This window comes from Lynx canadensis, chromosome A1 (assembly GCF_007474595.2).
Source record: "Lynx canadensis isolate LIC74 chromosome A1, mLynCan4.pri.v2, whole genome shotgun sequence".
NCBI classification, from domain to species: domain Eukaryota; kingdom Metazoa; phylum Chordata; class Mammalia; order Carnivora; family Felidae; genus Lynx; species Lynx canadensis.
Window position 1 is genome coordinate 28,053,000 of NC_044303.2, and position 121,896 is coordinate 28,174,895.

Sequence of the window (121,896 nt, forward strand, 5' to 3'; positions counted from 1 at the left end):
GAAAAAAAGAGCTTGCAGGAGCAGCGGAAAAGACTCTGGTACACCAGGGACTTGGGCCAGAAATGCTCAGCCACCACAGGAAATTATCCTCAGGGCCTAGGCAGCGTCCCAGCCAGGAAGAGGAGACAGCTCACACCTGGCTTCAATAAAGAGCTCCTGCAAACCCTGCCTCGGTCTTGCAATGGTCATGAAATGCTGGGTTTTTTAAAACCCTAAATGCAACTTGCCTGGCACGCTGCCACTTGAACTACAATCTCTGTATTTTTTGGAAGCAGTGGATTTATTTCTCTTCCACTCATTAAAATCTGTTTGAGGAAAAAAAAACTTGTCTGCTGTTTAAGACGACCAAATTGAAATGCCCTTTTCCAAAGAAGAGAGTGCAGGTAGAAAAGCTCATTGATCACTTATTTCTCCTCGATACCCAACGTGTTAATTTTTCAGTGGGCTTTCAAGTTGGACGAACTTCCCACCGTCCGACGTTCTGCTGACACGGGCCCTTGGTGGGCGACGCTTGAATGGCGTTTCTACGCCCTCCCTCCCGGCGGCTCTGTCATCAATACCATTTGAATATTCTCTGTTTTATTGTCTATTTTATTTTTATGGACTCGAGCAAAAGCCACTTTTATACTGGTCACTTATGGTTTCCTTAACTTTGTGATTAAGCCAGAAAAATTCGGTTTGAAACGGCATATAATTTAAGGCTTTAAGATCCAACCATGTATTTCCACTTGCCTGTGGTCCAAAATGATTTCAGTATTTCAACTCTTCTTCGAAGCTCCCCGAATCAGTAGACGTGACCTCCCACTGCCCCACAGCAGCAGCCTAAGGAAACCGAGAAGGACTTTTTCCACCTAAGACCACAATTTCTGAAACTGCTTCCTCTCCTCTCTCTCCATGAACTTTCTTCAGCATGAGGCCCCATTAACCACACCCTCCGTGAAACCCTCTCTTTGCGTGTGTGTGCATGTATGTGCATAAGAGCAAAGATTTTGCATCAATAAATTAGGTTGATTATGAATTGTAGTATGGCACTTCCTTTTTTAAAAAAATTTTTAACGTTTATTTATTTTTGAGAGAGAGAGAGAGAGAGAGTGCGAGCAGGGGAGGGGCAGAGAGAGAGGGAGACACAGAATCTGAAGCAGGCTCCAGGCTCCGAGCTGTCAGCACAGAGCCCGATGTGGGGCTCGAACTCAAGAACCGCGAGATTATGACCCGAGCTGAAGTCGGAAGCTTAACCGACTGAGCCACCCAGGCACCCCAAGACATTGAAGAAATTGCTTAAAAACTCTGAGCTTCTGTTCTTACATCCATAAGGGAGGGATGAAAATCACTACTTCATAAGAGTTATGGTGAGGACTCCATCAGCTGCTTGTAAAGTGTTTACAAAGGTTCACAGTCTCCATGAGACCACGACAGGCTGGAGTTCCCCACCTCACATTTGTGTCTCCTTTGCTGGCTCCTAAGTAACGACTTCACCCAAGCTGCTTCAGACCTTAGCCGCCTGCCCATCCCTTTCTTCCCTTGGTCAGACCCCCACCCACCACCCTCCCAGACTTTACCTGGCGTATCATCTTATACTCACAAAGTGTCCTTTGGAGAAATGGCTTCACCTCTAGGTCTGTTTCCATGTGTATAAAATGAGATGCCGAGTAGGTGAATGATAAGGCAAGGTTCCCTCTTGTCCCTTCCTAAGTAAGTGATTTCCCCTGCCGCTTCCCCAGTTCTCCCCTTGTCCCCTCCTTCTCCCTCCCTCCCACAGCTCCCTCATTTTTGAGGCCTGGATTAGAATTTGGATAGTGTACCAGATTACAATAGTTTAGGTTGGAAAATGCTAGTATAAGGTTCTGCCTCTTACCTCCCAACGCCTAGCATACCTATGGCTTTGGAGATGCAGAATAACTTGGATACTTCTGATAAGAAATGGCTTTGAGAACTTTCTTAAGAACTCTGGATTAGTGAAGGGCATAAAATTCATGAGGATACTGAGGTGTTTCCTTCCTCATGAAGCTGAGCTACATATGTTAATAAATAATTTCCACGAGAGAGTAAGTTTGTGCAGCCATTCTGGAAAGCAATTGGCACTATTTAAGCCAACTGACCAGCTAGTTATACTCTACCCTACAGCAGTTCCACTGCAGGTACAAGTGTATTAAGCTGTATGAGAATAGGCACCATGGCAGAAATTTGGAAGAAGTCTTAGTGTCCACTGGGTGAACAGACAGATAAATTAGATGATACACATCCCGGGATACTAGTCAACATGTGGAAGATAAGAGCTAGAGGTGCGTATAGTGGTATGAATAGATCTGAAAAACAGTTCTGAAAAAGGAATAAACAGAATGCGATATTTGGCACAGTACCATTTACATAATTAATAATACATGCCCACATAATTGGGTCACCATTGGATAATTCAAGGGAATCAACTCATTAGTTTTCAAAACTGGCAAACGAAAGGAAAGAATCAAGCATTTAGTCTGACTTTCCTCTATGAATTATACCATGGATAACCAAATAATGTGTCAGGGGAAGTTTCTTGTTCTAGAAGTGTTCCAGCTAATAAACAAGGGAAGAATGCGAGAATTAGAACATCGCCATTTTGCAACATCTAATTGTGGCAGACTCTAAGACAGACCCCAGTTAACCCTGGGACTCAGGCCCTTGTGTAATCCCCTCCCCTGGATTATGGGGCAGGGGGCGACCCGTGACTTTCTTCTAGCCAATGGAATGCGGTAATGGTGATAGGACATCTCCTCCATGTGACATTACATAAAACTGTACTTCCATTTGCTAGCTGACTCTACTGACTCTCTTGCTGTCTTTGATGACATAAGCTGCTATATGGAGAGACCCGGGTGGCAAGGAACTAAGAAAAGGTGGCCTCTAACCACCAGTCAGCAAGGAACTCAGACCCTCTGTCAGACAACCCCAATGATCTGATACCACCAATAACCACATAAACTTGGAAATGGATCCTTTCCCAGTCAAGCCTCAAATGATTTAAGCCCTGGCCAACACCTTGTTTTTAGACTTCTAAGAGACCCGGAATCTCAGGCCACAGCTAACTCATGCCTGGATTTCTAACTGTGAGAGAATGAATGTGTTTGGTTGCAAGCCACTAAGTTTGTGTCAGTATTGTTACACACCAATAGACCACTAATATACTAATGAGCTAACAGAATCCCAGGCTTTGGTCATCAATGGCCTCTAATATCACACACACAAAAGAGACAACCGAATATTATGTGCATCCTGATGGAAGGACTCAAGACAAACCATGAAATAGTCTTGTCATAAAAACATTTGATCAAGTCCTTCGATTCAACTACCGACTCAAAGGAACTACAGAAAACAGACGTACTTGTTAAACTACATCACAGAAATGCAATCAGCAAAATCACACCATGGTGAATTCTATGGACAAAAACCCGGTTCATCAACAAATAAGTTGCAAGGGGATTAAAAAACAGATTTAGGGGAAGCCTGTTGATTAAAAGAAAATTTTAAAAATGTCACTTACATATGTATACTTATGTATTCACTTATTTGAATCCTGATTCATATACACAAAGTGGAAAGAAATAACATTTATGAGAGAATTAAAAATTTGAGCACTGGTTATTTGATGAGATTAAGGAAATATTATTCTTTTTAAGCTATTGATAAGGATATTGTGCTTATATTACCTTGTAGAGATGTACACTAAAATATCTATGGATGAAATGATCCAATGCCTGGGAGGAGGGATGTGGAGGGGGTGTGGATAGGGTAAGATTGGCCATGGGCTGATGGTGGTTGAAGCTGAATGATGGGCACAGAAAGTGTATTATACTATTTCACCTCAAATTCCCTATAATACATTTTTTTAAATTACACACAGACAAGAAAATAAGAGTTTCGTAAGAAAACTTGCAAGCAAAAGGATATAACATTAGAGTGGTTTCATATGGAGAAGGAAACAAGATTGGAGAATGGGGATAAAAAGAAATGAGTAAAGCAATCCCGGCCTTGGGTAAATAACAGAAGGAAATGAAATCAAGATTTCAAAGACATACCTGCACCCCCATGGTCATGGCGGCGTTATTGACAAAAGCCAAGATACGGAAACCACCTAAGTGTCCACTGACGGATGAATGGATAAATAAGATGTGATAGTATATACAATGGAATATTATTCAGCCGTAAAAAAGAAGGAAATCTTATCGTTTGTGACAACATGGATGAACCTTGAGGCATTATGCTAAGTGAAATAAGTCAGACCGTAAAAGACCACATACTTACCTTCTCATTTGTAGGTGGAATCTAAAAAAGCCAAACTCATAAAAAAACAGGAATTAGTTGGTGGTTACCAGGGGCTGGGGGTATGGGGGAAGGAGGAGAAAGTTGGTCAAAGAGTACAAATTTCCAGTGATAAAATGAAACAGTTCTGGGGATCTAATGTACAGCACAATGACTGTAGTTAATAATACTATGTTGTATACTTGGAAGTGGCTAAGAGAGTCAATCTTAAATCTTCCTACCACACACACAGATACACACAACACAAGCAAAACACACACACACACACACACACAACACAAGCAAAAAACAACTATGTGGGGAGATGGCTGTGTTAACTAACCTTATTGTGGTAACCACTCCACAATACACACATGTACCAAATCATCACTTGTATGTCATAAAGCTACACACTGTTAATGTCAATTATGTCTTAATAAATCGGGGGGGGGGTGAGCAAATAAGTAAATGAACAAATAAAATGAATGAGGGCGCTACCAGCACCAACGATGACAGTGGGTTGTGAACAGAAGAATATGATTAATTGTTTACTCATTAAGGCCCAAAAGGGAAAAAAAAAAAGTTTCCCCAGAGTTTTCCCTGTTGGCCGTTTCCAATCCTTCCCTTCTCCGGAGCCTGACCCTAGGACTGTATTTCTCTCAGTCCTATCCAGTTTCCTTCAGCATCTCTCAGATCCATCCCCACCCACCTTTCCACCGCCAACTGCCCACTGCCACACTCTAGAACAGTCTTGCATCACCCCGGTCCTTCAGCGGTCTCCCGTCCTCTTGCCAAACATTCTCTCCCCGCGATCCTCCTCAGCCCCCACCACCCACTGACTGGATAATCATCATTCAATACAACCACATCACTGCTTTGCTCAAAATCCAACAATGGCTTCCAGATAGCCTACAAAATACCGTTAACATTCTCTTCCCAATATTCAAGGGCTTCAACTACCAGCTGCAACCGTTTCTCTATTGCTAGCTCCCACTATTTCTCAGTATGGACTCAATCCCATGTCCCTTGCTGCCTGGCACACCACTGCTCCCCAGCTCAGCCCAGCCAAACCAACCCACCCACCCACCTGCCCAGAAGGGATAGCACGTGGTGCTTCCCCTTTGACTTCTTTTTGTAATATATATATTTTTATATATTTATATGTATTAAATACATATATAAAATATAGTATGCATGTATTATATACATATAATATATAAATATATTTATCTTTATTAAATATAAATTTATATATATATATAGATATATAGATGTTTATTTTTATTTTTGAGAAAGAGAGAGACAGGGTGTGTGCAGGGCAGGGGCAGAGAGAGAGGGAGACACAGAATCCGAAGCAGGCTCCAGGCTCCGGGCTGCAGGGCTGGAACTCACCAACCCTGAGATCATGACCTCAGCCGAGGTCTGAGGCTTAACCGACTAAACCACCCAGGTGCCCCCTTTCCCCGTGACTTCTAACCATCTCTTTAGCTGGGGACACAAACCCCTTTAGCTCCGCCCCAAGAGTGGGGGCTGCTGATCTGATTGGGTTACATCATCAATGCCAGTCCTAGAAGCGTGGTCTATGGTCCTATGCCGAGTCTCTGATGGTGTGGCTTCCCATTGGCTGAAGTCAGCAGAATCTGGAGCTGTCACCCCGGGGGCAGCCCGAGTCCCAAACTTGCAGTCTTGAGGTTTTTGCTCATCTCTCACCCTTGAGACAGCAAGGTAAACTGAACTAGGACTGCCCTGCTCTGGGCTGACCCAACCATCTCTCTGTCCTCTCTCCTGTGAAGGAACAATTTCATTCAGGCTGTGAGCCAGGACAGGTCAGTGCTGCCAGGACCAGAGAACCCCGCAGGTAATGAAACAGCCTGATTTTGGATGACATAGACTGATGGTAAAGCCTAGGTCAGCAATACAACGAAAATTACGAATTGTCAAAATTACCCTTGAAACTTTCTTAGACTGTCCCTAGAATAATGCCCAGAATAAAAAGCTCTGTGTATACGATCTTGTGGCCATTCTCCCAATTCTTGGTTGGTCCCAGCTTCTCTATGACCTTCAATTAATTCTTCGATTTATTCATGGAGGGTGCCAAGTCTTCTGTCATCACCCTCAGCCAATTCTCCTGAGCAAAGTGCTTCCCTTCTTGGTTGGAGGCTGGAAAATCATTAAAAGCCATTTACAAGAAGGAGAAGGGGAAAGTGGAGTGGGGTAGGGGAGATGGGGGCACAAGGGGAGCTTCTGGGGTTCTCAGGGTGTTCACCTGGGGCGGTGGTTACTCAGGTTGTTCACTCTGTCATAGTTCATCAGACTGGATGCTTGTGATTGGTGCACTTTTCTGTGTGCATATTATACTTCAGTTGTGTGTGTGTTCAGTTATTTAAAAAATTTTTTTAATGTTTATTTAATTTTGAGAGAGGGAGACAGAGCGCGAGCAGGGGAGGGGCCAAGAGAGAGACACACACACAGAATCCAAAGGAGGCTCCAGGCTCTGAGCTGTCAGCACAGAGCCCGCCACGGGGCTCGAACCCACGAACCGTGAGGTCGTGACCTGAGCTGTAGTCGGACGCTTTGCCGACTGAGCCACCCAGGCACCCCTGTTCAGTTGTTTTTTAAATACACATCCTTTCTTTGAATTTTCCAGCAGGTCTTGAGTATTTTAGGCTTGGTTCCCAGGACCCACCGCGTTCAGCAGAACAGGTGAAGCTCCTTCTCTCAGTCTCTCTCTCTGTTTCTCTCCCCACCCCTCTCCCAGCCTCCCTTTCTCTTTTTTCTTTTACCTAATAGTTGAATTCTGGTCAGTTAAGGATTGGATGAGAGTCAGTTAGGAAGAAGTTCCATCACTTGACTTGCTATGAGTTCTGGCAAACTTTGCTTAACCTCTCACACCACACCAGTTTCTTGTCTGCAGAGTGAAGGCTACAACATAACCTGCTACGTACTACGTCACAGAGCTGTTCAAAGAGGATTAAATGGCATGTGGGTAAATTACTTAGAAGAGTGCCTGACACATAGCCGTCAGTGATTTTAAGATTTTTGTTTTGTTTGAAGTTTATTTATTTTGAGAGAGAGAGTGGGGGAGGGACAGAGAGAAAGGGAGAGATCATCCCAAGCAGGCTCCACACTGTCTGCAGGGAGCCTGATGTGGGGTTCAGACCCACGAACCATGAGACCGTGACCTGAACCAAAGTCAGATGCTTAGCCAACCGAGCCACCCAGGCGCCCTTATTCTGTTTTAATTGCCCATTTGTCACTTTTCCCTGAGCATATATTTCCATCAGAAACCTCATCAGGAGGAAGAATGCAGCATCCGGATCAGTCATGCCACTGGATCACTTGAGTCAAGACTATCAAATAGGACCCAAACCTTAAGAACCCTTCCAACACCCTTTTCCCACCCAAACACCCCTCATCCTCTAGGCCCTGCTCCCATATACCTCTTCAGGAAAGTTTCCCTGAAACTTTCCAGACCCTGGGCTTTGTCCTTCCTCAGAATGCTCACTGGATCATTGGGAACCAGACCTCTACGGCTCAACGGCTCTGTTGGAGCTGAGCCCTGGGGCAGTAGCGTTCCACCTGTGGCGGCATTCTGTGTCCTGTAGGAGCCAAAGACTAAGTGAACTTCAGTGACTTCAGTCAGCAGTTTGCCTCTGGTCCCAGCTTCTTTCCTGAATCCTTTCCCTCCTTCTCAGCCTCCGACTTCCCCCTTCCTGAACTTCCGGGAAACTTCCTCCATTTTCTCCCTCCTACCAGACCAGCAAGCTCTGTCGCCACTCACTCGCACTTGCTGGCTGTCTGCTTAAACCCTGACCGACGTTTAGTCACACTTTCTGGGCACCTCAGCCAGATGTTCGTGTTTGGAGCCATTGCTATTTGTACTTGAAGTCATTTAACTCTATCTGTAGAACGGTAGCTTTCTCCTCCTTTAAGAAATTTCAGACATCAGTAGAGTTAATGAATTATTTGGAAGAATCCCTGAAAGTGATCTATCCCATCGGTGGACATCCTGAACTAAAAATAATTTGTATTTTGTTGAGAACTTACTATGTGCCATTCCTGTGATGCTTTGTATGCATTAACTCACTTAATTCTCAGTGAGATGATTGTTATTCCAATTTTATTGATGAGAAGACTGAGACTTGGGGACTAAGTTACAATGACCAAACCATACAGTCATAGATTGTGTGTCTGATGGGATGAGACCAGAACTATCTAACCCCTACAGCTACCCTTTTTGAGTGACTTCTGTGGAGGGCAACACAAGGCTTCTCCTTCCCATCGTATCCCCTGATATCTCTTGTCTCCCTGGAGACCCTCCTGGAGTGCCAGCATTGGGCACTTGACTTGCTTCCCTTGACTTCCTGGGAAGCCCTGGGCATATAGCCCAAACTTTTTCTACCAACCCACTTCCCACCACTTTTCACCATTCCCCAAATGTGCTGTGCCCTTTCATTCATTTATCTATTCCATCAGCATTTATTGAAAATCTACTATGTGTCAGATAGTAGCACTGAGTTAGTAAGACAGATGCGGTCGTTGCCTCGTGGTAACCATGGTCTGGTGCTTTCCATGACTCTATGCAATTCCCTCCCTAGGGAGCATTTTATCGTGCTTTGCTTTATCGCACTTTGCAAACACTGCACTTTTCATAAGTTGAAGTTTTGTGGCAACCTTGTACCAAGACAGTCCGTTGATGCCATTTTTCCAAAACACTTGTTCACTTCTTTTTTCTGTGTCATGTTTTGGTAATTGTAGCAAAATTGCAAACATTTTCGTCATCATCATATTTGTTATGGTGCTCTGTGACCCGTGATCTTTGACGTTACTGTTGTGATCACTTCGGCGTTCCACAATCACACCCACATAAGACGCAAACTTAACCTGTAAATGTTGTGTGTGTTCTGACTACCCCACTGACAAGGTTTCCCCCATCTCTCCTCCTCTCCTTGGGCCTCCCTATTCCCTGAGACACAACAATATTGAAACTGGGCCAACGAATAACCCTATGATGGCTTCTAAGTGTGCGAGTGAAAGGAAGATCCAATCGATGTGCCAAGCTTCACTGTCGTCTTATTATAGGAAACTGCCACAACCAGCCCAGCCTTCAGCAGACACCACGCTGATCAGTCAGCGGCCATCAACAGCAGACAAGATCCTCTGCCAGCAAAGAGATTACAACTGACTGAAAGCCCATCAGAGGATTAGCATTTTTTAGCAAAAAAGTATTTTTTAATCAAGGTATGCACTTTGGTTTTTAGACATCATGCTATTGCACACTTAATAGACCATGGTAGAGTGTAAACGTTACTTTTACCTGCACTGGGGAGACAAAAAAACTTCATTTTACTCATTTTTACAGTGTTCTGGAACCAAACCCCCATTATCTCAAAGGAATGCCTGTATTCATAATGTTCTGCTCTTCCTCCCCAACCTGTTCCCAGCCAGTCAAACTCTACTGACCCACAAGATCCGGTTCACAATCTTACCTCTCCTTCCGCCTTCCCCACTTCCCCAGGGGTGATACACAAAATCAAACTTAGCAACTAGTTTAGCCATCCTAATGGATACCAGCTGTGAACTGCCAGTCTACCATATGTCCGAGCCAAATATCTTCCCTGCCACAACCCTGGTCAGAGTCAGTCACCCTGCCCATGGGCGTCCTCAGCACCTGGTCCACACAAATATTGAGGTACTGGGCTTTATCTTTTCCCGTGAGGTGTCTCCTACTTCACGTTCCACCAACCCTCCCCCTTGCAGTCACACCCACAAACATGCACACATGTGCCTGTGAGCTTCCAAAAGGAAGGAATCATTTCTTTCTTTAGCCAGCAGACGAGCACAACCCAAATATGTGATAGGACCTCGATAAATTTGTATTTAAGCAATCGGTTGAGGCAGGAAGTAATCTGGCCTTCACCCTGGCGAATTGCCTAAAATATCACCCCTGTTCAGATCAACAACAATTCTTACTTTGAGACTTGAAACACAACTTAATGTGTATTAGGCTCGTTTTCCTTTATTTTAGTTAGCATTTAAATATATATCGCTTTTTAGTCTACAGCCCTTATATATTCCCTTGGAATGCATTTCTATGCTTCTTATATTTCTACCTCCGTTTATCAAGTTATAATAAGAGGGTACTGTAAGGAGCTGAATTCCGTCCCCTCCCAAATTCATATGTTGAAGTACATCAGAATGTGACTACATGGGCAGACAGGATCTTTAAAGAGGTATTAATTACATTAAAATGAGGTCATTAGGGTGGGCCCTAATCCAATCTGACTTGTGCCCTTATACAAAGAGGAGATTTGGACAAAGACACAGAGGGAAGGTCATTTGAAAACACAGGGGAAAGACATCTGTAAGCCAGAGAGTGACCTCAAAAGAAATCAACTCTACTGACAACCTGACCCTGAATTTCTAGCCTCCAGAACTATAAGAATATAAATTCTTGTTGTTTATGCCATCCAGTCTTCGGCATTTTGTTACAGCAGCCCTAGAAAACTAATGTAGATATGATCTCCCTTGCAAATGAACTATTACTATAACAAATAACACAACTTTTCATTGTATATGTACTATTTCCAAGTAAATTGGAAACTTGATGGCAGTGAATATGACTTTCATTCTTAGAATCTCGTATAAAACATAGCACCATTTATATACATAATAGATGCTCAGCAAAATATTAAGAGCCATTTCCTACGCCACAGAATATATGAAAATATTTCTTTGTCTTCATCTATTCCAGGTCTTTTCAAACTCAGCCTCAGTGACATCTGGGACTAGATAATTCTTAGCTGTGGAGGGCTGTCCTGTGCACTGTGGACCTTTAGTAGCATCCCTGGTCTGTACCCACTAGATCCCAGTAGCATGTTGTGACAACCAAAAATGTCTCCACACACTGTCAAACGTCCACTAGGATTCAAGACACTCCTGGTGGAGAACTACTGATATGTTACGAAACTATCTTTCTCTTCGTCTTGGGTATTTTGTTCAAGTACTATACACATCTGGGAATTCCCTAGAGAAATGTGCTGTGCGTCCCAAGCATCAGAAGGATAACAAGAAATGGGGCCACGTTTATTGGTGGGGGGCAGCTGGCGCACCTCAGAATATGAGCTGGTAGAGATAGTTTATCAAATTCAGCCTGGAGGAATAAGAGCCTCTGCAGTAGGACAGGACCAAAGAAGAGGCTAAAAATGTCCGACGGTGGTTTCTGCTGAGTCAGAAGCCCAGCCCTCCATTCCCAAGATTTCACCTCCTGGTCACTGGTCACTCGCTAGGATCAACATAGACAGGGAGTTATTTCTATCTGCAGTAGGATCGACTATTTTAAATGAATTTGCGGTTCCAGGCCATTTCTTAGTGGACAAATCCCCACATCACAAAAACCACCAGAGAAATTGCCACTAATCAGCATGCTTGTTAACGAGCTTAGGAAAGAAGGCAGTGGCTGACAGGGCTGGGGCCCCAGAGCTGTGGTCTCCCCTCTGAGGCTGGCCTGGCATGCTGGGGCTGCAGCTGGAACTGAGCAGACAGCACAGTCTCTTCCTTCCTAAACAACCTCTTTCTTGGAGAACCAACTCAGGGTCTCAGAATTGTCCTCCGGACCCCATCAGAGACTCTCATGGGCATAGGAACAAAATGATGGTGGGGAAGCTCATGGGGCCAGTCTTATTTACTAAGAATCTGAAGGAATTGGTGGGTCATGCTCTGTGGCCAAAAATCCAGTCTGATGGCTCCAATGCCTTTACCATCTGAGATGGCGGCAGAAGGCAGAGACTGGAAATAAGGCAGCCTGGAGACTATGAAGGGCCTCTTGTGCCAAAACCAAGGAATTTAAATTATTTCCAGAATTATCATCATTTTGTCTGATATTGCTAGGTGAACCATGGACAGTATTTAAGACGCAACGTCCCTGCAGTCCCTCTGCTACTAGAATTCTCAGCAATACACTTATCTAAATAACTATAACATAAGACAATAAAAAGCTACCTGGAGAGGAGAAGGATCCAGGCTGGATACTCTCTCTAGAAGCACTTTTTGATGCAAACCCTAACAGCAGACACAGCAACACTTTCCATTTCTGCTTTCTGAATGACTCACGGAGCTATTTACCATCCCAGATGTACCAAGGGTATCGGTGAAACAAAAATGAACCTGCAGTTGACTTCAAAGGAAGTCTGTGTTGTATTCTTACTGTGGCCTGTCACACCTGCTGCCTTTTGCTGGGCTCAACCCTGAGTGACAGATGCAAATCTCCTTCCGATCTGAATAAAGGGCACCCATGCATCTGGAGTTTGAGTGAATAGCCACAGGCCACAGACTGTGTCGGGGGGACTTTCACGGGGGTCCCACGGCTTCTCTATTCCCCTTCAGGAGGAGCAGGACGCACAGGGTTCCCATCTGTGGGATGCAGTTTGGGGGTTTGATAAATGCAAGAGAGTGTGTCTCTTTAGAAAAGGGTAGGGCTGGCTGCCGTCAACCATATGGTCAGTACAAACCACCCTTATTTACAGTTTGCATTGTCCCCTATGCCATTTTCCATGGCACATTGAATTCCCAATGCAAAAGTCATTCTTCCCATGGAGTTATTTCCCTGTTGTCCAACTTCACTAGAGAAACAAGTCAAGAAGGGCCATTTTACTTAGTGCTTACCGTAGCTTTACTATTTTTGTGCCAGGTTATAAAAGCCATAGCACAGTCATTTTAATTGCATTTCACAAACAACAGGGAAAAAAATGAAAAGAAACGAAGACTGTTGTTGTAAATGCTGAGGACACAAGATATGCTACAAGGATCCGTGACAGGAAGTGGAGGTTTGCCCACCACGTTGGAAAAGAGCGCTAGAGAAGTTATTTATTTATTTATCTTTTCATTTTAGAGAGAGCAGGAGAGAGTGCACATGATCAGGGCAAAGGGGCAGATGGAGAGAGAGAGAGAACCCCAAGCAGGCTCCATACTCAGCGCAGAGTCTGACGCAGGGCTCGATCTGATGACCATGGGATCATAACATGAGCTGAAATCAAGAATTCCACGCTCCGCCGAATGAGTCACCTGCTCCACGGACTGAGTCACCCAGGCACTCCAAGAAGTCATCTTTCTTCCTTTCTTTTTAATTAAAAAAAAAAAAATTTTTTTTAATGTTTATTTATTTTTGAGAGAGAGGGGAGGAGCTGGGGAGGGGCAGAGAGAGAAGGAGACACAGAATCTGAAACAGGCTCCAGGCTCTGAGCTGTCAGCACAGAGCCCCAGGTGGGGCTCGAACTCATGAACTGCGAGATCATGACCAGAATTTTAAGTCTGAAGCTTAACTGCGTGAGCTACTCAGGCACCCCCTAATTCACTTTTTAAGTGTACCCTCCTACCTTTGGCTCCACCGTTCCCCAAGATGTTGCTCTCATCTGCAACACCTCTTCTCCAGCCCACCCTGCAGGAAGGGTAAAAGAGAGCACAGGCCACGGCTGCTTTCCAAACATCCCATTGACTAGAATGTAATCACGTACCTAGCTTCAGTGGAGCCTAGGCAAAGGGGTCTGTGTGTCCAGTGGGAACTTGGGAGAATCTATTACTGACAGGATGAGGGGGAAATAGATATAATTAGGGGACTGTGCCTTGGCATCAAATCTTAATGAAATTTCAGGATTGGGTTGTTTTCCAATATCTTTTAACAAATAAGAGTGTAGTAGTGAAACACAATTTGCAGATCATCAACAGAGCAAAGAGTTTGTGCAGCAATATCCACCTCTGGCCTCCTTGCTTGTTGCTATTTCTTTGCCTATCGCTTACTTCCATTTTTTCCAAAGATCTGAATCCATCAAAAGCATGACGTTTTCTGTCAAACACGAGAGACTGTTACCACACGGTGTCTTTGTTATCTTCCGTTAGCACAATCTGAAATTCACTTCCAATGACTCTGGCAATCGGAAAATGAAGACATCTGTGTAGCAAGAGACCTTTCAAGTCCAAAGCAGTTCTGCGATACTTGGCAAGTGTCTGTATATAGTTCAGAGTTATCTGGTGACAACACGAAAAATATCCTGTCCTATTTTCTGAATCATAGGTTTCCTATGCTATCGGCTATGACTCTGATCTGATCTTAATTTCCCATGACAATTATACAAATGCAAGAAGGATGAAGTTCTGCAGAATGTCAATATGCCTTTGGGTAGTCGTTTTTGTTGAAAACATGACTAGCTGTTGACGGAGAAAACCTTGAGTAAAGGAAAATAAAAGACGCTATCGGTGTGTTAATGAAGAGATTTTTTTGTTTTCGTGTGTCTATGGAATAAATATACGATGATGTCAATTCCAAATTATCAAAGCAGTAGTTGATAGCTGATGTTTTATCTGTTCAGAAAATGTCAATGCCTAGGGACGGGAACTGCTCAAGTCCATTGGCATCATGTGCTGTACTGAGTGGATGGCTTACCAGAAGGGGGTTTCCTTTCAGCCTCAAAAGTAGTAAGAACAGAAACAATCACATCAGTAACTATAGTAGCTATAATTTATTTAGCTTTACTATTTGTTGCCACTATGCAATAATATTGCCAGGTAAATATAATGGGCATTATTCTCACTTAGCTCCTCCTGTAGTTGTGATGGTGAAAGTAGTAACTAACATTCCTTGAGTGCGTCTGTGCCAGACCATGTTCTTTTTTTTTTTTTTTTGTAAGTTTACTTATTTATTTTGAGAAACAGAGACAGTGCAAGTGGGGGGGGGTGGGTGGAGAGAACCCCAAGCAGGCTGCGTGCTGCCAGCGCAGGGCCTGACACGGGGCCCAACTCTTGAAAGCTCGAGATCGTGACCTGAGGCGAAACCAAGAGTCAAGACGCTTAACCAACTGAGCCACCCAGGCGCCCCTAGGCCATGTTCTAAGCACAGTGAAGCCGAATTCGTACCCATGGCATCCTTGCGTGGTCCCTCACCAGGTGAGACCTCTGTGATCAGACAGAAGCCAGACGTGTCACAAACCACAGGCTTCAGCCTGCTGTATGCAGCCACTCAAGTTGCCTCAGAAAGCGTAGGTTCTGAGCATCCCAGTAAGCCTAGCAGTAATGTGGCCTTCGGAAAAGATCTCTGACCCACTGAGCACTTACGTCTGCAATGCGTCGCACGTGGTTGCAGCGGGGGGTGGCCAGCCTATCAGCAGCTGTGCTTTAATTCTCATCCCCCGAATTTGTCTGAAGCAGAGACACATAATTGTCATCAGAATGGTATCCCCTACATCCTCAACTACCTGAAAGCGAAAAAACATTTAAAGGAAGCGGATTCCAGTCAAGCGTTATGAAGAGGGATTCCTGTCATTTTGGAATTCATTCTGTACATAGCACAGTGCCTCTCCCATCGCTGGCGCTTCGTCATGGTCAGGAAAGAGATGTGATCGGTGCGTGAGGGGAAAACTGCATGGACCAGGCAGCTCCCTCGAGAGTCTCTCTCTGCTGTTTTGGATTTTAAACAATCGGATTTATGACTAGTAAATTTCACACAGAGATTTGGTTGGCTGATGAAAACACCGAGATGATGGTACCTACAAAAAAAGCGAAATGGCAGGTTTTCCGTTATGACTGTCTTCCACTAAATAGAAGTAAAGTCTTTCTTGCGGACCAATTGTTTTCATTGCAAGAGCCTACATTCAGTCATCTAAAATGTAAGCTTCTGTCTGTAGACCATATTTTATGTTTTATTTATTTTTTGAAAGTTTATTGATGTGTTTTGAGAGAGGGGCAGAAAAAGAGGGAGAGGGAGAATCCCAAACAGGCTGCCGGTGCAGAGCCTGATGCAGGGCTCAAAATCATGAACCAGGAGATCATGACCAGAGCCGAGATCAAGAGTTGGATGCTTAACTGACTGAGCCACCCTGTAACAATATTTTAATAGTTTTTAGAAAAGGATGATACGTGGCTAGTTGAAGACATAAAATAGTCACAAATTACACTTACTGTTAATTATTTTGGATATGACTAAATTTAAAATAAACGTGTCAAGTTTTATTACTTATTATTACTTTTAGCAGTAGTTGTATTTACCTGAATCCTAACACTCTTTGTCTTTATTCTAAAAAAAAAAAATTTTTTTAACCCACAGTTGGTTTTTGTAAATTTTTCTTTTAACATTTATTCTTTTCTGAGAGGCAGAGTGTGAGTAGGGGAGGGGCAGAGAGAGAGGGAGACCCAGAATCTGAAGGAGGCTCCAGGCTCTGAGCTGTCAGCACAGAGCCTGACGTGGGCCTCAGACCCATGAACTGTGAGGTCATAACCTGAGCTGAAGTCAGACTCCCAACCGTCGGATCCACCCAGGTGCCCCAACCCACAGAAGTTTTTAATAGTTAAAATGGCTGTTACAATGTCGTCTTTCTCCCACAGAAGGAGATTTTGAAGGGTAGGGTCTCAGTCTTGCAAGAACACACCCTACCCCAGCCCCAGTCAATTCCCACAAGTCTTTCTAAAGACAAATAATCTCCTTAATTTGTCAATTCCTTGAAGGGAAGGATTTTGTAGTTTGTTTTCCAGCAGTGACTACTAAGCTGCTTCTTCAGGTTGAATGTTCGATCACTAACTTTGATAAAAAAGAAACAGAAACCAAAGTGAACATGTTAGTCATCACTGCATTGATACGCAAACCGAAGTGCTAAAATACCAACAAAGGCAAATATTTAGGTGTTTTACATTTGCAGCCACTCACAGTTTTTCAAGAATACATCTACTGATACGGTGAGCTGCACCCAGCTTTATCTCCAGGGTCCATTGTTGGCACACAGGCCACAGTCACATAAGTGTGCCTTTGAAGTTGGTGAAGAAGTTCACATTGATTCTGTTCATATTTACTGAGCACCTACTAAGCCTGGCACTACCTTGGGCACTGTGAGAAATATAGAAAAACAATACAATTCTATGAAGAAGAAGTTACTAACAATTCAAGGTAATTAACCCCTAAATTAATAGTATACATGGTCTTGTTTTCTGTGACTTTTTCAAATTTTCATCTCAGGATCCCTTTACACTCTTAAAAATTATTGAAGACCTCAACCAGCTTTATTTAGATGTATCAATAATTACCAAATTAGAATTCAAAAGTAAAAAAATATTTAATATGTATTAATTCGTTTAAAAATATTAAAAACAACCCATTGCATATTCATATAAATCATATGGTCTTAAGAAAAATAACTGTATTTTTCAAACAAAGAAAATCAGTGAAAAAGTGACACTGTTTCACATTTTTGCACACCTCTTTTATGTCTGGCTTCATAGAGAAGAGTTGGATTCTTAAATCCATCTGTGTATCCAATCTGTTTTAATGTGTGCTTTTGATTGAAGTGTGTGAAGAGAATTCCGCCTCGCATAGCTATGTAACTGCAAAATGACTATTTTAATTGCTATTTTAGATCACCGTGGCTATTCTTCGATACTACACCGGACGTTAACAAGCGAGAGTTTCTTAGCTTCAATGTGAAATCTAAAACCAGTATATGAAAATCCATCAATCTTTCTTGCAATTCAAATTTTGTAACACTATGAATTGGCCTTTTGAAAATTATCAGCGGATCTTTGAAATGCTGACAGCGCAATTATACAATACAAAAAAAAATCTTAACATTTGTCCATATCACTACTGATCTCACTGGAAAAGTCTTTAAGTATTTAAATGCTGTTGAAATCATTAACTGTTGAACTGGTTTTCATTTAAAAGCTCAAATTTTTATCATTGACCCTAAGTACTGTCGGCTGTTTCCTTTGAAGAGTCAGGCTCAAGTTCCTCTTTTTTCGAGAAAAATGTTTGCATGTCGGTCATTCTTTCAAATAAATATGGTGTTCCGTGGAAAAAGCAGCTAGTTGCTTGGAACTCAATTGCAAAAGTGCTCAAGCTCCTCAAGAGCCTGCGTTTATTCATCTAAAGTGTAAACTTCTGTTTGTAAAATGTGTTTTAATAATGGCGAGCAAGCTGTGACAGGTGGGTCAGGGCAAGGTATGAGGATAATCACTACCTGGGAGGGAAGAATGAGATGACTTTGGTACAGTTTGGTCCCACTGCCTTGACTGGTCCTCAGGTTTGAGCAACTTCATCCGCCACCAGTGCAAATATCAACCTAGCGAAATGGGCAAAGTATGTCCTTAAAACATTATGGAAACGGATTTTACCTTGCAGTCCAACTGGAAAGGTATCAGGACCCCACCTTGAAAACCGCTGAGGGAAGCAGAATCTATTAAACCCAACACAGCTTGAGGATTTAGGGTTTTAATGTCCCCTGACTTCATCAGTTGCACCAGTGACTGTTAGCTCAAGTATAGAAAGTGATGTAGTTAGTATCTTCTGATTACAGAGCCGTGCTTCTGTACCATTAAAATCACAGGGGTTTCAGCACCAGATGTTGTATGAAAGGGTTGAATCACTATATGGTACACATGAAACTAATGGAACACTGTATGTTAACTAACTGGAATTAAAGTAAAAACTTAACAAATAGTCAAAAATCAAAAAAAATCAAATAAAATCACAGAGGTTTCTTTTGTAACTGGCCACAGCAGCTACTGTTAGATGAAAAAAAAAAAAAAAAAATCCCATAACCAATTCTCTTTGGTCCTTAAAGGTAAAAGCATTTTCTGACCTTCTTTCTCCAAATTACCTCTGAAGGATAGCTGGCAAGACTAGTTAGGCTGCCTGATTTCAGCAAGCTCTGCAGAAGCAATCAAAAGGGAGGAAGAGGGTTAAATGTCACCAACCCCACTTAATAAGATCAAAAGGTCCAGAGCCCCAGCAATTCAAAACTTCTTTTCAAAACCTTTTATCAAGTATGCCCAGTGTGCTTGCCATAGACTAATTTAAAAGCAGGAGTGTTAGAAAATGGGCCAGAGATTTATAGCAATGCCAGAAAGAGATTCCGACTTGGTTTTTTAGCCCTGTTACTCTTTTCTTTATACTGCAAAATATACCCAATACAAGTATTTGGGGACATTTTATATTAAAGAAGATAGTATATTCTATTGACAAATATTTTACTGCATAGGAACAAAAGAGCTTGAGCATTCTAAGAATTTGACAGGAACGACATAGGCTAAGAGACTTATAGGAAAGGTTATGAAAGGGGCTCAGTTCATAACAGGATGAGGGAGTTCAACCTGCCTGCTGCCAGTTCAGCCCCTTCTGTATCTTCCTGCACCTTGTTACATCTCTAGAAAAGCAACACTTGGTGATAAATGAGTGGGTCAAATTAATAGACTTTGTATTTTTTAGAACATTTTAGATCCATAGGAAACTTGAGCAGAGAACGTAGAGAATTCTCACATACTGCCTCCCCCCAACACACACACAAGCTTCCCCGATTACAAACATCTTGCGTTGGTGTGGTACAATTGTTACAGTTAACAATCCAATATTGATGAACTGTCATAACCTAAAGCTCACAGTTTACATGAATGAAGGTTTTCCCAGATAGTTCTATGGGTTTTGATAGATGCATGATGTCATGTATCCACCACTATAGTATCAGACAGAATAGTTTCACCACCTGAAAATCTCCTCTTCTTCACCTATTCGTCCCACCCTCTTCAACCCCTGACAACATACATCAAAGCCAATAATATACCTTCTTTTCACAGCCCGATGAGACACTTGGTAATTTTCTTTTTTTAAAAAAAAAAAACAAATTTTTTTTCAACGTTTATTTATTTTTGGGACAGAGAGAGACAGAGCATGAACGGGGGAGGGGCAGAGAGACAGGGAGACACAGAATCGGAAACAGGCTCCAGGCTCTGAGCCATCAGCCCAGAGCCCGACGCGGGGCTCGAACTCACGGACCGCGAGATCGTGACCTGGCTGAAGTCGGACGCTTAACCGACTGCGCCACCCAGGCGCCCCGACACTTGGTAATTTTCTAACCACAACACATTGACATAAACTGACAATAAAATAAGGTTTGAAAAATATCTTCTTGAAAATGAAAACTTGATCTATAAATAGTTCTTTGGTCAAAGGGAAACTAAAACTTGAATTACACATTATTTAAGGATTAAGGACCATAAAGAAACAAAACAAACAAGCAAAGGGGAAAAAAAAAAGAGAGAAGCAAAACAAGAAACAGATTCAACTGTAGAGAACAAAATGATGGTCACCAGAGGGGAGGTGGGTGGGGCGATGGGTCAAATAGGTGATGGGGACTAAAGAGTACACTTGTGAGGAGCACTGATTAACGTACAAAATTGTTGAATCACTATATTGTGCACCTGAAACTAATATAACACTGTATGTTAACTAACTGGAATTAAAATAAAAACTATAAATTAATGAATGAATTAATTAAAGATGAAGAGATGCCCTTGGATAACTGACGAAACCTCCAAATATTAATTTTAAAAAGTATTTTTGGGGGGAAAAAAAAAGACTTTGATCCTGCTATAAAAGACTGAAATAGTTCTGTTAGAAATTTTTTGTTCTGAAAACTAGCATGGAATTTTCATTATAATCTTAATTGTATTAAATCTAAGATTAATTAACTTACAAAAAAGAATTAACGACAATATAAATACTCCATAGAAAACTCAAAAGATACAGCCAATGTCATTTTCAGTAGACAATCCATAGCCTTAGACATTATTACTAATACATAAGAAAAATTTCAATTAAATGGATAAAGCATTCAACTTAAGAAGCTTAAAAAAGCATAATAAACCAAAAGTAGTTTTGGTAAAGAATGAGGAAATATTAAATCAGAAGTGAATAATTTAGAAAGAAAATAAAAGTATTAGAATGAATAAGATTTATCAGTAACAGATGCCAGAAAACTAACCTGTGAGAAAGCACAACTATAGAATACTAGAAAAAAAAAGTTAAGAGTTTATAAATCATAGGTATAAATCAAAATTTTTGTAAAGAAACACTATGTAAAAAACTTATAATTGTTATGACTGTTTTCTAGAGAAATTGAAATTAACAGAGTTTACCTCCACCAAAAAAAAAAAACCAAACCCAGGTTTTTAAATTGAAAACACAGTTAAAGATTTATCCCCAGAAAGTAGATAAGACCTGATTAATTTTATAGATAAGTTACAGCGAACCTTCAAGGAATAGATAAGACAATTCCTTTGGTATGTATTCATTTCAAACAAACAAAAAGTCTGGAAGGTTTCCATTTCTCTAGACTTTTTTTTTTTTCCATTTCTCTAGACTCTAGATCAGCATGGCCCTGATCCCAAAATCCAACCATGACTATAAACAGAAATAACTGAGGAAATCTATTTACAAAATTGTCTTAGTCCTTTTGGGGTGCTATAACAAAATATCATAGAATGGGTGGTTTATAACCAGCAGAAAAATCAGTTCTCACGATCCTGGAGTCTGGGAACTCCAAGATCAGGTACCAGTATTTTCGGTGGTCAGTGAGGGTCCACTTCCTGGTTTACGGCTTTCTTTCTGCTGTGTCCTCACTTGACAGAAGAGGCAAGGAAGAGGTTAGGTGGGTCTCTCTGGGGTCTCTTTCATAAAGGCACTAATACCATTTGTGAGGGGCTCCCTCTCATGACCTCAACACCTTCAGAAGGCCCCATCTCCAAATACCATCACACTGGGCATTAGGATTTCAACATATGAATTTTGGAGTAACACAAACCTTCTGTCTATACCAAAAAGTTACCAGGTAAAGTGGTCATGAGGGAAATATTTATTATATCATCTCTATGGATTCCAAAAAAGACTTTTGATAACTGTTCCTACTGATCAAAATAGTAAAGTAGAAATAGATGGGTACTTCCTTGTCATACTGCTTATATTTTTCTCTCCCCACCATGTGTGTGTGTGTGTGTGTGTGTGTGTGTGTGTGTAATCTAGAGCAAAATAAAAGATGTGTTCCAAATTAGGAACTAGAAAGGTGTCTTTGGTCAACATTTATATTTAATATTGAACAATCCAGTTAATATTTTCTTACACCAGCAAGGCTGTGACTTCACTTGCCCAAAATCAGGTCCTGCTAACTTGACTAAGGATCCTGCCCTTCCCAACTCCTCTACAGACAAGGAAGGCAGTGGAAGATGGGGGTCCCTCTCCTGGTGCTCACACTCCAGGGCATATCCTGTTCTTACCCGCCCATCTATGGACATCCCACTGGCCCTCATCTGAAGCTTTTCACACAGATTCATGTTAGCCTGTCTCCAAATCCTTTTCCCAGCCCTTTGTGTACTGGTCAGGGAAGAAGAAGCACTGTGAGCATTAAGAAATAAGGAACTTGGGGCACCTGGGTGGCGCAGTCGGTTAAGCGTCCGACTTCAGCCAGGTCACGATCTCGCGGTCCGTGAGTTCGAGCCCCGCGTCAGGCTCTGGGCTGATGGCTCAGAGCCTGGAGCCTGTTTCTGATTCTGTGTCTCCCTCTCTCTGCCCCTCCCCCATTCATGCTCTGTCTCTCTCTGTCCCAAAAATAAATAAACGTTGAAAAAAAAAAATTTTTAAAAGAAATAAGGAACTTATTGTTCCAGTTAGACCTTGGAGAGTTGTGAGGTGAGCTAGGAAAGTAAAGTTCCTGAAAGGATTAGAGAAAACTCACTAGCCAGCCCTGCGGTAGGTAACCGAGTCTGGGCTGGCAGGAAGTTAGGCTCATCCAGCAGCTGCATGGCTGAGACTGGTGTATATGTGCATGGAAAATCGATGGCTCCTCATAGCTGCCACCTGTGTGAGCTGCGGCGAAGAATCTGGTGGTGCACATGGAGTTACTGTTAGTGGTCAGCAACGAGAGAGGACATGTGGTGTCGAGAGAAGCAAGGACAACGCGGAACCCGCCAGCACCTCTGCATCAGTCTCTCACCACCTCAGACCAAAGATGACCTTCAGAACACAATAGCTGCTGATTCATCTCTGACTCCCAAACCTCATGCAAATTTCTCCTGTGGCCAATCCTAACCTGGGTCAACAGGGGAAAGAATTCTCAGAAACACAGGTCCTAATTAGCTACCATGACAAAGAACAAAACATCAGTTCGCCAAATGGCCAGAAATACACTTCATCAGTGATACATTGAATTTGTATGTGAAAAATTCTGAAATGCAAAACATTACTGAGAGATATAAAACAGAAGGTGAATACATAAGAGGTACTGATGGATAAAAAGAATCAATATTATGGAGATATCAGTTCTAAATTAATCTATAAATTTAGTGCAATCCAAATCAAAATTATAGTCCATTAAGAATGCTTCTAAAAGACTGCTGGCAGACAGACATGAGAAAATACCTAATCTGAAAAATAAGAAAAATCAGAGGTGGGATTAATAAATACAGAGTTGGTCCCCACAGATATTTAAAAACACTATGTTAGTAAATTTATGTGTGTCACTAGCCCAGGAAAGGATAAACTGATAAATAGAATACAAACAATAAACAATCTAATAATAAGTCCAAATATATGTAGAAAATAAAGATCACTTTTAGAATTAATTGAGAAATATGATCTATTTAAGAAAGATACTGGAGGGGCACCTGGGTGGCTTAGTTGGTTAGGCGTCCAACTCTTGATTTCAGCTCAGGTCATGATCTTTTGGTTTGTGGGATCTATCTCCAGGTCAGGCTCTGTACTGATAGCATGGAGCCTGCTTGGGATTCTCTCTCTCCCTCTTCCTCTGCCCCTCCCCCCACTCACGCTTTCACTCTCTCTATCAAATTAATAAATAAACATTTTAAAAAGAGATAAAAAGAAAACTAAATCAGTATTCAGAGTGGGAAAAGAAATACAGCAAGCCCCCTGCCTCTTCCTTTATATCAAAAGAGGTTCCAGATGTCTCAAAGACTTAAAGATTTGAAAAATAAAATTATATAAAGTACCATAAAATTATTTGGTATAATATTTCTATAGAAAAGCAAACATTTCAAGACAGAGACAGAGAAATAAAAAGCCTGATAAATTTAAATATCTAAAGTTTGAGGCTTCCATTTAAAAAATACACCATGAAAAAGAATTGGAAAGAATTGACCTAGAGAAAAATATTTATATTACATGTGGAAGACAATAAGGAATTTGTATTCCCAGTGAGGGTGTGGGGAAAAGGTACTCACGTATCACTGTGGAACTATAAATTCATAAATATGTAGCAAGTATGAATTTAGATAATATTATTTCAAAATGTAAAATGGCCCAATAACCAAACTTCTTAGGAATTTACCTAAAGTAACTATCTCCCAGGTGAATGAGTATTTACCCAAAGATGTTTGTTACCGCATTGCTTATACCACCAATCAAAAGGAAACTCTTTGGGGTGCCTGGCTGGCTCAGTTCAGAAGAGCATGTGACTCTGGATCTTGGGGACATGGGCTCCAGCCCCACCTTGGGTGTAGCGATTACTAAAAAAAATAAACTTTAAAGAAAAAGGAGACTCTCAGGAGTAAATTACTGAATGATGAAATATTATGTATCCATTAACAATAATGATAAAGACTTGATCTTTTGACAATAGAAACCTAAGACATATCATTGAGTAAAAATGCAAATTACACAACCCCATTTATGTGAAGTTATATATGTATACCTAAATTATATAAATGCATAGGAAATTGCCTGGAAAGATGTTTATCACTTTGTTCAGAGCCGTTATCTCTAAAAATTTGGATATCAGGTTCCTACCCCCTCTTTTTTGATTAATGAAATTTTTACTTAAGCATGCATAATCTAAAATGTAAGATTTTTCCAAACACGGCATTTCTTTCACCTCCAGGATAATCCCTCTCCAGGATGGCTGCCTTCTTAGTCACTTGGAGACTCCTACTCAAACTCATTTCCATCTAGAGATACAGTATTTTCCTCCAAGTTCTTCCTCTGATGATCTCCTTCTTTTTTTTTTTTTTTCCAGAGAGAGAGAGAGAGAGAGAGAAAGAGAGAGAGAGAGAGAATTTTAAGCAGGGCCCATACTCAGCATGGAGCCCAATGCAGGACTCAATCTCAAGACCATGAGATCATGACCTGATAAGAGTTGGACACTTGACTGACTGAGTCACCCAAGTGCCCTGATGATGAACTCCTTTTAAACATCTGATAATACTCATAACACACGTTGATTGGAAAACATTTTTCAAACACATACTCACCAAATATCGTTAGGGATCACCTCAGTTCAGTGTCTCATTGCAATGTTCCCCTCCCTGTACCCAGACATTTCTTTCCAAATTTCAGATTATGAAATTTGAGAAATGTATCCAGGAAATCATATCATGCAGTTCAGCAGCCCCTTTGTAGAGAGGCCTCGCTGTGGTTTATGCAACAGGGCCTTCCGGACAGCTGCCTTGGGGGACAGTCTCTGGGTGGAAAATCCTGCAGCAATAAGTTTGTTGATATAGACCCGACTGCCTTTTCTGGAGCTTTGTCCTGGGTCTGGATCCTATATTACTTTAGGAGCTGGTACCTGTAATCACAGTGCTTCACTAATGGGACATTGTTCCACTTGTATAATGGTCATATCTCATTGGGAATATGGAAGCATCCGTCACTGAGGGTTCTTTTCTGTGTCTGGAAACATTTGCATGAAGAGAGATGAGATTTGACTTGAGGGAGAAGTATTTAACCAGTATCAGCTGCTTCCCTGGAAATTAGGCCAGAACTTCCTAGACAATCTAAATGTCTGAGGCAAGGATAATTTGCTATTCTTAAAGAGCTGAAAGAAAAGGAACGGGAAAGGTAAAAATGCAGTAGGAACAAAATAATCGGAGTGTTTACCACATGCCAGCTGTTTTACTGGTGTTTTCAGATGGTCAGAGACACATATACAACCTCTTGTGAGATTGATACTGTTATCCTTGTTTTACAGAAGACACATAGGACCAGAGAGGTGAAGAAACATGTCCTGAGGTCACACAATTAGAATTGGGATGGCCTAGAAGTTTTCAAAGACCAGGACAAATCAAAATGTTTGCCCCCCTCTAGTCTAATTATGTAATTTCTTTTGTATGAGTCACCTGATTTGAACAGACGAATCCGGGTGAAAAAGGCATCCAGAGAAAATGATCTAATTCTTTGATTTTTGATAAGGCTGGATTATAACACAGGTGCAGCTGAATTCCGTTCAATATATTATTTATTGCTGGTATCTATACACAGGGCAATGTGCTTTCTAATCTTGAAGAGAATAAAATTGAACACAGTTAATTAAAAAAATTTTTTTTAACTTTATTTATTTTTGAGACACAGAGAGAGAGAGAGAGAGAGAGAGCAAGCAGGGTAGGCACAGAGAGAGAGGAAGACAGAATCTCAAGCAGGCTCCAGGCTCATAACCCAACACGGGGCTTGAACTCACAAACTGCGAGATCATGATCTGAGCTTAACTGACTGAGCCACCCAGGTGCCCCTGAACACAGTTAATTAAGATACATATCAGAATATTATGGGGGACCTAAATTACCACAATGGAAGGCACCTGGAAATAGCAATTTTTATGTCCAATTTTTTCAAAATATAATTCATTGTCAAGTTTTCTAACATACAGTGTATACTATGTGCTCTTGGCTTTGGGAGTAGATTCCCATGATTCATCACTTACATACAACACCCAGTGCTCATCCCAACAAGGGCCCTCCTCAATGCCCACCATCCATTTTCCCTTCCCCCCCCCCCCCCCCCCCCCCCATCAACCCTTAGATTGTTCTCTGTATTTAAGAGTCTCTTATGGTTTGCCTCCCTCCCTGGAACTATTTCTTCCTCTTCCCTTCCCCCATGGTCTTCTGTTAAGTTTCTCAAGTTCTACACATGAGTGAAAACATACGATATCTGTCTTTCTCTGACTGACTTATTTCTCTTAGCATAATACCCTCCAGTTCCATCCACTTTGTTGCAAATGGCAGGATTTTATTCTTTCTCATCGCCAAGTAGTATTCCATTGTATATATGAAGCACATCTTCTTTATCCATTCACCAGTTGATGGAAATTGGGCTCTTTCCATAATTTGGCTATTGTTGAAAGCCCTGCTGTAAACATTGGGGTACATGTGCCCCTGTGAATCAGCACTTCCATATTCTTTGGATAAATTCCTAGTGGTGCTATTGCTGGGTCATAGGGTAGTTCTATTTTTAATTTTTTGAGGAAACTCCACACTGTTTTCCAGAGCAGCTGCACCAGTTTGCATTCCCACCAACAGTGCAAGAGGGTTCCCGTTTCTCCACATCCTCGCCAGCATCTGTTGTTTCCTGAGTTATTAATTTTAGCCACTGTGACTGGGGTGAGGTGGTATCTCAATGTGGTTTTGATTTGTATTTCCCTAATGATGAGTAATGTTGAATATCTTTTCATGTGTCTGTTGGCCATCTGGGTGTCTTCTTTGGAAAAGTTTCAATTTTTATCAAGACTTCCAGCCTACTTATCAAGCTTTAAAAAGATGATGAAGAAGAAGATGTTTACTTGGCTTTTCTCCTTCTTATGATTAAAAGAATATCAACCTTCAATGGTCTTATATTTGCTTCTCATCTGCTTTTGTAGACTCATGTCTAGACATGTCTTTCTAAACCATTGACTTAACACATTCAACTAACATGCCACCTTCTAATACAATAGATTTTCATTCTGATCAATACTAACCAATCTGAGGTAGCTGGGAGGGGAAGATTGCCATCCATTATAACAACAGGAAGGGCAATATTGACAGAAATGAGAAGCTAATGTATTTCATTTTATAATTATCACTATTAATGACAATGAAAATGACCCAGCATGGACATAGGGCCCTGCTTTTGGCACAAGTGGTCACTTGGGTTTACAGAAGCCACTGCAATATTGCTTCATTTATAGATAAAGAAACAGTGATCTGAAGAGTTAAGATGTCTAATACCCTTTCCAGCTCTAAGGCGCCAAGATGGTAAATTCCTGTAATTGTTTGGAGCCAGCACTCGACATGGTTATGCATTATATTTATTCAGTGTTTAATTTATCAGCCAAAATACTTGGGGAAAGAAAAAAACTTTTCCAAAACTCTTCTAGAGGCTGCCTGCCTTTCCTCCATGTTTCTGCATTTTCAGTAACCTGAGCTGTCTTCACTTCATGCTCATCTGCTGGGGCTCATCTTCGGACAGTAGCTGGGTGGGCTACTGATTTGTTACTCCAACTACTTGTTACTTGTCTTTCTGATAAAGCAGGAAGTTAGGTTTCTAAAATTACTCCCATCCTGTCTTCCAATTTTGCTCCCACGTAGATTCTAATTTTCAGTTCAATTTCTCAAACATCTACTAAATGCCAACCCACAAGGCAGGCAAAGGCACAATGCCTTGGAATTCGAAGAATAAACAACTCAGTCCCTATTCCGGACACTGTTGTTACCAGCAAATAATTGGTCACACATATTGAGTACTTACCGGGCATCATTCTAAGGACTTTATATGTATTACTTCTTTAATCACCACAACTTGTCAACTAAGTGTTATTACTATCCCTGTTTCACAGATAAGGTGAAGAAAATTACTTAAGATGACTCAGCCACCAGGTGGCAGAGCCAGAATTCAGATGCAGGAACCCCCTGACACCACCTGTGGGGAGAAACCAACAGGGAAGCAAATAAATTCCACATCCGTAGGCTTCTTCTCCATGCCTGTGGGAGTTGTAAAATTCCACCCCAACCTCTGAATCAAAATCTTTAGCCATTGGCCCAGGCATCATTCTATGTTAGAAGTTGCACAGGTGACTCTGAAGCAGGGGTCCAGTTGAAAAGCAGCATCACACAGAGAACCCAGTAGACATAGAATCAGAAGCATGGTGGGGGCACCAGAGTGGTTCACTAAGGAGTTCGGGGAAGAGGGTCCAGGGGGATGACTCGTGAGCCGAATCCTTGAGTGAGGAGGAATTTGCCCAGAGGACAAGGAGAGGAGGAGCAAGAGGGTTGTGTGTGCAAAGGCACAGAGGCGCGCATGTGAGGACGCTCTGGTCTAGCTGAATGTGATGCCAGGGGCCAGCAGAGAGCTAAATCGGAGGCAGGTCACAGCAGGCTTGGGGCACTGTGGCAAGAGCTTGACTTTAGCCCGTGGACTAAGGGTCTCTTAAGCAAGAAAAGATTGGGATCAGATTTGCAGCTTAGAAAAAATGTCTTTGACCTCTGCATGGGAGGAAGGTTGGAGGTGGACAATCGGAGTCCATCAGAAGCCAGAGAGAAAGGTGATGCGGGCTGACCCGAGGCAGCGGTACCGGGGAGGGTAAGGGAAGGGCAGTTCCAGAGTCGAGTTGGAATCAATGTGACTTAGTGACGGGCTGGAGGTGAGGGGGAAGGAATGAGTCTAAGAGGACTCTGCAGCCTCTGGCTGTGGTGAGTGGATGACTGGAGGTGCTGTTAACCAGAAGGGGGACAGGGGGAGGGAGAGGGGGGCGGGGGGGGGGGGGAGGAGGAGGAGGAGGAGGAGGAGGAGGAGAAAGAGAAGGAGAAGGAGAAAGAAGGAGAAGGAGAAGGAGAAGGAGAAGAGGAAGGGAAATGCCCAGCACCTGGGGGAGCCCCTGGAGAGCTCAGTGTCGTGCATGCTGACTGGCGAGCACCTGTGCAGTGCCCAGGCGGGACTGTGCAGCAGGCAGCCAGCACAGAAGTCTGACTCACGGGAGAGTACAGGGCAACAAGTTTTTAGTACACATTATGTGACATGATGGGGTGTGGGTGACCCTTCCAGCAGACACAGAGACACCTAAGGAACCTGGGGTCTACTCTCAGCAAACCTCACTATCCACCCATCTGTTAGAGAGGATCTGGACACGTCTCCTCCATGTATAGAGGCATCAGGGCTAACAACAATCCTTAGCTCAAAACGAAAAGCCTAATGCTCAATGACCACCCGTGGATTATGGAATCAAGTTCATAACCATTAATCTAGCAGGTCCAACCTCATTTCCCAGTCTCAACTTCTTCTACTCCCCTTAGAGAACCTGTTCGTTTCTCCTTCCTCCAAACCAACCCTACTCTTTCATGCTTCTCTATCTTTGAACTGATTCCCCAACACCTAATACCGTCACAAAGCAGGAGCCCCAAAAGTGTGTGAAGAATAAATGGTGAGTGAATGAATGAATGAATGAATGAATGGAAATCCTCCCCCTCAAGGGCCTCATTTTGCCTTCTACAAGTGGTAGAGTCCTCAAAGTCCTGAAAGAAGTGAGCAGCAGCTTTTTACCTGGAGAAGCACAGAGAGGGAAGCCTCCTCTGGGAAAAACAAAAGGGAAAGGCTTGGGCAGAGTGATAAAAGCCCATGGCACTGGGGTCAAAGATGATCTGACAAATTACTGCCTGAAACGTTCAGGGTAAAGTGGGTAGAAATGTTTGCCCCCCTGTCGTCTATTCTCAACCTAACAGCCAGAGTGATCCTGTTAGAACACAAGCCAGATCCCCGCACACCTCTGCTAAAACCCTCCATTGGCCCATCTCTTGCTCAGAGAAGCCAAGTCCTTATGATGACACTTCAGGCCCTCCAGGATAGGGTTCCCTATCCCCATCTGACTTCCTCTCCCCCTCTTGTCCTCCTCTTATTACTCTCCCCTCCACTATCATTACTATTCATCACTCCAGCCACACTGGTCTCCTTGCTGTTCATTCGAGTTCATCACATATGCTCCTACCCCAGGGCCTTTGTACTGGCTGTTCCTTCTGCCTGCACGGAACACTCTTCCTCTTAACAGCCCCCCAAACCACTCTTCTGCCCCCAAACTCAACTATTCCAGGAAAATGTGGTGAGGGAGGTTTGAGGGGCCTCCTTCTTCCTGAGACATGGTAGCTTCGTTCGTTTTATTTAATTTTTGATTTGGGAACAACGGGCTCATATGGCTGACTGCTGTGGATGGCAGATGATGCATTTTAGGTTCTCTCTCTTTCCTAAAACACTCGACATTGTAAAATAATCTCAATCCATTAGAAGGCGGAGCATCTTTGGCCAGCTACACGGTGGCTTCTGTCTTAACGCCGGACTCTTTCACCGGGGCCTACCTTGGCCTTATCTGAAGACACACTGGACCGACTTGTTCGTGGTAGCGGGACCGCGGGCTCTGCCTCTCAAATCCTCCATTTGCCTATGTTCATTGAGCAACTAGGATGTAGCCCCACACCTGGCACACTTAGCACAGTATCTGCAGGAACACCTGACACCTCGCTCCTCACTAGAGCGCAGGTGCAGGTGTATGAGGAAGGACGGGCTGCAGTGTGGGGGCACACGGACCTCGCGCCGCCCCCCTCACTTCTCCATCCCTCTGCTCCCATCATGATCATCTCCTTGGTATTCCCAGACCGCACCGGCCCCACTCCTGCCTGGGGTCTTTGTACTTACTGCTCCCTCTGTCCGGAACCCTCTTCCCGGTGTATGAACATAGCCAACTTTTTTCCTTCTGCCAGTCTTGGCGTTTGAAAAGTCTTCTCATCAAAATAACGCGTGCATACACACACCATCTCCTTCCATTGCTCCCTACCCCCTTATCCTGGTTTATTTTCTTCCCAGAACTTAGCAGCATTAGATATATTATATAGAGATATAGATATAGATGATATAGATATAGATATAGATATAGATATAGATATAGATATAGATATACATATACATATACATATATAATTAATTTTTAAATTTCTGTCTTCCCTTCCCCTATTTCATAATGAATATTCCATGAAAGCAGGGACTATTTTGGTCGTAACTATTGGGAGGTGAATACTTGTTGAATAAATGAATAACAAATTAATACATCCCTGAAGCAGCTTCAGGCACCACGTCCATATTCAAAGCAGAAAGAAGGGGAAAGAGTTGTTCTAGCAATCGCTACAGGAAATTCTCAACTTTTAATGTTTGTGGGCCCTGCTCCTGGGCTCCCAGGGAAGCTCTACTTTTTACCGAGGTCAGAATGAGTCAGCAAAACCTCAAAGCATGGGCTCTATTTCTGCTCCAAGCACTGGACATTGTATTTCTGCTTCGTTAAAAAATAAAATAACAAAAAAAAAAAAAAAAAAAAAAGAACATTCCAAACAAAAAGATAAGAAAAACAAGAAAACCTCCCTGGTTCCCATAAGAAAAAAGTCATACGGCCTTGCACATACTAAAACCATAAGATAAAGTCTGTAACTTTCTGGAATGTCCTTCCTCATGATGATTTGTAACTCTTTATGCAAAAAGCATGTATAACCCTGCATCAAATGTTCCTTTCCCAGAGCGCTCCCTTCTTTGTGAAGAGTGGGTATCCTGGACAGTTGTCCTAACTCGGACTCGAATCAAACTCTTTCCCTTTCCCTTTAATTTTTTAGAAACGGGTTGCTCAGTTCGCATCAGCACAATGTTTGTACTTGTGTCAGGAAAGCAAAATTTTGCCGGGCCCCTGACTTCCATTTACGTCCCTTTGGCCAGAATGCGAGGAAACCCCCCCCCCCCCCCCCCCACCCTAGCAAGGACAGCAAACAAGGGAGGGGTGGCGAGGAAAGCAAATATTTAGCTTTTACCACCTGCTAATGGAGGCACCCAAGGGAGAAGGGTTAGGAATGGTGCTGGATTAGCCAAAACAGTGTGGCCACAAGAGACGACACTAATAGCAACAAACACAGAAGGATCACTACATATTTAAAAGAGATCAATTCCATAAAAACACCTAAAATGTCTATAGGGTTTAAACTACATATGTACCTACTTTTTCCCACCACTGTCCAGGACTGGTATACTGGTCGTAAAATAAGCCAATGGGCCAAATAATCCAAACTGTTTCTCTACTGCTATGAGGATATATATTTGCCAATTAAGAAAGACATCAAAAAGTGGGCTGGAGACATAGATTTGGGGGAACTTAGGGAGCACGTGGCCAAACACTCTCATTTTTTCACTGAGGAAACAGGAGCCAAATGGTTATGCAACTGACTCAAAGCCACCCAACTAAATTGGCTGTATATAAACAATGAAAAAGTTTAAATCTTACTCCAAGGGCGCGAGTGAGTGTATTGGTTTCCTATCACCACCGTAACGAATGACCTGAGACCGGGGAGCTTCGGACAAATTTACGGTCTCACGCGTCAGGAAGCCAGAAGTCCAAAATCAGCTTCACTGGGCCGAAATCAAGGTATCAGAGCGGTGCTCCCTCCAGAGGCAGGAGTATCTCTTCTGCCTTCCGGTGGCCTCCAGCATTCCTTGGCTTGTGGCCCCACTGCTCTGATCTCTGCCCTTAAGGTCACACTGCCTCTTCCTCTTCTGTGTGAAATCTCCCTCTGACTTCCTTTCATAATAACACATGTGATTGTATTCAGGGCCCATTTGGATAATCCAGGATAATTTCTTCATCTCAAAATCCTTAATTAGTCACTTCTGCAATCATCATTGTTTTGCTGTATAAGGTAACATTCACAGATTCCAGGGATTAGGACGTGCGTGTTTTTGTGGGACCATTTTTCAGCCTGACACAGAGTGAGTGGAGAGAATAACCGAGTGTTACAAATTCGTTAGTAGAGTTAGTGGCAGAACTGGGATTAGAGTGTTTGGCTTCAGACCCCCATGGGGTTCAGTGGCCCTTGCAGCCTCTCACAAAGGCTTATCTAACGGATTAAGAAGGGACACACATTTGAAATGTTTACAATAATTGTAAGGAAATATACCTTCATGGATTCACAGTTTTAGCAATCTTCAAGTCTATGCTAGCAGTTTATGTATGTTGCTTAATTTAACAACTGTTCTCAAGGTTATACTAAGATGACCAAGGCTGTAGCTTCTATGAATTCAGATGTGTGCAGCCCCATCTGACAATTGGTGGGGCAGGACCCAAATGGGTTCATTTGCATGAGGGTCAATGAACCTCTTGGGAATGACAAGGAGACCTGGTGGGGATGATTTGGGGCCCCTGAAGGTCATTATTGACATTTTCCGTTTCCTCCTTAACTACTTGCGGTTCCTCACCAAACCACACCACTGCATTTCCTTTATACACGCATACACACATATATCACTTTTTACCATGGCTCCCACTCTTACTTCAAAATTTGGCTCAGGTATGGCTTTTGTCTGGATTGTTTGCCTGCCGGGTGCCCTGTTACCGTATTATAATTTCTCTGTCACCTTATCTAATTCCTTTGGGGTGGGGGCACCTGGGTGGCTCAGTCGGTTAAGCGGTTAAGTGTCCAACTCTTGTTTTCGGCTCAGGTCATGATCTCACACTTCATGAGTCCAAGCCCCTCGTAGGGTTCTATGATGGCAGCGCGGAGTCTAATTAGGATTCTCTCTCTCTCTCTCTCTGCCCCTCCCCCCCTCACATTGTATCTGTCTCTCTCAAATAAATAAGCTTAAAAAAAAATAAATCCTTTGGGGGCTGGGACCTTATTTTTTCTGTCTGTATCTCCAGCTTCTAATGCATTGAACGAGCACCCAGTAAATGACAAATGGTATGGATAGATGGATCTAGAGAAAGTGAGAAGTTATAACTCTTACACCAGAGATAACAGCTAAGAATAGGAAGTTAGTGGGACGCCTAGGTGGCTCAGTCAGTTAAGTATCCGACTCTCGGTTTCAGCTTAGGTCATGATCTTGCGGCTTTGTGGGTTTGAGCCCCACATAGGGCTCTCCGCTGACAGAGTGAGCCTACTTGGGATTGTCTCTCTCTTCCCCTCCCCGACTTTCACTGTCTCTGTCTCTCTCAAAATGAATAAATAAACTTAAAACAAAAGAATAGGAAGTTAGCATTTGCTGCATAACAAACAGCTCCAAAACTTAATGACTTAAACCATTTTATTTATTGTTTGTTTGTTTTTAAGATAATTTTTAAATGTTTATTTATTTATTTTGAGAGAGAGAGAGAGCTAGTGGGGGAAAGGCAGAGAGGAAATCTCAAGGAGGCTCCGCACTGTCAGTGCAGAGCCGGACTCAGGGCTCGATCCAACGAATCATGAGATCATGACCTGAGCTGAAATCAGGAGTCAGACGCTTAACCGACTGAGCCACCCAGGCGCCCCCAAACCAATCATGTATTTAGTTTGTGGTTCTTCAGGTCACAATTAGGGCTGGACTGAGCTGCATCATTTTTCTGATCTGATATGGGATCAGATGATCTTGACTGGGTTTGTTTCTGCTTCTACTGACAGCTGGTGAGTTGACTGAGGCTGGCTAGTTTATGATAGCCTTGCTAGGCTAGTTGGGACAACTGGAGCATCTCTCCATATGGCTGTTATCCGCCAACAGCCTGCCCAGGTATGCTTACTCAGTAGATTCAGAGTTCCCAGCAGTAACAGCAGAAGCTACATGATTTCTTGAGACCTAGGATCAGAACTTCCCCAAAGAAACTTGATCCAAGAAAGTCACAAAATGAAATACAAAGGATGGGAAAATAGACTTCAACTCTCACTAAAAAGAGTTGCGGAATACTGTGGCCATTTTGGAAATTGACCTTAGAAGAGGATGAAGGGAATAACCGAGTTCTACTTTTCCACCTGCACTCAGACTGTTCCTTTAATTTTTAGGTATCTCTTTATCTCCAATCTCCGCTCTCATTCCTCTCCCCTGGCCAAACTACCCTGATTTGTACATCTTTTTGTTTGTATACCTTCCTACAAAATGTATACGGGTATTTGTGTGTATGTTTCTATTTTATGTAAAATTTCATTTGTGTATATCTCTCTATTGTTTTACTCAGCTTTATGATGCCTTTAAGATCAATCTGTGATACTATGATCCATCTAATGCCATTCTCGTGTTTATGGATCTACCCCATTCAATCATAATGTGTTTATAAAGCGATTGTCAGATTCAGTTAGCTAACATTTTAGCTAAGGATTGTGCATTTATTACATTCAACAGTGAAATGGGCCCATGATGAGCACTGGGTGTTGTATGTAAGTGATGAATCACTAAATTCCACTCCTGAAACCAATATTCCACTATATGTTAACTAACTGGAATTTAAATAAAAACTTGAAATAATATAAATAAATAAATAAATACAAAAATAAATACAAAAATAAGTGAAATATGACGATTGCTTTAATATGAAAAAATAAAAAGAAATGAGCTGATATTGTTTCATAGCTGTAGAACATAGTCTACATGCTACGCATTCTTTGATATTTCTAGAGGCTTTCTTTGTGGCTTAATAAATGGTCTGTTTTCTTTGTGGAACTTCTCCTGTGTCCCTCTTACAATAAGTCTATGTATGGAGCTTTCTATGTTTTGATATGGGTTGTTTAACCTATTCTTCCACCTGTAATTCTAGGAAATTGAATGCTGGTTCCTTGGTTTCTCCAAACATTTCTTCTTCTTCTTCTTCTTCTTCTTCTTCTTCTTCTTCTTCTTCTTTTCCTTCTTCTTCTTCTTCTTTTCCTTCTTCCTCTTCTCCTTCTCCTTCTCCTCCTTCTCCTTCTCCTTTTCCTTCTCCTTCTTCTTCTTCTTCTTCTTCTTCTTCTTCTTCTTCTTCTCCTTTTTAATATTTTCCTCTTTCTGGGATTCCTACCAGATGAATAATGGCACTTATTCTCATATCTTCTGGGTCCTTGGCTTTTATTGTAATGTTCTATCTCTTGACCCTTTCCTTCTAGGAGAGAGTTCCTCATCTGATATTCTAACTCACAAGCTTAGTCTCAGCCAGATTCTTCCAAGTATTCACCCCTTCACCATGTTACTGAGCTCAACTACTAAATTTTTCACACCTGCTTCCATTTTGTTCTTTTTTACTTCTTGGCCTTTCTTTGCAACACTTGTTTCGTAGCGTCCCTTATCTCTCTAGGTGTATGTAATCATGTGCCAGTGCCAGCTTCACGCTGTCTGACTTGTTGTCTTGAAGGCAGTTACGGGGACTCAGAGCTCATTTCCCCTGGGGGCACGAGGTCCTTTGTCAGGGCATGTGTTTTGGGGAAGAGCCAGGAGCCCTAGTGTGTGTCACTGTGGATGAGGGGAAGGGGGATGCAGCCCTACTGGGGAGCCCCAGGCCCCACAGAAGCTTTGTTGGTTGCTCCCATTTGGTGCTTCTTCACCAAGTCCCTACTCCAGCCAGAGCTATACACTTAAATGCTTAGGGATGCACCAAGCAGAAAAGACACAGTCTTCTCACTTCACAACCTAGAAGGAGAGAGGAGGCTGCAAGTCAGCAAGTCGTCTGCACCTGTTTCCTGACTCCTGAGTCCAGCAGGGCTCTTGCGTTGCCCTGAGGTCACACGGGGGGCAAGGCACACCACTGTATAGTCTCCTACTGCTGCTGTAACAAATTACCACAAACTTCATGGCTTACAAGCACAGAAATTCATTCTCTTATAGTTCTGGAGGTCAGAAATCCTCAATCGGTTTCACTAGGCTAACGTGTCAAGGTGTCAGGAGGACTGGTTCCTTCTGGGGACTCCGGGGCAGAATCCATTTCCTTGACTTTTTCAGCTTCTAATGGCCCCTTCTACCTTCAAATCTTTTTTTTTTTTTCTTTTAATGTTTGTTTTTGAGAGAGAGAAAGAGTGTGATCAGGGGAGGGGCAGAGGGAGAGGGAGACACCGAATCCGAAGCAGGCTCCAGACTGTCAGCCCAGAGCCCGATGCGGGGCTCGAACCCACAAACGGTGAGATCATGACCTGAGCCAAAGTTGGACGCTTAACCGACTGAGCCACACAGGCTCCCCAACCCCTTCTATCTTCAAAGTACATCCTACTTCTGCTTCTGGGGCTACATCACCTTCTCTTGACTGACTCCTCCTGTGTCCCTCTTAAAGGGAGGGTTGTGATTCCATCAGGCCCCCCAGATAATCTGAGATGATCTCCTCACCTCAAGATTCTTAACTCCATCACATCTGCGAAGTCCTCTAGCTATATAAAGGTCATATTTACAAGGTCCAGGGATGAGGATATGGACATACTGGGGAGCCTTTCATCCACCTACCACAACCACTCAGGCTCATTCAAGCTGAGGAAAGTTAGATCACACAAACATTCTTGAAACACCTACTAAGTACAGAGTGTTACGCTAAGTGGGGGAGGGGTGTTGGGAAGCACGGAATTTACACATGTAAATGAGGCTGCATGTCTCCCTAGAAAGTCACAGTACAGACGTAGTAGGGAAGACAGATATGTTGAAAAATAGGATGTGGGCTGCCTGTGAAATGAAGCTGCTTCAAGCTTCCAGAGTATCATATTGCAACGTGCTTGGTGGGGTGGCCAGGCTAGAAGGACCTTCAGATTCTCGAGAATCGGTGCTCCCTTGGAGGTGATGTGAGGCAGGGGGCACTCTTCTTGAGTCGTCAGTCTCCCTGACTGGGCAGGTTGTGTGCACCTGGCTGTCAGAAGTGGGGAGGTGGGGTAAAAATGGATATGCAGCTCAGCTCGTGTCCTCGTGGGAGTTCAGGCCGGCGAGAGAGACAGCCGCACAACAAATGGTGGAGAGTAACACGGTGTGCTGGGACACAGCTGTCGCCAGGGTCAGGGAGGTCTGGCTAACCACCAGGCGCCCAGTACCAGTGAAAGCTCCAGCGGTTCCTGGATGAGAAAGGAGATAAGGGCGGCCCGGGTGGGAGAACCGCAACCGCACGGAGGTCTGAAGGGGCAGATGCATCCTGCAAACGGTGAGCAGGCAGGTGCTCTGGGCCCTTTTAGAGCCTCTCTCTCTTCCTTCTGAGCTCTGAAGAAGAGATCAGCATCAAAGCCCTCCTTGGCCACCCCCTCTGACCTTCCCTCTCTCTCTCCCTTCTTCTCTCCCAGAGACGTTACAGGTGATCACAGTACCTTTCCACACCACCCCGGGAACCCAAGCCCTTACGTTACAACAAACCGAATGCCCAAGGGCTTGGCAAGGCACATAGGAAAATCAGTTGTACTGATGCTGTCAGCCCTCAAAAGGCCTCCTGACCATCATTCATCTCCAGAAACTTTTATCTCATGTTCTTACAGCACCTGCCTTCAAAGGCCTGAGTGCCTCCCAGATGCCTTATGGCACCTGAATGTAGGCGGGGTTCAGCCCCCTGATCTTCCCTCACTGATGAGAAAGGGGGCCAGCAGGACACCAGACCTCCTATGCAGGCCCTTCCTGGAGCTGCCCAGTGCTCAGACCCAGAAACCCACTGCTTCTGGGCTCGGTGTAGCCAGATTACAGAGGACGCCTAGGCTACAGCTTTGTTGTTACAAGACAGAATCAGAAAATAATAAAGATTCTCCAAGCTGACTTTGGCTGGGGCCTTGATTTTTCCCCCCACCCGATCCTGCCGCTCCAACGGAAAGAAAGACTGAAAAAGCACCACCTCTCTCCATCTTCCTGCATGGTATTATTTCCACGGCATCACAGAGGAAAACACATAAAAATTGCCCAAGCATGGGAAAATAGAAAATGACTATTGTATGATAGAAATTGGACCAGATACCTCACTAGATATCTGAGACCATGAAGAGTGTGTCTCCTTCATAAACACTGAATCAGGAAATCCACAAAGACCAAACTGACGTCATAGTTCCCTTCTGGCTAATAATCATTCCTTAACTTGACAGAAATAAACAGCACCCAACGCCTGATGCCGAGGGAGTGTGCAACCCCCTCACTGGGAGGGCCCTGGGAGACTATGTGGGCAGCTCTATAGACCGCTTACTTTGTGCACTGATCGAGGGTGAGCAAGCATCTGCCCAGATATATGGGCGGTATTCGCCGTGGGGGACATCACAGCAAGGCTACCCTTGCTCTGTAGGGGGGCTGGGGGCCAGGGGCCGGGGGCCACGTGGATTACCCTAAACAACGCTGGCAGTCGGGTCAGGGAATGACAACACGTTGGCTGTGATTCAAGCCCAGTTCCGAAACACAGCTACGGAGAAGGGGACTCTGGCAGATCTCCCATTGTGGACTGACTGGTGGCATTCAGAAAACCACCATCACGAAGTTGTTATGGTCGTTTATTCATAATTTCCGTGGCTTGCTTGAATGGGTTATATTTGCTCCATGAGTAACACAGAAGGCACTGCCATGTTTTTACCCCAGATGTGGAATTAAATCATCCTACTCTTTCAATTATCTATTTCCTAAGTTTGAAAACAAAAAGTGGGTTGTATCTCATCGGATAATCCTGCAGCTTCTAAGGAGTCTGTAATTCTTCGGCATTTGATCTGGACACATTTGTAGCATCTAAGGAAATACCCAGACCAGATAATGTGAGAATCTCTAAGGGCATTGATGTTTTTGTAGTGCATATTTTGCAAATCGTAAGAAAGCAAATTCAATGATTTTTTGGCCATCGGCTTACAGTAAATTAGGGAAAAAAGAATTCAAATAAAAACTAATTTGTACCCTCTGTGAGGACAAAAAACCACTCCAAACTTCAATTCCCTTGCATCTCTTAATGTACTTAACATAAAGGATTATGGACTCTCTGACTTCTTTGGTATCAACTTTTCCTACTAAATGGTTGAGGGCTGGGGCTGGGGCCTGAGGCTGGGGCTGAGGCTAGGGACAAGGGACCGGGGCTGGGGACCGGGGGCCTGGGGTAGAGCTGGGGGCTGGGACCCTGGGGTAGGGCTGGGGGCTGAGGGGGCTGGGGTAGGGCTGGGGGCTGGGGGCCTGGGGTAGGGCTGGGGGTTGGGGGCCTGGGGTAGGGCTGGAGCCAGGGGTAGGGCATGGATTGGAACTTAGCAGGGAGGCAGTTGGTTTCCTACAGCCCTTTACAAATCTGTTGAAAAATAGGCTATTGCTTCTATTGCCAAATCTTCTTTCAAGAACCTCTGAATAATTTCTTTTTCTCCATACTGCGCAAATATATTTTTAAAATCTGCATTTCCAACAATGCACGGTAGTTCTGTTAGTTGTATGAATCAAACCCTATCAGTCGAGTGAAATAACCCTAACTCAAAATCTTTAGGGAGAAAAGGGGAACTTACTTGCTCCCATGATTGGGACATCTAGGAGGTCATGTGCATCATATGCATCAGGCACACTGGATCCCTGAAGTTCACAAGCTGCCTTCAGGATGCCAGCTCTTTTTCCCAAACTTTCAGCTCTGCCCTCCTCCCTCCTGGCTTCATTCTTGGCAAGCTCATTCCACATGGTGGCAAAGATAGACTCCTACAGCCCCAGGTCTTTATGATTTTTTAGCCCTCCGATCTCAGGAATAAAACTGGCCTGAGAGACACAGTGGGGACTCCAGAAATGTGATGAGGTCATTCTCTCTCTGTACCCACCCCCAGCAATCTCAGCTCTGCAGGTCTCTGTATGTCAGCCTCACTCTCCTGCTGTCAGTTGCACTTCCCCCCAGGCGCAGAGAGAAGGGGCACGCGGGGTCATAGATAGCTTCAATCTTGCATCATCCCCGCTCAGCAACTCTGGGGAAAAGACAGAGATTATCATTTCCATGTTCATATAAAATCCCCAGAGAGGTCCCTGATTGCTTTGACTCAAGTACTACACCAACAGCCCATTACCTTGGCCTGGGGGTAGAATACCATGACTGCCAGACCTGAGTCCTGTACCCATGACTGTAGTTGGGGCGAGGGATGGTTAACTGCAGTTAGCGACCCCATCAAATTCGAATGCACCCCTTCCCCACCCCCAAAGGATTTGCACTGCTCTTTGGGAAGTGACCCAAACTTTTCACAGTCCCATCTCAGTTACCCACACCCAAGTGCAACCTTCAAGTGCTGGCAGCCTCCTGCAGCTCTGGCTGCCATGGACGATGCAGCTGTAAACCTGTGGCCTGGCCTCTCTTTTACACTGAGGAGTGCAAAACATTTGCTTAAATAAGCAAGTACGGTATTAGCTTACTATTGCTGCTCTGCAAATTACCGTAAACTTAGTGACTGAAAATAATAGAATCTTCTTATCTTAGAGTTCTGGAAGCCAGAAGTCCAAAATGGGCTCCACTGGGCAGAAACAAAGATACAGTCAGGGCCACACTCCCTCCAGAGGCTCTAGAAGAGAGTGTGTTCCTTTGTCTTTCCCGGCTTCTAGTGCTGCAGTCCTTGCCCACGGCACCTTCCTCCACCTTCAAAGCCAGATCATAGCATGTTCAAACCTGTCTCTGCTGCCATCATCACATTGCCTTCTGCTTTTTGTGTCAAATCCCTCTCTGCCTCCCTCTCCTGATTACGGTTAGGGCTCATCCAGATAATCAGGGATAATCTCCCCATTTCAAGATCTTTAACCTTATCAGCAAAATCCCTTGTACCATATAAGGTAACAATCACAGGTTTGAGGGATTCGGACCTGGATATCTTTGGGACCGTTATTTAGTTTACCACCAACGTGTTAGAGGTAGAATAAGCATTTTGAAGAAGAAGGCAGGTCCTTACGGCTGCAAGGCCAGTGAGATGGAAGGGTAGAGAGAGGGGAAGGGTGGCTGAGGTGAGGCCAGAAGGGCAAGCAAGAAACGGACCTTCCAGAGCCTGTGCCCTGAGGAAGATTTGGTTCTTTTTCCTAGGGCATTGTAAACCCATTTTGGGTGGGAAAGAGGAATGCATTTCCATTTTTTTTTAATATTTATTAATTTTTGAGAGAGAAAGAGAGGTTGAGCAGGGGAGGGGCCGAGAGAGAGGGAGACAGAGAATCCAAAGCACACTCTACCCTGTCAGCGCAGAGCCCGAGGAACCCATGAACTGTGAGCTGAAGTTGGTGTCTCTACTGACTGAGCCACCCAGGAGGCCCTATGTTTGCATTTCATAAGAGATCACTCCTTCAGTAGTGTGGAAGGAGCCTGGAGGAGGAGGGCCAGGGAAGATGGAGGAAGACCAAGTTAGGAAGCCAACACGGCAGTCTCAGTGAGAGGTGGTGACGGCCTGCATGGCGACAGGGCAGTAGAAATGGAAAGAGGGAGACAGGAGAACAAATTAGTGAGAACGCTGGTAAGACTTGGTAATGAATGAATCTAGAGGAAGAGTGCCAGAGAGGGCAGTATAAAAGATAATTCCTGGACTTCTGGCTTACATAAATAATGGGCATTCAGGACAACTAGAAGAAAACCGGGAGGGGATATTGGGAGAAGAGTGGTCAGCATGCGCTTAGCTTAGAACCTAAATTCATGGTGCCCTGGGGAGCTGAAGACCTGAATTTAGAACTCATCAGTATAGAAGTAGCCACTGAAGCCCTTGTCTTAGATGGTGATGCACTGGAAGGAAGAAGGAATGAAAAGAGAGGGGGTGGAGGATCTAGCTTGAAGAAATACCAACACTTAATGGCTGGATACAAAGGGGAAATTTTTCAAAAGAGGCTGAAAAGGAGTAGCCACAAAGAGAGGGTCGCCTTACAAAAGCCTGGGAAGAGTGTTTCAAGAAGGAAGTGCTCAGCAGGGTCAAATGGTGGGGAGCAATTCAATAGGATAAGGACTAAAAGCCACCCATAGGATGTAAATGCAGCATCTAAGTACAGTACATTTACAACCTCTTCATCACCACCAATCACACACACACACACACACACACACACACACACACACACCACAGCAACTTGCACGTAGCATGTATTCACTAAATATTGATACATCCATCACCTTAATAATCTGCACTGCATCATAGGAGGTGTAGGGGAAAGAGCATGACTTTAAATCCCAGACCATCCACTTGCCAACTGTAGTGTTTGGAACAAGTCCTCTCTGAGTCTTAATCTCCTCACCAGTAAAATGCATCTGGTAATGATGAGTTTAGCAGGGACCCCAAGAAACGATGACTATACATAGTACTTTATTCCTCAAGGTGTTCTCTTGTGAATGATATCGTTTGATCCCAAGCACAACCCAATGATTTTGGCAAATAATAGGCTAGCAAGGTATCCAAGGACCCAGCTCTGGCCAGTTGCCAAACCAAATGCCAGTCTAGTGCTCTTGGAAGGAAAATGCTCTCAGGATCTCAGAGTTGTTGCTGTTTACCCTTATAGATGGATGGGTCAACAGTCATTCCTGGGCACCTGACATGACAGATTCTGAGTGTGGGGCTAGAGATATAAAGATGAGGGAGATATAGTTCCTGCCCTCTAGGGAGTCACGGTCCCAGGAAGGAGACAGGTACTATAAATAGATAACTATAATATCACATGACAAACTCTCCAATGGGGAGCCTTAAGGACAAAGCACCGTGGGAATACAGTGGAAGGAAAAGTGAACTCTGGAACATGGGGGAAGGAAAAGAGAAACCTGAAAAGCCTTGGTAAGTAAGAAAAAGGCTTTAAAAATATCCCGACTTAAGCTATGATTTTCTTTTCCTTTCATTAGAATCATAGAATTTCAGAGCCAGAACAGACCTTTTAAATTATCACCTTCTTACACCAAAGATGGCAAATTTGAAGACCAGAGAGGTGAGGTAACATCCCAAGGACAACAGTGGGAAAAATATCCAGGAGTCCCAATGTCCAGTCCAAAGTTCTTCAAGCACGGCTGAAAGTCAGGAATGGAGTCAGCTAGCACAAAGCGCTCTCCTGAGCACTCAGATGGGCTGGCCAGGGGGTTCGGGCAGGAATGGACTGCCGTAATCTGAAAGAGCCCCTCAAATCATGAAGACCAGACCCTGGAGGCATTGTTGGGCATTCACTGGAAGGTAGTTAAGAGACAAACAGTGGTTTCTCCCTTCCAGTAGGTTATATAGCTGGCATTAGAAAAGATGGAAAAAACAGCAGAACAGAGAGTCTTCATAGAACCCTCAGTAACACTGGGACAAGGGCATGCTGGGAATAGGGAGAAAATGGCTACTTACTCTGTATAGATTCGAGGAGGAACTATTGCAAAGTTTCCACGTTAAAAAAACAAGACTGAAGCCCCATAATTTCTAGCATATTTGATACAGTAAATTCAGACAATGAAGTACTAAAATATGAACCTCAGTAATCTAGACCCATTTAAGGAATGACAGAAAATTAGAAAATCGGACGTGGAAAAACAAAATAAAATCAATCATTTCAAGTAGATGAACAGATTGTTGTCAAGTAAAGCCTTTGGAAGTTAAATAAAAAGAGTAGATAGATCAGTAATGTCAGATACCACACACTGTTTGTTTGTGAACAGACACCTGTACCAAAACTTGATGATACTTTAGAAGTTTGTTTCCTGAAAATTTAACCGAAGTCTTTCACTTTGTAAACCCTGTCTTTATAGATGGTAAAAAACATAAGCTTCTCTCAGCCCCTTTTGGAACTGCGAATTCCATGTGGAGCTCAAATAAATTAATTTGGAAAGTCCCTTGAATTCTTTGGAAAGGAATCAGACCTGTGGGTCGTTTTTCTGAGTCTCGCTATGGCCACTGTCAATATTTTATAGTGATGCTTTCTTAAACAACTTGAACAAGGAGGGAACAGTCTAATCCAAGATAGTTAATGTAGTGATAAGCAAACAGATCTGTCTGAAGACAGCATTTTTAAAGTAAGGGTATATGGTTAAGAAGACTAAATACAGTAAGGTTTCATTTATCCAGCATTGCTAAGTGATGAGTTTGACTGTATACGTGCATTTTCCAAATAACAGCTGATTTCCCCTTGATGAAGATTATTTTAATATGTGCTAAACACTTCCCCACTAGATTACATGAGCCAGTCTATTATGTCTTTCCTAAGCCCTTGTGTTAACAATTTGCAGTAGTAAAATGCATTCACAGGGTTGTGGAGTCCCTAGGGTTTCCACTGTGGACCCAACTGCGACACTTTCTTAATTCTTATGTGGCCCTCTTCACTGCTTGGCCCCTCTTCTCACAATTGTTGGTATGCCTTCCTCCCGCGGTCTTTTCCCCCTTTTAATTTGATACATTTAACAGTATGTCCTATTATTTCCCGTTTTCAATTATGAAAATAACACAGGCTTAGTCCATAAAACTTAAAAAGCCATGAACATAATTTCAAGTTAATGGAAAATTTTAAAATATTCACCTGCTCATACACAGATGTTCCTTTCTTGTCTTCTTTTTTAAAACTCATGGATCTGGTGCTCGCTTCGGCAGCACATATACTAAAACTCATGGATCTGTTTGAAAGTATATTCAGAAAGCACCAGATGCCATAATGACTGATAAAAGGTGTAATCTGTTTTTTTGCGCTTAATATAACAAATTTTTTGTTATATATATATTTAAAATTTTTTCAAAAGAGAGATTTTTTTCACTAACAACAATTCTCCTTGTACCTCACACATGGGCAATCTCTGGTTTTTCTATACCACCTTGAGGATGGATGCAATACTTCATATCACATCCCCAAAGTAACTCCACCTCACAAAGCACAAGTGGCAAAATACAGATTGCACTGAAGAGTTTATGGAAACAAGGGAAGAATTTACTTCCAAAATTAAAATTTGATACTATCCACCAAGATGAAATGTATTACAATAATCATGGGTACATTGTTTGTAACGGGAAGGAGATATAATATTCCACTGGATTTATATATAAAAGACGAAATACTATGTTGTCATTTAAAATAGTTATATAGTCCATGTTGCAGATATGAAATGATTGCTAAGATATGTTATAAAGTAGAACTGTAAGGTGCAAAATGATTCATAGAAGTATGTATGTATAAGGACACATGCACATATACATATTTCAGATTCAGAGAAAAGAAGGCACAGTTATTTAGATTTATATATAAATATATACATATATATTTATATATACTTTATATATAATATGTTTTTTATTTTATTTTATTATATGTTATAATACTTTATTATTATATATTATATACTTTATATATCACATATTTTTCATTTTATATATAATATATAAATTTATATTTTATAATATATAATATATAAGATATAATATACAAATCTAGAAACTCCACCTGATTCTGGAAGGACACACAAGAAATGTCACAGTGAAGGCCTCAGGCTGGGGAGGCGCTGGATGACTGGGGATGGGAGAGTTTCAATTACTGTTCGCTCTCTATTTGTTGCTTTGCTGTGTGTATGTATTGTTCTTTTCAGTTCTTTCAACACCAGTGTGAATAATTCATTTAGTTTTTAAAACACAATAACAATAGCAAAAACTTATTATGTACTCTGTGCCAGGCAATAAAGGCTTTTACGTGTATAATTTCATTTATTCCTCACGATAACCCTGAAAAATACCTACTATTATTATCTCCATTCTACAGAAAAAGAAACTAAGCAGCAGGAGAGTCAAGTACTTTGCCCATTGTCCAATGTCTGGGAGGCAGCAGAGCTTGGTTCAAACCCAGGCAGGGTAGCCCACAGGCCTGCATTCTTAAGCCCCTAAACATACAGGCTATGAGCACAAGACAAAAATAAAAGGCATAAAGTCATTTACAAAGTCAAAACAGATTTACACAAATAAATTATTCATTTTTGGGGGGAAAAAATTCCACACAGGTTTAAGGTTACCTGTGCGTATTGTTTCCTACATCTTCTAAAAAGCTCAGAACTGGAAGTGACAGAGCACTGGTGAGAATAGCTGCCTTCCCCCTGCAGAGAATTATGCCCAATATCTTTAATGTATGTATAAAGTGCATTTTATGCCGTTACCACAGAGTAACAGAAAACACTCTTCTAATGTGGAAGCCCCAAACAGTGTCACTCCTACGTCCCCTCTCTTTCCTCTTCCCACATTTAGCTCCAAGTGCTGCCTGGTCATCTGAGGGACCCTGAGGATATGCCCTACTCCTGTGCTCTGCCATCCCCGAGCCATTCTTACACCTGTATATTCCTGCCAGCCACAGGCCTACCTATCTTCAAGGTCACAATCAAATCCACCTGCCGTAAGACTCTCCTGATCATCACCTTGAAAGCCCACCTGTCTGTCCTTCCTTTGGAGCTTTCCTAACACTCCACTCAATAGAAATACAAGCAGACATAAATAATGCAAAAGAAATGTAAATTATGAAAAAAATGTATCCACCTGCCCCTTGCAGCTTGGGTCTCTGGAGAGCAAGAACTAAATCTTTCCATTATTTACACTGCCACCCTCACACTGTCTGGCACAATATTTGACTAATTATTCAGTGAAGGTTTGCAAGAAATGGGACACGGGGAATGGCATGAGTCATCAAGAAAAACCAGGCAGATGGAAACACCGGGTGTATGCTGGGTCACCACTGGGCTCCGGGATGTTCGTTATCCTTGCTCTCTCCAAGGAGATGAAGGTGCCCTTCTCATGAGAAGCATGCACTTCCTGCCAAAGGAAGTGCATGCTTTGAAAGAAACAGGGCACATGCATCCTGCTTTAGGGAAGCCTGTGTCATGCTGGTCCCCAAACTACATACAGCTGGGAATTCTCAAGACTACTGAAGAATTGCTAATGGAGTCAGAGGAGCCTCCATTCACACTCTCCCAACCTCACTCCCCGTTCGTGTGTGGTGTGTGTTAGGCTGCAAAGGTAGTAGCAGCATACACATCAACTTCCAAATTACCAAGAGGGCTTATGCTGTTTGGGAGAGAGGTGGGGGGGGGGGGTGGTGGCACACGTGTGTGTGTGTGTGTGTGTGTGTGTGTGTGTGCAAGCCAGGGGGAGGGGCTGGGGAAGGGCAGAGGGAGAGAGAGAGAGAGAGAGAGAGAGAATCCCAAGCAGGCTCCCTGCTCAGCATGGAGCCAACACAGAGCTCAATCCCACGACCCCGGGATCATGACCTGAGCCAAAATCAAAAGTTGGACGCTTAACCGACTGAGCCACCCAGGCGCCAGTTTTTGTTATTTTAAATCTTGTGTGTACTTGGCTTGGGAGAAGGTTAAGGCTCTAGAGTCAATGGAGGCTATCCACATGCAAACAAGAAGAGAGACTGCCCTCTTTGCAGGAGGAGGCAGAATGCTGAGGTGAGAGGTAGAAGGGGATAATGGACAAAGGGCCAAGAGGAAAGGGAACTTCTGAGAGCCCGTGCAAGGTCGGCTTCCCTTGTCCAAAGGAAACCCAAGAGGAGCCCCCAGAGACATGCCTGCACCACCCTCTGCCTGTAGGTGTGCTCCCATTTGGCCGTGAGGGGGAAGGGCCCCCCTTTTGATGAGGAACCAAGCCAACCCGTGAGTTGTGGCAATCATTGCAGGTTGGGACCCAGTAGCCAGGCCTCAGCATTTCAAGGTTTAAAACGCCAGGCTTCACTGAAGACTAGAAACTGCTTTCATGTTTGGTAGCGTTCTAGACGCTAACAATTTAGGAGGAAGAAATGGATGAGGGGGTAGCGTGGAATCGCACTGTGACCTCCCAGAGGAAGGGAATGAAGGAGGTGACCGCAAGGTCAGCGCTGGGTGGCCGGAAGCCCAGCTGAGCATCCGCAGGGAACACACAGGAAAGTACCTTCTCAGTGGGGGACAGGCCTGGAGAGGAACTGGCCGGAGGGAAGGGAGGGCAGCACAGTGCAGCCTGGGGCCAGAAGAGAGGGCCCAGGAAAGAGGTGGGGAGGCAGCTCCAGGGCAGAAACCCTGGGTCGCCATCCTAAAGACAAGACCCGTAGCTCCACCTAGCGCTTTGCAAATCCACAAAGACGCACAAAAATCTTTTTTTTTTTTTATCTTTATTTGTGTTTGCGCCCCTGTGAGAGTCGCATCCCGGTCGTAATGCGATTGTTGGTTTATTTGCATGGATTCTGCTATCAACGTGCAATCATCGTTGTACACCTTTAGGAGTTTTATGAGTTTGAAGGAGAAAAACAAGGAAACCCTTATCAGCAGTTTCCTCAGCTGTACAACGAGGCGGTGCGTCTACCTCAGAATGTCATTATGAAAATGTCATTGAGTTGAGTGGGAGGATTTTTCTCAACTAGACACCACTCAACAGATGTAAGTCGCCTTACTGCCGTGGTCCACGTCACCTTTATCATCGGGATTCCAGACCTGGAGTGGAAGCTCAAAGGAAAGCTACCCACCCACCCATCCCAAGACACAGATAGTTACACAGATTGTCGGAGTTGCTGGAGTTAGGGGTTGTTGGAGTCGTCGAAGTGTGTTGGCACACCCTTGCATTCGATTATTTCAGATGCAGTTCTTTTTTCCTCTTGACTTCAGGAGCGAAATTACAAATTCCTCCCAGGTGGCAGCAAGAGAATTAAAAGTAGAGCCCATCTGCACTCTTGCCTCAAATGGAAAAAAAACAAAAAAAAAACAAAAAAAAACCAGACAGCAATCCCATTTCAAATGAATCTCCGCCATAAACGCAAGCCCAGCAACAGATGGGGAAAAGCCCTGAGAGACAATATACAACATCCCCGATCCCCAATAAAGATAATCAATAGTGGCTTAAGCACTAAAAACCACAAGTGCTTCCAGAATGGCGTTGAGCGTGCCAAGAATCGTACCTGGAGGACAGCTCCTGCTGACAGGGTAGCCTGCCAGAGGGAGATTACCTGGAGGCAGTCCTTACAAGTCCTCAGCAGAACTGAGGGAGGACGTGTACTGGGGGGGTGGGGGGGGATAGGGGGAGGGACATTTGGGTAAAGAGGAGGAAGAATAATCCAAATGGATAATATGGGGGGTGTACATAATAATAAGCAAGCAATTCCTGACATCAGACACTCAGCAGTTTAAAAATGCCATAATGTCAAGGAAGACATGCAATTTGTTGTTACCACGGATTAGAAACACTACTAGAAGCATTTTGCAAAGGTGAACAGATGTTCAGCCACAGCAGAGGAGCCAAGGCAAATCTAGAAACCAAGGAAGAGCCAAGAAAAGCAGGAGCCAGTTACCTTCATGGCAGGATGGTTCTGTGTGCTGTTGTGTTTTGTCTTCACTGTAGAATGTTAAGAATTTGATGTGTCTATACAGCATGCCCTTCCCACAGTGACAGGCTTTTAATCTAATCCAGTTATAAAGGGTGGATGGCAGTGACCAAGGTAGTTGGAAGAAATGTTTCCCCATGTGTGTGCAAGTCTTCATGGACACACACACACACACACACACACACCACACCTGCATACACACAGACACGCACTCAATACCCTGTACGAACACAAAGTCAATTCTTTCTCATTTCCATAGCACGGGCCTACCCACAGCCCAGTTTTTCCCTCACACAACCCCTCTCTGAAGAACACCTCTACCCTACTCCACAGCCAGCCCCCTGTGTTTGTTGTCCAAGGTCTTTTCTGACCGTCTCTCTCATGGAAGTCACCAGAAAGTCCCAGCAAGCAGCTGAGATGGCTCCAGAACCTCTGACAGGGACGGGACGAGCTCAGGGCACCCAGCATCATACCTGTGGCCCAGGAGCCCTGCAGCTCCCAGGAAAATGCTTCATTGATGACTCTCCTCAGATGAGTCCTGGTCTCTTGACTGGGTTTGAATAACTGCCTTTTTGTGCATGCCCTGGCTATAGATGCTACAGAATAAACTGAAGAGACTTTGAAGACACAAGTTATTCTATGAGGTATTTTTTTTTTAATGGCTTTGTCCCCTATCCACCAATAAGCAGGCCAGTTGGAAATTTCTGGTTTTGATGGATGAGAACAGTAAATATTGAATTTTAGCATGTGTTGGAGCCTGTTGAAAATGTGGATTCTTGGAGCATCTTTCAGTGGAAGAAGGCCCCAGAGTGCTGAAGGAACCCCGCAACAATGGGGATATATCAAAGGGATATGGGAGTCGACTGAAAGAACTCCCCGTGGACAAAGCTGGAGTGATTTGATTAAAAGTAGTATTAGCTTACAACCCAAAATCCATGAGTTCATACTGATATAAACAAATGATTGAATAGATAAATAAATGGAAAGAGTAGACAAATTTCCCATGCAGAAGAATTCCTAATTGTTGTACAGCTACTCTCCCCCTCATGGTGGACAATACCTCCCCACTCCTTTTGTGTGGACTGCCCACAGTGATATGCTTGCAAAGAGTACAGTGTGCAAAGGTGGGAAAAAAAGAGTAAATTTACAGTGGAGAAACCTGTCAAAACCACCTCAGACAGGGAATCAAGGTTACCATCAACAATGAGTCATGGTGATAGTACATCCCCCTGATGTGATGTGACAAGAAGGGCACTTTACCTCTGTGGTCTTCCTTCCAGAAAGCCATAACCCCAGTCTGACCATGAGAAAAACGTCAAACAAATCCTAATTGAGAAACATTCTAAAAAAAACCCTCTCCCGGACTCCTCAAACCTCTTAAAGGTCATCAAAAACAAGGATCCTCTGAGAAACTACCACAGCAAAGAGAAGTCTAAGGAGATATTTACATGACAATTAAATGCAAGGTGGTATCCTGGATAGGACCCTGTGATAGAAAAAGGGCATAATGTGAATAATGTGTGGACTTTAGTTAATAATGTGTCAGTATTGGTTCATTAACTGTAACAAATGTACCATACTCATATAAGATATTAATCAAGAAAATTGGGTGTGGCGGGGACGGGACCTCTCTGTACTGTCTTTGCAACTTTTCTGTAAATCTAAAACTACTCTCAAATTAAAAGTTTATGTAAAGCAATTGGGATTCCTGCCTACCCCATCCCCAGAGGTTGTGACTCAGCAGGTCCGGTGGGAGACTCACTAACCTGCTAGAGCGAGCTAAGCAGGTGCCATCATTGCAGGTGCCTGCGTAGTCTGTTAAAAGGCTACAATCCAGGTACATCTGTTTAAGCAGAAAGACAAATGGCTCCTGAAATGTCTACCCCCTCTATACTGGAGTGCCACTGGCTTCCAGGACAAAATTAACTGCTTCACATCTGCCTGGCATGGGTAGCATCGCCTGTACTAGGCCACTCTGAAAATGCTGTCATATTATTCCGTGGCCCTTCACCAAAGGCCACGTTTCCTCGGGTTTTGACAACCCTCCGTACAATCACCTCCACAAAGATAAGCTTTAAATGGTGATGATGATAACAGACTGTGCCATGGCCTCTGCGAGCTAGCAAAATAAAGGAAATAAAAGGGGGAATAAAAGACATTGCTTCCAGCAGCTCTCAAACTGAACATAGTGTTACATGGACAAAAGCTATTCATTCAGCAGGAGGGGAGCAGGGGAGGGGATTCAACATGTGCATCTTCAAAGCTAGAGCCAACTGTGCTCAGTCGTTCATGAGCTACTGCTATTTTCCAAAACTCTAAGATATTTTGTCTATGTTTAGTCAACTAAAAGAAACATAATTTTAATGAATGAGTGGTCTCCAGTTTTAAACAAGAGGCTTGGGGCTATTAAAATGGTTTATTTGAAGAGGATAAACATAGATGGCTTAAGGTTGTTATAGGTTATTATGAAATAGTTGGATTGTGTCTCTACCATTTTCTCCGTGGGTAGTTAATGCCTTGATCTCTTCATTAATATAGGCTTTTTGGCGGCCATGTTATTCATGTCCTGTGACTATGCATTTTCATAGTGAGAGGACGGTCGGTTGCTCCCAGGCGATATCGTTTGTCTTCACTCACAGACTTTCTTGAAGCATCAGGAAAAACTTAACTTTGCATGCATGTGCGTGTGCATGTGCTTGTGTGTGTGTGTGTGTGTGTGTGTGTGTGTGTGTGTTTAACCAACCAGCCATGCTGTCTGCCGAAGACAGCTCTGTGAGCGGGGCTATGGATATGAACACACGCTGTCTTCAATTACCAGACCATCAGCACTTTCTCACTGGTCACACACACCATGCCCCAGCATGGGGGTCAGACTAACGAGCTCGGCCTATGTACCAGGCAACAGTCTCCACTGACAACAACACTGTCATGACTAATTCACTTTCTGGCTCCTGGGAATAAACGGTGACACTCTGTTTTTGACTAAAATGTAATGCGTTCTGAGCCTTGCCAACCTCAGAGAAGGGCTGACTGTGGTATCCGACAGGCTAGCAGTCTTTCGGAGGGCCCGTGTGTAGATTTGCCTTTGGAAGACAGCCTAGGATTGGAGATTTTTGGTCTGAAGTAGAGAGCCATGGAAAAAAAATTCATTGAAGAAATTTAGCCCAAATCCACGTTGCCAACCTCAAATTATTAGTTTCCATATAGAAAACAAAAATAAAGACAAGGACAAGGTAAAGTTTATTCCCCGGGCTGCTCTGCTACATGAATCATCCCAACCAAGTAACCAGGATATTTCCGTCCACAATACCTCAAAACAGACTCAAATGGCATTGCAATCAATTGTATTTCCCCATTTCTAATGGCACAAAGTTCATTTCAGTTAAGCAAATGACATCATACCGGGAAAAATAACCGGCAACATTTAGCTACATATAACCATGGTGGACAACTACAGTATGTTGGACCTATAATAACCATTGAACCACAACAGATCCCACAAATGTCAAAGCCATTGCTGCAGCAAAGCAACTGATCAGGATCCCAAATCCTGTGCCAGGGTAATTTGTTTCAGAGGCAAATTATTTCTGATATTTTAAAAAGTACTTCTAATCAGAGCCACTAATTCATCCTCACAGTGCCCTGTAGTGATAGATATAAACATGTACCTCCTTACACAAGCATGGTGAAAGAAACTAGAGGGAAGCTAAGTCAATCATGCAGCAAATCAGAGGAGAACCACAAGTTCAGATGAAGAATTTGTCTCCCGATTCTAAGCTCAACCCATGTACCCTCTGCATTACTGGGAAATCACCACCGAGATAAGAAATAGGCCAGACAGAAATGCTGGAATTCTTCTTGGTATTTGGGTTTGACTCTGAGGCTGCCTTTTGGTTTCTAAACCTTTTTGATGTCTTTTCTGCTCTGGAAATGCTAACTGGCCCTGTGCAAGAGAGGTAAGGTAGGGCAACAGATACTGGTCAAAAGGGAAAAGGCCAGTCGTTGCATCTTGTTACCTTTTCGACCACAGTTTCTAGTTCCTGCAGGACAATTGTTCGAGACAAACTTGCCATCTTGTTGTGCCTTGTCAAAGCACCCTCTAGGGTCAGGAACATCAAATGCGTGCTCTACAAACACATACTGAGCATGTGCCAGTCTCTCTGCTGGGTGCTGAGGATATAAAGACCTTTAGGACACCTTCTCTTTCAGTCCGGTATAGGAAGACACGAGAAAACCTGGCCTTTCCTCCTGGAAGCCTCTCTCTAATGATTCTCATCACAGCTTGCCACTTGGTTGGAGAACTTTACATCACTGAAGTGACCGCTTTCTATCCTTCAGTGATGCTCCATAGTAATGCTGACCAATAGAGGTATAGTGTGGGCCACAAATACATGCAGGGTAATTTAAATTTTCAAACAGTAACATTTTTTTAAAAGTTAAAAAAAGAACAGGTGAATACATTTTAATTGTATATTTCATTTAAATCCATGTATCCAAAATAGTACCATTTCGACATGTAATCGAATGAATGAATTATTAATGAGATTTTTGTTCATACCACATCATCGAAATCTGTGTGCACTCTATACTTAGAGCACATCTCGACTTGAACTGGTCACATTTCAAGTGCTCAAGTGGCCACATGTGGCTGGTGGCTCAGCTCTAGACTCCTGGCCTGGCGTCTCTTTTACTCTGGGGAACTCAAAAGTTTTCATTCAAACAAGAAAGTAATGTATCAGTTTCCTATTGTTGCTGTAACAAATTACTACACATTTAGTGGCGTAACACAACACAAATTTTATCATCTTACAGTTCTGTAGACCGGAAGTCTGACGTTGGTCTCACGAGGCTAAAATCAGTATCCTCAGGACCACATACATCCCTTTTGAAGACCCCAAGGGAGAATCCATTTCCTTGCCTTTTCCAGCTGCTACAGGCTTCCTGCTTTCATGGGCTCTTGGCCCCTTCCTCCACCTTCAAAGCCAGCTACGTGGCCTCTCTTTGACTCTCTCTGATCATGTCTTCCTCTGACTACAGCTGTGAAAGATTCTCCCACTTTAAGAAGATTAGATTGGGCCCACCTGGATAATCCGAAGTAATCTCCCCATCTCAAGGTCCTTAACTTTATCATGTCTACAAAGTCCCTTTTGCCATGTAAGGGAAAACATTCACAGGGTCTAAGGATAGGGACTTGGACATATTTGAAGGGTCATTATTCTGCCTACCACAGGTATCACGTTTTCTTGTTTGCTTTTTATTATAAAGAGACAAGAATAGACATTTAAAGTTGGGGGACTTGAAAGGCAATGCCTTTTGCCCTCAAGCTCATTTGGATTACCTCTCTTGGATAAGAAAGGGCCACTTTCATGAATTTCTACCTAGGTCTCAGGACATGAGTTTTTTCTCTCACATGCCATTGACCACTCATTCAAAAAAATATTTTAAGGTTTTATAGATACCAGACATGTACCAATCCCACAAAACAATGACAACCAAGTACCAAGAAGAAAATTATGGCATAACATGATAGTTCTTTTTTAAAAATAAGGGGTATTATTATTATTATTATTTTGAAACCTACTTACCATGTTTGAAGCACACTAAGAGCGTGGCATTGTTCCCAAAATAAAGTTACTGATTTTCCAAAATTGGGAACCTGAAGCTGTGTCTGATATAGAATATTCTCAACTCTAGACAACTGGAAATTACTAATGGGAAGAAATAACAGGAAGATCCCAAAAGAAGAACAATAATTTAAGAAAAAAAAAACTTTGTCAAAAAAATTCAGAATCATCAATACAAAGAGCCAGAGACCAAAATGGGAATATAAGCAAAGACCAATACATACAAGATTTTCTTAGGAAAATGATCTTTTAAAGACTTTATGATGCAATTATGTGTTTATTCGCGTGTAATAAATGCATCCTTTGAAGCTAGGTTAATATTTGCAACAGTTTCCTGCTACAAATGCATGTTGTTTATCACCTGGTTTATGGTGTTGGCCCTTTTATAAGCTTAATCATGAAACCAAAACTGTCAGGGCAGGAAAGAACTTCAGATCATTAAGTCCAGCCCACTCATTTTCAGATTAGGAAACAGGCCACACACTGGGAGATCAAGTAGCTTGCTCAAAGTCCTATAAGTGACTAGTGGGTCAACTCTAGACGGCAAACTCTCAGTTCACTGCTTCAAACCCCGGCCTGCCGGGGAGGGGTAAATCCTTATCACATCCATCCACCCATCCATCCATTCATTCAACAAACACTTGCCGCGTGTCCACTATATGCCAGATCCCGTGTTCTAGGGCTGAGGACACAATACAGGACAAAACTGGCAAAGTCCCAGCTCTAAGGAAGCTTACATCCTAGGGGGTAAAGAGGTAATAAATACATGCTTATCTCAGATGGGAAAGGGGCTAAGAAGGAAAATAAAGCAATGATGCAATAATATAATGTAAGAGGATAATAAGTGATGGAAGGTAGTTGCTATTTCCGGGAAGATTGTATTGATAGGGGGACATTTTGAACACAGACTGAATTCAGAGTAAAATTTAGAGGACACTTAGGATAAAAGCTAATTATGAGTGGTGAGGACAGGATGAAATGCTAATAGAAAAATCCAAAAAACCTACTGAGGAGTGACGGAGACGGGTGGGAATGGGTCAGTTTTATTTTACCCATTTCCCTCCCAAGGAAAGGGGAGGCTTGAACACAGGAAGAATGCAGGTGGTGGCCATCTGCACATGCTCACCTGAGCACCTGAGCAGGCTGTGACCCGAGGTTCCCCATGGCCGTACCTCTCCTGTGTGCCTGGCACTGTCTCGGTGGTGCCCGCGAAGACAGGTCCCATGACCACAGGGCAGCAGTTCTGACCTGAAACTGAGGGGTGAATCTGAGCAGAAGTGACCAAAGCATTGAGAAAATGGTCCAGGTTCTGGCTGGGGATGGAAGTGGATGGACCAGTAAGAAGAGACCTTGCAAGTCAGACTAGATATTAGGAGCCAGCCAGGCTGAAACAGGGCATGCCCGCCAGAGACCGAGAAATTGTTCAAGCAGTCAGGCTAATCGTGCCTAAGGAAGCTTTTTGCAAAGTTTACTTGGGTTTTTTCCGCAAGCCGTAGACTGTGCTGCTGTACCACCTTGAGGCTCAAAGTAACACTGCAGCTTTAAGAGAGCAGAGTGGATCCTCCGTGTACCTGGCTTCCCAGACTCCCTCATTGTAATAAAATGCTATATGCCCCTGGGTTGTTTTGAGCACTGCTCTGTTGTGAACCCCGTGGGAAAGGCTGTAGTAGCATCTGCGGAAGGGCAGTGCGTCTGGCCCTGCAGCTCTGTGGCCAGGCCAGCTGGCTTGGGGGGTGCACGGGTACCCACCTTAGCCCACACGGGGCTCAAGCATCTCAGTTCCTATTTCTTCAGCCTGAATCACAGGGCAGCGTCCCGGGAAGCCAGCATTTCCCCACTCTTGGCTGAGGACCACACTGGCTGTGCTACAGCTTTGCCCTTTTCAACATCCCCTGGCTAAATGGAGTCCTGGAGGCTCTGGTGTGAAGTGTCCTCCTCTATCTCCTTCCCTCCTCTGCCCACCTGCCTCCAGCATGTTCTTCTGACCCAGTCCCTTTGTAGGGCGACAGACACTCCTTATTGCAACATCCCCTATAAGGGTAAATAATGAAGCTTCATTATCAGGAGGTGGGGAGGGAATCCACATGTAGGAATACAGACTAGGAGATTCAAGAAAGACATAGAGATAAGACAGGCGATGGTAATAGCTTCCCTTTGATTACCTCCAAGGACAGCAGTCTCCTCCCTCACCCCCACCCACCCCAACTTTAAGAGGTTGACAAACAGAAAACCCAGGTAATGTTTACCTTTTCCAGGGGGAAATTCAGGAAACAAAAAAGTGCTCGGACTGGTTTTTTCCTTAATTTTCAGTTGTGCTCGAACATTTTTCTTCAAAGTTTTTTTTTTTTTTTTTGCAAAATTCTTAGAAACCACCTAGTTAATGCATTCTGCAGCCTTCTTTGAATAAATTTTGTTGAGTAATTTATTTTATTTTAAATGTTTATTTTGAGAGAGAGAGAGAGAGAGAGAAAGAGAGAGCAGGGGAGGGGCAGAGAGAGAGGGAGAGAATCTCAAGCAGGGTCTGTGCTTTCAGCACAGAGCCCAAAGCAGGGCTTGATCTCATAAACCATGAATACAGAACCTGAGCTGAAATCAAGAGTCTGATGCTTAACCAACTGAGTTACCCAGGCACCCCAAGTAATTTATTTTAAATGCATTTTTCCATTGTGAAGTATACTTCACATTAAAAATATTATATAAGGGGGCGCCTGGGTGGCTCAATCGGTTGAGTGTCCAACTTCGGCTCAGGTCATGATCTCGCAGTTTGTGAGTTCCAGCCCCGCATCGGGCTCTGTGCTGACAGCTCAGGGCCTGGACCCTGCTTCAGATTCTGTGTCTCCCTCTCTCTCTGCCCCTTCCCCGCTCATACTCTATCTCTCTCTGTCTCCCAAAAATGAATAAACGTTAAAAACATTTTTTTAAAAAATATTATATAATGGATGTGTCTAATTTGAAGAAAATGAGTTGAACTCCAGGGACTCACCATTCATAAGTAGAATATTACTGGTACTTCGGAAGTCTCTCCTGTGTCCTCTTCCTTTCTCTCCTCTCCACAAGCAATTGCTTGTCTTGAATTTTGTATTACTTATTCCTTATATTTTTATAGTTATGTATATGTATATATATGTGTGTATATATATACATATATGTGTGCATATATATACATATATATGACTATGAAGGGATATGTATATATATACATATTTGCATTTGTGTATATATAATAACACGGTGAATTATTTTGCCTATTTTTGAACTTTAGCTAAATAGACTCTTCCTTGTATTCTTCTGTGACTTGCTCCTTTTGCTATTATGTTTTTGCAATGCATCCATGTTGATGCATGTGGCTATGGCCCTTTTCTGCTGTTGTATAAAATTCCATTGGTTGCATATAACATGATTTATTCATCCAGTCTACTATTGATGAGCATTGTACATACCTCCTGGAGTATATATGGCAGATTATGTCTAGAGTTTATGTCTAACAGTAAAACTGTTGTGACATATGACACACAGAAGTCCAATTTAAGTAGGTACTACTCAATCCTTTCCCAGAGCAGTTGTACCAATTTCACAGATCAGGTTGCCCTGGAAACAGATTCAAATATTCTCATATAGGAAATTTATTGGGGGATGCTCTTGGGAACACCCATAAGGGATGAGGGAAGTAGGATTTAGATCTACAGTCTTATTTGGTGCTTCCTAGTTTTTGGTCCAGTTGTGTCTCTTTTTCTATTTTTTTTTTTTTTCTTTTTGAGAGAGAGAGAGAGAGCACATGCGAGCAGAGGGAGAGCAAATCTTTTTTCAAAACAATGTTTATTTTTGAGAGAGCAAGTGTGCATGAGAGCTGAGGGGCAGAGAGAGAGGTGGACAGCTGATCCAAAGCGAGCTCTGTGCTAACAGCAGAGAGCCTGATGAGGGGCTCGAACTCTCAAACCGTGAGATCATGACCTGAGACAAAGTCAGATGCTTAACTAAATCTTAAGCAGTCTCTTCGCCCAGCATAGAGCCCAACACGGGGCTCCGTCTCACCAACCGAGAGATCATGACTAGAGCTGCAATCAAGTTGGACACTTAACCAACTGAGCGAGCCACCCAGGCTACCTTTTTTTAACTTCTATTTTTTTCTCTACTAGTTTGAATATATGCAATTTATTTATATTCTCTTACTGATTGCACTGGAAATTTTAGCTTGCTTATTCAATAATCTAGAAAAGTAGACAAATATGTGTACAACTCTTCCTAGAAAATCTAACGTGTATTGTTTTTGCCTGAGGGTTGTTGGGTTTCTTGAAAACTGTGGATGGTTCTTCTATCATTTCTGGAAAATTTCCAGCGAATTTCTTTTCAAATACTAATTCTATACTGTCTTCTCCCTCTTCTCCTTCTGTAACTATTGGACATGTGTCAGCTCTCCTTTCCCTCAATGTCACTTAACCTCTCTCTCATACGTCCCATCTTTGTTTTTCTACACTGTATTCTGGAGAATTTTTTCCAAGTCACTAATTCTCTCTCAGGTATGTCTAATCTGCTGTTAAACTTACCCACTGAGTGTTCTCATTTCAATTATTTTAGTTTTCCTTTTTAGAAGTTTGTTTTTAAAGTGTATTTTCGGGCGCCTGGGTGGCGCAGTCGGTTAAGCGTCCGACTTCAGCCAGGTCACAATCTCGCGGTCCGTGAGTTCGAGCCCCGCGTCAGGCTCTGGGCTTATGGCTCAGAGCCTGGAGCCTGTTTCCGATTCTGTGTCTCCCTCTCTCTCTGCCCCTCCCCAATTCATGCTCTGTCTCTCTCTGTCCCAAAAATAAATAAAGTGTATTTTCGTTCTCTGTTGATATTTTTATAAGACTTACTGAAGTATAATTTCCATAGCCCCAAATTCACCCTTTTTAAATGTGCAATTCAATGGATTTTAGTATCTTCAGAGACTTGTACAATCATTAACATGTTTATCACCCGAAAGGAAACTCATACGCATAAAGCAGTCGCTTGCCTTTTTTTTCAGTCTCCAGTCTACTAATCTACTTTCTGTCACTATGGATCTGCTTATTCTGGGTATTATGTATAAATGGAATCATATAATATGTGGCCTCTAGTGTCTGCTGTCTTACACAGCACAGTTTTTAAGGTTCATCTGTGTTGTAGGTTCATCTGTATTCCTTTTAATGGCTAAACAATTTTCTATTATATGGATAAACCACATCTTGTATATCTACCAGTTGATTGACATTTGGGTCATTTCCACTTTGGGGTTATTATGAGTAATGCCACGAACATTCATGTATAAGTTTTTGTGCAGATATGTTTTCATTTCTCTTGGGTATATATATCCTTAGAAGTGGAATTGTTGGATCACATGGCAACTCTGTCTCACTTTTTTGAGGAACTGTCAAACTGTTTTAAAAATGGCTGCATTTTTATTTTTTTTTTAATTTTTTTTTCAACGTTTATTTTTTTATTTTTGGGACAGAGAGAGACAGAGCATGAACGGGGGAGGAGCAGAGAGAGAGGGAGACACAGAATCGGAAACAGGCTCCAGGCTCTGAGCCATCAGCCCAGAGCCTGACGCGGGGCTCGAACTCCCGGACTGCGAGATCGTGACCTGGCTGAAGTCGGACGCTTAACCGACTGCGCCACCCAGGCGCCCCAAAAATGGCTGCATTTTTAATTCCCACCAATAGAGTATGAGGGTCCCAATTTCTTCACATCCTTGTTATTGTCCATCTTTTTGTTTGTTTGTTATACTATCCTAGTGGATGTGGACAGGTCCCCTATTCATATTTAAGCTTCCATTTATGTCTTAAAAATATCTAACACAACTACTTTTTTTTAAACTTTTTTCAACACTTATTTATTTTTGAGAGAGAAAAACCGAGCATGAGCAGGGGAGGGGCAGAGAGAGAGGGAGACAGAATCTGAAGCAGGCTCCAGGCTCTGAGCTGAGCTGTCAGCACAGAGCCTGACCTGGGGCTCGAACTCACGAAGCATGAGGTCATGAACTGAGCCGAAGTCAGACACTTAACCAACTGAGCCATCCAGGCGCCCTCTAACACAACTACTTTTTATTCTGTTTGATAACACTAACATAGAGCATCTTTGAACTGATTTCCACTCTGTCATTTCTGCTGCTTCCTGCTCATGGTCTTGTAATTTGTTTCTTTTATCTAAGCTTCTTATTGTTTGGGGGAATTTAAATTGGAAATAATTGAAACCTAGGATGGAGGGGGACTTTCAAGAGGATTCCTGTTTGCCTCTGATAAGTGCATAGAAGCATTAACAAAAAATGTTAAACTAAATTCTCAGCTTGGGGTTTTGAGACCACCCAGGCAGGATGAATTTAGACTACAAAAACTCACATGAAAATCAGTTTATCAAGTCTCAGAAAAAAATTTTTCCCCTTGATTCACTGCCAAAGGTTTGAACAGAGAAGTTTTCTTCCAATCCGCAGGGTGGGAGAGTCGTGGGTTTTTTCCCCCTCCCAACTTCACTTTCATACTGTGGGAATGGTCCTTTGGGGTCTTCACTTTGGCCAGGCCCAAAAGCTCGGTGTGATGGTTAAATTTCTGTGCCAACTTTGCTAGGCCACAGCGTCAGACACTTTTAACATTTCACTTTCTTTCCCCAATCCCCCAGGAGAGGACTATTTTTTCCCCTAACACCTGCCATCTCTTCTTCCTGTCCAGTATCACGCTCTCCTACTTCTGTTGGAGACAGGCATCAGAGCAGAGAGGGAAAGGTCAAAGATAACTGACTTCTCAAAGGTGTTCAACCCGAATGACTAGAACAACGTATGGGAGAGTGTACCCAGGAGGAGATGCCTGCCTGCTGGGGCAAGACGAACTCAACTTGAAATGCTTACCTTGTAAAGACGGTCAACTTTCTAACTAAGGCTCAAAGCGGCACCACATAACAGGAATGCAAAGAAAATACAACATTATACACATCAGTCAAACCGAAGAGTTCGGGTCAAGGTATCTCCAGCCAAGAGTGGCAAGATTCATCAACCACCGAACTTGAAAAGCCCAAAGGTGAATGTGGAAATTTTGAAGAGACGTTTGGGCAAACAGGAAATAAAAGAAATCCCAGTTGTATAACATAAACGTGTGGGAGAAAAACGTGCCAGTGTAAATAGCTGTTGTCTCTATGTATTGTGACAGGTGATTCTGTCACCTTTTGGCTTTTGGTTTTTCAATATGGTGACACAGTGTAATGTAATGAGAGCAGGAGCCTGGCAGACCCGGGCATTACCTCTATGCCCACTGGGTAAGACACTTCACTTCTTTGAACCCAAGTTTTCTCACGTGAAAAACAGGAACAATAATGACAAGGTTGGTATCTGCATTCAATAACCCAAAGGGCCTGCCATAGACAGTAAGTAGAAATTATAAGAACAGTATTGCGTTGGGGTGGTTGCTCCTTCTCGCTTTCATTTTCTATGTTAATTGTTATTTGAAACACTGCTTCTTCACTGTTTCCATAGCATTCAATACCCTTCTTATGAAAGTAGTATATTCATGGGGCACCCAGGTGGCTCAGTCGGTAAAGCGTCAGCTCAGGTCACGATCTCATGGTCTGTGGGTTCAAGCCCCGCGTCAGGCTCTATCCTGACAGCTCAGAGCCTGGAGCCTGCTTCGGATTCTGTGTCTCCCTCTCTCTGCCCCTCCCCCACTCACACTCTGTCCCTCTCTCTCTCTCTCTCTGTCTCTCTCAAAAATAAATAAATAAATAAACATTAAAAAAATTTTTAAAAAAGAAAGCTAAGCAGTTTTTCTCAGCACAGGTAAGTAAACTGTAAATTCTTTTGGTCTATTAGAAATTACCTTGATTTTATGTTCACTCCTGAGGAATAGTTTATAAGCACATGCCATTCTAGATCTGACTTTAACCAGCACTGGAAGATATCATTCTTTTATCTCTGGACTTCTGTCACAACAGCGAACTGCTGTGAGTCAAACTGCCGCTTTACAGGTAATCCACCTGTTCTCTGGTTGTTTTTGAGATGATCGCTTTGCAGTTGTTTCTATAAACGGCGTGGTGCGTGTGTGCACACACATATGCATTAAATGCAACGTATATACAGAATTGCATAGATCTACACCAACAATTTAACCACCATTCAAGGCAAGAAACAGAGGACTATTGACACCACATTAGCCTCCTGTATATCATACGTCTGTCTGCCCCAGGAGTAATCACTAACCCGACTTTTATGGTAACCGTTTCCTGGCTTTTGACCCTTTCAGACCGACGTCTAACAGTAACTTACAAGAACTAATCCAAGCTTGGAAACATCTTACTTTCACACAATTGCTGTATATAGCATAAACTGGTAATGTGGCAGTCTCTAGGAGGGCTGCTTGGTGGCTGGAGAGCAGTAAGGACTTGTTACCATATGTCCTTATGCCTTTTAGAATTGCATCATCATTTGCATGTATGGCCCTTTGAAAAAAGATAAATAACAATACAGAAATAAAAGGGGTGTCAAGGATACAGCACATGGAGGACAGCAAGACAAAAAAAAATTTTTTTAAGTATTACGTGTAAATTATTATGAGTAGTTGCCTGGGAGGAGAAATTGGATGGAATATCAAAACATCCTCTTGAACGCATCAAACAGCTTATATATAGATTATTGAGGAATCAATGGATCAAAATCTAACAAAAGTGAAGAACCCCAGCAGGTAAACTCAGCACTTAATGCCACTTTTTTGTCGTAGGAATGTTTGCCAAACCTGAAGAAAAAACCGTGATACAGACTAGTGTTTTGGCCGCCTCATCAGCGTTAGAAAAGCAAAAGTCATTTCTCTCCACCCGTTCTAACAAAGGGATTCTCAAAAACCACCCCCTTTTAGCTGGAACCCTGAGGGGCTGCACCCTTCATACGTGGGCCCCGCCCCAACGTGCAGCACAATTTCCAGCCACCTGACTTATTCAGAAAACTTTGAGGCTTGAATTTAAATTAAGGAGCTCCAAAACTAGTTGTGTGCCCAGGCACCTGGCAGACGCAGAGGAAAGTCCCCCCCCACCCCCCGCCAGAGGAAAATACCACCATCCCAGGCCTTCCCTCTCTAGACAATACAGATAGGTTAAAAGTGGCAGAGTTGTGATTTTAAATCAAGCTCTTTTGACCCTAGAGCCTACGTTCTTCAACTTTACTAAACTGCCATGGAAGAAATTAGGGATATATGGGAAAGCAGGTCGCCTAATCCAAAGTTAGGAGGTGTTGAAATTTCTTACAAAACTTGCAGAAGTGATCAGCCAGCACGACAGATGTGTCCAAGGACAAGCACAGTCTTGTTCGTGGAAAGGGTCTAGTCCCTTTTTATACACGGTCAATTTGGGGAGAGCAAGCTGAAATCTGCTGCTAATTTCTACCTCACTGATCCTTACCTGGTCCTCTAGGGCCACAAGTGTCCATCTGTCTCCACTGACAGACCTTTGTATGTTTAAGGATGGTTTTGAGGTCATCCCTCCCTCCCCTGCCTCGCCTTCTCCAGGCCAAGCGGCCTTTTGTCTTTGGGTGAAAACTCAATTAAATCGTTGTTATTTTTAGCTCCTTCAGCATTAGACAGTCACGAATGTGGATGGTTCAGTTTATCTATGTCCTTTGTAAAATGGTATCTGGGATTAAACCTAAAACTCTAGGCATGGTCTATAAAGCACAGGGTCAAGTAAGACTATCACTCACCATGCCACAAGTTTAAAACCAACTGCTACAGTAGAAAAAACCCGAATTACTGCAGTACAGACAACTATAAACACTTTCTTTAAGCATCTGAGTGAGAGCTATCTAAGATGCCTACATATTTTTCAAGATGTGTCACAACTCCTCAGGTTCTAGCCAAACTGGTCTTTGGTTCTTCAAATAAGCCACGAGCTTATCTGATAGAGAGGAAGCCTTCTCAAGGCGTGTTTGCTCTACTGAAAAAGCTCTCTACCTCCCTGAACCACCCTGACTCCCTTTGCCTGGTTGGTTCCCACTGGGCTCAACCCTAGCTTATGCCTCAGCATCACATTTTTAGGGAAGCCCAATTAGGCTCCTCTGTTTTAGGTTCCCATCACCCTTGCAACAGTAAATATTTTTATAATTACTCATTTAATGACTCTTCTTCACTAAACAATAAACTCCATAGAGGCAAGGACTAATATTAGAGCATTTCCCCCCCCCCCCCCCAAACATATTCCACTCCCAAAAGGGCACTGGCAATGGCATACTTTCTCTCCCTGCAGACTTTTAGGACTCTGATATAAGCCTTAAAGGTCTCTCACCTCCCACTACCCTGTACTTACTTACAGAGAACTAATTGGGGCACCTGGGTGGCTCAGTCGGTTAAGCGTCCAACTTCAGCTCAGGTCATGATCTCACGGTTTGTGAGTTCGAGTCCCGCATCGGGATCTGTGCTGACAGCTCAGAGCCTGAAGCCTGCCTCGGATTCTGTGTCTCCCTCTCTCTGTTCCTCCCCCACTCGTACTCTGTCTCTCTTTCTCTCAAAAATAAATCAAGATTTAAAAAATTTAAAAACTAATATTCACCTCCTGCCTTACTAGAGCACTTAGCCATTTGGGTCTACTGGGGCATTACTGGATCAGACTCGTTCAACATACTGACTCTATCTCCCCAGCTCTGTATCCATTGCAGACTCTGCCATTTAACCAGGAAACACTTCTGGAAGCCACAGCTTCTTAGGGTTCAAGGCAGTGAAGAGGTCAGCTGGCTTGCCCAAACTTAGGCAACTTAAGTTTGCCCAACATTTGCCACAATGCTTCTGAGGTGATTCGAAGACATATAGGTTGGAAAAGCTATTGTAACATTTTAGTCTCCCCAGAATCCACATGCCCCACAACTACCCATATTGTTATAAACAGAAAAAGAGATGAGGTTGATTTCACACCTAAGGAATTCTGGCAGCTTCTTCCTTTTTTTTTTTTAAAGCTTTGCTCTGACTCTTCAGAAGTCTACATCATTGTCAGCCCCTATGGGATCTCTAAGCACCAATTCCTGTGTTCATAGGATTTACGTAACAGGGAGAAAACTAAGTTAATATCAAGAAAGTCATAAAAAAAAATTATTTGGAGGAAACCATTTGAGCCCAAAATATTCAATTTGTAGAAGTATGAAAACAGAACCTCCCCACATTTAGAGGAAAATGTCAAGTCATGGTTCAGTCACAAGGATGACCAAGGGGGGAAAAAAACAGGTTCAGAAGTTCCTTGTCCTAGTTTATTGCAATTGTTTGAATACCATCCTTGGAAATGGAATTGTTACTGTGTAATGCTTCACAATGCTCGTAGACACCCCTGGTTTGTATATTCCAACACAATCTTCACCCAAGGCGGTATAAAACAGCTCTACATCCAATGGCCTGTGGTACATCATGTGCTGACCCTCTAGACAAACACTGACCTACCTATTTAACAAGTCTTTGGCAACACATTCGCAAAATGTCAAGAAGCCACAATTGTTCATTCCTTTGTCCATATAAAATGCCTTGTTAAAATACAGATACTAGGTTTCTGGTATTCTAATAGCCAGTTGCATAATTCTATTGAAAAAAAGAAATGGACATCTGATACAATCTTTCGGTAAACCTGTGATCTCTCCCCTTCTTTCTTGTCTACATAAAAAAACAAAGCAGAACTGTGCTTTTAAACAACTAGGATTTGTCTTTTGCTCAGGAGCAATAAACTCAAGTTTATAATTTCTAGAACCTTTCTCTCCTCTTTGAGCAATCCTGGAGAATGGAAGAGTTGCTAGAGTATTGTCCAGTGTTGCTAAGCATGTTATCTCCCCTGCTTTAAGTCAGAGGTTGCATCACAAACACTGACAGGGTCCCAATGGGCAACAGAAACGCGCCCAGTGCAGCAGGTCATGCTGGAGGCAAAAAACCCTAAGCCCAGACTAAAGTGGCCATCATTCGGCTCCTGACAAACTGTCACCACAAAGTCCAATGGGTGTTTCCAGAGCTTCAGAGCTTTCCAGAGCTAAATTTCAAGAGAAGCTGACATACAAAACATACCCAAATGTGACATCTCCTTATTTTTAAGTGTTAATAATTAGCTCTCACATTGGGCCAAACCATTTCAATGGGCAGATATCGTACACAGGATCGTTTAAACCCTCACTCTAAGCTAACAAGTCTATTTAGGTGTCTGTTTAAAGGGCGGGGGGGGGGGGGGAGTACCAAAAAGTCAAATTTGGAGCTCTGATTCTCTCTTGAAAAAACGTTTATTTTTATCTCTTCCCAATCTAAAATATTACCCTCCTTGCCCTAGAGCACAAAAGTAAAAGGAGGTGATTACAAGCCTACCAAGGAAGGAAAAAAGAATGTAACCACCACTCCCAAGGAGTAAGCTTCACACATTCTTTGCTCCTGCTGTAAACACAATGCTGCGAAAAGCTCTTAGATTTTCTCTTACCCTTTTTGCACAATAGCATTCCTCCTTGGGTATGTGACCTCTTTCCACCTTTCACAATTTGAAAAATCTGCACTCACTCTTCAGGTCCCATCCCTCACCCTCCTCCCTGTCCCAGCCAAGACAGACTGCAAATGAGCCCAATGTGCAAAACTGAGCCCTTTCTCCTTTTTGGAATTACAGGCTAAGGAATCTTGCTTACTTTTTCTCAGCATTTTCTGAATTGCTTTTTTGGTGACCGGGATCCACTCATGCCCAAGTCATTATCTGCTATCGTCACCTCCTAGCATTTTGCAACATTCATACAAAGCTAGAAAATCACTCCCTACTTTCTGGTCTTTATATACCTAAGTCAAATTCCATTAGCAACAAACAGCATCTAACTTTTAAGCGCCTGATGCTACATGGCATGACAAATATGCTCTCTATATCCTACAGATGGAGTGCTGGATCCGGGTCAGAAGAATTCCCTACCACGAAAGCATAATACTCTACGGGGCACTCAAATACAGAACAGACTGGGCCAACAGCCTTTGAAGTCACTTATGTCAGCATCAGAGGCACCTGAATATGTAGCTAGAATCTAGTGTCCGACTAAAAATACCTAGCCTCTCTCGTTCTTGGAAACCATGTTAGAAGCATAAGGATCGTGCAATGAGTCTTCTATCGTGGAAGTTCCACTTGTATGCCTTTGTTTAGTTCAAACAGAGAAGTTAACAAGATATTACAGAATGGAAACGAAGGCCAGGCATCTCTTAAGTTTATTGGAGAATTCTTAGTTGGGAGAGGAAAGATCACAGACAAATAATTCATAAAAGATAAAAAGAACAATTAATTGCAAATTATTACAAAAGTAATTTCTGAAATGTTTATTTTGAGCCACTGCAAAAACAAAATTATAGTGCATCCTGAAGTTCATATTTTGATAAATGAACATATTAAATGACTGAAAAGCCAAAAAAAGTCACCGTTATACAAGATCTTAATGTAGTAATTCTGCACAAATAAACAGCTACGATTACTCAAAGCTGCTTTTACTATATATATATTAAACAAGAATGTGAATTACTTCAAACACTGCACAAGTAACCAAAGTTAGCAAATCCAGCAATATTAAAACCTGATATTAAATAGTATTCAAACATTACAGCAAAAACAAAACAATGAACTTCTAGAACTACAATCCTACCCATGTGAAAGGAATGTACAGGGATGGAAAAAACAATAATAAATAAATAAAGTGACAAGAGTGACCAACACTGCATCTGCGTCTTCAGAGCAGGAATCCAGTAAGTGAGTAAATGTGTGCAGGGTCTTTTGCTAAAAATGGAAACAAAAATGCATTTCACTTTTCGCTTTAGTATAATTACGTAATTCCCACTGATGCTCTAACTGTCTTGTGCTGGTGACAGGTGGGCAGGGTTTTCAGTGGAAAGCATTTTCCCTACACCCTGAGTGTGGATGCATTAATATTTTTTTTTAAAACTGTGGAAAGTTTCTTTTGAGAAATATAAAATTTAAAGCAATATACTGATGGGAAAGTGATAGTTATTTGTGAAAGAATACTACTAGCTAAATAATTAACTAAGAAGACATCTGACTCTGGACTCTGATGATGAGTCAGGGTTAAGGTCTGCGACTGGGAAATGTGCACTGATGTCAAAGCCATGTGAGTAAATGATCTTTCACTTTATACATGGTACATTTAATAAGTAATTAAATTCTCCTGCCAGCAACATAAAACCCTTATTTAAGCAAAATGGAAGTATTATGAATTGAATTAATTCACGTCAAATATCTGAAAGGGTAAGTGGAACATTTTTCAAAGTATAAAGATGTTATCACGTATATTCACCAAGTGAATACTCTCAGAGGTTTTATTACTTCATTAAATTCTATCAACCATCCCAATAGATATTTTAATTTTCTTCTGTGATTTACAAATGAATCATTCATTTTGTATAAATCAGGAAGTATTTTCAAAATCAACATTAATAACATCCAAAATATAAATGTAGTTTAAACGTGGCTTGGGAAAAGACTATCAAAGAATTGCTACATTTCGGTCTAAAATAATGTTCTAAAAAAAAAAAACAACCTATCAGAAGGCCTCGTCCACTTTCTTCCCACAGATCCTTCAAGGGTTCTGAAATTGATAAACAGAATTCAACTCAATGCACATCACAACTTAACAGTTCTGAATAAGACATGGTAATTTCGTAAGAGCCAAAATGCACAGAATGGCAAGATCACAATGTTATATAATACAAATAGGTCAAGTAGATCTGTAATAAAATAAGACGGGTAGTCCTCAACAAACAGAGCTGTTCTGAAGACTGGGCAACCAAACAGACGGAACATGTCTTTGGAATAATCACAAAGTGCCTTTAAAGAATGTGAGTTTAGACTGCACTTGATTAAAAGATACTTCTCTCCCTACAAGGAGCTTTAACTCACGCTTCTTTTCACATCTGCCAATACTTAATATTTTTCTCTGTGCCCCTGCGTGAAACTGATACAGGGGTAGAGTTCCACCAGGATTCTTACCATGCATGCTAACTAACACCTAAAGACTGGTCTGTCCTTACGTCGTGGCTAAATCAGGGAACTCTGAATCCAGCAAAGCTCCAGGTAAATGCAGAGAAAACAGAGACAGGAGGAAAATCTTCAAAATGATTTCTACCATAATAGAAATAAACATAAACACTTTCAAGCACAGAAAGTTTTAACGAAACTAATATATTTTCACTTTAGCTGAAAAGAAAGTCAGAACACAATTTGGCTGTTAATCACACCCATACATATATCCAAGTTACTAAACACAACTTGATAGTTATATACTTGTAAAAATTCAATCCAAGCTTAATAAGCAGTAAATCCGTGTTATCATCAACAACCCAGGTGCCAGCATGTATAAACCCAGTCCAGTGCTGCTAAATCTCAAGTTCTGAGAAGCAAAAGACAGAAACAATTCTGGTTATATACAATTCCTGCATTTCTCCACCTTAAAAAATACTTGAAGAAACTTTAGGCAAATTTATTTTTAAGGCTCACTCCATTTCTGTATCTTAAGTTGAGAAAAACCAAAGCTTACAATGTAATCTCAAAATATTTAAGTGGCTTTTGGTATTTTTCTTAAAAAGCAAATTTTACTCTCTCATTACAAAATACATTTCTCTACCATAATTATTAATTCAAATTAATGTAAGTGCCCTTATTCCTTGCCCCTTGGTGGGTGCTATGTCTTCTACACTTTGTGCAGCTTCCAGAACAGTCAGTGCTCAGGGAAAAAGAAAATGCAATGGCAGGAAAAAAGAAAATGTAATGGAGTAAAACCAAAGCCCCCAACAAAAGGTGATTTACTCTCAATTATAAAATCCATTAATGGAAGAACCAAAAACTCACACGCACATACCCTCACGTACAATACCAAGACACAAGCGCTATTCGAGTCAACTTGCAGTTTCTAAAGACAAGGAAGTAAAAAAACACAGAGCCCAGAAAAATCATGTCAGTCAACTTTACAAAACAGTGCAGATACTATTTTATCGGGGAGAGGGAGCCTGGGCATCCCTTCTTTTTCTAGAAAAAGCTCATCCTTGCTAAGAAGAGAGTTGTTTGTTTTTCAAAAATCCAACAATGAAAATCATTATTGGGCTTCTCTAAATGCATTTCCATATTAACATTAATTTTTAAAATTTTAACATGTTTTGCACCTTTATTTTCATTTATAGGATAAATTAGGGATGCAAAATAGTTAAAAAAAAAAACCAAGAAATAAAAATTCTTACTGCACAATCTTTATAGACATTTTATTTTAAAGCACCTTTTAAATGTCAACAGTGGGTTTCTAACCAAGAAAACAGTAAAATAAAAAAGGGCACAAACCCACTAGGCAAGTCAAAAGTATTCCTCTACATACACATACACACACACACACACACACACACACACACACACACACACACTTTCATGCCAGATGGATTGGCAACATTAGCAAATAATGTCATTTAATGAAAGGCTGGGGAAACTATCATTTACGGTATTTAGAGAAACCTAGAATACTAACGTTTCTAAGAAATTAAATAGTTTGGGGGGGATTCAAAAAGCTACCAATAGCTGAGCTATGAAAATAAAAATGACTTTTAAAAATAAGAAAAAAATTCTATTGAGGGAAGAAAAACCATTAGCCTCAAAGCTATTTTGTCAGATTAGTTCTTAACAGGATAGCATTTGTCTGCAACGTCCTTGGCCGCCTGGGTGCGGTTCATAGCAGCACTAACTTGGATGCAAAAAGAATGCTGTCAGTCAGTGTCCCTGAAAACGTCATGGTCAGACCTTCCGTCAAATCAGTGTTCTTAGGATCTTAACACACTATGCACGTGTCTAGAAGAATAAATGAAGATCATATTTGACAGAGATTACAAAAGTATGAACTATATATATACAACGTGGGATGACGGAATGCGCTTTTAAAAAGCTCTATCTACTTCCCTCCCAGTTCACGGTAAGTGTTAACAGTTTACCCTATGCATCCTTATCTGTTACTTCCTCTCCCCAAACAATAAAATGGACCGGCTGCGAGTTTGTTCTATGCGTTTTCCAAGAGCCAGTCAAACAGTGACTTGCACCTCTCCTCTCCAGGCGCCTTCTCCCGCATGTCATAGTACCGCAGCACAGCCTGCAGGAGGTCCCCCACCTTCCATCCCTTTCCTTGTAGTCGTTTTGAAAGCTAGGAAGAAAGAAAAGCATGTCCAACATTAACCAAAGACAATTTTCTAACACTCAAGTTTTCATTTTTATTTTCAATATCAGATAACTGTAAGAATCCTGCTGCCTGTGGTTAAAATATTATTCCCCAGTTTTATAATGAAGTCTCTTCTCCACTAAATCACCACCCCTCTTGCTTCCTGCCTTTGACAAACACATCTCCTTCACAGAATGACACTTTGGGATTGTTGGGAGACAGAACTCCACAAACCTCACCCACCAGATAGTCTGTGTGGGAGTCTAGTCTCCATTTCTACACCAAATTCTTGACCTAACTAAATACATCTGCCACACCCTCAATCAGGAACATAAAATAATAAAGATAATGTCAATCTTAATAGAAGGATGTGGATTTTTCCTTTCACAACATGCAGTGTGGCTTTTTTCTGGAATACACACTCTGGCCTCAATGGAAACATGGCTTTCTAAGTTAAGAAATGTTAGTGTTTCGACAAAAAACAATCAAAGTAAATAAATATTGTGGTGATCATTTCACAATATATACAAATATCAAATCATTATGCTGTATACCTGAAACTAATATAATGTTATATTTCAATTACACCTCAATTTTTTTAAAAAATACAGGTTTAAATAAACTCTATTGTCACCAGAATCAGAACACGTCTTCACTCATTTTTTTTTTGTCTTTAGTCCTGTAAAAACTAATTTTGTAATATAAATATGCTTAACCTTTTTAAAAAGTATCCTTTCAGAGATATAATTCACAGAGCATACACTTCATCCACTTAAAGTGTACTAGTCAATGGTTTTTAGTATACTCCCCCCGTTGAATGCAACTCTTACCACAATCGATGTTAAAACATGTTTCATTCACTACAACCAAAAGGAAAGCTCTACTTATTAGTAAACACGCCCCATTTGTCACAAACCACTCGACTCTAGGCAATCACTAATCTACTCCAGTCTCTATAGATTTGCCCATTTTGGCCATTTCATGTAAATGTAACCATAAAACATATGCTCTCTGGCGACCAGTTTCTTTCACTTAACATGACTTCGAGGTCCCTCCATGGTGCAGCATACATGTACTTCCTTCCTCTTTACTGACAGATAATATTCCACTGCATATATTACCACATTTTATTTATCCATTCCAGGATGTTTCCACTTTGGGCCTATTATGAATAATGTTGCCGTGGACATGTGTTTTCACTCCCCTTGGGTATATAGCTAGGAGTGGAATTGCTGGGTTATAGGATAATGCTAGGTTTAACTTTTTGAGGAACTTCCAGAAAGTTTTCCTAGGTTACTTGGGGAAGAGGTCCCTTGCCCCAAGCACTAACATGCTCACGCTCAGTTCTACTGAAGGCCTTCCTTAGCCCTCAGTTTATCCATGACTAAATGACTTGAAAATGTTTGCCACTCTACAGTCAGTTCTGACACTTTTCCTACCCATTCCTTCTCCCTGACAATTCATTCCTTGAGCATCTCTTTCTGTCTTATTTTCTCCTTCTGCTCACAAACAGAAACCTAAACTAGAAAACTCCACAAAGTCCAAGTAAAAACAAATTACAAAATGCCAAAAAAAATTATTTTTACCAAATGCCTTTTTCACATACTTCTTTCTTTTTTTTTTTTTTTTTTTTTAATTTTTTTTTTTTTTTCAACGTTTATTCATTTTTGGGACAGAGAGAGACAGAGCATGAACGGGGGAGGGGCAGAGAGAGAGGGAGACACAGAATCGGAAACAGGCTCCAGGCTCCAAGCCATCAGCCCAGAGCCCGACGCGGGGCTCGAACTCACGGACCGCGAGATCGTGACCTGGCTGAAGTCGGACGCTTAACCGACTGCGCCACCCAGGCGCCCCTTCACATACTTCTTTCAATAATATCTTTGTAAATCCTAAACCAGGAATCAAGAGTAACTGGATTGTTCCTTTTTTGTTATTACAGATCAATATATACTGGTTACTCATTTGACTATTCTATACCTATAGGAAGATTAAACTAAAATTCTGGTAAGGAAAATTCTGGGCCAAAAACCTTAACACTATAAACCAAAACTCTTGACTAACAAGGTGCCTGGCAAACAGTTAAGTAAGTTCTCAATAAAGACATCCTATTAATGCATCGAATCTGACTGTTCTATTATTAGAGCCCTATTAAGTCCTCAAAGTGGTTCATGATCCCTTATGAGATGTTTAAACCTTTACTGGCTTTTGAGTATGCTAGTGTCTCCCACTAGAGAGGCTAGATTAACAGAGTAGGAGACATACTAATTACAAGGCACAATTATGAATCAATTTAAAACAAAGAATAACTCAGTTTTTGCATACGAACACATGTTTATTAACGGCACCTAACTTGGAGTACTTAGGATGTGCCAGACACTAGATTAAGCATCTTTTTACATCCTCACAAAAGCTCTGTGAGGTAAACTCCATAGTCATTTTCACAGTGCAGTTAAGGACACGGAGACTGGGGAGCCTGCCTGTGGTTATGGCACAGCGGACATCTGGACCCAACTATGAGACTCTACCACCTAAACGTTTACGCCCTCTGCTATCAAGGGGCATCTTACTAGACCAACCACGTGACACAGAGCAGCCTGTACGGAGAAACGTATCCTCACAAACACTCTGTACGGCAGGTCCTTACTTGTATAAAGTCCTTCTTCGCAGAGTCATGAAGACAAAGTTCTGCCACTTCAGCCTCCGAAGCGACGAGCCACTGAAGGATAATCCTTAGCTGGGGGTCTACTGTGCACGGCTCCATGTCGATATTTGTAATGAGCAGAATCTTTCGGTCTTGCTCCAAACCTAATATTGACATTTAAGCAATATAAAGTAAAACTCATCAATTCGATTCTCAACACCTCTGGTTTCCCAGGACAGGTACTTTCCATTTCTTAAGATTCCAGCCAATGCTGGAAAAAAATCCGTCCTTTCTTACTCCTATGTTGACATCAACTAAAACATTTATTTGAAAGGGCAAAACAATTCTACAACAAAGGAGTAACACCGATCGTCTACTGAGAGCACAGATGTAAAACTCTACTTTGAGGCACTGAATTCAGATCCTTTATAAATGCCATAATTTGTGTCCAAATACAATACACAGGTAAAGAAAGAGAAACCAAACTATAAAGCTATAATTACCACCAAAATAGAAGTGAAACACAAAAATACAATCTCAAATAAATAAACCTATTAAATGGACTTTAAGAAAGCTGCTTGAACTGAGAGAAGGAAGCAGCAAGCCCTTGTATCACACGTATTACATCATAAGTAACGTTTTAAGCTCTTCTGCTATACAAACTCTTGGAATCCTCACACCCACCCTATAAGGTGGGAACTACGTGAGAGATGTGAGGCGAAGAGAGATCCAGAGTATGACGGTGGGGAGGTGGCTGAACCAGGATGAACACAGGAAGTCTGGCTCCATGCTCTGTGTAATCACTTCATTCTTTAGGCAGAATGGGGGAAAAAATGCCATATGCAGCCACTTAATATCCCAAGCGCCAGACTGGGGAATTTTCTGGCACACTCCTTGATAAATAAAATACTGCTCTCAAGTTTCCTTTTTTAATGAAAAGTATGTTTTCAACATAAGGAAGGATGAATCGCTGTTGATGATAAAACTAATGACCTGTGGACCCATATCAAGTGTTTACCCACTCCTGCTTAACGATGGCTGAGCAAAAAGCCGAGCTGAGACAAGGGCCCTCCCACGCAAGAGATGCACGGTGGGCACGCTGGAAGACATCACGCCAGTTTGTACCAGCAATGGAAATTTGGTGGTGGATGGCCCTGATTCTTCTTGAGGGCATTCTAGACTACCACTGATCATTTTTAGGATGTGTTGGTTCCTAATTTTTTCATTTAAAAAAATGGATCCGTGTCACGCTTTAAGATAAACGTACTGCCTTTTTCCTCCTCTCCCCCCACTGACTCTCAATCAAAAACGGGTCTAGTGCACTATGATACCAGGCGTGGCCTCAGGGCCATTCAGTGAATCCTGCAGAGGTCATGGGGTCGGAAGCTAAGTCACCTCAAGACTTCTCTGTATTACTGGCTTTCTCAGCTCAGAGCTCCTGGCTCTTTGGAGAGGTTACTAAACTCCTGCGAAAAGGGAAGGAGCTGACCTACTGCAACTATAAACAACAATGAAAAGTAGGATTTCCATAATTTTGAATCTTTCTATAAATTCGTTTCAATCCATCTCCTAATTTACCAATTCCTAATTTAACAAAATTGAAAGTTGGCCACAATTTTCTACATGATGAGAAGACTGGGATCTCAAAGGTGAGTGATGGCATGGCATATATCCACATGTAATTCTTCTGATTTCTATCTACTCACAAAAGAAACCCTAAAGAGCTTGCTAGTGCCAAAAGTAAACTTTGAAAATGAATTTCATTATTTATATTCACCTGTATCTTCTTTTCTCTTGTTCATTCCTCAGTAAAGTCAGTTAAGTAATGACTAGTTCATTAGAGAAAATACCACACGCATTTACACCATGTACTGCCTTTGGAATAACTTTGCTCACAGGCATGACTTGGGAAAAAGGATACAATTTTTCTAGACAAGGTCAACACTCTTTAAGTCAACAAAAATAAAGCAAATTATTACCCAGCCTATCTGTGACTCTAAAAGTATTGTCCTACTCCTACTTCACATCTGATGACAAAAACTTACTTCTAGAAGCCCGATATGAAGAATGTCTATTTAGCAGAAGCATTGGCACTAAAAAATAATCACCTCAGTTTGGAGGATTTTATCTCAAAAACCAGTACATGACCTCCCTAAATAAGGAAGGCATAATTGGTGACAAAACTGATTGGAAACTCAGGTGTTATGAAAGTACATTTCAAGAAATTCATTTGGGAAATTTTCTCAGTTTGTCTACTTGCAAAGAAAGGATGAAAAAAATCACTAGTTCAAAAACAGTATCTCAAACAGTATGAATATTTTTAGGTGTCACTAGAGATTGTTGGTATTTTCATAATTAAAAAAAATAAAGATTTTTGGAAAATAAATCAATAGCCATCTAATCACAATGAAAATTCAGCTTCGGCACGGAAAGTTTCTATGTTCGCTCAGATATTCTAATATATTTGAATTAAGCATTATAAATGATGGTCCAGAACTCTGTGACCAATGGTGTCCAGTATTTACATATTTAGAACTATATTCATCAAAGAAAGAATTGAGTATTTTCTTCAAATATGTATATGTGTGAGTTTAGGAATAGAATTGAGAGAGGGAAGAATTTATTTTAAAATATCTTTTAATTTTTATTTATTGATTTATGAAAGATCAACATTAAAACACTAATTCTAGAAGCTACTAGTTTGGGAGGAAAAAACTAGGGCATATGCCATAATTATAATAAATGATATCTTATAATGTAAGGGTTTTGTGTTTTTAAAAAGATAATTATACAGAGAGATTATCATAAATTTCCCTCTCCAATAATTAAATAATTCTTTTAAGGCATGTCAGCCTTTACACCAATGGGCAGGCACTTCATTAGTTTAGCAATCAAACAGTACAAATTGTTTAACAAAGGACCTGACATTGGATACATTAGTACAAGAATATCCTGATTTGTAATGTAAATACCCCGATTTATAATAAAACTGGAGACTGACAAAAATGGACAGGTTAAAGACTCTTCTAGAACCTTATACAAAAAACACGCAAACACTTTGAAAAACAAATTGTCAATTACCTTCTACATCATCCTCATGATCTTCATCTTTATCATCTGGCCCATCACTTTTCAAATAAAAAGAGCAGAAGCAGTTAAAAAAAATGGCTTTAGTTAATAATAGTATTAAAACTAATTCTTAAAACGTGGTAAAGAATGAATGTTACGATGATATGTGACACTTAAAAAGGGAAGAAATGCCAATAAAAAAAGGAAGCTTTGCTTCTCACACCATTTCATGTTAAAATCTGAATTGTAAATGATGCCTAGATAGGTCATCGGTAACTAAGAGGTTTTACCTTACCGTGATACAGAACACCAAGTAATTTCATGATAAAACTTATTTTAAAATAACTTAAAGCTGAAATATTCTACTAATTTGGTTTTAGATAACACAGCATTTGAATTATCAAAGAATGCCATGAATAATTATTAATGCTTCTGCTGATCCCATGTACATATTTTTAACAGGGTAAAAAACACCTTTTTCCTACACTTTTCTTATATATGAAATAAAATTACATACAAAAACAAAATAAAACAATAAACCCAAACCCCAGAAATCCTGTAGGAAGCAAGCTCTTTTTAATGAAATAATAATTGGTAGAATGAAAAAGAACAAGCAGAGCAACACATGCATAGACGTAACACATTTTGCAATTAGATGTCAGTCATGTCTTAGCATAATTGAATTTTTTCATTAGATGTAAATTATCAAGCAAAATCACGTCCAAATATAGGAGAAAAGCAGATTGAAACATACTGGCACTGTAACCCACATTCTTTCAAGAATATGACATCATGCATTAGTGTGAAAGACTCATCAGTTTTTAAGTTTCTGGACTGGACCAACCTGTCTGTTGTTGGAAAGGATAAATTGTCCTCATACAAATCTCCTTCTAAACCAAGACTGCTCCAGCTACTGCTGTTACCATTACTGCCAGAAGAAGAAAAGAACAGAGCTGAACCAGAAAATGAATCGTAAAGAAGACCTTGGTTTTCCTTGGAACAGCTTCTGTCAGTGGTAACTGGGAGGTTCGGAAGCTGCCCCGGCGGAGTGGGGCATCCTTGGAGGGAGAGACCATCACTGCTACTGGAAAAGGTACTTGACAGCTTCGGACATTGAAAGTTTTCTTACTGGCCCTCAACAGATCAGGAAAATTATTCTAAACCTGTATTTATTTTACACATGAACATAACAGAAAGACTTTTAGGACAGCAAATGGATGCACAAAGTAAGAAGCTTCATGATTTAATTAACGTCTATGACAAATCTTGGGATATAATTTGTAAAAAGCCAATACCCTTCAGTTTGGGTAAAATTTTAAAAAGACCGTAGGTTAACATTCTCTCAGCTCTTTAGACAGCGCAAACACTGATGGGCTGGGGAGGTGGGGATGAAATGACAGGCACAAAAACATAGCCCCGAACAGACCTTTTGTACCTACTTGGAGAAAAGATGTTTTCTGATTTTAAAATACTCTTATTATGTCAATGACCTTCATTTCATACATTATGTATAATTCAGTAGGTGGCAAATATTATACACTTTCTTCAGAATATTGAATAACCAAGGCTCAATTAAGCAATGCACCTGTCTGGTGGGCCAGTCACCAGTGCCACACAGAGAACTTCTTGAACTACCTAACTAGAAGAAGAAAGCAACTAGATTCTCAAACTGCAGCAAAGCAATAAAACACAAAAAGCAACTGTGTTCAGAAACAAAATTAAATTAAAAATTTCAGATTAAAACCTAAACATGCAATTTAAAATTCTAAATCATTAAAATAATTAGTAAGCACATTAGTTCGCAGTGATAAGCGGCTTATATTTCCCCACATTATGCTAGGCAATTGTAAAGATTAATATTTATACAAACCAAAATTTTGGGTCTAAAAAGTGAATTAACACAAAATCATCCTCTGTGCATCAGTAGATGTTGACAAGGTTACCAACAAAGGGACAATTATTTAAACGTTATAAAGAGTTTCCAAGCAATTTCAACAATTTGCATATCCATCTTTACTCTGGCACTATCACACTGTCACACACTATAATGTCTTCGAAAATAAAAGCTAAAACTGAGTAGTGCCTTTTCAACCTACGTTCAAAAAAGTATAGCTCTATCATAAAACCATTAAAACAACCAGAGTTATGCCTATGTAGCCTGCTGTCAAACAAATCGAGAATGGAAAAACATGCAGATACCGAAGGGACAGACGGCTGTGAGCCAAAGAGAAAGAAAAAATTGATATCTCAAACACTGCATTTACATCTATCAATAGAACGATTTTTCTAAACAAAGAAAAATACTACAAAATTAAAATTCTTCCTCATTCCCTGACAACAATGACCCCTCCTTTTAATTAATAATAAAAACCCATCACCTAGATTTTAAGTGAACATGAAAAGAAATAACAGCTGAAGAATATAAAGACCAAAAATTCAAACTCCCTCTATTTAACCTCATTCCCTCACCTCTGCTGCCCCTCAAAATGGATCAGATTTAAAGTTAGTTATTTATAAAATGCCATTTCTAAATAGGGTGACCATAGAATTTTTCATCTAACCAGGACACTTTTGGAAATGAAAGAAGTCACCATTAATAACTATACCAGAACAGCAGGAGCAAACCAGGACTGTCCTGAGCAATGATCATCTGACATTAATCCAACACAAAACAACTTAATTTCTTCACTTAACAGTCTTCATATTTCATTCTTGAACACTGTCCTGTTTCCATAATTTTCTTTTACATCTTTTCCTATTTCCTATCTATTCCTATTTGTGTATTTTCCTTTTACATCTTTTCATATTTCCAATGTCTAGAACAGGCATACCTCCAACCAGTGGGAGTCTAGGGCTAAAATTCTTTATTGTTGTTTTCAGCCATATGAAGACGACTATCGACTTTGACATATCTCATAAAGATGATCTCAAAACTTCTGCAAGCCCGGCCCCACCTCTTACCTAATCCACTATATAACTACTAAGATTCACAGACTGCTTGAAGTACTTGAAGAAATGCATGTACCAGGTCTCTTCCTGAGCAAATAACTATACATTCCTCATAAACACTTGTGTACTTTGAAATTATTGTTTTTTTTTTAACTGTTGCCCTCTACTAAACTTCCTATTTAGAGTGAAAGCACGTAGAGTGTCCAAACTGGAGTCTTTTATCTCCTATCTGATCTCGGTACCAGAAAACAGCACATGTCATCAAAGACAAAACATGTGAAGTCATGTATTTTAAGCGTGGTCTCTGAAGCACCTGCATTAAAATCATCTGAGGTGCTTACCAAGCATGCAGATTCTTGGGACCTCCAATGACCTAATGAATCTTAATCTCTGGGAGGTGAGGCCCTGGAACCTGTATATTCAACATGCACTCTACCAACCCTGGACAGGCCCTAGTTTTTCTTTGTGCTTGAACCTTAATAACCACACAGCATAAGAGTTCTTATTAAAACTGTGCTCAGGGGCACCTGGGTGGCTCAGTCGGTTGGGCGGCCGACTTCGGCTCAGGTCATGATCTCGTGGTCCGTGAGTTCGAGCCCCGCGTCGGGCTCTGTGCTGACAGCTCAGAGCCTGGAGCCTGTTTCGGATTCTGTGTCTCCCTCTCTCTGACCCTCCCCCGTTCATGCTCTGTCTCTCTCTGTCTCAAAAATAAACGTTAAAAAAAAACAAAAAACAAAAAAAAAACTGTGCTCAATTAAAACTACAGGTGTGTTTCTGACAAAATGCTATCAAGCCAAGTTTTTCCCATCCCAAATTCAAACAGTTAATTTTCTGAGCCAAATGTATTTACCCATGTTAAACATAATCATTTTAGTCTCAGCCTGATTTGGTCTTTTTGAAACTTGGTTCTGTTAAAGAGATTTTTTTTTTAATTTTCGTTTTAAGTCATTCACACATAATGAGCACAGTAGTCCCTTCTTATCTGTGGAGGGACTGCATTCCAAGACCCCCAGTGGGTGCCTGAAACCACAGATAGTACTGAACCCCATACATACTATGGTTTTTTTCTTTATGTATATACCTACGATGAGGCTTAATTTATAAATTAGGCACACTAAGAGACTAACAAAATCTAACAATAAACTAGAATAATTACAACAATATATGGTAATAAAAGTTATGTGAATGTGGTCCCTGTCTCTCAAGACATCTTATTGTATGTACTCACTATTCTTGTGATGAGGTAAAAAGATAAATTGCCTACGTGTTGAGATGAAGTGCAGCCAATGATGCAGGCACAGTAACATAGTAACATAATGTTAGGCTACAATGACCTTCTGACAACATGTCAGAAGGAGGGCCATCTTCTTCTGGACCTTGACTGACTGCGGGTAACTGAAACCATGGAAAAGCAAAACCACAGATAAGGAAGTGGGGAAGGACTCCTTACTCTCCAACACTAATAAAATGCAAAAGAGGACAGAACCAAGGACAGAGCCATCAAATCGGACAATATCTTGCAGGGTTCTTCTACTGGCGACAGGCCCCTTAATGCCACGGGCCACTAACCCTGGTTCTCTCATTTTAACCCCAGGATTTCCAAAGCAACAACATCAACCCTCACGGAAATTCTAGAAACCCGTATTTCTCCAAGATGAGAGAAGAATTTTAGTGTTAACTTCCTATACCAGGTTAGAGTCATGGAAAAGGCCACATGATGTTTGTGATATTACCCCTACGTCCCACTACCACTTTTAAAGACTGCCTTTTGGGAACTCGATTTACACAGCATTTTAAGAAACTATGGTGGTTTACACAGCATTTTAAGAAACTATGACAGAACAGATGTTCTATAAAAATATTAATACTGGTTAATCCAAGCATCAAACAAAATGCTCTGAGATGATGTGTTCTAACAGGTGAAAAGCCATTTCTTTTCCTTCCTCCCCTCCTTCCATGGTCTTCTCGCCTCCCCCTCCTGCTCAGTCACTTCCAAGGGTTCTGTTCAACTGAAGCCTCACAGGGTCCCTTCCACAGCCTGAAACTAAGAACCCTTTCCTCTCCCTACACTCAGCTGTGGAGGGCATTTATTATTTCCAATTATCAATTAATGTGGGTCAGAATTTATGGCATTTTATAGTTTAGTCAGGAGTGCCTTTATAGAGTTAAGAATATAAGAAAAAAATGTACTGCAATTAATAAAATATTCAAAGGACTGTTATTATGAACAAAATCAACTAAGAAAAGTTATATATGAGGTTAAGTGCCTTCTGCTGTACAAAACCATATTTTTATGATGAGTTTATGTATTATTTCCAGTCAGTCACATATAAATGCTCTAGGTCATTTTGTTCCTCAAAAGAGGCTAAGTGAGAACTCCTTCTCCAGGAAGATATTACTTTAACTAATAACAAAAAAATTACAGGGTCATTTTGATACCTTTTACAGATAACTGTCCTTTACCCCAGACTAGAAAGAAAAAAAAAAAGTACCCTTTTTAAAGTAAGAAATACATTTTTTCCATCAAAAGTTCACAAAAGTCTGGGAAAATCCTCAGGGTATAAATCCAAATGTATGCAGTATTGTTCATATCAACTACTGGCACACCCAAAGAAAATTAGCTTGGCTTGTTACTGTATCTAATAAATGTGCAAAACCATTAGAACCGTACTATGGATAATAAAATACGTTTTGAAAACAATGGCAGAATTTTCAAATTCATAATTCTCAAACCCCCCGGTGTAAAGCTACTTCTGAGGTCTGAGGATCACACGTACAACTTCAGTTACCTTTCACTTAGGTGATGAAAACTGCTGCTCTCATCCTGGTGTTCATCTTCAAAACTTAAATTGGACCAGCTGCCAGTGCTGTCATCACCAATACTGAGGTTCAGCTGCTGGCTGCCCAGAGACTCAGTTGACTGAAAGTCTTCTATTTCTTTTGGACTAGAAGGAAGGAAGGGAGAGAGGGAGGGGAAAAAGAAAACCAATCCGAAAGCATCAGATTCTGAATTCTAAGGCTATCAATTTGACGATAAAGAGGACAAAAACACGACACAATATTCAGAGCCACACCAGTGGCCCATCCAACACTTTGTGTCTGCTAATGAAGAGACTTTGAAGGAGAGCATACTAATTTCAAAGTGAACTGAGCTCTATCTGTTATGGATCCACCCCAAGTGCTACATTTATCTAAACTGTCTTTAAAGCAGTTCATATTTTAACTGGGACCTCTATAGAGGAGCACAAGTTCCTAAGTTTACCACCTACTTTTAAGGCTGTACTTTTATTTGTACTGACAGGAAGCTCTTTCTGGCTTTAAGAACAAAAAAGCAGTTTGAGGAATTCAACTACTGTCAATCAAGCCTACAGTCAAACCAGCCAGATCTCTTTAAAATTTTGAGCACGGATCATAACCCTTCTCATTATTTTTTTCAATGAAGAAGAGACATTTACATTTTTATTCCATCTTCACAAGAAAGGCCATTCACTATTCAATTACTCTAACTGCCCACTCTATATTTTGTTCTCAACTTAACAGTTTAAAAATTCTATTTTTAAAGATGATGAGGAAAAATGTTAGTCTTTTGATCAAAACCTTCCGGTGGCCTCTCACTGATCAGAGTCCAGATCCTTATACTTGCTGGTATGATTCCCTCTCGTCATTCCCTCCATCTTGTTTCACCTCTTACTCTCCCCAGCTCACCAACGTCAGCCATGCAGCCTCTGTGCTATTTCCCCAACATGCACAATCCTACCCCTTTGTCTGGTACCCTCTGGTACCAATTCCCACTTGACTTCTTCTCTCTTCACCCTGGGCTCTTTGCTCAAATGTTACTCAGTGTTGCTTCCCTAACCACTGCCCACCATCCCCACCTGCTGCCACTGACCACCACCATCCATCGTCACCCCACCCCACCCCACCTCTACCCACCTCTCTTCTTTTAGTTTTCCTCCAAAGCCCTTATCACTCTGTGACATATTTCATATTTTACTTCTTTGTCTTATTCCATTGGAACATAAGCTCCAGAGAACACGTATCTTTGACCGTCTTACTTATTTCTGTATTCCCAGTGCCTGGGATAGATCCTGAACTGCCCACCCCCTTGGGGGCTATCCTCATTTTATATTTAAGATACAGCAACCAGAATTATAGTGGACAGGCACATTACAGTTTTGAGCCATAATGGAGCACTCCTTTGTTCTTTTTTTTTAACACTTCTCTGGAATGTGCCACAATCGAATGGTTTTTTGGCTGAAATGACCCACTAGATGAGGTCCAGAGAAGAGTTTTAATGACTGCTGAGTTATTCTGGCTCATAAATAACAGCTCAGAATACAGTTTAGATGTTTGCTCTTCTAAAAATGCACTACCATATAATTCCCCATTTAGTACTCACATACCACCCTTCTGTACATTATAGCTCTGTGAAATATTTATGGTTATTTTCATGAATCAAACATTTGCAAGAAAGGGGACACTAGTGAAAGAATCCAAACGATACCTTTAAAAATAATCCATCTGAATGAATCCCCCTTAAAGCTTCAAAGGCAAACCATTTTAACATCAGAAACAGAAACTGGGAAACAGCACACTATACACACTAGAGTCAACTTTTAACGATCAGCACTTATAGAACCCTAGCCCAGTTATTAAGAAGAGAAAAGGGAAAAGAAATACAAAGCAATATTCCACTGGCCTTGACAAAACGTTGGAATAGACAGCACCAGCTTATATGAACAAGTCCAAGGGCTGACTTACTCACCCAAGGGAGTAGGAAGGGAAAGTGAAAATACTGAGCTGTCAATAGCATTTGCCAGGCCCTCGAGGGATGTCTTAGAGACTCCAATCTAGAGGTGAGTCTCTTTTTCTCCCACAGGCCTGGGGAGGGGCACAGGGAGAAACATTTAAAATAGTCTGAGGCTAATTTTATTTGAGGAAGGTTGCTACAGGGGTAGAAAAGCCTAGTTTACTACAACTTATTTATCCATATATTTATTAACCACTTCTTATATGTCTATCATCATATTAAGAACTGATAGGTAATCACGAACAAAGAAAGTGCAGGTCTAGGACAAAAGTTGGCAAATTTTTACCGTAAAGGGCCAAAGAGCAAACACTTAGGCACTGTTGGCCACAGATCTCTATTCCAACTACTCAATTCTGCAACTAAAGCATAGAATCAGCCACAGACAATACATAAATGAATGAGCACAGCTGTGTCCCAACATAACTTTATTGAGAAACATAAAATTTGAATTTCATATAATTTTCACGTCACAAAATAGTATTCTTTTGATTTATCAACCACCGAGGAAATGTAAACACCAGTCTTAGCTCACAGATGATTACAAATAAAACAAAAGCAGTGGCCAGATCTGGCCCGTGGGTTATAGTGTGCCAACTCCTGCTCTAGGAGAAAGGAGGCTTCCTGGTAGGGACCGCCCAGAAACAGCTCAAGAGGACGCTATGGAACAACTGCAGTCCAAGGTCCTCACCAAACCATCTCCCTATTTTAAGATGGCTAAGAAGAGAGACAGACATTGCCACGGCTTTGACAAAAGCCACTAAAAAATCTGAGAAAATCCTGTGACTCCATTAAATCCCACCCCGACTCTAGGAACTTTCTCTTTTCAGTGGGACTAACAAAATCCTACCAACTAATAACAGTGATGATCCTGATGCTTCCCATGGAGGCAAAAAAGGTTAAAAGCGCAAATCTGAACTCAGGTGTCAGAGTCTCTGAGCACAAGACACAGCACAAGACCCTGTGAGGCTCTTAGAAATGTCCCCTTAGAGGGGCACCTGGGTGGCGCAGTCGGTTAAGCGTCCGACTTCAGCCAGGTCACGATCTCGCGCTCCGTGAGTTCGAGCCCCGCGTCGGGCTCTGGGCTGATGGCTCAGACCCTGGAGCCTGCTTCCGATTCTGTGTCTCCCTCTCTCTCTGCCCCTCCCCCGTCATGCTCTGTCTCTCTCTGTCCCAAAAATAAATAAACGTTGAAAAAAAAAAAATTAAAAAAAAAAAAAAAAAGAAATGTCCCCTTAGATAGGGGCCTATCAAGAGAAGGGAGGGGCACCTGGGTGGCTCAGTGGGTTAAGCGTCAACTTCAGCTCAGGTCATGATCTCGCGGTTTGTGAGTTGGAGACCCGTGTTGGGCTCTGTGCTGACAGCTCAGAGCCTGGAGCCTGCTTCAGATACTGTCTCTGTCTGTCTGTCTGTCTCTCTCTCCCCTCCCCTGCTCACTCTCTGTCTCCCCCCAACAAAAGTAAATACAATAAACATTAAAAAAAGAATCTTAAAAAAAAAAAAAAAAAAGAAGTGATAGCAGCAGTGAAAATCTTTGGAGAGTTTTTAAAGCTTTCTTCCTCACAGCAATTGGTTAAATTATGTTCTTTATAAGAACACTTACCTTTGTGAAGAGAAAAAAATAAAACACTATAAAAAAATTTAATCTCAGAGTAGTTGGTTATCATTTGCTTTATACATTTGCTGTATAAAACCCTCCAGCTGTTCCTTCAATCCAGCTTTACCTACTTCGTAGCTCTGTGAACGAGGCAAGGTGACCATCCTCCCTAAGCTTCTTTTTCCAGCTTGGGAGATGGTTAACACCTCCCCTCAGAGGGCTGCTGGGGAAAAAATGAGACAACACACACGAGGAGTAACGTACAGGATATGAAACAGTACACAAATGTAGTATGGAAAATTTTTTGTTAACTTAGGGGTTAAAAATAATTGTACCTTTCGGAACAGGACCTAAGACCCATATGATCAAGTTTAACGTTTCATTTTATCCTGAGACCCAAAAGAAATCTGAGACTCACCTGCTAACAGCACGTCCAACATTGGTCATCGCCGACGTCATTATTTCTGTGGTAAGGCTTTCAGCAAAGCTAACGCCATCCTGTCCAATCCCGCTATCAGCCACCAGACTGGTATTGCTCAGTTCCCTCTCTGCTTTTTCAATAGCTTCAGCAACTATCTTCTCAGCAAGCACTGTCTTCTTATCAAGACCAACATGAATTTGTGGGACATCAAGATGAAAAATTCTAGATTCCTGATAGATGTTGCTAAGTTTTGATTTAGAAGCTGGCTGACTAGTAGCAAGTGAATCCTGCCTGGAAACATGTTGAGATGAATTTCCAGTGCAATCATGCAGTTCTTTACGGTCACAATATCTGCAGGGTTGACTTATAAGAGGTGACAACTTTTCTGCATAAGTGACCCTATCAGCTGCTTTTGTGGACTCAGACGCATGGAAAACTGCAGATCCTAAACTGAGCTCTAAGGTATCATCCACTACTTTTCTCGCATACTGTTCTATAGCTTGAGCCACGCTCTCTCCATAACCAAACCCATTTAAGCTGCCTGTACTGTGGTAAAATCTGTGATTTTGCGGGGAAGGCTGAAGAGCCTGAGGAAATTCTGGCTCAGCGGGCAACCTGGTTTCTTCATCACGTCCAGACTTTTCATAAAGGCAAGAATCTGTTAAGGATTTTGGCAAGCCAACTGTAGACACTGTCAGCTCTTTTTTAACATCTCTTGTTATGCTGTGAGCAAGAGAGGCTGAAAAACTATACAGTTCAGAGCAGTCATTTTTGTATGTATCCAGCGTCCATTCACAAGTTTTATTTTTGCAAAGGTAAACTCCACTTCTTTTACTTTGTCGTTCGTGATCTACTTCTTGGTGGTGTTCTTTATTTAAGAATATTAAGAGGTCGTTCTTGGTTGTCACCTGTGAGCTCTGCACGGAGAACATTTTTGAGCTGCACTTCATTTGGGCTGCCTTCGCTGCTTCTCGTAATCCCGACTTAACAGATCGATAGGCAAGTCTATTGGCATACTGATCCATTATTAACTCACTATTACCACCTTCCTGTTTGAGCACTTGGATAATGTGACCCGCATATTCGTCTGTCACGCTTTCACAGCTGGGATACTTGTACGTCAGACCAGACACACAAGAACTTGGTGGTAATGAAAGACTGGACGGATCTACTTCTTTGGGGTCTGCCAGAGCCTCCATCTCCAACTTCTCTTCTGATCTATCGTCTCGGCCACCGTCCACGTAACAACTATTCGTCCTTTGCCTGAAAAGCACACAGCTTCTAACTTTTGCTATTTTCTCAGCCTCCGTAATGACTTCTGCTGCCAGGTCACCTGCAAAATTGCATAATATTTGTAAGTTTTCCTCTGAGTGACTTAAAGCAGTAGGTGACACACTTCTTTGACTCTTCACAGTTAAGCAAGGGCTTTTAACCTTGGGTTCCTGAGTTACTTTATTATCTAAATGGGAAGCTGCCATTTCTGTGGCCAGAGAAATGATGTGCGTAGCTAACGATTCCGCAAACTGAACTTTCTTCCCTGAGTGCTCTGACTTCACATCCACTTCCGGATGCTCTTCGTCTTCACTGCTTTCCACTTCTTCTGAAAGAGATCGCATGAGTTTCAACATGAACTCTTCTTTTTCTATAGTATTTTGTTCACTTTCAGACAAACTACCAACAGATGAGTTGTGAGGTGTAGAGGGTGGAGTAGCAGGTGCGAATTCTTTTGCCAATTCCCCCTTGAGCTTTTTGGTTAACTTCTTGATATCCCATTCAGAACTAGCCTGGGATGGTACTAGAGGAGTGGATGGAGGAGTATCGGGTATCACATTGCCGTCTCTAATCTTCTGTTTATCTTCCACGTGCAAACCATCTACACACGTAAGCACTGTAGAGGAGAAAGTATGTGAATGAGGACAAGGGTGGTCTTGACCAAAACACAAGGGCTCAAGTGCTGCATTATTCAAATTATCCTTTTTCATGGATTTGTCTTTAGCAACTTCCTTCAAATCAGGTTTCTGACCCACAACTGTCGGACAAGGTTGCGGTGTCTCTAAAGAAAACCCATGAGCTATAGAACCTTTACATTCTGGAACACAGTCCTTTCCTACTGAAAGTGAACAGGGGGTTAAGTGATCTTGAGCATCGAGAAATTTGGGGAACTTTTCCAAGGTCAACTGTGACTCTTCTCCAGGAACAAGCAAGTCTTCCTTGCGTTCAGCATTTTTATCTACATTTGAGATCGCCGATTTGCTTTTATCGATGGAATGTTTAATAATAGATTTAGATAATCGATCAGCAAACATATCCTTATTGCTAACTTCGCTCTGTTGCACTGTTGCTTGATCAGAACAGAAAGGAAGGGTTTCTCCCTTTACTGTTTTAGTTACACCATCTGTTTGTTCAACAACTGTTTTTGTACATTTGAATGATGTCATTGACTCTAAAGTTTCATTTACAATCGTATGCACCATTGCTGCAGAAAAGTTGTTAATAATCACAGGATCACTTGTTAATTTTGAAGAGCTCTGCACTTCAGCAGCATCATTAGTTGGTTTAAAATCATTCTGGTTACCTGGATTGTGGTCTGAGGGTAAACAAATATGTCTGAGACACGCTACTTTCTCGTCTTTGTTTTTTGTGGTAACACATGTCTGGATAGAATCGCCATTCAAATTACTATCATCCGATGACCGACGCGATTTTGACTGATATATATTAGACGAGATATGATATGGGAGAAGGGCACTTCCTGCCAAGGGTACTGGTATCGAAGTAACAATTCCAGAAGTACAAAACAAGGCCTGCTGTACTGTGTATTCCTTTTTATGTTCCTGCATGGGTTTTGTCTCCATAAGGGTCTGGTTGTTAAAAGCAGGGGAAAACGTGGAGGTCTGTGTCGGTGGCGCTAAATTTCCTGCACTGGCATCCTTTATGGTATCTGTGGAAACACTAACTGCTGCCTTGGTTGAGAAGGTCACGCCGGCTTGTGAAAGCTCGATGAACGCTTCCTGTAATACAGACTCAGACAGGTCTTTTGCATAGGACTTCACTGCTTTGTCTTCATAGTCAAACGGCCAACACTGTGGAGATGCGGGTGTTGGGGGACAGGAAAACTGACACACCTCCATGATGCCTTCAAAAACAAGCTCTTCAGCAAGATCCGCAGCAAACCGAGCGACTGTGTTTGTGAATATCTGCTTTTTTACATACTGTAAATCCCGGAAAGCATTTGATAAAGCTTCACTCACCAAAAAATTAGCCAGACCACTAACAGCACGTTCTCTCAGTGAAAACGCACACTGCCTTCTCAGTTCGTTAAATGCCATCTGAAAAACAGAGGATGTCAATTTGATAGCCAGGTGACACAACGCATTGGTACACGAAGAGACTCCTTTCTGTAAGTCTTTAAATGCACTGCCAAAACTTTTTTCCACAAGGTCTGAGGCAAATTTCTGAATAGTATCTTTAATCATCAAGGATTTATTTTTAGATTTACTTTTTTGATCAAGGCTTCCACTGTGAAGAGCTATGGTTTTATTTTCTCCCTTCTTAATGCTCTTAATGTTTGATGTAGCATTAGTATGTTGGGTATGAAGAACAGAGCCCAGAACCTTACATGAGATGCTATTTGCATAATCCTCATAGGTGTAATAAACAGAATCATGATCTTCATGAATCCTATCTCCACCGGTATCTGTTTGGCAAAAACATTCAGCAGGAGTACAACCTCCAAGAGGGCTAAAGGCAGAGGATCGAATAGGGCTAAACAAACCACTGTCCTCCCCTGACGCCTTCACTGGGCGAGGTGAATCCGGGGCATCACACAGGTTACTGTAAGGGGATTCTGGTTTACGAGGAGTTGGCTTTCTAACGTTAGCTGGGAGAGCTGGACGCTCAAACTTGAATTTTTGAGGATTCATAGTAGTAGTTACAGAACAAGATTTTTCATGTTTGTGTCCTTTCTTTTGCGACGGCTTCCCTACAACAGGATCTTTTAGAAATGGACAAGAAGTTTCTAAAGTTTGTTCTAACTCATCAAACTGATCAAAACTATCAAAAAATTCACTTACTTCTGAGTCTGAATCCTCTATATCATCTTTCGTCACGGGAATTTTAGGTAACTCAAGTTTTGCTTTTAAACTTTTTTGATATCCTTCTTCATCCAAGAAAATAACAGGACTTGGACTTGAGCATTCAGATTCAGAGGAATAGGCAGGAGAAGAAGAAAAAAACATTTTCTGTGTATCACTACCTTTATCTGAAGCATTAGATGATCTATAGAAACTCTTTTGGATCCAAGGCTCAGAAATTAATGTTGTGACTGAAGTTTTCACAGAAGGTAGTTCTTTATGTCCCAGCATATTTATTAAGGAAGTTGAAGGTTTAGCCAATGACTTCTGCCTCCCAGAGCTAACCAGAATTCTTAAATCATGGGTTTCTAGATGGTGACCAGAAGAAGTCTGTGAAGCAGCATCACACTGGCTCTTTAGTGCAGCAATGTTTATTCCTATAGGAAAAAGAATAAAGTGATCAAATTATTCTTGAACAGAATCTTTTAAAAATTAATTCACATCAATGGGAATAAGTAGACTTTAAGCATGAAATATTTATTTGTAACATAAACGACTTCTACACTCTGTGGTTTACCAGATTCCTCCCAAATGAATTTGAGAGCAAATACACCTTTCACTAACATAATTTCATTTTACCTCACACATGGGAATATCTGGGTCTACAAAATGCTTAGTTTCTTGTCGCTGTGTGTTAGAAACACTAATATCGTCCCTCTGCCAGCTAACCTTTCTCAAATTTGAACCCAGGCATGGTCCAAACACTTAATGTAATGAAGCAAACACTGCTTGAACAGTACTACCAAAATAAGAACAGAAATAGCAAAACTAAAAACCAGGTAACAATGAACTTAAAAATCATAAGAAAAATTCCTTGCACAATCAAAAAAACAAACAGGTAAAACGCTGAAACGGTATCAAATTTCAAAATAAATTTCAATGGAACAGGCAGCCTTAAAACTTTTAAAACCAAACATCAGACTTTAATTTCCTATTTCAAGAGAAAGTCTAGTAAAGAACAAACCATCAGTAAATGGCTTTAAAGGCTCTTCTTCCTCTAAGTGCTCAAAAGCAGTGACAAAGTCATCCTCTATGGAAGACACGGACTGGTTGGTGTCGTCATCATCTTCGTGAGCAGTCTCAAGTTGGCGCTTCTGATGCAAGTATGTGTCCAGGGTATATCTTATACCAGTAGCGTATTTACTTAGCAGGCTAAAGATAAAATCAATTCTGAGCCTTGGTAATGTAGGTGACACTCTCATGACACAGAGCATTCCAGAATGGTGACTCTTGGGGAAGATGAAAGATGATAAAAAATAATTTTAATTTCAACATGTATTATACAAAGCACAGTATCTGGAAAGTGAAGTCTAGAAATAACACAATCTCGGGAAAAAAAGAAATGCATGGATCCTGGAAGGCTCCCTGATTTTGTATTGTTTAATTCTTTTCTTCATTCTTTCTCTACATTTCTCACTTCCCAATCTCTTTTCCTCCCAATCTTTCTCCCATCTGGCATTCAAATTCCACCTGCTCTAGCTCCTTAAATGTTACAGAACTTACCACCCATACCCTTGGCAATTATGCTTTCCTATATTACTATAAGCCCTAGGAGTTCCCTTGCTCATTAACCTAGCTCACCAACTACACTGTAAACTGCATGAGGGCAAGAACCAGGTTCTGTTCTATTTTTGTATCCCATTTTACAGTGGCTTCCAGCATGATACCACCTTCTCTCCTATTATAAAAGAATCTTCCCCTCCTTTGACCTAAATTCCCCTAGTTTTACAATTTACCATGATGTTTACAGCTTTGATTAGGAATCTAAGTCATCAGATTTTTTCCATATATGTTATCTTAAAAAACGCAAATATTGACAAATGACTTATTGGAAAAGGTGGAAACTAAATAGCTAATCACCTCTTGTAACCCTAGCAAATAAAACAAAGTAAATATAAATGAAGAATATAATTAAGGAAATGAGGCAAGCAGTTCTATTATTATCTGTAGACCTCCATATGAACACTGTAGTTTTTTAATACTTGGAATAATAAGTAACTCAAATTTTAAACCCACTAACTCAATTTTTAGGAGGTAAAAAATGCAAAGCATTTATCTTTGATGTATTATTAACAAAATAATGCTTAGTAAAGAACTGAAAGCTGAAGGTTACAAAACTAACTACCTGTCTGAAATGGTGACATTTTTATTTACAAATAAAGAACATGTCTTCCAATGTCCACTTTACACTGAATTTTTTTAACCAGAAAACAAGTTAAAGTATGTTCTCTAAAACACAATATTTATATAAATTTGGAAATGGTCATAAAAGGGGAAAGTGCCTATAGTTTATACAAAGGTAGAAGAAATTCAAGAAACCCAGAAATGTATTTTCTAAAACAAATTAATATGTACTGGGCATTATCATTTAGGGAACTTCACACATGAAAAATCTAATTGAAAGCTATGTCCAAAGTTATTCAATCCTTCAGTAATTTCAAAGCTTCATGAGTTATGTTTCTTACAAATAGTATTTCCTTGAGACAGCATTTAAAAAAAAAGAAACTTGAAGCATTTAAAAGTTTAATACTCTCCATCAAATGTCATTGTAAAATTTGCCCTGAAAAACTCATTAGAAATTATATATAAAAGTTACCTGATTTGGAGAACCATTGTTTCCATCTGATGATTTATTTATATCCTTCATACAAATAATTTCATTTTCATTTAGACTGCAGAAGTGCAGTGAATTCAGAAGATCTGGAAGTTCCAAAGAAACTGCAGCTAAATCCTAATTTAAAACGATACAATAAGTAACACTTAAAAAAATTTTTTTTTTAAAGTTTATTCGAGAGAGAGAGAGAGCGCGCACGCAAAAGGGGCAGAGAGAGGGGGAGAGAGAGAGAATCCCAAGCAGGCTTTGTACTGTCAGTGCAAAGCCTGACTCAGGTCTCAAACTCATGAACCGTGCGATCATGACCAGAGCCAAAGTCAGACGCTTAACCGACTGAACCACCCAGCTGCCCCATAACACTTTTGTTAAGACTCCTATAATGTGGGCTTTGTCTGAAAATCATAAGGTCTACTGGTTAATATAATTTCCAGTTCAAAATAGTTAATATAGTTTATCATACACAATCAATTTAACTTCAAAATAAAATGTACTAAAATATTTTAATACCTGCTGTTTCTGCAGCCTTTTCAAGTACTGATATCAAGCTACAAAGCACTTTTACATGGTACCTCCTGAATCCATGACAATTAGGTTTTAAGAGTTTTTAGCTGCAAATATCAACCTGCAATCTTCAGGTTAACCATGGAATTTTCATACATATAGAGATTCTTCCCAATAGAATGTACTTCTTGGAGCTTAAGTTTTACCTTTGCAAAATACAAATCTATTTTTCGGCCTTTCCTCTCCAACATATTGTATTAGATTTTAACTGAAAAATTTATGAAGATATAAAGAAAATAGATTTTATTATTTTACTTATTTGTCCTTTTTATGCAAATATTTAACTCAGTGAAAGAATTATTGTCTTTGACCTCTCAAAGAGTACTTTCCTTCATAAACATGGCTTTATCAGTAACTCTTAAAGAGGAACTAGAGTACGAGACAAATACTTTAGGGGGCGCCTGGGTGGCTCAGTCGGTTAAGCATCTGACTTCAGCTCAGGTCATGATCTCACAGTTCGTGAGTTTGAGCCCCAAGTGCGGCTCTGTGCTGACACCTCAGATCCTGAAGCCTGCTTCGGATTCGGTGTCTCCCTCTCTCTCTCTACCCCTCCCCTGCTCATGTTCTGTCTCTCTCTGTCTCAAAAATAAATAAACATTAAAAAAAAAAATACTTCAGAACACTTCTCTTTTCAGCCTTATGTTCTCAGGAATATGTCTTCTCTTGCGCCTTCTGTCTAAGCTATTTCCTTCAGGGGCGCCTGGGTGGCTCAGTCAGTTAAGCGTCTGACTCTTGGTCTCAGCTCAGGTCATGATCTCACTCACAGTTGGTGTGTTCAAGCCCTCCATCAGGGCTGACAGTGTGAAGCCCGTTAGGGATTCTCTCTCTGCCCCTCCCCCACACGTGTGCACACATGTACACACACTCTCAAAACAAACACACTTTCAACAATTAAATAAAAATAAACTATTTCCTTCAGGCAAGGGCACAATCAAAACACAGGGCAGAATTTTCATTATCACCTGATATGCATTATTCATAAAGAAGTGAATGGTATTACCTCTTCTATTAGGAGACACTTTACTACCACAAAAGGAAACACGTGGCAACCACAAATATTAAGAAGCAGCATAAGGTATAAAAAAAAGTATGCCTACCACATCTGCAAGAGCTTCAACCCTCTTTATGTAACTGTGAAACTTTCCTTTGCTGATCACAATCTCAACTACCAGTCTCTCTCTAAATACCTGCCAAAATCAGGCTAAAATTTCTGCATTAGCTAATCATTAGTTTTTACAAATTTCGCCTTCCAAATTTAACACTATCTCAATTAAAAATATAATAATCTGAGGAAGTCAGATTTTAAGGCCATCCAAAATAAAAAAGAAGTCTTACTTTCTACGTTATGCACAGAATGGAAGGAAAGTTAGCCTGTGGCTTGCAGCCTTCTCAGATATATCACACTTGTGGTCTCCTAACCTAAAACTGCTCTCTGTAACAAGAATACTCTGAAAGTGCTAGAAGTGAAAATGCCCAAAGCACACTCAAAAGCAGATCTCAAAATGTCATCTTTTAGCTTCAAATAGGAATGATAACAGAAGAGCTGAATGTACATTTTAGGCAAATAAGGCAAATTTCATGGTCTCAAAATTTGTTCCAAATAATCTCTCATGGTCTTTTCCAGTTCAATAAATCAACCATACCTGTATGTGAGCGGCATCTGTTTCTTCATTAAAACCTAGAAATGTGACCTGAATAAAAAAGGAATAAATCTCCATTGAGTTTTTAAGTCTTATCTCAATTATTGACAGAGCTGAGAAATAGAAAAAAGCACATAAAATGTTAAAATGCTGACTGCTATATACAAATGTTGAATCATTCTGTAATATACCTGAAACTGATTACGCTACAGGTTGATTATACCTCAATTAAAAACATTTTTTAAATGCTGTCATGGACAAAATGATTCAAATTTTCAAAGATCACCACAAAGGATTTTTACCAAAGATGTGGCTCCGTAATGCAGCTCTTCAACCTTCCCCACGTCCACTCCATTCGCAAATTCAATCAGTTCTACTCCACACACCCATCTCCTATACGTCCGCTTCTCTCCACGCCCCTGCCACCACTTCCCTGCATGACTACAGTCCTGTCCCACCCGGTCTCAGGAATGATGTCACCTCCTTGTCAAAACCCTTCCACACCTCCCACTGCAAAGTCCTAACTGAGGCTCCAAGGTTCTGGGTTAACTGGTGCTTTCAGCCTTTCCTTGCTTACAGTCATACACATGGGTCCCCTTTCTGGGTCTAGAACATGCCTAAGGGCTTTGCAGTAATGCCCCCTCAACCTGGATCACTGCTCCTCGGATGTTTACATGCCTCGCTCCTCCTCATTCTTCAAGAGCGAACTTAAATGTCACCCCCTCAGAGAGCCCTTCCCTGGGTAGGCCCCCAAGACTCCTTACTGACTCCCTGTGATATTATCACTTATTTCCTTCAACACCCATATAATAGAGATTTCTCTGCAAAAGTTTATATAAATTAAATTCCTAAAGAATATCTAATGGCATGAGAAAATGTCACATTATGTAAAAAGGACAAGTTACAGAAAAGATGACACAGGTATATACACAATTTCAACCTTATTTTTAAAAACATACACATGAAAAACAATACTGGAAGGCGACACACCAAGTAAGCAGTGATTAACTCTAGATGGTAGAATTATAAGTGTTCTTATTTTTTGCTACTTTTTTTCACCATGTTTTTCTTTTCCCCTAATTTGTAAGATTAATTACAGGCATTCTTTTTCATGATTTCAGTATTTCTTAATTTTCTATAAGCATTACATACTACTTTTGTAACCCCCCAAAAGTATTATTTTTAAAATTTATATTATCTTTAGGTCTGCCACATCATAGGAAGGAAAATTTTCCATTTGAAGACAAAAATCTACTAAACAAGTACTATGACTAAAAATATGAAATACTTAAATGACAGCAATATGGATAATCAATTCTCAAGAATTATGGGAAAGCAGCATAGTTAAAACAGAAAGCAACACTCAATGTACTTTTGATCCCTTTCTGATGAGTTACAACCAAGTCACAATATTCTATTACCCCGGGATCCTTATTCTGATATGGTTATTACTTCCCAAAAGTGTTCAGTTAATTCCAGGTTTCTAGGTACACTGTTTGGCTCCAAGAGCCAGTCTCCTCATCTATAAAACTTAAAGCAATACAACTCCTCTTCCACGGTTGGGAGGGTTAATAAGACAATGTGGAGGAAAGTGCCTGACACAGCACAGGCACTCAGTAACAAAGAGACACTTAAAAACAAACTTCCTTTCTTCGAAAAAATACTTTGAGCTACGCACACCCTCAAGTGAGACAGAAATTCCTGCTATTCTTTCAAGTTTCCTTTTACTGTATACAAAAGAGAAAATAAGTTGACATGGGGTTTTGAAGATGCCAGTAGTTTTATATTTCCCATTGACCAAGGAAGGCCTTGCCAAGGAATGTGGGCTCGGAAAGGCACTACGTCAGCAGCTAGAGAAAACAGGCTGGAAAACTGAGGGCAGAAGGACACAGGAGACCTGTCACACTTGGCAACAACTGAAGAGATTAAGGGTGGCTGAGCTTTACTAAAGTAAAGCAGGAGGGATAACAAAGAAGATAACAGGCAAGAGCCACAGAAATTAGCAGACACAAATAGAAAAGGCTTGGGTCAGAGAACACTAGGCCTAAAAGGTATGCTCATCAGCCTGTGGAACTATCTCAAGTATAGTTTCTCAAGGAGTATGGAAGAAAAGCATTCCCCAAAATAAGAAAATCCATTTGACAATAAGTTATATATATATATATATATATATATATATATATATATACACATATATATGTATATATAAGAAAATCCCTATTTTTTATTAGATCCTTGGTTTCAAAAAAATTTTTTTTTAACTAACATACTTATCATCTTTGAGCTTGAATAACCTAATATCTTACTTCTCTCATTTGGTAACATTGGTAACATGAATGTGTTGATTAACTACAGCTGTAATGCAAGAAAAAATTTACTTCTTTTCACAGTAATAAATCCAAACAAAGACTGGAAACACTGATGTAGCACAGAAATAGGTGAGCAAGTAGTTAGTATATCTTTAGTATATATATTAATTTCAAAATAAATTTATCACTACTTTTTCATTTTGTATCAAAGTGCTGAATTTAAATAACCAAGAAAACTAACAATAGCCAAAAAAATGAATATACGAAAATAGTATATATTTCATGTTTCAGAGTACAGCAGGAATCATCTAACATAGTGCTGTATGTCCAATGAGTGATCAACAATGTCTATGCACTGAATTAAATGTGCTCGTTATAATACACTAAGATAATTATGTTGGTGGATATTTAAAACAGGTACTTCTCATACTGAATTAATATAGAGAGATTTTAAACAATTCAAAAATAGACGATGCAGCTTTACAAAGGATGAAAATACACAAAAGTACCATGTGTTTTATTATGAAAAGATATAGAAAGTATTACAAAATAGCATGAAAATACACTGTGTTTTATTAGGAAAAGATATAGAAAGTATTATGTCAAACCTCAGTCAAATTGGCATGTTCCTCCTGCTTTAAACAGTCCTCCGCTGATACACTGCATAGTTCCTTCTCACTCTGTAATAAAGACTTGACCGACTGGAACACATCTTCACTGAAACTCTGAAAATAAAAGATACTCTTAATTTAGTTAATTCTAAGACAAGGTAAAAGATCCTGGAGATATTCTACTTTTAAGTGTACAGTCACTAACTCTCCAATTAATATGCATTTGATATCTACAGAATATCTACAGAATTCAATAGAGCTAAGAGGAAGAAAGAACAAAAGGCTTATTTAAGTAGAGTTCCAAGTGATCAAAACACACACACACCATAGCCCAGGCATTCGACCTATTAAAAGCTCATGAGGCCCTCACAATGGGTACACTTACTCTTACCCTACACTAAAACCCAACAGACTACATGCCTGATTTCCTAGTCATTGGCAGAACAGAAGCAACAATTTATATAAGGAGTGAGATGATGTGGAAACTGTAATAAGGCATGCTAACAAAAGTGATTACTCTCATAACAAAGTTGGAGACGGAAAAGAGAGAGAGTAACCTGAACTAAGGCTTTTCAGGGTCTTAACACAACTAGATGATAAGGCTTTCCAGATTTGGTAGAAGAAAGGTCACAAGTGCAAAGGAACAGATGGAAGAAAAATTTATATAAGGAAAATAATGAGTAGGATAGTCAGACATAAAGAGAACGTTAATTTCCTTCTACCATATTCTCCTTCCACTGATTTGTTGATCTGCTCTTCTATCAGAAATGTCCTTACTCTCTAATCTTCCCCTGTAGAAATCCTACCCAGTCCAAGACCTATGAAGATTTTCCCACCCCTTAGTCATTATCAAAGTTTCTATTGTATTGTCTGCACACTGAGATCATGAAGTCCATATCATAACACATCACCATTACTGTCTCTACATGTACTTGTCTTTCCTACCATTAAACTAAATTATTAAGGTCAGAGACTACATTTTATTCAATGTTTCCTCAGATTTCAGTACCTCACGTACTATATGAACTCAATAAATGTTTGCTAATTTTAATAAATTAGAAATTAGTGGAAATCTTTGGTTTAAGAGATACACGTAATATGAAACCAAAGCAGTCAAGAAAATAACGTAATGTTAAATTTGAATACGAATTATCAATATGAACTCATGATTCTTTAAACACATGTACTACATTTTTCCATTAAAAGATCACAGAAGCAGGGTGCCTGGGTGGCTCAGTTGTTTAAGGGTCTGGTTCTTGGTTTCGGCTCAGGTCATGGTCTCGCAGATTTGTGGGTTCCAGCCCCACATTGGGCTCTAAGCTGGCAGTGAGGAGCCTGCTTGGGATTCTCTCTTTCCTCTCTCACTGCCCCTCCCAGACTCATGCCGTCCCTCTCTCTAAATAAATAAATTCATTAAAAAAGAAAAAAAGATCACAGAAGCAATGACCCTCAGTAGTAATGAGCATACCCAGCACCCAGATTTTGGTTTCTAAATACCATTTGCTAATAAAAGAACTAGAGCTCCTTAGGAAAATGGCTGGTTCCAAGCTGGAGGCAGAGAAAACATGATGTGTGGATGAAACATCTTAATTGTGACAGAAAGCAATGAAGACCTCAGGGACTAAATGGGTCATTTCAAAAGAACACAGAAGCAATAGGTGAAGGGGATTAAGAGCACACTTGTTGTGAGAAGCACTGAGTGATGTAAAGAATTGTTGAATCACTATATTGTGTACCCGAAACTAATATAACACTGTATGTTACTTTTTAATTCCTTTTTAATTCCAGTGTATGTACATACATACATACACTGGAATTAAAAAAAGAAAACAGAAGCCAACTTGAAGGAATTCCTACTGGCCAAACTTGGGCATCTAAAGAATAAAAATAGTTAATGGATCATAACAACTGGATTAAAAAAAAAATCTATGAATCCGTTAAAAGAGACAGATAAAAGGATGGGGGTTGGGGGAAAATATGTGTATATATAAGAATGCTGAATGACAAATATGGAAAGAATAACAAAATTTAAAAATGCCATTTGTAACTCCCAAAGTAATTAGTGATTTAGGGAAAAATTATCAATGTATCTTAATCACTGGGTTAAAAGCTACTGGAGGAGAACAGGATACTCTCTCTCAGCATCATCCTACAGATCACTTAACTGTACTAATTACAAAGGATACATGTCTTTATATTGGTGATATCTGGTGATATTGGGGGAAGACCAAAGAGACACAATACCCAAGTAAGTGTGAATCTTGACTGGATCCTACCTAGATGAAGAACAAAGTAAAAATATTAAGGATATCTGAGACAATTAGGGAAATTTGTATATGAACTGCATGTTAGATGATGCTACTGAATTAATAATTTTCTGAGGGGCTCTCATGATGCTGATGTTCCTAAGAGATGCCTGCAGCATACTCTCACATGGTTTCAAAAGGGAAGTACGTTTGTGTGTGCACGTGTATTTATATACACACACAAACAGAATGGGTTGGCAAAATGTTAACAGAGGGTGAACCTAAGTGAAGAGTATGTATAGTGTTCATTGTACCGAGTTTTTTTTCCTCAGCTTTTCTATGGGCTTAAAAATATTCTATGTGGCGCCCGGGTCGCTCAGTCGGTTAAGCATCCAACTCTTGATTTTGGCTCAGGTCATGATCTTGTGGTTTGTGAGATCGAGGCCCACATCAGGCTCTGCACTGGCAGTGTAGATTCTCTCTCTCTCGCTCTATCTGCCTCTCTCCTGCTCTCTCTTTCTCTCTCTCAAAATAAGTAAAAATAAACTTTAAAAAATATTCTAAGTTTTAAATGATTCTGTTCTCATTAATGAGTGGAGGTTTTCAGGATAATGTACAAACAACTCAAAAAAAAGGAAAAAATCTGAAATCTGAACCTGAACTATTGATATAAATTCATGACACTGAAAGGACAATGAGTACTCCTAGTACCCAGGGTACTTGGTTCCTAAATACTATTCAGGGTTTTTTGGGAAAATAGCCAATTTCAGGTCTGAGGAAGGGTAAGTAGATGGTGAAACTGGGTCAATCTGTTATACTAGAAAGTAGGGAAGCAATCAAAGAATTAAGAGCCTGAGACAAAATGACACAGGCACCAGCTTAGAGGGACTCCCAGGGACCAAGTTAGAGACCCTCTGAGCAACTTAAATTAATAAGTAAATGAATAAATGACTATAAATAAAAGATTGGAAAATAGAGAATTTTTAAATCCATGCATCGAACAATACAAATGAATGAATGAAGGAATGAGAATAAACTCACTTGCATATTATACCAAATCACTAATCTGAAAATTGGTAATTCAAGGGCATTTACCATGTCTTTTTAGGTGATACTGTAGTTCATTTAACCTTAATGAGAGAAAGCTTTTCTTTAAGAATTCTCGCTAACTGGGGAGCCTGGATGGCTCAGTCGGTTAAGCGACCGACTTCAGCTCAGATCATGATCTCACAGTTTGTGAGCTGGAGCCCCGCATCGGCTTCTCTGCTGACAGCTGAGCCTGGAGCCTGCTTCGGATTCTGTGTCTCCCTCTCTCTCTGCCCCTCCCCGCCTCATGCTCTGTCTCTCTCTCTCTCTCTCTCTCTCTCTCTCTCAAAAATAAATAATAAACATTTCAAAAAGTTAAAAAAAAAAATAAAAGAATTCTAGCTAATAAATGTAAAAGGAATGATAACATTAGGAAAATCATCATTTTGCAGCTTCCAGGAAATAAGATTCTGGAAAGGGTCATCAAGGATGCCAAATATATTAGACAAAAGGTTGCTGGAAAAAACAAGATACTTGCACAGAGCCAAGTATCACCCTCACAGATTATGTGATAACTAGAAAATATAAAATATACTTTTAAAATGGACAGTTCTGGCAGAGTGATTACCTTCATCAACTGATCAATTTTTGTATCACTGATCACAGGAAAACCTGAAATTCTGTCCTCACATCATTCTACAAATTATTCTTGCCAAAAATGTTTAACCTGAATCTAATCATGCATTTACACCTAACTTCTAGAATCTATGAAATGGAGAAGAAAGAGGAATAAGTTAAATACCACTGTGAGAAAACAACCAGACAGATCCAAAATGTGGGACATTGTATAAGAAACTGGTCCAGCCTGTTCAAGAAATCAGTCTTGAATTTTAATAAATCAAAAAAAAAAAAGAGGGGAAACTCTCAGACCAAAAGTAATATAAATAAGTCATAATTATCGAGTGCAACTTAAGGCCTAGAAGCCTAGACTGAATCCAAACTGGGGGTGAGGAGGACTGCAAAAGAGATTTCAAGGATAATAAAGGAAATCTGAGTACATCTGGGTATTGGATAGTAGGGAATTATACTGAATTTTCTTGAATGTGATCCTCGCACTACTTTTATACAATAACTGTATTATTGTTATGTGGGAGGATACTGTGATCCCTGGGAGAAGCACACTCAAGTATTCAGGAGTGAAGAGACATTAAGACCATAACTTTCAAGTTGGTTCTGCCACAAAGTAGACACGTGCGTGTACACGCAAACACACACACACACACACACACACACACACACACACACACACACAGAGTAAATAAAACAAAATACAACTGACCCTTGAACAACATGGTTTGAATTGCATGGGTACACTTACGTGTGGATTTTTTTCAATGAACATGGTACGATACCATATATGTATTTTCTCCTCCTTATGATTTTCTTAATATTTCCTTTTCCCTAGAATTTACTTTAAGAACACAGAATATAATACATATACAAAATATGGGTCAACCAACTGTTTAAGTTATTGTTAAGGCTTCACATCAAGAGTAGGCTGTTAGTGGTTAAGTTTCTGGGGAACCAAAATTTGTACATGATTTCTGACTGCACAGGGGTTGATGCTCCTAGCTCTGACATTGTTCAATGTCTACTTTATTAACAACTGTTGAATATGGTTGATTCGTATGAAAGTTTATGTGTAGGTGTGCTATGAATTTAACTCTTCTTTATGCTTGAAATTTTTCATAACAAAATGTTAGGGGGAAAAAAGGTCAAGAAATGGAAGAGTAACCAAACTGTCTTAAGAGGAAAAAGGAGGGTTCTTCCACCAACTACAAACAAAGGATCAGGAATCATATTTATTTTGCTCACTACTGATTATCCAATACCTAGCACAGCACCTGGAATATAATAAACACTCAAATTTACATTTGCTGAATGAATGAGTAAATGGTAATATTTTGGGGCAAAGGTAAAGGTACGTAAGAAAACTTATAGCTGATGTTTACGCTGCTAAAAGATGGAAGATCTTGAGAAAATAAAAAACAGAAAACTATCTGTTAAGAAGAAATGGGGAGGCATTGCAATCTCTGGGAAATAAAGTTGACTGTCTCCATTACCTCATAACACTATTTTCATATATGCCAATTCTGCAAGATTTTAATTTTACTAATTACAATATTGAGATTCGTTTAAAAATAAGAATATCATACAGCTGCTTAACGAGATTTTAAAAAATGATCAACATTTTTATTAAAACTATCACTAAAAGAAATCTAACACAGTGAACTTACTTTTCTGACAGATGCTCTAGTCTTCACGTGACTGTTTCTCGAAGTCTGGACGGCTGCCATAACTATATTGCTTTTCTGTGTAATCAATGAAGAATTAGTCCATAAAACACCTAAAGAAAACACATTAAAAGAAAACTACTGATTTCAGTGATTCAGGCAAGCATTTTGTCCTAAAATAAGGTCTTTAAATTCAGTCATTTAAAAAAATTAAAACATAAAACAAAAATTCTGAGACATAAACAATTATTATAAAGTAGTTTACCCTTATTTATTCAATCTCACTGCCTTTGTGAGGTTTTTTTTGTTTTTTTTATTTTTGTGTTTTTACAAATAAGAAAATACTTGAAAGTCTTAATAAGAAGTGTTTAGAAAACCTTTTAAAGTCTAAAATAGTGAAGATTACAAAAAAATCCGAGCCTTCTTATCTCCCAAAAGTCACTCTAACCCTACAGCAACCGTGAATGTGTGAATGTTTTTTACACCTTCTTATTTCTTGGGTAGAAATATTTGATAATATACAAATGAGAATATGAAATCTGTGTAGATAAAATAAAATCACATAAACAACAACAAATTCCTTATTTAGCCTTCTTAACAGCATACCAATGACTAGAGTTAAAAAAAACTCCAAGTTAAATGATTAAGAGTACTTACAACACATGTACACGTGTATACACATACACACACATACACACATACACACACACACACACACACACACACCCCTCTTGGAAGAAACTCTGAAACTAAAGGACTTAAACTTTTTATCAATGTTTTAAGGCAGTACCTTTGAAAGTTTAAATCAACTTGGGCATTAACCATTCAAAATTCACATCTGACCACACAGTACCTTGTTCATTTAAAATCTACTTGGACTCGATGCTATGGATACAGGGAAGAATAAAGCAATATGGCCCTTGGGTTCAGAGCGTTGGAAGAAAAACATTTTATTATAGTAAAGAATGAGAATAGGAAGTGAATTCTAAATCATTAAATAACTAAAAAATTTGAATCAATAAAGATTTAAGAAATGGTTAGTTTCAACCAAACTGGCCTTACCAAGAATTAACCTAGTTGAGGTTTTCAAGGCATCCGATCAATGTAAGTTTACACTATGAAAAGATTTATACGCAAAATCAAACATCAACTAGTTTCCATCAGAACTGCAAAAAAAAAAAACCCTAAATTTCAGTGGAGTTCTAATTTTATACTCTTTCACCGTAGAGATAAAACCAAAGTGTGTATGCATGCGCATAGATTCTAATTTTTTTTAAGTTTATTTATTTAGAGAGAGAGGGTGCGCAAGTGGGGGAGGGGTAGAGAGAGAGGGAGAAAGAGAATCTCCCAATCCGGGACTCGAACCCACAAACCATGAGATCATGATCTGAGCCAAAATCCCACGCTTAACCAACTTAGCCACCCAGGTGCCTCTAGGTTCTAATTTCTAATAAAGAATTATGATGCTATTCTATTCTGAACTAGGATAAATCCTAGTGGTCTCTTTAATAATAAAATGTGATTAATGACTAGAATTGAAGTAGGACTGTGAGAAAGGCAAGGGAGGTCTCAACAGTACAAGATAAAGAGCAACATACCAGGACTCAGAAGAGTACCATTTGTGTCCTTGTTCTTCCTCTCATTAGCTTTGTTTCCTCCAGGTAAATTGAAGTATCTTTGGATCTGTTTCCTCAATGTACATATCAACTTACTTACTGGAGAAGTTTATTGTAAGAATGAAATGGAAAATAATTTATAGGAGGCATTTTGGAAACTATAAATAATAGTTAAAAGAAAAATTAAAATATTTACTTACAGGCCAAAATGATCAAGGGGGCCAAATTCTCAAAACAAGGTATAAACATAAAAGTTTATGTGGCCAAGGCAAGACAATAATCCTTTTTACTCCTCTTTACCCATAGAGTTCTCTTCAACTGCCAGAAACCCTCAGAGGCAAGGGGACTTGCCTTAAGCACCATATAAAATACAAAGGCCAACACAAGGGTTCCAGAAAAGGAAAATTCTCAAACACGGCGCCTGAGTCAACTAGCATCTTTCTGGTGGGCAAAAGTGTAATGCAAATCTAAACTCTGAGAATATTCCTGTGCTATGATACAACAATTCTACTTTTGGGAACTCATCAAAGAAAACAATGGTCCTAGAGCATCTAGGGTCCTAGCGAGAGCTTCTAAGGCTCCAAGTGCTTTACTAAGAGATTTACATGAAGATCTCATTTAATCCTTAGGACTGGTACAGTAGTACTACTCCAGTTTTACAATGAGAAAAACTGAGGCAAGGATGAGTTAAGCAACTCGTGCAGGCCCACACAGTAAGCAGGAAAGCTGAGATTCAAATCCAAACCTTCAAACTCTAGCACCCCAGGTCTTAACCAGTATAAATGTTTGAAAAGGTGTTCAAACACCAGTATTAAGGTCTGAAAAGGTATTCAAACACACTTTATACTGGAGAGAAATAAGAAGCACTCTAGATGCCAGACAGGAGAGTGACTGAGTAACTGAGATGCATTCCCTGTTGATGCAATCATGTTAAAAATAACACTGAAGGGGGTGCCTGGATGGCTCAGTTGGTTAAGCGTCTGACTTCGGCTCAGGTCATGATCCCCCAGTTCACGGGTTCAAGCCCCACATCAGACTCTGCTGACAGCTCAGAGCCTGCTCTGGATTTTCTGTCTCCCTCTCTGCCACTCTCTCTCTCAAAAATAAACATTAAAAACAAAAGTGTAAAAAAAACCCACATCTCTTCCTAAATAACTACAACACTGAAAGACAGAGGAACAGCGCACAAGGCATGTTCCCCTTCTCTGACTCCTGAAAGGGCGGAGTTGGGGAAAGAGATGGGAAAAAGCAATCACCTTTGCAGCTGCTAACCAAAGTCAATAATGAGCAAAGATTACACACTCAGGAAACAGGGTGACTGGTTATCTAGATGAGCCGCTTACCGGAAGGTGCTGTGACATGCCAGGCCCCTGACAAGGAGGTTGGGGGAGGCCAGGGTGCTCTGAGACAACATCCCGGATTTGACACCTCTAATTACCCCAGTGCTCTACCTACAATACTCCTGAATAGCAGACTGGGGCAGAACACTCTTTTCACAGTGCAGTACTAAAGCAAATAGAATCCAGTATTTAACAGACCTATGAAGGAACATTAAAAACATAAAATAAAAAAGTAAAAATACACTAAAGACAAAAAAAAAAAAAAAATCCCAGACAAATATAATCATGTCACCCAAAACCCATATAATCTATTTTCACACCACTACCTCAGAATTTATATTAATAAAAAAGAAACCATATTTAGTTCTGTATCTTCACTCATTTTCTGAAACCTACTCCATCTCTTTGTGTTTAACGTAACACATGAGTAAAATATTATCTCACTAAGGGAAAAACCTATCAGAGAATAATCTTTGCAACAGCCTATCCAAGTGAATCCAACGTGAGACAGTGTGACTCATACCTCTGGTAAAGCAAAGAAAAAAAAACGTATCTTTGGAAATGATGTGAAGACAGATGGGGGGAAAAGCAACAGAGCACGGTTTCTTCACCACCTTATATAATTCGAGGGAATGCAGTTTTAGCCAGATTTCACAAGAGGAGCAAAACTACAATGTTTTCCCCTAAACACCTTTGTGTTATGATGATAAACTTTTCACTGAATGCTTTTTTGATTTGTGCCCTATCACAGGTAAATAAACAAGAGTCCTAAGCAGGGAATAACTAAGTGTGTTTCTCTACAAAGAAATTAGAGTGATCCAGATCATTTTTTGAAAGCAGATCAGAGAGAAGAAAAGTACAGACAGACAGGGCAGACAACTGAAAAGTAAGCTGCTACAGCTCACTGAGGACACAGGATATAAAGACAATATCATGAAATAATCAAAATCCCCTCAGAAGCAACCAAAAGGCAGAATGGATATTGCTAAAGACATCGGAACGCCGAGGGAATCTTAAGAAATATCACAGAATACAAACAGATGAAAGCATTGGAAAACAATTATGAAGTGTACAGAAAACACACATATGGGGCACTTTGAATAAATTACACTTATCTTAGGATCCTGTGATTCCCCTTCTTAAAATTTATCCTACATATACACTTGCACAAAATTCATAAATATATATGTGAAAGAATAGTCACTAAAACAAAAAAAAAAAACTAAAAATAATCTAGAAGCCCATCAATTCAAATAAATTATACTGCATTCATCTGACTGATTTTTACCAGCTGTTGGAATTAGATGAATACACACTGATGTGACAGCATTACCACAAAATATTAAGGGGAAAAGCAAATTGCAGAACAGTGTAAACAGTACGCTCTTTACTTGTCATTAAAAAAAAAATTACATGTGCCAACTCTGTGTGTATATTTGTACAGGCCTCGGAAATACCATAATGGATATAGACTAAACTCTTGATAGTGGTCATTCATGACAACTGGGACTTTTTTTTAATGTTATGAAATGTCACATACCTATAATATGGGAAGATGATACACTGTTAAGTAAAATAAGTTTCCACATGTTCACAGTATCCCATTTTTGGGTAAAATCTGTATAACTGCACGTGTGTTATTTGTATATGCGACATAAAAGAGAATATGTACTAGATGGGTACAAACATCGTTTTTTTACCTAAGTAGATGCAATTATGCTGGTTTTATTCTTCTGGATGTACAGAAGCTCTTTTATAATCAGAAAATAAGTACTTCCCACGTCTTTCTTCCTCTCCTCTGGCCTAAGAAATTTTCAAGTTGGCATCATCTATTTCCTGACCTTTTTATAGCATGAGTTAACCAAGCCAAGGAGTCTCTGAAACCCCTTCCTTGTCTTCTATCAACACTCTTGTCCCATCTTGACTCTCTTCCTATGGCACTGGTTCTCAAACTTCAGTACAGGTGTGGATCAGCTTATTTCTAACCCGTTCCACCCCGGAAGATCCAGATTCAGGAGGTCTACATGGAATCCTGAAATCTATACCTTTAACAAGTACCCTCTGTGATTTCTGAATGAGAACACTTCTCTCTCTCTAGGTACTACATTAGTCTCCTTCTCTAAATTTTTTCACAACTTGTTACTCAAACACTAATATTTCTAACCTTCATCCTTGTCCTTTGTGGTATTCAGTCTACCTAGTTTTCCAAGGATATTCAATCTCTACCTCTGATTTTAACTGTGCAAATTAGTCCCTAATGTCTATCTCCAGTTCAACTCCTGTACCTGTGTTTCAGTTCCTTGAGTCCAATTTTCTATTCAATACTTCTAACTAAATATCCCAGTTACTCCAAAATTGGTACGTCCAAAAACTGAATAAAACTTTCTCTCTAAACAATTTCTCTCCATAGAGCCAGTAAACCAACTGAGCCAGCAGGCTAAGCTGGAAACTGGCTTTTCCCTCAATCCCTATAGACTACCACATCTAGTCAGTCACCAAATCCTGACCTGTCACCCTCCTAAGCTTCCCTCAAACCTACCCTCTCTTCCATCAGCTAAACTGTCATTTACTCTTCATGCATCAGTTGAAGGACCTCCCTCCTTGAGGAAGACTTGGCTCATCTTACCAATCCCTCCTTGCCCAAACAGTAGCCACCACCTCTGTGCTCTCCCAAGGTGGGTTGTCCCAGTCCATTTTTTTCCTGCTTCCTTCCTTTTGTGAATTTCTGGAGGACAAAAATGTTTTATTGTATTTATATTCTAACACGGAAGGCAAATCAAACATCTGCTGAATAAATAAAAAGTCTTTGAAGAGGCAAGTATACCTTCAAATGTTTCAATGGGTACTTCTACATTTAATGAATCATTATCAGCTTCCAATAATTTCTAATTTTACAATATTTGATAACACAGTAAATGCTCCAAAAACACGTGTTGGCCAAATTCCAAATGGCCAAGTGTTAAAATTAATATTCTGTTAAATATAAATACAACAAAGCGGGGCAAAATACGTGAAACATTAGTTTTCAAACATTAGGCAACAGGTAACCCAAGCCTCTGACTGCCGAAAGAAGGGAAACACTGGCCGCTGGCTACTTTCAGGTCACAGCACAGACAGGAGAAAGCCAAGTGTTCCGATGGTCTCAGCAAGTTGCAGAGGCAGAGATGAGAGTCTGGGAAGGCCAAGGTGGCTAGAACGCTCAGGGTACAGCACTGGAGAGAGAGCTCACAAAGACTGAGAGCATCAGAGAGTTGCAGATGGGTTCTTCTAGGGACCTTGGTCAAATACTGATCTATGCCAAGTGTCAGAAGTTGGGGAAATAACCACCAAACAGCAGCAGGCCAAACAATACCTGGAGCCAGACAGGGCTTGGAATAATCTGCACCCCCACCAACCGGAGTGGAAAAAAAACTGTGTAATATATCAGGCAATGGATGGGCTCCTCAGACGGAATTTACCTTAGCTGGGGGACTAAGGGAGCACTACAGTGAGGCTTTTCTGCAGGCGCACTAACAAAGCTCAAAAGCAAGCCTCAAAATAATCTGACAGATTCCAAACAACCTAACCATGAACCCCACTAAACCCAACACTTAAAAAATACAACAAAACTGAAAAAAAAACCACACACACACACACAATAAAATCGAGCAAGCAATAGCATAAACCTGAACGGCCAGCACACAGTCAAAAATTACCCGTGGAGGAGAAAAATATGACCCCTAAGCAGGAGGAAACAAGGCAAGTAGTGCAGACCCAGAAATGACAAATGGAATGAACAGAAAAGATGTCAAAATTATACTACGAGCATGTTCCATATACTCAAAAGGGAAGAGGAAAACATGATCGTAAGGAGAGAACAGAAAATATAAGAGACCCAAACCAAACCTCTAGAGTTAAAAATAAATCTAAAATAAAACCATACTGGGTGCAATCAACAGCAGATTAAACACTGCAACAGAAAGTGGACTTCAAGACATAGCAAAAGAAGCAATCAAAACTGAAGCACAGAGAGAAGCCTAAAAACAAACAAGGCAGCATCAGTGACTCACTGTGAAAGGTGAGTAACTGGAATCCCCAAAAAGGTGGGGGACAGGAGTAATCTATGAAGATAAAATGGCTCAGAATTTCCAAAAGTTGATGAAAACCATAAACTGACAGATACAAGAGAGATCGACGAATCCTAAGAAAAATGAACATAAAGAAAACCACACCAAGGTACATCATAACCCAGTTTCTGAAAACTAGGGATAGAGAATTCTTAAAAGCAACCAGAGAGAAAAGTATATATTACATAAAGAGGAACAAAGAAAGACAGCAGACTTCTTGTCAGAAACTACGCGGAGCCATAAATAAAACCGAGCAACATCTAAAAAAATGTGTCAACTGAGATATCTATACCCACAGAAAGTATCTTTTAAAAAGTAAGGCAAAATAAGTTTATTTGAGCTAAAAAAAAAAAAAAAAAAAAAAAAAAAAAAGCTGTGAGAACTCACCACCCGCCAACCATCAGTAGAATAAACGTTAAAAGAAATTCTATGGGCAAAAAACAAAAAACAAAAAACAATACCAGATAGAAGTCTGAATCTAAACAACAAGTTTAGAATGCCTGAAAGGGTAAATATGAGGGTAATATAAAAGCTTTTTCAGAGCTATTTTCTTTTCGTTTAATCCCTTAAAAAAAAAACTATTTAAACTAAAAGTGATAACAATGTATGAATGGGGTTTACAACATACACAAGTAAAATGCATTACAAAATAAAACAGTGTGGCAGGCTGGAGTTAGAAAAATGCTGTTCCTTCAGTATACAAAAAGTGATACTGATAAGTTAAAGTTGTCTTGTAAACCCAGAGCAACCATTAAAAACAAAACAATAACACCTGACAGGCCAACAGTGGCATTAGGGTGAAGTATCTCTCCTTTCTGCAAAAATCAGGAAGCTAAGGCTAATCTTCACAAGATTCTCTAAGAGTGCAATTACATAATATATGTAAAAACAGTACCTAATATAGCAGGCATTGATATAGTGGGAATTCAAACGTTTGCTTCTTTCTTAGGAACAGACTTGCTGTTTAGCTTATAATATCTAAAAATACCACGGCTATCAGTTACTATTTTGTTTTTCCTTTCAAAACAATAATCAATCATACAAAAAGACCTAATTTGTGTTTGACCTAAATGATTATCTATTAAGATATTTGCTTCTCTAATTTCCTGCACACCAACAATAAATACAGCTAAAAAAAAAACCTAAAATCTTCAGGCTGTGCTTTCAGTGTGAATACACAGCTTAGAAGTTGAAGCAATATTCTTAATCTTCTACATAACCCCCATCTACAAGATTACTTTAACAAAAAATATGTTCAGAATTTTAACCTAGGAAAACATTTCTCTTTATCAGTGACATCTATTCTGCCATGACTCAAAGAGTCGTACTGCTGAAAAGACATTTATGTAGCTCTTGCAAATAGTGATAAAGCTCCACCCTAACCCACCAGTAGCAAAAATGAGTGAATGGATCTGCTTTACAAATGGCCCAGTGCTTGGCACGTAACGAGGCGTTCTAAAAGCCTGTGCAGAACCTATTAACCGATAGGATATATAAGGCATTACAAAAAAAAGAACGTGAAAGATAATTTTAAGGTTTCAAGCTTGGGGATGTGGAAGAAAAGTGGAGCCTTTGCCAATTACAGGGTAACCAGAAGACAGTGTTTATGTCAACGTAATATCCAAAGTCACCTAAAATATATACATTTAGTTGGGGAGGTCAGAACTAGTGATGTTACTCCAGGAGTCATCTATATATACAGAGCTTGAAAGCTGATCCTAGAGACTGGGAAAGCACAGAGAAGATCAAGAAAGAATCTTAGGGGGCAACCACGATAAAAGGTTGCCGGGCAGGTAAACAAAGAACCACAAACAAGTGGCAGTTTGAAAACGAGGCAAGGTAGAGATTTAGAAAAATTTAGTGTCACTGGAGTCAAGAGACAGTTTTATGTCTAGAGTGGTCAGCATTAAGCTTATACTAAACTCCTGAGGGTAGAAATGACACTCCTTTCATCTCTGAATGCTGCAGGAGTCCATATCGTGGCACCTGCCACACAGAATGCACTTAGTAGTAATCATACTACATCCTTACACTGTGCCCGTGAGGTACTGCTTAATTGCTGTTGAACAGAACTCACATTTCTCACAACAGAAGTTGCTGTTAATATACCCATCTTACATATAGAGAGACTGAGGCACGAAGCATTTACATAATTTGCCTTCATTCAGAAACCTAGAAGAATCCATCCTGAAAGAGACCGTTACTGGGAGCGAGTTCAATGCAGTACTAGAGGGGAAAATGCCAACTGCAGGATGTTAATGGACACCAGAGGTTCCCGTCATTCCTCCCTGTCCATCCCCTCTTTATTCGAGAACTTGCGGTACTCAGTCTAAGAAAGTACAAACTGTGAGACGCACCTAAGTCTCCTCCTCATCCATTTACCCATTCTCCTCTTCGCCGGTCCTCAGCCAACTGGACTACGAGTGCATACTCGACCCACAGGATTATCCTTCTAGAAATTCAGAATTAAGAGATGCAGATACTCGTTGAGACTCATGCTACAAAAGCAAAGTGAGTCTGGTGTTGGCACCACAGCAAACCAAAGTTTCATGCAAGCCAAAGTCAGAGGGAAGCAGAAACCAAGAGCCTTAAAGAGAGCCAATCGAAAAGGAATTGCTTCAAAAGACATAATAGTGTCCAGAGTGCCAAAGACCAGAGGAGCAGACACAGAAGACCATGTGTTCCCAGAGAAAAACTGGAAGAGTAACTGTCTGAAGATTTTCTAGTTCCCAGGACCCTAAGTTGGACTTCATGCAATGGGCTTCAGAAGCAACCCACCAAATGTGTTGACAAATACTTTTTTGTTTATTTATTTATTTTGAGAGAGACAGAGACAGTGCCAGTAGGGGAGGAGCAGAGAGAGACGGAGAGAGAGAATCCCAAGCAGGATCCGCACTGCCAGAGCACAGCCCCACACAGGGCTGGAACTCAGGAACCAGGAGATCGGGACCTGAGGCAAAAGGAAGAGTTGGAAGCTTAACCAACTGAGTCGCCCAGGCGCCCCTGACAAACGCCTTTTTTAACTAAGTTCATTCAAATGGGTTTGTGACCCTTGCAGCCAAATAACCCTCAAGCCATTAAAAGGGTCCAAGGAAAAACATTGACTAAGCAGCTACTATAAGCTTCAAAATAACCTTGAGGTATTTTGACTCTCACCATCAGGGATGAGGAAATAGAGACTCAGCTATATTAAGTAACAGATTTGCCTGACACCAAAACCCAAACTCTTTCTATTTTGCCTCACTTTCATTCTAGTTCCATCCAATCTGTTCCAGACCACCACACCATTTATTTACCTTACTTTTTCCCATGAAACATCCTCAGATTAAGCCAAAAATGTTAACCTTTCTCCTTTTAACCTGTTCAGTTTCTAATCTATTCATTTCAAACATCTTTACTCTAGTAAGTATTTAACAATAAAATGAACTTTCATATGCAAAGACGAGTGGCAGCATGAAGGCATTTGCATCTGTTTGGTCTGCTTCTGAACTGATACAGTATTTTTTTTTTTTCCTTTCCCAAATTTACCAGTTGGTACAGCCTTAAGTCAAGCCCAAGCTAAGTGTAGATCTCTTCCTGGACTCTTTCCACTTTCATTCCCTCCAAATGACTGACTCTATTAGTAAAATGCAGGCCACTTGACAGAAAAAGGACAAATTTGGCTTGCCTAAATAATTACCCTACCCAAAACTACTTCAATTATTTTTCAAAGGCAAGACAAAACAAATATCTACATCCTAAAAGCTTGAAACCCTTACCAAAAGGTTATAAAGACTAGGAAAAAAAAATTATTTTTCTGTCCTTGAAAACCAGTTTGCCAAGAGGAATGGGAGGTCTTTTAAAATCTAGACCAGTCTCGGGGCGCCTGGGTGGCTCCATCGGTTAAACATCCGACTTCGGCTCAGGTCATGATCTCTCAGTTTGTGAGTTCGAGCCCCGCGACTGGCTCTGTGCTGACAGCTCAGAGCCTGGAGCCTGCTTCCGATCCTGTGTCCCCCAGTCTCTCGGCCCTTCCCTTGCTCATGCTCTGTCTCTCTCTGTCTCTCAATAATAAATAAATGTTTTAAAAAAATGAAACAATAAAATAAAATCTAGACCAGTCTCTTTTGCCCATTAAGTTTTTCACATTTTCTCCAAGCATGGAACAGAACTCCACCGCTGATTTACAAGTGGAAATTTCCCTAAAAATGACCAAAATGTATCATCTGATTTGATCTGATTTCTTTTTCCAGACAGTATGTTCCTGGAATTAAAAAAAAAAAAAAAATAAGTGTACTATCCTTCTTCCAATCTCTAAAGGTAAAGGAGATTCTTCAGATTCTAGATTTATCCCAGGAATTTAGAAGCTAAAGAAGCTCTCACTGTGGTTCAGGGTCTTCAGGAGGTCCCCTATCCTCAACAACCGAGAAATATCACTAGCCCAGGAGTATACCTGTAGGCCCTCAGCAATAGTGCAGTTACTTAGGTATATACACTAATCACCAGTTACCAGTTCAGCCTGGGAATCCGTTTTTCTGACTGCCTTACATTCTTTGATCTCTCATAAACCGAGCTGTTACAGCCACAACCAACAGTGAAATTCCCGGTCAACCCTGGGTAGTTCTGCCAAAAAGAACATAAGAAAGTAAGAAAAACCATGTTATACTTGAAAAGGGGGCTAGGTGTTTAAAAAGATGCGTTAAATTGCACTATTTTAACTGACACTAATCGTGCTGGGAACTGTGCTGTCATTTACTCTAAAATCATAAACAAGACATTAAAATCACTTCTGCATTACTGAGTGCCTTATATTTTGAATACTCTGTATTTTCTATACATTTCCCTGACATTTAAAAATCACTACGGGGGCGCCTGGGTGGCGCAGTCGGTTGAGCGTCCGACTTCAGCCAGGTCACGATCTCGCGGTCCGGGAGTTCGAGCCCCGCGTCGGGCTCTGGGCTGATGGCTCAGAGCCTGGAGCCTGTTTCCGATTCTGTGTCTCCCTCTCTCTCCGCCCCTCCCCCGTTCATGCTCTGTCTCTCTCTGTCCCCCCAAAAAAATGGATAAACGTTGAAAAAAAAATTAAAAAAAAATAATAAAATAAAAATCACTATGAATCAATGGAACATCCCTAACAAGGTGGAAAGAAGCTAAGAAAAGCTTGTATGTTTTGCAAGGGACTGAATAATTATGATGCTGAAAAGAGAACCAAAATTTTTAATTCTGGTTTGCACTAATACCATCAGGTATGTGACAGCTGTATTTCTCATCCTGAACATCTTAAGCCTAAACCACTTCCAGTTTAATAAGGTTTTAGAGGAGAGGGAAAGCAGAACTGTTACCAAGCTGTACCGCGGTAGTGGTTTAGATTCTACTGCCACTGCCATTTTACCAACGTTTTTTAATACTTCGGTCACATCTACCTATTTTTGTGTAAAGCGAGGTAGGTGCCTGGAATTATAAAAGTACACCAAATCCATTCGCAATATGGATGGCCAGCATTTAAACCATCAACAAACAGCCTCGGAGAAATTTTGACAGCAAATCCAAACATCAACACTCCGAGGAGCTGCTTGACGCTTTCCGTTTCTGTCACAAGACTTGGGTTGCGCCTGGTTCCAACGCTCGGAGGTTCTGACAGTGAAGGATGCTGCTCGGGGACAAAGTGCAACGTCCTCCTCCTCCGGTATACGCTCCTGTGCGCGCACTACGAACACAAACTAAGCACACGCACCGCTACGCACCGAAAAGACCCGGCTGGGAAGACCATTCTGGGGATGGAAACTGAGCTTGTCATTCAAAGGGGCTGCACGCAACTCGGCCCCCACGCTCCGGACCCACAAGACCCGTCTCGAGCCCGAGGATGCCCCCTCCCCGCGAGGCCCGGTGCCAAGGGATTCCTCCCTCCGCCCCGCTCCTCCCGCTCTCCTCCCACCGCCGAGCGAAGGCGCAGCTCTGGGCAGCCCCGCAATCAGAGCAGGGACTGCAGACAGAGAGGCTGGGGCGCCCGAGCCGGGCCGCCCCATCCACCGCGGCCCCGCACCACGCCGCCACCCCTGCCAACGCGCGGCTTTTGCTGCGGGCGGATCCGCACCCGCCTCACCTGGGGGCCGCAGCCTCCGCAGCTCACAGGCATGTCACCGGCCCGCAACGACCAGTCGCGCGAGCCGCCGAGCAGGCGGGCGCCCCCTCCCGCACCAGCCCCCGGCCCTCCCCCCTCCCCGCCTTCCCGCCCCGCGGGCCCGCCCCCGCCCTGCCCACCCCCGGCTTCCGCCGCCGCAGTTCCAGTCCGCAACACCACCTAATCCCCACACCTCCCACTCACTCTCGCGAGAGGGTGCGGCGCCTCTCGCGAGAAGAACTCTGTGACCAAGCCCGCGCAAAAGTGGGTGGGCTTTTAAAAAATGAAAGAACGAACAGGAAAAACCTTCCCACGTGCTCTGGGGCGGCTAGCGGATCGGCCCCGCGCGTCTCGTGACGTCCAAGCGGCCGCTCTATTGGCCAGGATCCGCTCAGCCGTGGGAGCTTTAAACTCCAGGCTGACCTACGAACCTGCGGCGAACGTCTTGCGCGCTTCCTGATCCGTTACCATGGAAACGGTTTAACCCTTTCCTCTGGCAAAATACCCAAGCTGTGGCTGGCTCTGCAGGTTTGGTTTCAGGCCCTTACTCCTCTCTTTCGAACCCTTGGTCTTACCCCTGGGGTCAGCTGGGCTGCTTCTTCGCCACAGGCTAGCCTCGCTTTGTTCTGATTGCCGTGGTTCTTCCCAAAGCGGCAGCCCCACCAGATCTGACGGCCCAAGTAAGGCTCATCCTTTGGGGGTGGCTCCGCCCCTTCTCTCCAGCATCTCTGGGGAGGACCACTCACAGCGCTTCAGGCCCACGGCCTTATCCGAACCTCAACAATTGGCTTCAAGGGATCTCCGGGCCCTAGTGCTCACCCTTACCAATTTACGCGGCATCGGAATCAGGAAGTAAAGCATTGGTCACGGAGAAACCAAGCTCTAGATGAAAATCTAATGTGTGATTATTTACATTTGCAATCGGAAGGGCTGGTCCAGTCAAGTTGCACAGTCTCCTCATGGACATCTATTAAAAGGTGGAAATACCTGATAGATGAGAAAGGCATTTGGAAGTATATCCTCATTATGAGTTTTGGACTGTTTGGGAGAGGGGGACAGGGAACAAAGGGTGCATACATACTTTATTTCTTCCTTCAATAAGTTTTTGTTGAGCTAGTACAAATGTTAGACACTACTCCATCTGTCTTCTGAGCGGTGATGAAGACAAATGAGTCTAGGTTCTAGGGAGCTTATGGGGGGAGGCAGAAAGAAAAACTATTTGTTTGCCTTAAGCTCAATGCAAAGAAAATACAGTAAATGATGTGATGGTGATTGTGATTGGGTGGCTGCTTGAGGGGCCGACCTTTGGAGGAGATGGTAAGCAGTGATTTGCCTAAGAGGCAGGCAAACATCAGAGGGAAGAGCCTTCTAGGCAAAGGAAACAGCTAATTCAAAGGCCTTAAATTGGATTTGAGGGAAAAAGATGAGAAAGTAAGAAGAAATAAGGTCGGAGAAGTAAATAAATATGTGCCAGATCCTGTAAGATTTTGTAAGCTAGGAAAGTAATTGTTGGGAATTTAAATGCAATGGAAAGCGGTGGAGAATTCTAAAGAGGGAAGAGATACCTATGCTGTACTTTTGTCTTTAAAGCTCTTCCCTGCAGAGAACTGATTTTAGAATCCGAACTGATTTCAGAACCTTTTAGGTTTCAGAGGAAGCAAGGAGACTGAGACTTGTCCAAGACAGACACAATCCTGAAAGACTTCGTTCCCAATGACCTTGACATTATCCATATGGTCAGAGCATTGGTGCCATTTAATGCCTTCTGTTAAAAACATCTGGCTACATCTTCATTTACTGCTATTTAATGACAGTAAAAGAAATAAATGGAAATTTTTTGTTACTTGGGCACACGAATGTCCCAAAAAGAAAGTCACATTTGATTTTTTTTCTCATCCATTTATACCACACAGATAACCACCTCTTCTGTCTATTCCTAAAGTCAGATCTAAGAAAAACAAACAAAGTGATGTTCAATGTAGATATTTATTCCTGGGTATCAGATTTAAACAGGTAGAAGTTGAAGGCTAGAAAATGAAGGTATTTCACTAAAAAAACAGAAATCAGGAACAAGTTTGAACTGGAAGTCCTCTCATTAACTGCTAAAGCAACCAAATCAAGGTTCCTTATCATTCTTGAGTCTCAACTTCCTCATACATAAAACAAGGCAATTTAACTAGCCTACACACAAAGTGGTTAAGCCTGAATTACACTTTGGCATGCACGCACCAGTAACACGGAAGCTGGAAAGGGAAATG

The 121,896-nt window shown here is 41.1% G+C and overlaps 1 protein-coding gene across 7 annotated transcripts; it reads right to left on the reverse strand.

Annotated features, from left to right (window-relative positions):
- Positions 1-69,554: 69,554 nt before the first annotated feature.
- AKAP11 (A-kinase anchoring protein 11) lies at positions 69,555-120,312 on the reverse strand. Of its 7 annotated transcripts, none has more exons than XM_030311562.1 (12): positions 120,214-120,312; positions 106,480-106,589; positions 100,908-101,024; positions 97,994-98,041; positions 95,772-95,906; positions 94,140-94,404; positions 89,040-93,552; positions 85,007-85,162; positions 80,113-80,196; positions 79,281-79,327; positions 76,203-76,363; positions 72,596-73,543 (listed from the first exon to the last, which is right to left on the reverse strand). In XM_030311562.1, the coding sequence occupies exons 2-12, from the start codon at positions 106,537-106,539 to the stop codon at positions 73,403-73,405; spliced, it is 5,727 nt and encodes a 1,908-aa protein (XP_030167422.1). In that variant the 5' UTR covers positions 106,540-106,589; positions 120,214-120,312; the 3' UTR covers positions 72,596-73,402. The 7 variants fall into 7 exon arrangements, with proteins under 7 accessions (XP_032447266.1, XP_030167422.1, XP_030167384.1 ...); XM_030311524.1 differs by lacking the exon at positions 120,214-120,312 and adding an exon at positions 119,621-119,706; XM_030311534.2 differs by lacking the exon at positions 120,214-120,312 and adding an exon at positions 118,028-118,327.
- Between the last annotated feature and the right edge of the window lie 1,584 nt (positions 120,313-121,896).

What these genes read in the sequence shown, in the direction of transcription:
- AKAP11 (XM_030311562.1), bottom strand. Translation starts at nt 106,539, where the DNA reads ATGGCAGCCGTCCAGACTTCGAGAAACAGTCACGTGAAGACTAGAGCA. An exon ending in ACAATGGTTCTCCAAATCAG is followed by an intron (nt 94,405 to 95,771) that starts GTAACTTTTATA and finishes ATCTTCCCCAAG; the next exon opens with AGTCACCATTCTGGAATGCT. An exon ending in TCATGAGGATGATGTAGAAG is followed by an intron (nt 76,364 to 79,280) that starts GTAATTGACAAT and finishes TGTCAATATTAG; the next exon opens with GTTTGGAGCAAGACCGAAAG.